General features: G+C 42.1%; 1 pseudogene; it reads left to right on the top strand.

Annotated features, from left to right (window-relative positions):
- The first annotated feature begins 65,837 nt into the window (after positions 1–65,837).
- On the top strand, positions 65,838–65,955 carry LOC126427209 (5S ribosomal RNA; annotated as a pseudogene).
- The last annotated feature ends 78,224 nt before the right edge of the window (positions 65,956–144,179 follow it).

The following is a 144,179-nucleotide window of genomic DNA, read 5'->3' as shown; positions in this document are numbered from 1 at the left end:
CACAGGCCTTCCCAGACACGCTGTCTGCTGTCGTCCCGCTGCGTCGTTGCCGTCTTCTGGGTGGCTGGAGCCTTCCTGAAGTAGCTTATGGAAAGTATAGCAACGTCTTGTGTGCTTTCTAAACTCGAGGTCAGCCAAAAATTTAATCATGGGTTCCCATCAAAGATTAGCAACAAATCCAGTGTAAGGATTTCTTTTTCTTCTTCTTTCGTTGCACCCTATTTTGGCATGCGCTGTATCAGTCAATTTTTAATGTTCTGTGCCTTTCTATTAGCCCAGTATTGTTTCAGTCTTTCCTTTCTTCTTCAGAAACTGGGATTTTTCGTTTGGTTTTTCCTTTTGACTTGCAACATCTCTTTATTGTCTTTGATTATTTGTTTGCAAGTCTATCTATGAGCATATTTTCTGTGATTTGGAGTTCTCTTAAGTCCTTCTCCATTTCCTTAAACCAGTTTGATTGCTTTTTTTCTATAGTATTCTAATTTTTGTTGTTGACCAATTTTGGTTCATTTTCGAGATGTGTTCATAAAAATCAGTTCTTCTTTTCTTCATGGTGTCTGAAGGTGTTTCGGTAGTTGCGTAAAGGGTGCGAATTAGTTTGTTGCTGTGAAACGTGCGGCAAGACCTAAGGATTTTTCTTAATATCTTCCTTTCTTTGATCACAAGCCTTTCAAATGAGCCACGATTAGTGGTGGATAATGTTCCGGCTACATACAGGTCCTCCAGTTTGACCATTGTACTGCAATGTGCCTTGTCTGCATTCTTAGAGAGAGACTTCTTGCTATACGCATTTTTAATGAGCTGGAAGGTCATTTCAACTTTACTTTTTCTAGATTCACTGCCTTTTTCTTGAGGGTATTCTACTTTCTCCATTCTGCAACGTAATGGATAATTTAAATAATCTCTACTTTTTGCTCTGTCACAGCAAAACATTTTCGTGGTTTATTTTATGCTCGTCATTATCTTGGTCTTTTGAAAGAAAATTTTGAGACTTATTTTTTCAGCTTGTTTTTATACCTCTGGGGTCTGTTCTTTGGCTTCTTTCTTGGTCTCGGCTACTAGAGCCGTATCATCTGCAAGGGGTAGACAACTGACTTTGAAACCTTTGTTTTTTTGTTCCCAGTCAGATTTTAACATTTTATTATTACTGTTAAACACTGCATTCAGTCGGGAGAATCAATCGTGTGGACAGTTTGTTCCTTTTACGAAAGATTGCGAATTCCAGATGTGTACGAAGCCTTTTTGGACGAATTAACACAGACTCAGTGATTGCAGGCTCTCTTCGACACAGCTCAAACTTCCCCACTAATTACAGGGCCAACGTGATCATCAAATGATTCAGAAAAAACTCATTCGTTCATTCACTCCAGAACAAAAGAATCACAAACCTTATTTATGAAGGAAATTGTGCATTCAATCCATCTCCATTACATGTCCAGATCTCCGGTGATTCCACGTCTTAATTATTTTCCGTTTACAGTCTCTTTCTCTTCAAACAAACCGCTAGCGGCACAAATGTTAATTGGCTCGCTTTAGCGAGAAGAAAAGCAAAATATGTATCTCTCAGAAACACGTCAATCCCTCAACAGATACTCCAGAAGCTGTCCTAGTTACCACTCCAACAACCATGGAGAATGCAGATATGCATCTCTGTTATTTCAAAGAATAAACGCACTAGAAAATACTTTTGCGTCGTCGAGCCGTCGCCGCATATGTTACGAGAAAATCAGATCAGATACTTTTCCAAAGTGAATGAATGTGGATGGTTTGATTGACAATGATTAATTGGTACGTGGTAGAGGGTATTTTCTGTGGGGACATTACAAGATTCCACTATGGATCTTCGTATTGCACACATTGATCACTTTTTAAATTTGACGCAGTTAAACAGCAGTGGGAAGAGTGCACCTCCTCGCCGTACAACAGCTTTTATCTCCAAAGGATTGGAAGGTTTTTCCATGAATCAGAATTTGGCGTTTGTGCTCTTAAGTGTTTCTTTGATAAAATTTGTGGTTCTGTTGTCTAGGTTTAATCCTTTTAATACAGAGAAAAGCAATTCCCGGTGTGTTGAGTTGTTTGCCTTCTGAAAGTCAATGAAAGTGATAACATATGACTCCGTTCTTGATTTTTGATGGGCCATGGGGTTTTTTGAGGTTTATAATTTGTACTGAGCAGGATCTTCCTTTCCTGAAATCCACTTGGTGTTCTGCAAGTTGATGGCCTAATTGGGGTTGAGTAGGGCTTTGGAGAATATCTTGTATGTTACATCTAGGAGTGATGTTGTTTTGGACTCTTTTTTATGGAGTGTGTGGATGAGAGCCGTCTTCAAATCTGGGATTCTTTCATTTATACAGCTTTCTTCAAATATGTTTTGCATTTAATTATAACAGATTATTGATTAAACTGGTCATAGTCCGTTCCAAGAGTTTGGTCCCTAGGTTCACTTGTGCTTTGTGCCTTTTTCAATGTATTAGCTAATAAGTCAAAATATATCTCCATATAATTATATTTGTTATATAAACACAGTTCACAGACACAGTCCACAGTTCAAATTGAAAATAACTTTACGTATGTCCATGTTTCTCCACTGTTGTCAACCTGCGTTTGGAAGACATTCACAAAATGAAATACTGAAGATGTCATCGACCTGCTTGAACGTCAGTCACTCAGAAATGCCTTCTTCCACCTCAGAAATCTGCATGTAAATATCCCTCTCCCCTCCAGTTTAAGGGATGTGATGTGACAAAACTTCAGCATAAATTTGTACTTCATTGCAAAATAAAGTCCCTACTAACTCCTAAGAATTTTTCGTTTGTATATTAACTTACTAGTAACGTGTTTTATTGTGACAGAAACCATATTCGAGTCAACCATTCTTTCCACAACTAGTTGTACCATCTTAGCACAATAAAAGAAACGTACTTTAAAAAAATTTAAAACGATTGTGAAATAATGCATAAAACTTCTCATCTTAGTCATCTTCGTGCCGACTCAAAAACTGGTCTTAGATTTTGCAAGTCTTTAATATTTCAGAATTTATCGAGAATTTAATATTACGAGTGATATTTCATTAATATTAAGTCATTTGATACGTTCTGGCTACATTTTCATCTGTAAAAAATGATCTTTTGTTTCTAGCATTAGCCGAATGAACGTTACTTTTAAAAACAGTCGTTTCATTGAATATCAATATTGTATCATAACTTCTTTCATTAATACGTGACACAATTTGGGAGTTAGGCAGGCAAATAGGTCCCACATGAAACCAATTATTTTGTTATGATGTTTAGTTACTGTAGGTCCCCTGTCCATGGTATCAAAATAAGGGGAAATAAATGTAAATGGTTTCAATTATTCAAATATGGATTCCTCCCTGGAATTCATAAATGCAATTTGAGAAGGATTGTATGGTACATATGGAATCAGTGTTGTGTTGTTCTTACATACATGTATTATCTATAAAAACATTTTTTTTATCACTTTCGGTTAAGGTCGAAGAGTCGGTTCCTAGGTATCGTGCTCAACTTTACTTCAGCAATCGATAATCGATTATGAAATTATAGTAATGCCTCTAAAGAATAAATAGCAGAGTGGGCACTGTTTAGAAGCTTGCTGGCCGTTTAGAAAAGTGTGCTGCATCGGTAGTCGAACTGGGGAAATTGCCTTTCTCTTAGGAGCAGGATTTCAGGTTCAAGCCTCGATCCGACTCAGTTTTAATCAGACACGAAGTTTCAAAACAGCGCTCACTCCACTCGAAAGACTCTGCTGGTAACACTCTCCTAGGCTGCGGTTCGCCTGTTTCTCCGCAGTATCATGTATTCCAGGAGTGCTGGTCCAGCAGGGTGTGCAGGTGAACCTATGTATAGTTTGTAAGGTGGGAGAAGAGGTACTGGTGGAAGTAAAGCTATGAAGAATGGTCATCGGTCGTTCCCTGCTAGCTCAGTAGGTGAAAGGCATGATTCTCTACAATCAAAGGCGGCAGATTATAACTGAATAACCTATGTACTAGCAAGCTGACAACTAAAAGCAGAATCTTTGCCTTACTGAGACATGCCGGGTGATTATACACTCCTGGAAATTGAAATAAGAACACCGTGAATTCATTGTCCCAGGAAGGGGAAACTTTATTGACACATTCCTGGGGTCAGATACATCACATGATCACACTGACAGAACCACAGGCACATAGACACAGGCAACAGAGCATGCACAATGTCGGCACTAGTACAGTGTATATCCACCTTTCGCAGCAATGCAGGCTGCTATTCTCCCATGGAGACGATCGTAGAGATGCTGGATGTAGTCCTGTGGAACGGCTTGCCATGCCATTTCCACCTGGCGCCTCAGTTGGACCAGCGTTCGTGCTGGACGTGCAGACCGCGTGAGACGACGCTTCATCCAGTCCCAAACATGCTCAATGGGGGACAGATCCGGAGAACTTGCTGGCCAGGGTAGTTGACTTACACCTTCTAGAGCACGTTGGGTGGCACGGGATACATGCGGACGTGCATTGTCCTGTTGGAACAGCAAGTTCCCTTGCCGGTGTAGGAATGGTAGAACGATGGGTTCGATGACGGTTTGGATGTACCGTGCACTATTCAGTGTCCCCTCGACGATCACCAGTGGTGTACGGCCAGTGTAGGAGATCGCTCCCCACACCATGATGCCGGGTGTTGGCCCTGTGTGCCTCGGTCGTATGCAGTCCTGATTGTGGCGCTCACCTGCACGGCGCCAAACACGCATACGACCATCATTGGCACCAAGGCAGAAGCGACTCTCATCGCTGAAGACGACACGTCTCCATTCGTCCCTCCATTCACGCCTGTCGCGACACCACTGGAGGCGGGCTGCACGATGTTGGGGCGTGAGCGGAAGACGGCCTAACGGTGTGCGGGACCGTAGCCCAGCTTCATGGAGACGATTGCGAATGGTCCTCGCCGATACCCCAGGAGCAACAGTGTCCCTAATTTGCTGGGAATTGGCGGTGCGGTCCCCTACGGCACTGCGTAGGATCCTACGGTCTTGGCGTGCATCCGTGCGTCGCTGCGGTCCGGTCCCAGGTCGACGGGCACGTGCACCTTCCGCCGACCACTGGCGACAACATCGATGTGCTGTGGAGACCTCACGCCCCACGTGTTGAGCAATTCGGCGGTGCGTCCACCCGGCCTCCCGTATGCCCACTATACGCCCTCGCTCAAAGTCCGTCAACTGCACATACGGTTCACGTCCACGCTGTCGCGGCATGCTACCAGTGTTAAAGACTGCGATGGAGCTCCGTATGCCACGGCAAACTGGCTGACACTGACGGCGGCGGTGCACAAATGCTGCGCAGCTAGCGCCATTCGACGGCCAACACCGCGGTTCCTGGTGTGTCCGCTGTGCCGTGCGTGTGATCATTGCTTGTACAGCCCTCTCGCAGTGTCCGGAGCAAGTATGGTGGGTCTGACACACCGGTGTCAATGTGTTCTTTTTTCCATTTCCAGGAGTGTAATTAATGTACAGCAGCTCACGGAGATCCAGTCTCGTATGGCAGCGAAACTTGATAGATAGACTAATGCATTAATGAAGAACCGATTTGCGCTGGAAATAAATTAGTTTCTGTTTTTGAAAATCTGACGTTGTACATTGTATGACACATATGACATGAACGCTGTCATTTTAAAGTCACAACGTGAATGAACAGTACACGGATATCGACAATGGAGAATGTGAGCCGTTAGTGAAACTGTTTTATGTGTGGTAGCAGAAGTTGCAGTGCTGGATTGAGAGAGTATTGCCGACTGAAAGGTCTGAAAAATGTTCAAATGTGTGTGAAATCTTATGGGACTTAACTGCTAAGGTCATCAGTCCCTAAGCTTACACACTACTTAATCGAAATTATCCTAAGGACAAACACACACACCCATGCCCGAGGGAGGACTCGAACCTCTGCAGGGACCAGCCGCACAGACCATGACTGCAGCGCCAAGACCGCTCGGCTAATCCCGCGAAGCGAAAGGTCTGAGGAGAAGCCCGATATCATTAAATGGTTTTAAGAAGATGATAATGAAATTCGAAAGCACGGACGAGCATTGTGTAGTACCTGGAAGGAGAAGGCGTCTTATCCCAATGGAAGTTAAACGGTTAAAATGGCTCTGAGCACTGTGAGACTTAACATCTGAGGTCATCAGTCCCCTAGAACTTAGAACTACTTAAACCTAACTAACCTAAGGACATCACACACATCCATGCCCCTGGCAGGATTCGAACCTGCGACCGTTGCGGTCGCGCGGTTCCGGACTGAAGCGCCTAGAACCGCTCGGCCACACCGGCCGGTGATGGAAGTTATTGAGGAAGCTGTAACTGCCCATGCAGCACATACCCCATGTATTGCTAGTGCTCGTGCAAAATCGCGAGAATTGTCTATCCCATTATGAACTGTATGGAAAATTTTGCGGTCCTTTTGCACTGGTACCTGTAGAAGATACAGACGGTGAAGCAACTCAATCATCACGATCCGCAGCAACATTCTGAATTCGCCCTTCGGTTTCTGGCACGGATCCAGTGTGCGATTTGCAGGGGGGAATGGGGGGATTTCCCCCCCTCTGAATCAGACCATCCCCTCCTCTGGTTTTAGTTTATGCATCGCAACCTGGGATGTTTATTTCCCACGCACTGGAATAAAACTTTACATATAATTTAAATTTGTGGAGCCGAACACTGAAAGTTTTTAATAAGTCTTACTATTAATATGTTTCAGTTTTCTATCATCAGAATAAGTACAACTTTTCACAACTGTGCAACTGTGCCTCTACTTTTTGAACTCCTCTCGTAAATCTGTACCCGTATGTAGATGATTTTGTAAATAAGATATAACAAGGGATGGCTTTTCTGATAGTGCATGCGCGTCAATAGTGAGTTTCGGCATTAGCATCTATTTATAAATAGCTGTTTAACCACGCGTAACGCCACGGTGCAAGCTAGTAACATATATAATTCTACTAACCCCCTAAGACATCCCCCCCCCCCCCCCCCACTGGTAAAGGCACAAATCGCACCCTGCACGGATCGAAGTCGATGACACACTTTTCGATGCTAGGTGATATTCTGTGTAGTGACGAGGTACCTTTTGCACTAAAGGGTGCAGTGAATGCACAAAACTGCCGAATTTGGGGTGTTATTAAACCATATTTTGTGCATAAAGAGCCGCAGCACTCGATGTATGTCACTGCATGGTGATCTTATTTTCGCTTCGATCTTGTTTGCAAAGCATGAACCCAGAGGGCCTGTCAGGTGAGCCGCGACGTCTGCTCGTTATCGTGACCTCCTTGCAGAGCAGGTGATACCTGCTTTGGAAGAGCGCTACTGTGTGGAAACCGGTTTTTTCATTCAAGATGGGGCGTCACCTCATGTCGCTCACCCTGTGAAAGACCTGCTTATGCAGTCTTCCATGAACATATCACCTCCAGAGGTTTTTCAGATGCATTTCCTGCAAGATCACCTGATCTGAACCCATGTGACTTTTGGCTATGGCGATATCTAAATGAAAGCATTTACTAGGGACACGTTCGCTCTCTACATTATTTGAAAGCGAGTGTACAGGAACACTTTGCTCCGATTCCACCGAAACTGCTGCGAGCACCTGTTGATCACGTCGTTTTACAGATGCAGCATCTCGGCGTCTTCAATGCTCATATTGAACAAATCGTGGAAGCGGCGATTAATAATAACATCAACAAATTTCTCACTTTTTTGACCCACTCTGCCTATGTTCGCCGTTCCTAATCCACTACATACGGAAACATTTATGCACGTCTTCCTTGCATTCACAGAGCCACCTCTAGATTTTATTGCCAAAATTGGAACTAATTTGCGTCATCTTAAATCGGTGCACATTAACGCATTAGAATATTCACCGAATTTCGCTTCCATACGATAATTACAGCCCACATTGGATATCTGTGAGTAGTTGCACTTTGATTATAGCTACCCGGCATATCTTGCGTGCTCGCGCGTACATGCTCGTTCTTGCACGGACGCAAATTAGTGTTTGTGTGTGTGTGGTCGTTACTGAAATGATGTTCGTTATATTGTCTAAGGAAGAATTCGTGTTGCATAGCTGGGAAACAACGAAAATGGCGCAAACGGAACAGACGAAAGGAAATTCAGACAACAAGGAAACGAGACTGACGGAAAGCGCAAATTGGCTATGTGGGGGTAGAAGAGAAATCGTGCACAACTAGAAGAAAGATAGATGCGCCTGTAGGAAAATTAAAGAGACCTTAGGAGAAAAGAGAAACAACTGAATCGATGCTAAAATTGGCATCGTTTTCTCTGAGAAAACCCGTAATCACTTCTTGTAAGACATATTTTTTATTGTCCGTCTTGACTGAATTAATATTTTAAAATGGCCGGTTTTGGTTCGACATGAACCATCCTCGGACTGTAGATAGAAGTGAAAGACGAAATCATCAAACATCAAATGTACCACAACGCACATGATTCTATCGGTTGCAAGAGTAACCCTTCCAGTTTATCAGAAAAATTTGCATACTACGTCAGTGTATAAAATAGTGCTTTAGTAGAGAGTACGTTATTCATATAGCCTGCAAAGCAACTGCCAACAGGTGGCATGTGGTACATTTGTCAGATAAGAATGAAAAAAAAATGTATAGCCACACTGAATTAATAATAATTTTCGTTTGTTTGTTGAGAATACTGTTCTTGGAAACCTTAATATGGCAAAAGTTTATTCGTTATATTGCCAACCTATTTCAAGACGTGTTTTATATGCCGTCTTCTTACGCTTTGCTTAAGAGCAACACCGTACGTATCTTCATAATCTGGCGCATACTGTGTACTTCCAGAAAATTCAGGACAGGTACAGAATATAGCTATCACACTATAATCACACTATAATCTATATATCAGTTTCATTAGAATAAAACCCGTAGATGGATATCTTTGGATGTCGCGTGTCTTCACTAGCGATCATAGGTAATATTGAGATTCAGCACCGGTGCTTATTTCCGTTCCTTACTTGAAATGCACAGACGCTGGGCTATTACGCAGCCACGCTGACGAACGGTTTCCAGTAACGGATATGTAGCGATCCGCGACACACACCTCCAACTGAATTCTTAGAAAGTAAAGAATCACCATTACTTCGGAAACAACAGAGTTGATGGACACTGTTCGTCAGCTGGTTATCTACTCTACAATTAGAAAAGTGTATCAATTTAACAGTAATTCAGCAACTATGTAACTTGAGGCAGGTGGAATAACAAGGTGATAGCACTGTCTGGCATTATGTCGCTGGAAGAAACCTCATAAAACTTACATCTGTACTACAAACTGCGGAATTGAATCCCCTGTCTTCCCGAATACGACTCTATTATCAACCCTAGGACGCCCAAGCCTTTTTTTCTAACTTGGATGCCTAGGGGGGGTTCGGCGAGCCCACAGGTATTAAATAAGTTTACTGACGAAAAATTTACAACTTTCAAAAAGGTTTATGTATTTTAACCAAGGCATCGGGTTATAAATGTTGTTAATTGTTATAAATATTGAATTGAGTGAACAAAAAATTGATATATATCACGATACAAAATACAGATGTGTTCATATACAATAAACTACTCTGAGTCCTCAACTTCAAGGCAAGAGACACACAATTTTTTCTGAATGTGTGTTACACACATGTTTATGACACTGTCTACAATACTGTTTTGGCTTACTTAGATTGTTGTACTCCTGCTTCTTTGTTTTAGCTTTTCTTACACAAATATGGCACCGACCTTTCCCTGCAGGAGGCTGACGTGCTTCTGTTGTCACTTCTTTGATTTTCTTTTGTAGAATAGTCTCCATTGTTTGACAATTAGGTTAGATAACCCTCTTGCATTGGCACTTCTTTCTTCTACTTGCAATTTTACTAGTTCCATCCCAGCTTGCAGAAGATAAAGTTTTCGCTTGTTGTGTTTCTTTTCATTCCATCTTGGATGTTGCTGGATGAATATGGTGGTTGCATTGATAGCACACAAGTCGATGAGAGAGTAAAATACAGATAGAGGCCATCTCTTTGTTCCCCTCTTGCAGGTGTACAAATGCGCCATTTGATCAATGGTATCAATTCCACCTTTAGTTGAATTATAATATGCATTTATTTCGGTTTTTTTTTTCTTCTCTCCTCCAACAGTGCCTTTATCTTGGTGCACTGTTGACAACATCAGTAAGTTTTTACTTGGTTTCGTTTTTGCTGTGTAGGACACCAAAGTTACTGGAGGCCTACTTGTTGGGAACTGCACTAACTCACCGCAAGTTTACAAGTTAAATAACAGCTGACTGACATCAACAATCACTTCCTCTGAAAGTAAACCGATTGTTGTGAATATCAAGTATATCAACCAACAAGAAACTAACTTGCATTGTTGTAGAGACGAGAAGTACGAAATCCTACTAAGGGAAATTTTCTATAGCATGGAAGCCTAAGGGGGGGGGGGGGGGGGTTTGTTGGCCCCATAATAAGTTTATTTATTTTTTCTTTCAAAGCAGGAATTTTCTATACAATATATTGTGACCAACGTTTCATAAAATAGCCAACAAACAATAACTCAAAGGGAATATGTAGTATGAAAGTTACTTGGGAAAAAGCAGGGGACATAAAAAAATTGTGGGTTCAACGAACCCCCCCCCCTTAGGCGTCCTACGGTTAAACATTGTGTCGCCTGTCTTAAGTGACACGATATGTTAATGACATTTGTGCACCCAGATAAGGCCTGCAATAATTAAAAGCGCAACCATATGTTCTAAGTAGATTTGGAATAAAGTGCAGAAACAATATGCAAGATGCTTTAAAAGAAGTGTCACGTATTTTTACAAGAGGTAGGCCCGTTACGTAGAAGTCACTATAAGCATTGCTGTGTGTCGTCACCACGCAATCGTCTGCCCTTCTTCGCAGTGAATCAGGCAATCATCAAAACATAGTATATACTAATATTCAGAAGATATCGTTCTTGTGAGGCACAACTAGCTCTACATTCGCACGAAGTAATGAGTGCTATCAACAGGGGATCCCAAATTAATTTCACATGTCCAGATTTCCAGAAAGCTTTTGACACCTTTGACACCGATACTCGCAGAATACTTTTAATCAGAATGCGTGCCGATGGAATACTGCTTCGGTTGTGCGACTGGATCCGTGAGTTCCCTTCAGGGAGGTCGCAGTACTAAGTAATCGAAGAAAAATCATCGAGTAAAACAGAAGTAATATCCGGCCCATTGCTGTTCCTAATCTACATAAATGATTTAGGAGTTAATCTGAGCAGCTCCCCTCTTAGATTGTTTGCAGATGATGCTGTCATTTACCATGAACTGAAGTCATCAGAACATAAAAACAAATTGAAAAATGACTTACACACGATAGCCGAATGGTGCGAAAAGCGGAAAACGTCTGTTAATAAGGAAAAGTGTGAAGTCATCCACATGAGTACAAAAATTAATCTGGTAAATTTCGATTACACGATAAATCACACATATATACCGTCCATTCGCCGAAATATCTAGGAATTACAATTAGGAACAACTTAAGACGAAATAAATCTCGGGTGAACAGCCTAGTAAGAGTGTGCATAGGACACAATACTTCGGCAATCGACCACGTTGCCATCATCAGGTGCGCTGATGTACAACGTGGTCGATTGCCGAGATATTGTGTCCTATGCACACTCATACCAGGCTGTTCACCCGAGATTAGTTTCGTCATAAAATTCGCCTGGAGAAATTGAAGAATTACAGGAACAACCTAAATTGGAAGGATCGCTTGAATAACGTTATGGAGAAGGCAAAAAAATGTTCAAATGGCTCTGAGCACTATGGGACTCAACATCTTAGGTCATAAGTCTCCTAGAACTTACAACTACTTAAACCTAACCAACCTAAGGACATCACACACACCCATGCCCGAAGCAGGATTCGAACCTGCGACCGTAGCAGTCCCGCGGTTCCGGACTGCAGCGCCAGAACCGCACGGCCACCGCGGCCGGCTGGAGAAGGCAAATCAAAACTATGTTTTATTGATGCAACAGCCTTGCTAAAGAGACTGCCTACACAACGCTTTTTCGCCGCCTGCTAGAGTACTGTTGCGCTCTATGAGGTCGTTACCAGTTACGATTGACGGAAAACATCGAAAAACTTCAAAGAAGTGCAGCTCGTGATGTAGTATCGCGAAATAGAGGAGAGAATGTCACGGATGTGACAAACGGGATTGGGTGGCAGTTATTAAAGCAAAGACGAGATCTTTTCACGAAATTTCAATCACGGACTTTCTTCACTGAATGTGATAATATTTTACTGTCGCCAGTCTACACAGGGATAAATGATCATCATAATGAGAGAAATCAGAGCTCGTACAGAAAGATTTAAATGTTAATTTGTCCCACTAGCTCTTTGAGACTGGAAGTGGTAGGGATATAGTCTTGAGGTGGTTCGAAAACCCTGTGCCAAGCACTGCAGTGTGAATAGCAGTCACATGCATTGGTCACACTCTCCTATAACGTCTGCACGTGATGTGTTGAGCGGACACCAGTGCCTTTAAACGTCCCCATGCCAAAAATCCAACGGATTCAAGTCTGGTGAACGGGGACGCCACGCTATCGGACATTCTCGCCCAATCCATCCCCCATGGAACGTAGCAATGGTCCGTAGAAAACGGGGTAGTGACTTGTCGTGCATAAATAACAGTCGTTGATTTTCTGCAAGGTAACGTTCTACAGTAGTGCTGGTAATTCATTGCGTAGAAATCAGTGATACGCAGCAGCCGTTATCTGTGTGGTAAAGTGTATGGCCCTCACAAGTGATACGGCCCGTATCTTGCCAGATACTGGTTCTCGGACACATAATTATAGAAACTTTACCATTAATTTCAACCACTACTATCTCCTGCAAGGATATGTGACACTTTTTTTAAACACTGTGTACAGACAGCAAGTGAGAGTAATAAAGTCCACAATCAAAACAGAGAAGCTTATCTCAGGAGAGATAATCTGACTGTCGTCATTGTGTGACGCTACAACGCAGTCCTTGCTATGAATTTTTTCGCTTACTTAACACATGAAACTGTTTATATACGATGTATTCTGTGGTTCAAATCGCTCTGAGCACTATGGGACTCAACTGCTGTGGTCATAAGTCCCCTAGAACTTAGAACTACTTAAACCTAACTAACCTGAGGACATCACACACATCCATGCCCGACGGCTCCGGACTGCGCGCCTAGAACCGCGAGACCACCGCGGCCGGCTACGATGTATTCAAATGGCTCTGAGCACTATGGGACTCAACTTCTGAGGTCATTAGTCCCCTAGAACTCAGAACCAGTTAAACCCAACTACCCTAAGGACATCACACACATCCATGCCCGAGGCAGGATTACGATGTATTGTCTAGTGTGAATATGTATTGTAAATACTATGTTTAAATTACGTAATATTTAATACTGGCAAGTCAGGGCATATTTAGTTAAGGTTGAAGTCAGAGAGACTGTTTTCTCGTGCCGCGGGGCGCGGGAGTGAGCCAGCGGGCAGTAGTAGCAGTGACGCCGTGCTCGGAGTAAGACGTACAGTCGAGTGCTGCTAGTCCTAGCTGTGTTACATCTGACGGCTAGTGTGTGGATCTAAGTACGACGGGAAAGTAATGGTCGGCATATCTGGAAGCATGGCCGGGCAAGTTATTCTGGATTAATGGGCTAGTGCTGAAGAAACGAGGGCTTAAATGTGAAGCGCACGGTGGGCCAAAGTCGCAACAGTAAAAGCCCGCTGCCACATTGTGTCGCCGCCGTGGACTTCCGTCGATCCACCGACAACGAGGGAAGTAAGATCTACGTAATTTTCGTAGGATAAAATTGTAGAAGGTTTGCCAGTGACTGTGCTTTTCTCTGAAGTTGGACAATTGATAACAAGCACTTTACAATCGAAGTGTTGCAGTTACATTCCACCCGACAATAACAACAAGTAGGTTCCTTCCGACCCTTAACTTATTGAACCGAGTGTGTCACGCCATTATCAAGAGAAAATATGTTGATTATCAAATTATTTACATAGACGGTGAAGAGTAAATTTCAGACGGTTTTGAACGACTGGTTATCGTAGTTAACTGTTGCACTTAATAAGCTTACGCCAACCGTAGTAACTTAATAATAGACTGAAGTAATAAATTTGACTATTAAGATTTATTTCAATGTATATTCAGCTGAAGTTAGTTCAAGGATATTTCATGAAACTATAAAGCTTATTCCACCTGAAAATCGCCGAATTAATGAATTATTATCATTCAAAACATAGTTAATTAATTATTGGCAATATATTTCATTATCAGTAGATTAAACTGTGCAAAGTACGTAATTTTAAAGACAGAATGACAGTCAATTATTCAAAATCTCGATAGATAATTATCTGTGTTGTCAGTCTTGCACTTAGCTGACAAATTATGAACAAAAATAATTATCAAAATACTTATTGAAAGTTAACCATTAAGATTGTTATGACATTATTTTATACGACTACTGAGCCTGACACAGCACTTACGTAAAAGTTCCCGTTCCACCTGCTGCGCTACAAACAGGTAAACCTTATTTTTGACACAATTATTCACGTACTTAACAGTACTATCGCTCATCAGTTGAGCTGGCGACCGATTTTTAATTGCTTTTACAACTTAATCATTTCTTTCGGCAAAATTTCCACTGGCAAAATTTGTTTCCAAATTATTTCCAGTATTTCACTTACCGATCGTTGTTGAATGAAATTACTCATTCAGTAACGATCAAGTTATAACGTCTCATTTTTCCCGCGGAATGACCATTATTTACTTCGGATTTGGATGCCTTATCCCGACACGGGTCAAAATTCATAATTCACGGTCATTGTTAAATTGTAATTTCGCAAATACCGGGAAGCAGGGAAGTTTTATAATTTGTGGTCAATTTTGTGCAGCTTATTTGTACAAGAGGCAACGAAGAATCGTCATAAATGTTCACAACAGGAATAAAGGCGGGGGACAGCACTACGCTTTACAGATAACAAAACTCTTCAAGCCGAAAGCGGATTGAGAAGTACTTTGAGAACCGCAGAGTGGGAAAGTTTTTAATGTTGTGATGGAAGTATTCTGCTATTGAACTTGGGGAGCTACTTTGTGTTAAATGCAGCTTTTTTGTTTTTCTTTTAAACTGTGTCCTTAAATGCAGCAGATTACTGCCCATTAAATTAATTCAGTAGAATATGTCATTTGAAATGAACAATATTATCGAATTAGGCCTTAAAAGTGCAGACATGTTATTAAGTTACTTATAATTGTTTATATTTCCACATAAATCATAAAATTTAGTCCCAAGCTAAATTTAACCTTCACAAAATTACTTAATATCCTACTCTGAAACGCTTGAAGCAAAACAACTAACAAATTTGCATCGTAAATTCAGATTAAATTATTATTTTATGATATCACACTTTCCAGGGTGTTAGTAATTGCTATGTGCGGAACCGAGCATCAGCAGATGGATGATTAGTGGGGAGAATTAGTGCACGTCACTACGAGACAGTGGTTAGTATGTTGATGGCGTTGGCATTCAAGTGCTTTCCGTGCATGGGATCGGGGTTTTCTTGCATGAAAGCTGAGGAAGAGCTGATATGGGCCAGGAGTTCAACAGCAATTACTCTGACTGAACGACATCACTCGCAACCAATTATCTTACCAGGCATTTAATAAAATTCACCTTTATTGTGTCCTTACTTTAGAATGGGTAGCTCTGATTGAATCCCAATATTAGCTGTAAAGTTTCTCTTTAATATTAATTTCTTTTCCAAAGATAAAAAATACTAATTTGCCAGAAAATATTCTCATTAAAAGCACTGCAAAGTAGTGCTTACTTTGTCGATTTACCTCCCGACGTTGTGAACTCCATGATCTAAAGCGTTTTCAATGAAATGTCGCGTGACTAGGGCCTCCCGTCGGGTAAACCGGTCGCCTGGCGCAAGTATTTTTAGTTGACGCCACCACGGCGACTTGCTTGTCGATGTGGATGATATGATGTTAAATACAACACAGCACCCCGAGCGGGGAAAATCTCCGACCCAGCCGGAAATCCAACCCTCGCCGTTCGCATGGCATTCCGCACCGCTGACCACGTTTTTATTTTTATTTTTCTTTATCTCGTTTGTGTTCGTTGGATCTGTTCGGGGCGGATGTTCCCTGACACTCGTTGAAGTTCTTTGTTGATCCATTTACTTCAGCTCTTTTCTACAGAGGGCAAGTAACCCTCTGAGCTACCATGCCGGCATCACTGAGCTACGAGGCGCATAGCGTTTTTAACGTCATTTGGTAACTGGGACGAGCACTAGCTCTTCTGTCGTGAACTAGTACTGAGCGGAACAAAACGTATAACGTCCATCCCGCATCTTAAAAGTTGCTTGTGGAGGATCGCCAGAAGTGTCCCTGTCTCACGAGAGGCGTTATTCGTATGTCTTCAGGGCTTCACTTCCTCCACATTTATACTTTCATGAAAATCCTCTAAAAATATTGAACACTGTGAACAGAGTTCGTACCAATAATAAGTAAAGTAACGACTAGATTATGAGTAGCGATAATGTTAATACTGACTTACTAATGATGAGGACATAAGAGAAAAAGTGAATGCTGCCCGAACTAAGCAAGGCATAGTCGATTGGCGAAAGGTGTACGTGTACTGAATATTTACGATGGATTACGGAAGATGTTTCTGAAACTGTGCACCTGCATGGTAATGAAACCTTAAAAATATGCTGCAACAGAATAGTGTGGTACAGGAAAACTACTCGATAAACAAAAAAGTAAACTGTGAGAGTAATAGACAAGAAAAGACATATTAGCAGAATAAATGTTAGTGTAGCAAATGGTAACGCACCCACAAAGGGATAATTGTCTTAGGAGGAGCAGTAGGGGCGAAACTCATTGGCGTGGAAAACCTTTTCAACAATACTTTGCTTAGCATTGCCAGTCTTCATTTTGTGTACCCTCAGACTTCAAGAAGAATATAACAATTCCAATCCCAAAGAAAGCAGGTGTTGACAGATGTGAAAATTACCGAACTATCAGTTAAATAAGTCATAGCTGCAAAATACTAACGCGAATTCTTTACAGACGAATGGAAAAACTGGTAGAAGCCGACATCGGGGAAGATCAATTTGGATTCCGTAGAAATGTGGGAGCACGTGAGGCAATACTGACCCTAAGACTTATCTTAGAAGAAAGATTAAGGAAAGGCAAACCTACGTTTCTAGCATTTGTAGACTTAGAGAAAGCTGTTGAAAATGTTGATTGGAATACTCTCTTTCAAATTCTGAAGGTTGCAGGGGTAAAATACAGGGAGCGTAAGGCTATTTACAATTTGTACGGAAACCAGATGGCAGTTATAACAGTCGAGGGACATGAAAGGGAATCAGTGGTTGGGAAGGGAGTGAGACAGGGTTGTAGCCTCTCCCCGATGCTGTTCAATCTGTATATTGAGCAAGCAGTACAGGAAACGAACGAAAAATTCGGAGTAGGTATTAAAATCCATGGAAAAGAAATAAAAACTTTGAGGTTCGCCGATGACATTGTAATTCTGCCACAGACAGCAAAGGACTTGGAAGAGCAGTTGAATGGAATGGACAGTGTCTTGAAAGGAGGATATATGATGAACATCAACAAAAACAAAACGAGGATAATGGAATGTAGTCGCATTAAGTCGGGTAATGCTGAGGGAATTAGATTAGGAAATGAGACACTTAAAGTAGTAAAGGAGTTTTACTATTTGGGGAGCAAAATAACTGATGAAGGTCGAGGTAGAGAAGATATAAAATGTAGACTGGCAATGGCAAGGAAAACGTTTCTGAAGAAGAGAAATTTGTTAACATCGAGTATAAATTTAAGTGTCAGGAAGTCGTTTCTGAAAGTATTTGTATGGAGTGTAGCCATGTATGGAAGTGAAACATGGACGATAAATAGTTCGGACAGGAGGAGAATAGAAGCTCTCGAAATGTGGTGCTAGAGAAGAATGCTGAAGAATAGATGGGTAGATCACATAACTAATGAGGAGGTATTGAATAGAATTGGGGAGAAGAGGAGTTTTTGGCACAACTTGACGAGAAGAGGAGACCGGTTGGTAGGACATGTTCTGAGGCATCAAGGGATCACAATTTTAGCATTGGAGGGCAGCGTGGAGGGTAAAAATCGTAGAGGGAGACCAAGAGATGAATACACTAAGCAGATTCAGAAAGATGTAGGTTGCAGCAGGTACTGGGAGATGAATAAATTTGCACAGGATAGGGTAGCATGGAGAGCTGCATCAAACCAGTCTCAGGACTGAAGACCACAACAACAACAACATGCTAATAAGGAATATTCTGCTTAAAAGCAAATATTTATTTAAGAACAATTACAATAATAGAAATATTAACAGTAGGCATTATAGTAGGTTGCGTGAAGGTCTTTATTACGCAAAAAGATGGCCAAACAATTGGCAGTCCAGTGCATACGCCTAGAGAAGTTTGCTTTACTGATTTAACAATTACATTTATTTCATGCTGCTGACTGCGATTTTGAATCTGAACTCGAGTAAGTATTATTGTGTTCGTTCCTGACTGATTCTCTTGAATTAATTATTAAGTAAAGACTTTTCTAAATTGGTTAACAACCATACAATATTGTTCGTTCACAACGTGAGATGGCTATCGTTTTCTATAAACATTGCAGTCCAAACGAAAAATATTAAACTTCATTATCGGAAATTTCAGTTGTTTAATTTGTCAAAATTCTTTCGATAGCTTAGATGTAATCACGCAATAACGATTCGGTTATAACTACATGGCTTTAATTTGTTGTTCGGAACCGATGCTTCTCAGACAAAATGGACATTTGGAGCATGTATGATTAATTATTTCAATTATCCGGAAGTGTACGTCCGCTATCCCCTTGTTCTTTTTTGTTGATCTTCGTCTTATAACCACTTTTCTATCGGATAGCATATTAAGATTTATTTAAAATACAGATCGATGGAATGATGTCTTTCCTCAAAACTAGCCACTCGATTCAACAGATCTTCCAAGTCCTTTTAATTTCTTTCAGAATATATGTTGCACTCCGCAGTAGATTCTAAGACTTCCTTACAAATTACAAGTGGGACAATTACACGGAACTTCCATGTTTGTTTTTTGCGAGCTAACTGAGCTCAACTCAAAAGTTTAATTTTCCAGACCTTTCTGCACCCTTCCAGACTCAACTGATGGTCTTCTGTCTGCTCGAATCTTGCCTGTCCCCTCTAGAAAACGAGAGAAAAGTGCAAAGTGGAACGGTCCGGGTTCAAATATCGGTTCGCCTCAGAGCTCTTATCTTTCAGGGAGTTGGCTTTATTGCTTCTTTTTGCTATATTATGGGCGCGCTTTAAAAACATATCATGGTGTTGTAGTGACGATTACTCAGCAATTTCGTGATGATCTCCTGAGGGTCAGAACAACCGGAGACCATTCGCGCTACCCTCCTTGTTTGTGTGTGTCTAACAACACTTCTCCTGTTTTGTATGGGATCCACACATTTTTAAGCAATATGAAACCACATATTTTCGTTTTGTGAAATGTACCATTTTCCATTCTGAACGTTTAAAGCCACCACTTTGAATCAATAAAAGCGTCTTCATACAGCAGTACACCATCGCGGCTATTACCACTCGTATAACTGAACATAAATATTAACTTGCTTGTCATGGTTGAGCAAAGAGCTTAGCACGCTATTACTTTCCTGCTACGTTATTCCTATATACAACAAATACTCAAACTAAAGTAACCTGAATCGTTGCACAAATATGAAATTAATACGTTTCCGCAGTAAGATGTTGCCAACCCGTAAGCGTGTGCAAAAGGCCGTGCCACGTTGGTAACACCAGTTTGGCCCCCCCGTCACCGAAGCTAAGCAACGTTGGACCTGGCTACAACTTTGATGGGTGACCATGTAGGGGAAATCAGGGTGGCGTTGGATTCCAGCGCACGCAAGTCGCCGAAGCGGTGTCCAAGTCGTAGATTGTATCGATACAGAAATTATCACTTGATTAACAAGATGAATTTAATTGCCGACTATAGATTTCGTTTGGCGCACTTCATCTGATAATTCATTGGCAATAAACTTGCAGTAGTTAACAGGAAAGAATTTTTGGTGTATGTTTATATGGAAATTTGTTTCAGTGTGAGGTTTCACCACAAAATCTTTAAAGTAATTCCTGATATAATCTGTATACTTCACTACGGTTGGAAAAACATGCGTTTCACATATTTTCCGCCAGATAAGGCCAATAGAACTTAACGCTGAACTTTTTCGAAATCGTCTGAAAGAATAGTACTGCATGATACGTATATGTAGTATCTCAGACAGACTTCATCCTATACTGATACGCCAAACGATAAAGTGCCGATTAAAAACAGCGCATAACTCAGTTAATGACGCCAGATACGAACACAGCGATCATCGCAGCACTTTGTCGCACGCGGTTACGAAGTCGCTAAATATGGGTGTGATCAATCGAGATGGGTTCCATGAATCACATGGGAGTAGAGATGACGCACAACCATTGACGTCACTTTGTCAGTCCAAACAACAGTTTTGCAGATTAGTTCCAGGAAGGCGATTTATAGCGCTACCACAAACTATCACGCTGGACAAAGTTTTACTGTAAATCACTTAGACAAGTCTCAGAATACAAGTTCTCTACCACAAATACTAACTGAGAAGCCTGTAAGTGGACTCTAATTTTACAGTAGGTACCAAGTGGGAGAAGATGAAATATCGAATAAGTTTGATGACAATTATTAACGCTAATATGCGAGTCCCAGAAAATAGATGTGCAGATCCTGAGGGCTACACCTGAGAGAGACAGCCGTAGAAAAACGCGGCAAGAAGTAAATGAATTACATCGATCTTAAAAAGCTTTGCAAGAATCTGATAGTGCTATGAAGTTAAATGGTGACTCAAATACATACTTCAGAACAACCAGCATAAGCCGAAAAAAAGCTCTATCGTGCATATCCCTTCTGACTTCTTAAAGTAAAACTCGAGGGATAGAAAGACTCTGCAGAATATATGCTGTCTGCAATTCTTCCACTACACCAACGGAAGATGAAAAAAATTCAGAGGCGCTGGACTACCACAATATTCACCCTAAACAATAGGATGTGCTTTCCAACACTCGCAGGAATGTGAACGCTTTTCCGTTGTTTCTGTGGCTACAGTGATGTGAACAGAGGCCAGCCATCTATCAATACTTTCACTAAAATTTCAAAAAAGGCAGTAGACTGTACGCCCAATAATACGTTTCCACCCTCTTAATAGGCATCGAATCTGCCCCGACAAAGTAGCCTGCGCGTCGTTTCTTTCAGTCTTACGTTTCATTTTATAGACTTCCGTAAGACACGGCGTATCTTTCAGCCTTAACTTTAGTCACAAACATCCCTCGTTTTACTAATTCCCTACTACTTCGATTGACTACGAAACAGATTCAGTGCAAATTACCTGCTCAAGTTTTCTCTTTTTACGAAGATAACGCTCGTAATTTCTTTGAGGTATTTTTTTCACACAGGTCTCGTATACTTGTGTAAAACTAATAGGTGAAGTGATATGCTATAATACGAAGTACAAAAAAGTCAAATTTAGTATTCAAGAGCATATATCACTAACGACAAAAAGAGGGTGAGCTACTCAACTTAGGAAAATATTAACGCTTCCTTAACAAGTTCACTTTTCACATCTCGCATGAGCTTAGAGAAGAAATGTTCTGTGCGCATCCTTGCATTACTAATATTTATTTTATCCTCTTGTTTGTACCGAGATGGCGATCAGCGCTGAATAGTAAAGTTCAGAGGGTAACTTTAATACACAGCACCCCGAGTATGTGTGCAGCGTTGTTGATACGAGCAAAGGCACACTACCGTAGCCCCAATTTCTTTCACCGGCAGTTCAGTTTTCTCTAGGAAGGCAGCACTCATAACACAAACGACAACATTTCACAAGATCAATACTAGTCGGATACTGCAGTTAATAATAAGGTCCGTTATGCCGCCTTGTCTCCTCAGTGACGTCACAGCGTATCACCCTGGCTCGACGAGTTTCGTACGGGAAGCCGGAATAGGCCCCTGTCTCACCTCTCCCTCGTCCACCTTTCCTCAAGATGGGAGGTACGAAGTCATAGATGTTCACGCATAGCTGACACTACTGCTGCAGCTTGTTAATCGACTCTCCGATAGCATTTGAAGACATTCTATGTGTTTTCTAGGGGGTAAAAATACGAGACATTCAAGATCCGGTTCATCAAATAGCACTAATCAGCATCTCGATAGAGCCTGTCTGTATTTAGAGTTTTGAGGCAATAAAATGGCTCATCGGTTGGGAGGACCTCAGCCACGAAGTAATACAATTGGATGGCAATAATACTGACGTTATCCACAGCATCAACGGAGCTTTCCGTTAACAACCACAAGACCACTTACCTCCGCTGCGGCAATATCAGTTGGACAGGCTGTTCCTGGAAGGCTATGTATCCTATCGCAACTATAACAGGAACCATGATGCATCTAACCAGACAGCTCTTTGTTGCTGTTCTGTGTCCCAATCATAATAGGCACTGACAGAGATGCCACAGACTGTTTATTCATCTTTACGGAAAGCACACCTCTCCGACGTCTACATTCATTGGTGAGTCTCATTTTTCATTCACTGATGACAGTAGAATGTAAACGACTAATAAATCTCGCATTTGTTGATGCTCAACGAGCCTCCGTCCATCACAATCCGCCCTGTGCCAAAGTCTCTTGGACCGAAGGCTTTCGGACACCTGCAAGTGGTCTGAATCACTAATTTGTAGCTCCGACTGCAATTGTAAGTCTTTCGTGTGGTTGTCCACTACAGACGGTCTCTCAGGACGTGCCCTTATTTAATCATATTAGACAGGATCGTCATAAATAGTCTGAAAAGCTTGTAAGGGTGTTGCAGAGTAGATTGTGCTGGGAAAGAATTGTTAAGAAAAACATTCGATACGTTACGCCGTTTCCGAGTTGATTAGCATCGAAGTTAGCCAATCAAGCAGCTGTGAATGCAAATTGAAGACGCCCGCCAGAGACGGTTTCTCCAAACGTGTATTTCGCTTGGTTTCCTAAAACCGGACAAGAGAGCGATACGAGGCTTGGACGTGATATGGTAGTAAGGATAGAACCCGAGCTAAAGCCTGGGCAATCTCGTACGCTACCAACTACTTCATACTGCATCTAGCGGGCCGCTTGAAACTGCACGCGCAACTGTCTGAGTGACTAACTTCAATGTTAATTAATTCGGGAATGGTGCAACCTATGGATTTTTTTTCTTACCAGTTGTTTCCCTGCACAACCTACCGTGCAGCACACTTACTAGCTTCTCAGACTGTTTCTGACCATCCTGTATACACCCAGCACATTTTTAGAGACATAATGTTCTGAATAAACATGAGAAACTTCAAAAGAATGAGCAAAATGAATGAACATAAAATTTTATCTAGAGTTAAAAAAAAATCTACAGGGCTGGATGCTACATTAGGCACCACTTCTGAAAAATTACATTGGTTCTGGCGCACATTTTCAGTAAGGTATTTATGAAGGTATCGTGTAGCATTGCGCAATATGTCGCCAGTGATGTTGGCCATTGGGCCGATAATTCGTCTAAGTACCATTCTTTCAAATACATCCAGTGTTTCAATATCTTTAGTTGTTAATGTCCAGGCTTCAGAGGCATATGTAAGCACTGGTCGTATAAGTAATTTATACATAGTTAATTTCGTGGTACGAGTCAGGAGCCTTGAGGATAGAAGTTTTGTTAGGGCAAAATAGGCTATGTTGGCCAGTATTAATCTCTGCCTAATTTCAAAGGAGGTATCATTTAGATGTGTAACTGTCGAGCCCAGATACTTGAAATGTTCAACTCTCTCAAATGTATAATTGCCCGTTGTTATTGCATTTGGCACATTTTCTCTATGTGCTTAACGAATTATCGGCCCAATCTGTGAGAGAGAAAGATGGAGGAGGAGATACATCCATGAGTTGTATATCATATACAAAGACCAACCCATCAGAAGGATAGTGAAATCACCCAGACTGAGGTGAGCGGGACATGTGGCTCGCATGAATGATACAGAAGTACCAAAAGGAATATTACAAGGAAAACCAGGAGGGCAGAGAGGACGTGGTCGACCAAGAGCCAGATGGGAAGATGCAGTAATCGAAGATCTTAGGAAGATGGGCTATAGAAACTGGAGAGTATTGGCAAAGGACCGAGAGAGATGGAAGGAAATTGTAGAAGAGGCCGAGGCTCATCATGAGCTGTAGAGCCAAGAAATAAGAAGAAGATGTTGGCCATTTCCTGTCCAGTCTATGCCGCGCTGAGCAGGCGTTCTATGTCTAGCATGGTACGCGACGTTCTTGAGAAGTTCACATAAGACGAAGTCACATGTTGAAAAATCTGGAAACGTGGTCGGACGAGTGATTTTAGCACTGCTTGAAATTAGGGCAGTGTTTCGCTGTTGCTATTCGCAGGTCATGTGTAAGGGGACCCCATACTGTTGAAACAAGATGTGCTGAAATACGTGTTTTGATACAATATCGGAATCGAAAAGGGAACCAGCATGTTGACGCGTTGCTCAGTCATCTCCGTGATGGGAGTGCACCGTCCGTATTGAGAAAAGTGCAGGCGTATCATCCCCCTCAAGCTCAAAATGGTTTTCTTGAGTTCAGTTGCGAAAGCTCTACTCATGCACGTAACCACCGAAGAGTGAACCGCAAGAGCATCCGACCTCCCTGCTCCACTACCATTGCCAAATCCAGATGCAAATGCCGACCACGTATTTGTAGCTCATACGTACAGTAACAGAATACGTAGGTAGAAAGTAACGCATACAGGTGAAAATGTATATGTTTTTCACAGGTCACTGATGATGCCGTAATAAACTAGAGTGAAAGGCGTCTGGTAAAACTTTACCGTTATTCAGTTACACACATACGGTCCTAGCTTTAAAACAGATAATGCGAATTTAATAGCAAGAGAGGATTGATAGATCAACAACATTGAAGAGGTTACAGTAGCTTCACGGTTCTGGTAATGACCCACTAGATTCGAAGACGGTAAAATGTACACTACGCGATAAAAGGTATCCGGACACCTGGCTTAAAATGACTTACAAGTTCGTGGCGCCCTCCATCGGTAATGCTGGAATTCGATATGATGTTGGCCCACCCTTAGCCTTGATGACAGCTTCCACTCTCGCAGGCATACGTTCAGTCAGGTGCTGGAAGGTGTCTTGGGGAATGACAACCCAGTCTTCACAGTGTGCGGCACTGAGGAGAAGTATCGATGCCGGTCGGTGAGGCCTGGCACGAAGTCGGCGTTCCAAAACATTCCAAAGGTGTTCTATAGGATTCAGGTCAGGACTCTGTCCAGGCCAGTCCATTACAGGGATGTTACTGTCGTGTACCCACTCCGCCACAGTCCGTGCATTATGAACAGATGCTCGATCGTGTTGACAAATCCAATCGCCATCCCCGAACTGCTCTTCAACAGTGGGAAGCAAGAAGGTGCTTAAAACATCAATGTAGGCCTGTGCTGTGATAGAGCCACGCAAAACAACAAGGGGTGCAAGCCCCTCCATGAAAAACACGACCACACCATAACACCATCACCTCCGAATTTTACTGTTGGCACTGCACACGCTGGCAGATGACGTTCACCGGTCATTTGCCATACCCACACCTTGCCATCTGATTGTCACATTGTGTACCGTGATTCGTCACTCCACACAACGTTTTTCCACTGTTCAGACGTCCAATGTTTACTCTCCTTACATCAAGTAAGGCGTCGTTTGGTATTTACCGGCGTGATGTGTGGCTTATGAGCAGCCGCTCGACCATGAAATCCAAGTTTTCTCACCTCCCGCCTAACTGTCATAGTACGTGCAGTGGATCATGATGCAGTTTGGAATTCCTGTGTGATGGTGTGGATAGATGTCTGCCTATCGCACGTTACGACGCTCTTCAACTGTCGGCGGTCTGTCAGTCAACAGACGAGGTCAGCTTGTACGCTTTTGTGCTGTACGTGTCCCTTCACGTTTCCACTTCACTATCACACCGGAAACAGTGGACCTAGGGATGCTTAGGAGTGTGGAAATCTCGCGTACAGACGTATGACACAAGTGACGCTGAATCATCTGACCAACTAAGAAGTCCGTGAATTACGCGTAGCGCTCCATTCTGCTCTCTCACGATGTCTAGTCACTACTGAGGTCGCTGCTATGGAGTACCTGGCAGTAGGTGGCAGCACAATGCGCCTGATATGAAAAACGTATGTTTTTGGGGGTGTCCGGATACTTTTGATTACATGTGGTAAGTTCATCAAATACCATAAAGACAACTGTTAATGAAAAACTTTATACTCTCCAGTTTATCAGTGTCAAATTCACTGATGAAACTGAAGCTGACGAAGCACTCTTGCAACGATCGACCTTAACTGACGAGGTGGCAGCTTGCATGACATAAGTTTCGAGTGGTGCCTTAAAAAGTAAGATGGTGCATTCGAGCTATCACTCAGTGCGTTACGCGTTCTATCATCCGAGACTGCGTAACAGTATTTGTTGAAGGTTGACCGAAGGACGTTGATGCGTTTGAGAGTCAGGCACGTCTTTCCATTTCTCGACTCATGACTGTTTTAGAATAGAGCGATAAAAAATAGCGTCACCCGTAAAAGTAAGCAGATAATTGTTGCCTTATTTTTGTCTAATTGCCAAGTATGTCAATGGATCTTTCTGAGAAGAAAAGCACGGCGAATCACAGTTTTTGAAGCAATAACTATTTGATTGATATTAAACTGAAAGTGTAAAATAAGAAGTATTTTATTTTACAAGCAAGAAAATTTAAAAATAAACGATAAATGGGTCGAGGTAGGTATTAAAGGGAAAGCAAGAGTTTCAGGTAAACCTTTACAGAAGTACGACAGAATAAGCTAAACTGTAGGATGCGATGGGATACAATACAAACTGGTTAGGGAGACAGCTGAAAGCAGTAACAGATAAACTGGCAGACAGAACAGTAAGCCGGGCTGGGTGGACGAGCGGTTCTAGGCGCTACAGTCTGGAACCGCGCGACCGCTACGGTCACAGGTTCGAATCCTGCCGCGGGCATGGATGTGTGTGATGTCCTTAGGTTAGTTAGGTTTAAGTAGTTCTAAGTTCTAGGTGACTGATGACCTCATAAGTTAAGTCCCATAGTGCTCAGAGCCATTTGAACCATTTGAACAGAACAGTAAATAAAAGAACGTTGTACGAAGATACGGAGACTTATTTGAATGTTTGTATTGTTGAAACAATGAATCTATAACATATAAAGTTAAATAATTAAAATAACTACATTCTGGAAACAATGCAAGTCATGAAATAGGAAAGACAATAGAACATGTTGATATTTGAACATAAATGGTTGAAATTATAGCATGGTAATACAAAAAGAACAGTTTTCTGAGTTCAAAAAATTTGAAAGAAAGGTATGATGCCCTAACGGACAGTAGGTAGAGGACATAGTCACTATTGTGTCAAACGAGGACAATATCGGAGGAGAGTTTTATTCTGCAGAGGATTTCCAGCGACTGATGAGGATAATGATGAGTGAGCTGAAAGGTGCTTTCTATCCGCGCAGTTGACAGGGAATGCTGAATGTTTCAGGAGACTTCCTCGATATTCACTGGGTACGAGAAGTTGTTACTAAAAGGAAATAATCATTTATGGTTTCATTTCTACCAAATTTCAGTTCCTTCCACATTAAATTCTTTACATTGTGTAAATCACAATTAATAGTGAAAACTTGGACGGCGAAAATATACAATAACAGAACCAAAGACATTCCAGTAAACATGATTCTCGAAGCATGTCGTCTGCTAGTGTATGGTAATGACTGAATCACAACTGGCTTCAGAATGAAATATTGCCCTTGTTACTAAAAATGTAACTGAAACGTAAACTTTTCAATTAAGTCCCTGTTTAATTGGGCTCAAATTTTACCTAAGGATTATCGTAACCAGAAATACAATACTGCTTCAGCACTTTGCATTTTACAATTCACCATTCATTCGCATATGTAAAAAGAGGTACTCCACGTATCATTCGCGTTTCTGGATGCAATGCTGCACTCATCTCCAAGTCTTAACAACATAAAGTTCTCAACTGCAGTGCTTCGACTCCATCAAGGGGATTGTTGTAAACTTCAATTTTGGAATCAACCAAAACACAAAAGTCCGGTATGTGATCAGGCGATCGTGCAACCCAAGCTACAGACCCTGATCGACCTGTTCATCTTGGACCACATCGTCTTATATCAGCAGCGAAACGAGCCGCTTATGCATCTGTTTCGTGGCAACGTCCCCAAACATGGGCCATGGTTGAAACTGCGATTAGACTGAGACTTGATCGAGAAGCTGACATTTGGGTAAGTCTGGGACAGATGGATCACCAGGTGAGACGGATCAGTGGCGTATTTCACAAATGCGCCGCTGGAGAGCAGCTCCCGCTACTCGCGATGAAGCTATTTTGGAAACAAACAAGTTGCAGAAGTGGTGTTGTTTTCTTGCTAGTTCTGAAGAAAAATGACGTTCTTTGTTCTGGTAAGCCGAATAGTTTTATCCTGTAGTTACATAAATTTTGCGTTAACGCTGAGTTAGCACAGTATTGATGAAGTTTTTTACTGCGAGTTTGACAAATGTCTAGGCATGAAACTAACCAAAAATGGTCACCGCGTTTGCTATTTGCAAATAGAAATCGGGGTGGTTCATCTGTCCCAGACAATTGGGAGAGATGAACCAGTGTTATTTGGGAGAGATAAACCTCTTGTTTTAATTTGAGAGAGATGGAGCACAATTAAATTTAGCTTCAAGACACGTGTGGTAATTTCATTGAACATGGCCTCAGTCTCAGATTGTACTTAATTGTCGGAAGATATGTGTGTGCAAACAAATGGAAGAGCAGAAGATAACAACCAAACAGCAAAACAATAAATATATGTTTGAAATTTATTGTAATCCCAATCCTCGAACCACCTACACTCACAAAAGGAAGCAGCACTTCGACACATGCTATATAGACTCAACACAGTGCCACTCAACAAAGCAAACTATCAAAAAGAATTGGGCATAATAATGCAGAAAGCCCAAAACAGTGGGTACAACAATAAATCACAGAGCTAAAAAGCAAAATGAAAAGCTAAATAAAAGCAGAAGGCACTCGATCATTGAAAACATCACAACAGAATCAAACACAAACACTCAGTACAATAACAACTACACAGAATCATCAGGAAAATATAAGAGAAAACACAAGATGGCACACAATAACATACGAACACAAACTCACACATAAGATCACCAACATTTTTAAAAGACAGTGAATAAACCTAGCATACGCAACAGACAATTCTATCCTTAAATACCCCCCAATACTGACAAATAACAGACACATACACCAGAAAGCAGGTATATACAAGTTACAGTGCAACACTTGTGATGGCAGATACATAGGACAAACAGGCAGAACATCTGATGTCAAATAAATACAAACACACGAGAGCCAGGAAGTATCGGACAAACCACTTCAAATTTGCAGAACACGTAAGTGAACACGATTACAAATCAACCACTAGAGGAAAAGACATGAAAAAAATTAGAATCAACAATAAAAAATACCTCCTAACTCAGCAGGAAAATTACCACATACAGAAAACAAATCAAAAAAAGAAAACCTTGTTGAGTGATGAAGTACACATCTGAAACGACTTATTGTTTACACTAACAGATAAAATAATAGAGTAACACCAGAACAGAGGATTATTAATAATACCACCCAACTCCATTTCCACTCACTTGTCCATAAACCTCTCCACAAAACATTTAACCATAACTGAAATCAGCTGACCATCAAAACTTTCAACTATTGTCTGACAGCTATTACATTCATATTCAACGTTCTACAATTCGCTCTGAATAACCACCAAAATACCCACCCCACAAAAAAAGTCCGCGCATATATACTCTCTCTCACTCTCTCTCTCACACACACACACATGCACACATGCATAAAAAGGAAATGAACAAACGTTAATTTTCAACATGTATTTCGTTAGACTGGCAATATATACGTAAACAAAGCAAACCGGATGAAATATACATAATGAACTCAAAGTAGTTACGTCTTGAAATCAGTTTTTGTTTAAATATCTAGAATTAGTGACAGAAGACTGACAGTGCATCACAACAACAAGGGCAAACAAGATGAAAAGTGACAAGAAGTAAGTTGGGTACATAAGAACATGCTTATGTTTCATAAACAGAGCTGTAGTGCGACCTCCAGCATGTGACTAGATGAGAGGAAACGTAGAGCCAACCAAAAAAGTGAAGAACTGTATGTAATCACTTATTTATATTAAAAAATGAGACTTGAACTGTTCTATAATCTACAAATAACGCATATAAAAAACAAAACTGTATAATTCTAGATCCCACTGATGATGCTTTAAAGTGAAAAAAGGCGAAACGCGTTTGGGAGAAATAAAATACAGTGCAGCAAGAGAAGGTGTCTTTTATTTACAAATCAGAAATTTTAATTGACCCTTTTCTTTATGTGTAATCATTTATATGGTCCATCTCTCTCAATACACTGGCCCATCTCACCCATGCATTTTCATTTTATCATATCTCTTGTATGTCGATTGGCGGTAACTCAATAATATATCGTACTTAAGTTTATAAGACACTATATGAACATATTGCCAGAAATTAAATAAATTTAAAAACACAAAAATTTTATGTTGAAGATTTATGCTGACGGTTTACCCTACATACATTTTTACTATTAATTTTATAATGAAATAAGTAGCGGATAGTAACTACACGGTCGTAAGAATTTCGCAAACTGCCGGTTTGCGGATCCAAGGTTACTGGCATTGTTTTTCTTTTTCGCTTCTATTATCGTGTACTGTCACCCGTGTCAGTTTTCGCTACTAATTGTGCACCCTGTGTAAAAGTGATCACGGAAATGGGTATTCTAAGATATGACAGTGAGTCATAGAATCACTCGTCCAATGAGAAGGGCGTCTACGTGTCTACGTCTCTAAGCCCAAGGAATCCGGCAGACAGTGGCTGCTGACCAGAGTAACACGAGGACGGATCAAGGGCGGAAACAACCATACACGGTTACGATGCACATAAACAGAACGAAATCTATAGTATCCACGTCATTATTAGTAGTGATATATTTTGTTAAGGTGTTTGTAGTAATTTTGTGGTGATAGAAAGTAGTTGTAGTACTTTTGTAGAACTAGCATTTTTTCGTAATGTTTCTAAGATCCAGGAATAATTAATACAGAAGTTTTTAACTTTCCACAAAAATGTGAGTTGTGTAACCTATGTTAGGTTCTCAGATAATTGGCTGTAAGTGTGCTGAATAGATTAAAAAAATACACGCTGTATTCCTCCTACTCATGAGTGTCATCATACACGACACCACCGTCGATTGACGCCAAAAGTATTACTTGGATCAAGAAGGTGACAGAGAATTGCTGAAAGTTCTGTTGTCAACAAAATTCAAACCAGCTGCCAGCGTCTTGCTGATTGATTCGTGTCCTTCACAATCGAGGTTCGAACCTGAGACATGTTGGCGGAGCGCAGCCACGCCATTCTGACCAGCAGAGAAATGTCTGCCCACACCTCCAGCTATCGATCTCTTACACCACGCAAAGCCGACGATAGAGCATCAAGGCCGCTGAGACAAACAGTGAAGCTGAGAATAACTGATGTTTCCGCTGTATTCACCTTTCGCAGGGCGTGCTGTCGAACTGTCCGACACGTAAGTCTCGCGCCCTCGACCTGTTAGTGTCAGCAGCTTCTCTTGCCACACGGGCTGCTGCAGTGAGAGAATCGGTGGGGAGTGAGGAAGGCCGTAATCCCCAGTCCAGCCGGTAACGGCAGAACACATGTGGGCGCCGGCCATCAATCACGGCCCACACTCCTCCAGACGGCGTGGCGACTTCGCGGCCACTGCGAATGACAGCAGCGTGACAGATGCCGGGCCTCAAGGCCACACTTCCTCTCTTCCTGGTTTCCTCACAGCCTGACATTCATTCTTGTACGGGCAGCAACGATTGTTTATGCTTTAATGTTGCAAAAAATGTAAGGTATCTTCTAGGAAACTACTTTGGAAACGGATTACATGAGAAAGAAAATCTGGGTATGCCCTGAGTTAGAGGGTAGTATGCCATCCGAAAAAAAAGAACGACGCACCACGAAAGACAGAAAATCCTAGGAAGTTCTGGTCTTACGTTAAATCAGTAAGTGGATCGAAACAGCATATCCAGACACTCTGGGATGATAATGGCATTAAAACAGAGGATGACACGCGTAAAGCTGAAATACTAAACACCTTTTTCCAAAGCTGTTTCACAGAGGAAGACCGCACTGCAGTTCCTTCTCTAAATCCTCGCACGAACGAAAAAATGGTTGACATCTAAATAAGTATCCAAGGAATAGAAAAGCAACTGAAATCACTCAACAGAGGAAAGCCCACTGGACCTGAAGGGATACCAATTCGATTCTACACAGAGTACGCGAAAGTACTTGCCCTTCTTCTAACAGTCTCTAGAGGAACGGAAGGTTCCAAATGATTGGAAACGAGCACAGGTAGTTCCAGTCTTCAAGAAGGGTCGTTGAGCAGATGCGCAAAACTATAGGCCTACATCTCTGACATCGATCTGTTGTAGAATTTTAGAACATGTTTTTTGCTCGCGTATCATGTCATTTCTGGAAACCCAGAAACTACTCTGTAGGAATCAACACGGATTCCGGAAACAGCGATCGTGTGAGACCCAACTCGATTTATTTGTTCATGAGACCCAGAAAATATTAGATACAGGCTCCCAGGTAGATGCCATTTTCCTTGACTTCCGGAAGGCGTTCGACACAGTTCCGCACTGTCGCCTGATAAATAAAGTAAGAGCCTACGGAATATCAGACCAACTGTGTGGCTGGATTGAAGAGTTTTTAGCAAACAGAACACAGCATGTTGTTCTCAATGGAGAGACGTCTACAGACGTTAAAGTAACCTCTAACGTGCCACAGGGGATTGTTATGGGACCATTGCTTTTCATCTCTTTTATCTCGATGCTAGTTCAGGACATGTTATATCGATGTTAAATGCCATGCGTTCCTGTCCTATAGCTTGTGCTGACACCCACAATACCCGCCACGTCACAGCTCCCGCAGATGGGGGAATCCAAGAAAACACTTCCCCAAAACTTGGCATATTATTGTCGATAGCGATCCCGCGGAGGGGGGAGGGGGGGGGGGTGGAATCCAAGAAAACACTTCCCAAGGGGGGGGGGGGGGGAATCCAAGAAAACACTTCCCCAATAAATGACCTGGTACATAGTGTCGGAAGTTCCATGCGGCTTTTCGTGGATGATGCTGTAGTATACAGAGAAGTTGCAGCATTAGAAAATTGCAGCGAAATACAGGAAGATCTGCAGCGGACAGGCACTTGGTGCAGGGAGTGGCAACTGACCCTTAACATAGACAAATGTAATCTATTACGAATATATAGAAAGAAGGATCTGTTATTGTATGATTATATGATAGCGGAACAAACACTGGCAGCAGTTACTTCTGTAAAATATCTGGGAGTATGCGTACGGAACGATTTAAAGTGGAATGATCACACAAAATTAATTGTAGGTAAGGCGGGTGCCAGGTTGAGATTCATTGGGAGAGTCCTTAGAAAATGTAGTCCATCAACAAAGTAGGTGGTTTACAAAACATTCGTTCGACCTATACTTGAGTATTGCTCATCAGTGTGGGATCCGTACCAGGTCTAGTTGACAGAGGAGATAGAGAAGATCCAAAGAAGAGCGGTGCGTTTCGTCACAGGGTTATTTGGTAAGCGTGATAGCGTTACGGAGATGTTTAGCAAACTCAAGTGGCAGACACTGCAAGAGAGGTGCTCTGCATCGCGGTGTAGCTTGCTCTCCAGGTTTCGAGAGGGTGCGTTTCTGGATGAGGTATCGAATATATTGCTTCCCCCCTACTTATACCTCCCGAGGATATCACGAATGTAAAATTAGAGAGATCCGAGCCCGAAGGGAGGCTTTCCGGCAGTCGTTCTTCCCGCGAACCTACGCGACTGGAACAGGAAAGGGAGGTAATGCCAATGGCACGTAAAGTGCCCTCCGCCACACACCGTTGAGTGGCTTGCGGAGTATAAATGAAGATGTAGATGTAGATGAAGAGGAGATTTATGCAAACTGGTCACAAATCGATATTCATATAGGCATCAATGGAAAATGCAAAATTGTAAACTCGGGTGAATGTTTGACGCTGCAGCCCAGTTTCACCGTTCAGCTGGCAAAGATAGTAAACAGGACACTTGTCGATACCAGGGCATCTTTGCAGATAAAGTTTTTTTGCGAATTTCGTTACGTGTGCTCAGTCTGACAGTAACTATAACACTCAGAGAGACCGTGAACGATGTACGCTGATGTAGGCAATTGAGACAGGAGGTGTACTGCTCAAAGAAGCCGGTTAGAGTAATTGGCGATTTTCTCGACATTTGAGTAGGACAATGTTGTCAGAAATGTGTGAATCATGCCAGAAAACAGCGTCAAGGAGGTAGTGCTTGACCTAGGATGACAGGGGACCGAACAGCCGTCAAAGATCCATCCAGAGCCCCGGATTTATCATTATCATCGATGCGACGTGCAGCTGAAGCTTCAGTGACCGCAAGGGCCAATAGGTGGCTTACAGAAAGGGGAATGAGGTCAAGTTGTCCCTTGCGCCGACGACCATTGACCTCCGCGCACGAACAGACCCGTTTGCAGGAGTGTCACTCACATTATGCCAGAAATCTCAACCCCTGAAGTAGAACTATCTTCAGTGATGAGTCCAACTTCGATCTAAGCCCCGATGACGTTTCTGGAGACGCCCCAGAAAGCAGTGGGATACCAACTTGACTGTCACCCGCCATACGCCCCGACAGCCAGGAGTGATGGTCCAGGGTGCCACTTCCTTCCATAGTAGGACCCCTTTGGTTGTCATCCGCGGCACCCCTACAGCAATGGGAACGGTGACCATAGCTACTCCCCGTTTTGTTGCCATCCCTGGGCTTACATTTCAGCAAGATAATGTCCTCCCGCACACGGCGAGAGTTTCTGCTGCTGGTCTTCGTACTTGCCAAACCTTATCTTGGCCAGGGAGGTCATCGGATCACTCTGCAATTGAGAACGTTTGGAGAACTGTGGGCAGAGCCCTCCAACCAGCTCTGGATTTTGACAATCTGATGCTGCAGTTGAACAGAATTTCGCACGATATTCCTTAGGAGGACATCGAAGAACACTATTGATGCCAAACCTAATAACTCCTTACATAAGGGCCAAAGATGGACCAAGACGTTATTTATTTGCTCAGTTAGGGAAGCACTTTTTCTTGAATAAATCACCCAATTTTTCTGAAATTGTAATCATTTGTTTGTCTCTACATGTACATTACATCTACCGATTTCCATCCGATTCGGATAATTAATTCGAGCTGCATGGATTTTTTTTTGTCGTACAGACAGATGGGAAAAGAAAGAAAGAACTGTTTACCATTTTAGTTTTAATCGCCATAACGATAAATACACTCCTGGAAATGGAAAAAAGAACACATTGACACCGGTGTGTCAGACCCACCATACTTGCTCCGGACACTGCGAGAGGGCTGTACAAGCAATGATCACACGCACGGCACAGCGGACACACCAGGAACCGCGGTGTTGGCCGTCGAATGGCGCTAGCTGCGCAGCATTTGTGCACCGCCGCCGTCAGTGTCAGCCAGTTTGCCGTGGCATACGGAGCTCCATCGCAGTCTTTAACACTGGTAGCATGCCGCGACAGCGTGGACGTGAACCGTATGTGCAGTTGACGGACTTTGAGCGAGGGCGTATAGGGGGCATGCGGGAGGCCGGGTGGACGTACCGCCGAATTGCTCAACACGTGGGGAGTGAGGTCTCCACAGTACATCGATGTTGTCGCCAGTGGTCGGCGGAAGGTGCACGTGCCCGTCGACCTGGGACCGGACCGCAGCGACGCACGGATGCACGCCAAGACCGTAGGATCCTACGCAGTGCCGTAGGGGACCGCACCGCCACTTCCCAGCAAATTAGGGACACTGTTGCTCTTGGGGTATCGGCGAGGACCATTCGCAACCGTCTCCATGAAGCTGGGCTACGGTCCCGCACACCGTTAGGCCGTCTTCCGCTCACGCCCCAACATCGTGCAGCCCGCCTCCAGTGGTGTCGCGACAGGCGTGAATGGAGGGACGAATGGAGACGTGTCGTCTTCAGCGATGAGAGTCGCTTCTGCCTTGGTGCCAATGATGGTCGTATGCGTGTTTGGCGCCGTGCAGGTGAGCGCCACAATCAGGACTGCATACGACCGAGGCACACAGGGCCAACACCCGGCATCATGGTGTGGGGAGCGATCTCCTACACTGGCCGTACACCACTGGTGATCGTCAAGGGGACACTGAATAGTGCACGGTACATCCAAACCGTCATCGAACCCATAGTTCTACCATTCCTAGACCGGCAAGGGAACTTGCTGTTCCAACAGGACAATGCACGTCCGCATGTATCCCGTGCCACCCAACGTGCTCTAGAAGGTGTAAGTCAACTACCCTGGCCAGCAAGATCTCCGGATCTGTCCCCCATTGAGCATGTTTGGGACTGGATGAAGCGTCGTCTCACGCGGTCTGCACGTCCAGCACGAACGCTGGTCCAACTGAGGCGCCAGGTGGAAATGGCATGGCAAGCCGTTCCACAGGACTACATCCAGCATCGTCTCCATGGGAGAATAGCAGCCTGCATTGCTGCGAAAGGTGGATATACACTGTACTAGTGCCGACATTGTGCATGCTCTGTTGCCTGTGTCTATGTGCCTGTGGTTCTGTCAGTGTGATCATGTGATGTATCTGACCCCAGGAATGTGTCAATAAAGTTTCCCCTTCCTGGGACAATGAATTCACGGTGTTCTTATTTCAATTTCCAGGAGTGTATATCCCATTATGAAACACGACAGTCAGTGCCTTCATGGAAAAATGCTTGCGGTTGATTGTAGCCAGGCGTGCGCCTCTTCATCCGACGTAAATCGACAGCCGCGGATGTCTTTCTTCAGGGCTCCTAAAATATGGAAATCGCGTGGGGACGTGTCGGGGCTGTATGGAGGATGTGTAAGGGCTTTCTAGCGAAACTTCTGCAGCATACTCGAAACAACCTAGGCTACATGCAGGCGGGCTCATGTTGCCAAGGTTGTTTCGACTTCGATGAAGAGGTGTACACCTGAGTACAATGATGGTTTTGCAAGCAACCGAAAACATTTCTCCATAACTGCATTGATCTTCTTATCTCACACTGAGATAAATACATTTATAGCGATTACTTTTGAAATAATAAACAATTTACTTCCCCTTTTTCCATGTGTCCCGTTTTCATTTCCTGCCCCTATGCCCATGAATCAAACTCGTAGCGTGATCTGACTGTAAACAGTTCGCAGACGATTACCTACGCAGTGAACACATACTACTTTCCGCACAACGATTTACAATGGGAATAGCAATAAGACCATCCCACCATGTTATGTTATGTTAACCGGGGACCTAGAAACGATGGAGAGGCTCCGTCCCCGCCGCAGCCGCAGTGGTCCACAACCCCACGACGACTACCGCAGTCCACTTCACCCCACCGCCGCGCCACACCGAACCCAGGGTTATTGTGCGGTTCGGCCCCCGGTGGATCCCCCATGGAACGTCTAACACCAGACGAGTGTAATCCCCATGTTTACGTGGTAGAGTTTTGGTAGTGTACGCGTACGTGGAGAACTTGTTTGCGCAGCAATCGCCGACATAGTGTAGCTGAGGCGGAATAAGAGGAACCAGCCCGCATTCGCCGAGGCAGATGGAAAACCGCCTAAAAACCATCCACAGACTGGCCGGCTCACCGGACCTCGACATAAATCCGCCGGGCGGATTCGTGCCGGGGACCAGGGGCACCTGCCCGCCCGGGAAGCCGTGCGTTAGACCACACGGCCAACCGGGCGGGCATCCCGCCATACTTATGAGATGTGTAAAAGCAGCGTGGCTTATAGCTGCGTGCATCACTGTGGGCAAGTGAGCCAGTCTATTGTAACAGCCCACAATTACAACGCATCAGATAATTACGCTCATTCTGTAGAATGAAGGACTACCACTCTGCCAACTGCCCAAACACCTAACTTTTCTGATGAAAGATCGTGCATAGGAATGCGAAGTATAATATTCACAGTGATTGAATCTTATTTCGATATTAACAGCAATGAGGAATCGATTAAATATCAATTGCTGAAGACAATACGTATGTTTCGCATCACGTGATAGTATGCTGACAGCTGAGCCCCAACCGGCATGAACACGGTTAAATGGGTAAGTGACTAGCAAGGAAAAATTAATTGGAAGGAACGTTTGAATTAAAACCCACATAATTGTCTCTAAAGATAGTTAAATCGCTATAGCACCTGTGACATTAATGTAATGTGCGGCACACATAGTTCCAGTTCGTGAGGAAATCAAACAAATCAAAATTTCTGTAAGTCCAAAAATACTGATAAAGGGTCACTTATAGGAAGTGAACCAGTAGATTCTGCACCAAGTATCGAAACCTACTCTTCTTATCAAAGCTCGAAGAACGGATCCCCGTAAGGGAAACACAGTTCCAAGCGTGAGAGTTTTAATATAATTCTCTACCTTCTGTTTCGCGAAGCGAACCAAGAAAATATTTATGCATGAACCACACGATTTCCGTGAACGGATAGGAAACTCTTACTACGAATGTTCTCACACTGCACACCGTCAATGTACATCTAACCACATTGCAAATCTGCAAACAGGCAACCGCTCCATCAGACTGCAAAACAAATCTTACTCCAAGCACGCCACAACACAAAGTACTTTTACAAATTCGCGACTCAGAAGGCAGCGAGGCGGGTTGCCATTTGGTTGATCAGCTCAGTTCAATGGCACCAGAAAGGCTGCAGTTGATAATGTAAACAAGACTGAAGAAAGATCAAGACACGTTCGTACCACTTGTTGAGTTGGATAAAGGGTTCAATAATGTAAAATGTTGCAAGACTTTCGAAATTCTCTTAAAGATAAGGGTAAGTTACACGAAAAGACGTTTAATGTGCAATATGTACAAGAACCAGAAGGGAATAATAAGAATGGAAGACGAAGTACAAAGTTTTCGGATTAAAAAGGATATAAGACAGGGATGTAGTATTTCGTCCCTACCGTTCAATCAAACATGGAAGAAGCTATGACGGAAATAAAAGAAAGGTTCAAGAGTGGGATCAAAATTCTAGCTGAAAGGATTATCAATGATAAGATAAGCTGATAACATTGGTACACTCAGTGAAAGCGAAGAAGAATTATATAATCTTCTGAATGGCATGAAATCCAAGAAAGAAGGAAGTAATTAGAAATAGCAAAATGAGAATAGTTAGAAGCTAAACATGAGGATTGGTGATCACAAGCTAGAGGAAGTTAAGGAATTCTACTACCTAGGGAGCAAAATAACCCATGACAGTCGGAGCAAGGAGGACATAAAAAGCAGACTAGCACCGGCAAAAAGGTCATTCCTGGCCAGGAGAAGTCTGTTAGCATCAAACACAGACCTTAATTTGAGGAAGAAATTTCTGCAAATGTACGTGTGGACCACAGCATAATATGGTAGTGAAACAAGGACTGTGGGAAAACCGAAAAAGAAGACCTGAAGTATTTGCGACATGGTCTCACAGAAGAATGTTGAAATCAGGTGGACTGATGGCGTAAGGAATGAGGAGGTTCTCCCCAAAACCGGCGAGGAAAGAAATATATGGAAAACACCGGCAAGGAGAAGGGACAGGATGATAAGACATCTATTAAGTCATCAGGGAATAGCTTCCATGGTACAAGAGGAAGCTGTAGAAGGTAAAAATTGTAGAGGAAGACAGAGATTCGAATACGTCCAGCAACCAAGTGGGGACATAGGTTGCAAGTACTACTTCGAGATGAAGAAACTGGTACAAGAGATGAATTCGTGGCAGGCCGCATCAAACTAACCAGAAGACTGACGACTCACAAGAAAAAAAAAAAAAAAAAAAAAAGAACTATGATGGCGTCCATCAACATTCCTGGGCGTTTGGAGTTTGCACTGCGGTACAGACGTTTCGCTGGGAACCCTTACACATCCTTCCTACAATCCCGACCTCTCCCCATGTGGTTTCCGTATTTTTGGTGAAGAAAGACATTCGCTGCCGTCGATTTGCTTCGGACAAGAGGTGCACGCTTGGATACAATCATGATTCCTTAGGCAACCGCAAACACTTTTCCAAGAGGCACTAACCGTCCCACAGTGGGATAAGTGTATCAACAGTTTTGTGCCTATCAAGTGATGTAAATCACGTATTCTTCCCCTATGAGTGGTATGACGACCAGAAAATAATTTGCTCGAAGAGACTAAGCAGTGACAAACATCAATTTACAATTAATGTCAATACTAATCTCGCATCAAAAAATGCAAAAACTTACACAGTATTAATAAAGGAAATAAATTTCCTAACGGTCTGATCTTCGTGGAAATTTTGCGAATAAAGCAGTTTGGTATCTTAATGTGTTCCTAAGCGTAATGTCATTCAGCTATGACATCATATACACTGAAGATCAATAACGTGTTGGTCCATATCTGGCCCTCATTCAAAAAGTTGTTCGACTTGGTATGGATTGATAGATTTGCTGAATGTCCCCCTGATAGATAACGTGCCAAATTCTGTCCAACAGACGCATTAAATATTAAAAAATACCGAGCTTATTGGAGGCCCCTGCCCAAATGCTACAAACGTTCTCTCTTGAGGAGAGGTCTGGCGACCTTGTTGGTCAGGGCAGGGTTTGGCAAGCACGAAGAACTCTCGCCTGTGCGGGCGGGCGTTATCTTGCCGAAATGTAAGCCCAGGATGTCTGTCATTAAGGACAACTAAACGGGGCATAGAATATCGTCGACGCACCGCTGTCCCGTAAAAGTGCCGCGGAAGGCAACCAAAGGGGTGTTGTTATGAAAAGAAATGGCACTACACACCTGGTTATCGAGTCGTATGGCGGGTGACAGTCACGTAAGTGAACCAAAATTGAACAGGGCATCTCCAAGCAGATCTTTTCTGGTCATCGGGTTCCCATATCTCATTGACTGGAGTAGACTTGTCTTCATTGACGAGTCCTGCTTCAAAATGAGCCCCAGTGACTACCGAAGACGTGTCAGCTGACGCTCAGAAAAAAATGGTTCAAATGGCTCTGAGCACTATGGGACTTAACATCTGAGGTCATCATTCCTTAGAACTACTTAAACCTAACTAACCTAAGGACAGCACACACATTCATACCCGAGGCAGGATTCGAACCTCGCGCGGTTCCATATTGAAGCGCCTGGAACCGCTCGGCCACTGCGGCCGGCCTGACGCTCTGGACAGCGGTGGAATGGCAACCTGACTGTGGCCCGCCATACGGTCCAACAGCCAGGAAGTGATGGTCTGTGATACCTTTTGTTTTTATGACAGGACTCCGTTGGTTGTCATCCACTCGACCCTTACAGGACAGCGGTTCGTCGACAGTACTATGCCAGGTATTGTTTCCCTTCAATGAAAACCATTACGGGGTTACATTCCAGCAAAATACGCCCTCCATAGAAGGCAAAAGATTCTGATGCTTGTCTTCATGCTTGCCAATCCTTACCTTGGCCAGCTGAGAACGTTTGGAGCGTTATGGGCAGGGCCCTGCAACGAGCTCGGGATTTCGACCTGCTAACACCCCAATTGGACAGAATATGGGGCGATGACCCTCAGGTGAGGGGATATCCAACCACTTCGTAAGTGGTACTTGTCTTCATGTTTTGTTGTTCTTCATGATTTCAAGGCCTTACCTTGTCCAATTGAGAACGTTTGGAGCATTATGGGCAGGGCCCTGCAACCAGCTAGGGATTTCGACAATCTAATACCCCAATTGGACAGAATGTGGGACGCTGTCTCTCAGGTTACGGGATATCGAACCACTTTATAAGTCAGTGCCAAGTCAAATAACTGCTTGAATAATACCCAGAGGTGGATCGAAGTGTTACTGACTTCTTCCGTTCGTGAAAAACTTTCTCTTGAATAAATCATACATTTTTTTCTGGAATTGTAGTGATTTGTCCTTTTGTACATGTACATTAGATCTACCGATTTCTGTGCCATTCGGATAATTCTTGAGTGATCTGTCTTTCTTTGTCTTAGAGTGTACTACGAACGAATACCGAGAACTGTTAACTTCTGATGACGAGTCGACAGGCGAGAAGAAACCATTCGCGGAAAAATAAAAATTCTACCATCACAAAGGGCGACTGGCTGCTGCCATTTCTGAAAACCTTGACGTCCCTTTAAACACAGGCGGCCGACTGGCGGAGCGAGTGACGTTGTTGTCTGCAGAGAGGGACGGGTGTCCGCCAACGCGTCCAGCGGCAGCTGGGCCGGCGCCGCCCACGGAGGGTGTTCCCCAGCGTCCGCGTGCGGCCGACCTCGGCACACATGCCCGCCGCTACGCCCCGAGCGGCGCAGCCCCCACGCGCCGGGCCTTCTAAGGCCGCCCAAGGAGCCCACTTTGCGTACTCGCTGCCTCTTACCTTTCTTCTGCGTGATTTATTGGCGCCAGCGAATACTGACAGCTTTCGGCTTGCCTCAGTTGCAGCTATTGACTCAGTGGACCTCGGCACGGAAAACGTCTACCACCAAAAGACGGTCTCTGACCCTCATATTGAATTCCTTGACCTGAAAATTCAAGGATGAAGACCATGTTGTAGTGGTACAGCTATAAAATACGAGTCTAGCTCTGCGGTTTCCAACCATTCTGTGACCGTTACCACCGAATGGGGTCAGATATCAGCCATCTGCGTATACTGGGTGATCAAAAAGTCAGTATAAATTTGAAAACTTAATAAACCACGGAATATTGTAGATAGAGAGGTAAAAATTGACACACATGCTTGGAATGACATGGGGTTTTATTAGAACCCAAAAACAAAAACAAAGTTCACGAACTGTCCGACATATGGCGCTGGACAGCAAAACGTCAGTGGCTGCGCGTGACAATCGTGTATAAAAGGAGCTGCAATGAGAGAGAGAATCAGATGCGCCAGCAGTCGCAGCATGTTGACCTTAACTGAAAAGGCGCTTTTAGTGAAGCTGTATTATCAGAATGGGGAATGCGCTAGTTCAGCGTTACGATCCTATTGCCATAGGAAGGGGATTCGAACGGGTAAAGGTCCGTTCACAAATGCAGCTGTGGCGAGAATGATTTCGAAGTTCGAAGCCACGGTTCGTTTAGACGATAGACCCCGTTGTGGCCGGCCGAGCACAAGGCGTAATGCTGTTGAGACAGTTCAGGAAGAAATGGAGACTGTAGCGGGTTCGTCTATGCACAGGGAAGTCAGCGCTCGTGCAGTCACACGTCGCACCGGCATTCCACACACTACTGTTTGGTTGGCACTTAGGCGTACCCGTACAAAATCCATCGGCATCATGAACTGTTACCTGGTGATTTAGTGAAGCGGAGGGCATTTGCCGTGTGGGCGTTTCTAAAGATGGCGGAAGGTGACGATTGGTTGAGTAACGTGTTGTGGACCGACGAAGTTCATTTCACGCTCCGAGGAACTGTCAACGCCCACAGCTGCAGAATTTGGGCTACCGAAAATCCTAGAACTGTCGTGGAAACTCCATTGCACGACGAGAAAGTCACGGTATGGGTTGGATTTACCACATCTACCGCTATCGGGCCTTTTTCCTTCGAGGAAATGCGTGATTCTGGTTTTGTAACTGCTACCGTGAGGGGTGAGAGGTACGTCGATATGTTACAAAATCGCATCATCCCCAGCCTGGCTGATAAGCACCTGCTGGAACGTACGATGTTTATGCAGCATGGCGCTCCACCCCATATTGCTATACGCGTGAAAGATCTCTTGCACGCGTCGGTTGGTGATGATCGTGTGCTCAGCCGCCACTTTCGTCATGCTTGACCTCTCAGGTTCCCAGACCTCAGTCCGTGCGATTATTGGCTTCGGGGTTACCTGAAGTCGCAAGTGTATCGTGTACGACCGACATCTCTTGGGATGCCGAAAAAAACATCCGACGCCAATGCCTCACCATAACTCCGGACATGCTTTGCAGTGCTGTTCGCAACATTATTCCTCGACTACAGCTGTTGTTGAGGAATGATGGTGGACATATTGAGCATATCCTTTAAAGAACATCATCTTTGCTTTGTCTTACTTTGTTATGCTAATTGTTGCTATTCTGATCAGATGAAGCATCATCTGTCGGACATTTTTTGAACTTTTGCATTTTTTTGGTTCTAATAAAACCCCACGTCATTCCAAGCATATGTGGCAATTTGTCCTATCTATCTACATTATTCCGTGATTTATTTAGTTTTAAAATTTCTACTGACTTTTTGATCACCCAGTACAACTACACTGCGCATGGCAGGGTGGTACACTGACATGACAAAACTCAAGAGATAGCGAAATAAAATTATACAGACGAAGGTAATATCGCTTACACAAGCTGGTGGAGTAGTCATTTGTACTCAGGTGATTCAAGTGCAAAGGTTTCCGACGTGATTATGACTGTACGACGGGAATTAACAGACTTAGGACGCGGAATGGTAGTTAGAACTAGACGCATAGGTGATTCCATTTCATAAATCGTTAGTGAATTCAATATTCCGAGGTCCACAGTGTAAATAGTGTACCTAGAATACCATATTTCATGCATTAACCCTCACCAGAGGCAACGCAGTTGTCGACGGCCTTCACTTAACGACCTAGAGCAACGGCGTTTGCGTAGAGTCGTCAGTGCTAAAAGACAAGTACCACTGCGTGAAACAACCGCAGAAATTCATGTGGGACGTATGACGAACGTATCCGTCATGACAGTGAGGGGAAATTTGCGGTTAATGGGCTATGGCAGCGGACGACCGACACAAATATCTTTACTACCAGTACGACGATATCTGCAGCACCTCTCCTGGGCTTGTGACCATATCGGTTGGGCCCTAGACGACTGCAAAACAGCGGCCTAGCCAGATGATTCCAGATTTCCGTTGCTAAGAGCTAACGGTAGATTTAGAGTCTGGTGCAGGCCCTACAAAGCCATGGACTCAAGTTGTCAATAGGACACTGTGCAAGCTGCTGGCGGCACATAATGAAGAGGGCTGCGTTTTCTTAGAAAGAATTGGGTTCTCTGGTCCAACTGAACTGGTGATTGACTGGAAATGGTTATGTTCGGATAGTTGGAGACCATTTGCAGCCATTCATGGACTTCATATTCCCAAAGAACGATGGAATTTTTGTGGATGACAATGCGTCATGTCACCGTTCCACAATTGTTCGCCATAAGTTTGAAGAACGTTCTGAACAATTCGAGCGAATGGTCTGGCCACCCAGATCGTTTGGTATGGGTACAGTCGAACTATTATGGGACGTAATCGAGACGTCATAAGTGCACAGAACATTGGACCGGCAACTCTTTCGCAATTATGGTCACCTATAGAGGCAGCATGGCTTGATATTTCTACAGGGCCTTCCAACCACTTGTTGAGTCTATACCAACTCGAGTTGCTGCACTACGCCAAGCAAAAGGAGGTCCACGGTATTAGGAGGTATCACATGACTTTGGTCACCTAAGCGTTTTTCAATTGTATCATACATACACCCAGAGATGTCGGCACAGACTTGGCGATGCTTTTAAATATCAAAAGGGGGTGGTACCGTGATATTCTGTAGTTCAAAATGCACTATCTTATGCATCCGGGCACCTGTTAGTTGACATTAATGTCGGATGTGTCCACTCTTCTTTCTTATGACCGTTTGAACTGTGCTTGGGACACTTTCAATGGGCGGGTGAATGCCTGAGGAGAGCGGCACGTTGTTCTTCAAGAGCCAAAAACAGATAATATTGGACGCTAGTGTCTGCAGCGAAATCATCATTCTAATCCATCCCAAAGGTGTCACATTGGATTCAGGTCGGGACACTAGACAGCTCAGTCCATTTTAGGAATGTTACTGTCCGCGAATCATCACCTCACAGACGCTGCTTTATGACAGGTTGAAATGTCGTGCTGATACAATCAATCATTCTCTGCGAAATGTTCCCATACTGCACGTCGTATACAACGCCGTAAAATGTGTTCACATCCCTCCGCGTTCAGCGTTTTCTTAAGCGTACCAAGAAGACCACACTCCAGCCACCAAAACACTCCCACACCGTAACACCACTTCGTCTGTACTTCACTTTTGCCACTACACATGGTGATAGGTAACACTCACCAGGCAATCGCCAAAGCAAGCTTTTGTGTCGGATAGCCACTCAGTGATTCTTCGGTTAAAATCTCATGTTTCCAGTTGCCCTCTGTCCAGTGGCATCACTCTTTACACCGCCTCAAGCGTCACTTATCGCTGACTACAGAAATGTGTGGCTTATGAGGGGCTGCTCGTCCAAAGTACGCCATTCTCCTCACACACAGTCATTGCACTAGATGGACCGATGGTAGCACTTTGAAAATGACGAGAGTTCTGTTTATTTCAGAGATTTTTTAAAATCACAATGCACTGTGCAAGGTCCCGGTACGTCAGTACATGAGGTCTGGCTGGTCCTTGTTTAGCCTTCTTGGTTCTCTCTTCGCGTTTCTACTTCACAACCACATCAGCAAAAGTGGACTCGGACAGCTTTAGAACATTTGAAATGTCCCTGATGCATGTGTTATCCATGTAACATGCACTTCCTGAACCACCTCCGAAGTCACTGAGCTCTCCTGATCGATCTATTACGCTGTTACATCTCAGCCCCCCCCCCGTTTTATACTGGTGGGTCCACCTCTCGTGACATCTAGTGGTAAATTCCGCATTATACGAGGACTGACAATACTGCGAGCGACCTGGTGTTACCGTACTTGGGTAGACCCTTGTGCTCATCCCTTCCAGATGCTCAGTCCGAGTTTCATCTCCGTACACCCACAACGTGATTTTTAAGAGCGGCATCAATCAAGTTGTGTTTTTATTGGGTGCTACGAAAATGGGACAGCGGAATTTCGAGTAACGTTATGCAATCAAGTTTTGTGTTAAACTTGGGGAAACCGTGAGTGTGACGTTTGAAAAGTTTAAATAGGCCTGTGGGCAATATTCCGTATCAAGAGCAGAAGTTTTTCGCAGGCACTTATCGTTTTTGGAAGGCCGAGAACACGTTGAAGATGGACCTCGCTCAGGAAGACCTCCAACTTCAAAAATCGACGAAAATGTCAAACGTGCGTGTGCTCTTGTGAGATCAGACCGACTTTTAACAAAAAGGATGGTGGGTGAACTGTTAAACACTTTCACCGTAAATCATATTCTGACCGAAGAGTTGCACTTGCGAAAGGTTTTGTGACAAAATGGTGCCGTAGAACCTGACAAATGAGCAGGACAACCAAAGAAATGTACTTACTTTAATTTTTAAGGGCCTCTCCACTCTTCAGCAGTTGCCCTGTCTTCCCATTCACCATTGAAATTTTTGTCTTTCAGATCTCTCTCGTCATCACTCCAATTACTTCCACTCTCTACGTTAATCTCGGACGTCCCCGTTTCCTCCTTCCCGGAGGCAACCATTCCTGGATTTCTTTTGGCCGTTGCCCTTGCTCCACTCGCCGCACAGGACTGCACCATTGAGGAGCTCTGTTCTCCGTTGTTGGCATGATTGGTTGTTCGGTATCCATTATCTCCCCAACTCCCTCATTTCTTCTCCGCTCTGTCCTGGATATCTTGGCTGCGCTTCTTATTCCATCTCTGCTGCCTGTATCTCTGCCGCTCCCCCAAACTCCATTCTTTCTGCACCAAGCTTTAGTACACTTACGACTACCATATGCAAAACACTCTTATTTCTTTCTTTCGATATTATCCGGCTCCATAGAACTCCAGTCAACATTTTAATTGCTCCTCCTGCACTCCACATCTGCTTGGTAATCGATGATAAGTGTTTAAACTGCTTTGCAACTTCAGTAGTCCCTTGCGGCAGTACTGTATCCCTTCCATCTCCTCCCAATGCTAGGTATTCTGTTTTCCTCATTATAAGCACGCCTAGTACAAATGATTCCGTTAATTTTTCACGAACGTGAAATCCTCTCTACTTTGTGCTGTCAGCACCTGCCCATCGCCGGCCTCGGTGGCCGTGCGGTTCTGGGTGCTGCAGTCCGGAACCGCAGGACCGCTACGGTCGCAGGTTCGAATCCTGCCTCGGGCATGGGTGTGTGTGATGTCCTTAGGTTAGTTAGGTGTAAGTAGTTCTAAGTTCTAGGGGAGTTATGACCTAAGATGTTGAGTCCCATAGTGCTCAGAGCCATTTGAACCATTTTTGAACCTGCCCATCGACGAATAATAATTCTAAGCCCGCCTCATAGAAATGCTTCAGTTAATTTCTTTACCATGAACTTGAAATCCTCTCTAATTTGTGCTATCAACACATGACCGTCGACGAATAATAATGAGTAGAGAGTGGCATGCTGGAAAGGAAATCTCATACCTCCGCGTGACTGATTCCACCTTTCCATTATATACTGTCTATATACACTGGTGTCCAGAACTAAAGCATCAAACGGAAATTTTGCAAGGTTGCTTTTATTTTGCCACAGTCTGGAACCGCGCGACCGCCACGGCCGCAGTTTCGCATCCTGCCTCGGGCATGGGTGTGTATGGTGTCCTTAGGTTCGTTAGGTTTAAGTAGTTCTACGTTCTAGGGGAATGATGACCTCAGATGTTAAGTTCCATAGTGCTCAGAGCCATTTGAACCATTTTGCCACAAAACAGTATAAACAGGTGATACTAAAATAGAAATAATGCAAATAATTCAGAGCGTAAACACCTCCAACATGCATAACGGTAGACAAAAATGTTCTTCGTTTTTTCCAACTTAACGGGTTTGCACACACTTTCCGACAACTGGTTAACATGCTTAATGTGGAGTGTGACTCCCTCTCGCAGCAATACAGGCTTGAAGACGATGGTGCATGCTATGAATGATGTCATCAGTCACATGTCGAGGCAATAACGCCCATTCTTCCCGCACTCGCAGTTTTGGAGAGTGGTTGGTGGATGCTGACGTGATGCAAGCCATCTCCATAGTGCATCCCAGACATGCTCAATGGGATTCAGACTGAGAGACCGACCAGGCAACGACATGCGTGCAATAACTTCCGTTTCCAAGAAAACATCAACCACCCTTGCTGTATAAGATTGAGCATTATCGTCCATCAGTATGAAACCCTGGCCCACAGCACCTCGCAACAACCGCAGATGATGTCCCAAAATCTCGTGAATATACCTGACAGCAGTTAAACCTTACCGATTCACTTGTACAATTCCATGAACAGGGTTCGAGTGGTAAACATAATCCCTGCCCACACCATTTGAGACCTTCCTATGAATGATGTCATCAGTCACATGTCGAGGCAATAACGCCCATTCTTCCCGCACTCGCAGTTTTGGAGAGTGGTTGGTGGATGCTGACGTGATGCAAGCCATCTCCATAGTGCATCCCAGACATGCTCAATGGGATTCAGACTGAGAGACCGACCAGGCCACGACATGCGTGCAATAACTTCCGTTTCCAAGAAAACATCAACCACCCTTGCTGTATAAGATTGAGCATTATCGTCCATCAGTATGAAACCCTGGCCCACAGCACCTCGCAACAACCGCAGATGATGTCCCAAAATCTCGTGAATATACCTGACAGCAGTTAAACCTTACCGATTCACTTGTACAATTCCATGAACAGGGTTCGAGTGGTAAACATAATCCCTGCCCACACCATTTGAGACCTTCCTATGAATGATGTCATCAGTCACATGTCGAGGCAATAACGCCCATTCTTCCCGCACTCGCAGTTTTGGAGAGTGGTTGGTGGATGCTGACGTGATGCAAGCCATCTCCATAGTGCATCCCAGACATGCTCAATGGGATTCAGACTGAGAGACCGACCAGGCAACGACATGCGTGCAATAACTTCCGTTTCCAAGAAAACATCAACCACCCTTGCTGTATAAGATTGAGCATTATCGTCCATCAGTATGAAACCCTGGCCCACAGCACCTCGCAACAACCGCAGATGATGTCCCAAAATCTCGTGAATATACCTGACAGCAGTTAAACCTTACCGATTCACTTGTACAATTCCATGAACAGGGTTCGAGTGGTAAACATAATCCCTGCCCACACCATTTGAGACCTTCCTATGAATGATGTCATCAGTCACATGTCGAGGCAATAACGCCCATTCTTCCCGCACTCGCAGTTTTGGAGAGTGGTTGGTGGATGCTGACGTGATGCAAGCCATCTCCATAGTGCATCCCAGACATGCTCAATGGGATTCAGACTGAGAGACCGACCAGGCCACGACATGCGTGCAATAACTTCCGTTTCCAAGAAAACATCAACCACCCTTGCTGTATAAGATTGAGCATTATCGTCCATCAGTATGAAACCCTGGCCCACAGCACCTCGCAACAACCGCAGATGATGTCCCAAAATCTCGTGAATATACCTGACAGCAGTTAAACCTTACCGATTCACTCGTACAATTCCATGAACAGGGTTCGAGTGGTAAACATAATCCCTGCCCACACCATTTGAGACCTTCCTCGATATCGGTATCTTTCCACAATGTTTGGGTCTCGAAATCGTGTTTCACTTTCCCTTCAGAAGCGAATCCATAGAGAAACACTTTCTAGACTAAACCGGAACTCGTCTATGAAAACAATATTGGCCCACTGTTCGACCGCCCAGGTGGTGTATTGATAACTGCACTCTAGATGTTTCCTTCTATGAGGACGCGCCAGAGGTAAACACACAGCAGGTCTCCGACAGTAAAGGTCACTCTGCGAAGCCTTCTGCACACCGTTTGCCTCCATACAAGACGTCCAGTAGACACTGCGAGTTCGTATGCCGTGCAGTAGGAAGGCATTATTGTCGTGTCCTTACAGCCAAATGACGGTCCACTCTTCTGAAGTCACACATGACCGGTCCTGCCCTGAGCTTCGGGATACAGTTTCAGTCTCTATAAACGGTCGCCATATCCTAGAAACAACAGAACGATTCACACTAAGCCATCAGTTTGTGACTGTCCGCTTCCGTTCTTCCTATGGCCCTCCACCGCAGAGAGTTTGCAATACTGCACCGTCTGTAACTATGTATACAGCGGTTGTGGACGTAGGACTACCCGGCAAACACTCCTCTGTCTTATACTTCGTCGTTAATCTCTTAATCCTCTTTTTTATATACCCCGTACCTATTCCACCCCTCTTCACTTCCGGAGCTGAAGCACCTTCAACAGTTCCGTGGTCACCCATTCAGTTCTTACTCTTCTCTCCCTTTCCCTTCCTAAAGCCCCATCCGCTGCTTCCTTAATTTCCTGTTTCAGCAAACTGTATAGCTGATCAGCACTCCAGCCTTCCTCCAGTCTTAGATGTAATCTGGGAACAACGACTCATCCGTGTGTGGCTGCAGAAGACAATCATTTTGAATGGGACATTATTGTTGTTCGAAAAAATAAAAATAAATGTTTAAAAACAAGTCTCGTTACTTTTCGCACACATCTTGTGTAGGGGCGTCCGGATACGTTTGATGAGGTAATGTATAGTGAATGAAAAGAAAAGATCAGGACAAGAATTTGAATGAGCAGAACTAGTTTTCACAAAATACCTATTTCAGAACGTACGGTGACGTTCTATACAAATGACTGATGTCTTCCTCATTCCATAAATGTGTTTATGACCAGTATCTGAGCGACCAATAGCGTTCATAAAAAGCAACATTCTCAAAATGGAAGCTCAGTGTGCTGTAGCTGCCGCTGTCTCGTGGTTACTTTCATTTGGTCTTCTGTAAAATTTTACGCTTTAAATTTTTAAACATACCGTACAAGCAATATGTATTAGTTACAATCTTTTAAGTATATGTAATTTTAATATTCATTTTGCTTAGGCTTTTATTTTAAAACGAAGGTGGGTTCTGTTGGTTTTATGCAGAATCTAGTGGTGTTTTTGTTTGCATGTTGGTATTCCGGCTGCTATGGGTTTATTTAGCGCTTGTCATTTTCATTTGTAGTTCAGTGTTGGTATTTGAGGTTACACATTGCCATTGTGTCGTTCGGAGATAGTGAATGGAGCTGTGGACGCTACAAAATGGAGATCCAAGTGGAGAAATTGTAACATTTGTCTACATACTTTCCTGTTTGAGTTCAATAGAAGGGTGACAGCAGCGCAGGAAGCCAGAAACATTTGCGCCGTGTGTGGAGATAATACCATTGGACTGAGCACGGCAAGAAAATAGTTTTCTCATTTTGAGGAGGGTCGTTTTGACATTAGCTACTCTTCACATTCAGGAAGAACTTCTGGGTTTGATGACGACCGTTTAAATGCATTAATCCGCTATGGTCTACGTCACTGCGACATGTGACGAACTGCGACCATTCCACCATCGTGCAACATGTGCACGCAATGGGGAAGGTTGTGATCTCTGCAACATCCATGTACTAATTTATATTTACGTGAGAAACCCTATTTTTAGGGCTATATTTTAATTTTGACAAATGGATCTATGCAGACATTTGTAAAAACGGAGATGATACATCAGTCCATACTAATGTAAAATTGCCACCTTCTGAAGAAGAGAAATTTAAATTTGTTGAAACCTAGGTAAAGAATTCTTTATCCATTGCAACTGGTCGGCTGTTGATAATTTTATTACGCGGAACCGTTGCTGTTGTGCAGCTATGTTTAAAATACTGTATATATCTAATTTATTTCTTTAATTCTGAAACGCTCACGGTAATATGTGACCGTAAATGGTATTGATAAATTGTGTAAAGCACAGTTGTGAAATAAAATAATGGTTGCAGCTGAAGTTCAATGTTAGTTTAGGGGGACCACACTGTGGTTCAGGTCGAAAAAAATCGATTTGCGGTTTTCATCATATTTCGATATATTAAGGTTTTATTTAAGTACTTTGAACAGGATTTTGCTGGAAAAAATTTTTTCCAGGCATTTAAAGAGCATTTTTCTACCACGTGTGTTTATGGGCCACGCTCACTTTTCTGTCACCTACTTTTCTGCATATATTTTAGATCTTTATACCCCCTACATTGCACGTTAGGGATTTTTTTTTTGCTCCAGAGTGTGTTGGCTATCCTTGGAATGCAACGGTTGATACTCTTTTGTTTCTGCTGTTTGTAAACAATACGCTTTCAAACACGCGGTTACTTTAGTTCAAGTGTAATTACGAGTAGTTGTTATACTTCTGTTTGCAGTGCTTGTTTACAAATGTACTCACCTCTTTCACAGCTATTTATATAGAAGCTCCTGCAAGTTATTCTCACCTGCATTCTCTTCCTGCTGCTGTTATTACAGCAATTAAACATATTTTCAGAGACTTGGCTAATCCTGACCTTCTAAGGAAATGTCTGCATGGGCAGACACAGAAACCAAATGAACGTGTTTCAACGGCATAATTTGGAACCGCCTTCCTTAACTGTATACTCCGGATCACGTGATCTACGAGTGCCCTATCTTCGATGACGTAGCCAGTGACCTAAGAAACCAGCTACCAAACAATGACACCTATCACTTAATCAGAAAACCGACCACATGTGACATCATAAACCGCCTTGCCAGCGAGGTATCGGCAAAAGTCCTGCGAGAATACCGTAGGGAAAACACATGAACTACTGATCACGACATGACTCAATGCGACCTATCTCATTCTGCCAGGGCGTGGATTGGCCAATCGCCTTGACGGTAGGAATCCGCCACGTCCTGGAACAAGAGCAAGGCGAGCTAACACCCGAACTTGGAAAGTGCACATCGATAGCGACGTAGTAGATAGATAATTCTCAGTAGGAAGTAGAAAGGACATCTCCAAACAGAACCTGCAGCGATTTTCTAAGGCCCAGCCCGGTGCCAGGGGCATGCCCACTGGGATTAGCTCGGTGGGCACGGCCACATAGCAGGTTTATACAATAACTGGCACTCCTGTTACGCTTCAGGAAGTAGCTTTGAGAATGGTTAGAGTAGAGGTTAGATCTTACCCATTAAATAACTAACTCATCCTTTCCTGTAGCAGGTAAGCAGACTAAAACTAGAATCAGAAAATGCTGCTAACATCATTGAATTGTTTTGTAGATATTAAGACCCACTGATGTATAAGGTGGTGGGTCATTATGTATGATATTATTGGATTGTATAAAGATTTTTTTTTGAAGTGTTGGGTACTGAAAAAGCTGGAAATTAATCCTGGTGAAAATATGATCACTAGGCTGCAACATTGCGATAAAATGAGGATAGCCGATGCAGACATGTCTGCATGTAATATGGCCAAGAAAGCAAGACAAACATCCAGGAAGATGAAAAGAAGCTGGAAGACCTGCTAGAGGCCAAAGAAGGGCCATCATATGCAGCAAGACAGTTTTAATTAACTGTAAGCAAAAAATTTCAAAAGTTTTCTCTTTAAAGTCAATTTCCTGCAAACTAAAATTTTCAGTACATATGCCCCATTATATCAGAAACTATCAAATATAAATCAATGAAATTTTCAGGGACTCTGCATAACATAAAAAGCCACCTCTTGTAGAACATTCATTAATATTCCCCCATTAGGAAGTTAACAAAAAAATTCTGCAGAAATACTTAATATTTTTTGCTAATTAATTCAAAAAAGTATTTCTTACAAACTATAAAATGTATAAAGTAGATTTTAGTACGGTTGACTCTATTAGCATCATGTAACATACAGTAAAAATATTAAGATCCTGCATCAAATACACTCCTGGAAATGGAAAAAAGAACACATTGACACCGGTGTGTCAGACCCACCATACTTGCTCCGGACACTGCGAGAGGGCTGTACAAGCAATGATCACACGCACGGCACAGCGGACACACCAGGAACCGCGGTGTTGGCCGTCGAATGGCGCTAGCTGCGCAGCATTTGTGCACCGCCGCCGTCAGTGTCAGCCAGTTTGCCGTGGCATACGGAGCTCCATCGCAGTCTTTAATACTGGTAGCATGCCGCGACAGCGTGGACGTGAACCGTATGTGCAATTGACGGACTTTGAGCGAGGGCGTATAGTGGGCATGCGGGAGGCCGGGTGGACGTACCGCCGAATTGCTCAACACGTGGGGCGTGAGGTCTCCACAGTACATCGATGTTGTCGCCAGTGGTCGGCGGAAGGTGCACGTGCCCGTCGACCTGGGACCGGACCACAGCGACGAACGGATGCACGCCAAGACCGTAGGATCCTACGCAGTGCCGTAGGGGACCGCACCGCCACTTCCCAGCAAATTAGGGACACTGTTGCTCCTGGGGTATCGGCGAGGACCATTCGCAACCGTCTCCATGAAGCTGGGCTACGGTCCCGCACACCGTTAGGCCGTCTTCCGCTCACGCCCCAACATCGTGCAGCCCGCCTCCAGTGGTGTCGCGACAGGCGTGAATGGAGGGACGAATGGAGACGTGTCGTCTTCAGCGATGAGAGTCGCTTCTGCCTTGGTGCCAATGATGGTCGTATGCGTGTTTGGCGCCGTGCAGGTGAGCGCCACAATCAGGACTGCATACGACCGAGGCACACAGGGCCAACACCCGGCATCATGGTGTGGGGAGCGATCTCCTACACTGGCCGTACACCACTGGTGATCGTCGAGGGGACACTGAATAGTGCACGGTACATCCAAACCGTCATCGAACCCATCGTTCTACCATTCCTAGACCGGCATGGGAACTTGCTGTTCCAACAGGACAATGCACGTCCGCATGTATCCCGTGCCACCCAACGTGCTCTAGAAGGTGTAAGTCAACTACCCTGGCCAGCAAGATCTCCGGATCTGTCCCCCATTGAGCATGTTTGGGACTGGATGAAGCGTCGTCTCACGCGGTCTGCACGTCCAGCACGAACGCTGGTCCAACTGAGACGCCAGGTGGAAATGGCATGGCAAGCCGTTCCACAGGACTACATCCAGCATCTCTACGATCGTCTCCATGGGAGAATAGCAGCCTGCATTGCTGTGAAAGGTGGATATACACTGTACTAGTGCCGACATTGTGCATGCTCTGTTGCCTGTGTCTATGTGCCTGTGGTTCTGTCAGTGTGATCATGTGATGTATCTGACCCCAGGAATGTGTCAATAAAGTTTCCCCTTCCTGGGACAATGAATTCACGGTGTTCTTATTTCAATTTCCAGGAGTGTAGTCTCTTCGGAAATGAGTCTTAGTTGCCTCAATTAACATGGATTAGGCAGGCAGGGTGTGGTCCCCTTAAGAAGATTTCTATGTACACTCATAATACGTCACTTCAGGTAATGTAGGTTTGCAGTGAACTTGGTGCCACTTTCCTAGACGACCTGAGATGAAGCCATCAAAGTACGCAATTTGTAAGAGTTAATGAAATTTAAAAGACGTGTTGAATAAGTAGTTAAGTACTAAGAAACAAGGATACAGTCTCAAGATTTGGTTTTAATTGTGTATTGTGAATGTTGTGTTGCTATGAACCGAGTGTATTGCCTCGTGATAGATGTTCGTGAATCACAGAACTCAACTGAGAACTGCCAACGGCTGGAAACATTCTATTTTCCTCTCTTGGCAGCCGCGCCTGAGTAGAAAGATGAAAACGAGAATCGTACGGCGGGGCAGCTGCGACACCACGTGCTGACACCTGTATCGATCTACGGGTGGCCTAACAGATGGGGTGTGGCGGTGATGAGATCAGTCCACGCTAGGGAGCCGACGCAGTTAGCGGACTGGTGGCCCCACCCAAGAGGCGACATCTGTCGGCGTCCCCACACGGCTGCGGTTTGCTGGGCAACAAAGCCCGCCGCGAGTGACCCTAATGAGGATTAATACAGCCCTACAGGCAGCAGTCGCTAAAGCCACCTCTGATTTCCCTCACGTAAGAACATTACAGCTTAACTCACAAGTTACTCACAAGTTATTTTGTTTCCACGACGATTTTTCACTTCGCAGCAGAGTGTGCGCTTATTTGAAACATCTACACAGATTAAAACTTGTGTGCTGGTCCCGAAGTTGAACCCGATAGCTTTGCCTCTTTGACGGCTATGCTGTCTTGGGTAGCTCGGTTGACAGAACACGCCCCAGTGAAAGGCTACCGGCACAACCTTACCATCTGCCATGAAGCTCCACTTTTTTTTTTTTTTTTGTCATTAGTATTTGGACTGGTCTGATACGGCTCGCCGGGAATTCTCCTCTGTCACTCTTTTCAGCTAAGAGTAGCACTTGCAGCCTACGTCCTCAATTGTTCTGCTGGATGTGTTCCAGCCCCTGTCTTCCTCTGCAGTTTTTACTCTATACAGCTCCCTCTAGAACCACGGAATCTATTTCCGGCCATCTTAGCACATGTCCTATCATCCTGTCCCTTCTCCTTGTCAGTGATTCTGCGAAGAACCACTTCAATCCTTACCTTACCGGTCCACCCCTTTTTTCAACATTCTTCCGTAGCGTCATATCTCAAACGCTTCGAGTCTCTTCTTTTCCTGTTCCCACAGCCCATGCTTCCCTACGATACAATGTTGTGCTCCAGACGTACACTCTCTGACGTTTCTTCCTCACGTGAAGACCTATGTGTCATACTAGTAGATATCTCTTGTCCAGGAATGCCCTTTTTGGCAGTACTATTCTACTTTTTATGTCCATCAAAAGTTATTTTCTTGCCTAAGTAGCAGAATTCCTTAACTTCGTCTACTTTGTAATCGCCAATTTTGATGATAAGTTTCTCGTTGTTCTTTTTTCTGCTATTTCTCAGTACTTTCGTCTTTCTTCGACTTACCCTCAATCGACATTCCGTACTCATTAGAGTGTCAAGCGGATCCTGTAATTCCTCTTCACTTTCACTGAGAGTAGCAATGTCATCAGAGAATTTTTTCATGGATAACCTTTAACCTTGAATTATAAATTCACTCTTGAACCTTTCTTTTATTTCCGTCATTGCGTCTTCGATGTATAGATTGAACAACAGGGGCTAAAGACTACTTACTTACAAGGGAACTTCCCCATCGCACCCCCGTCACATTTAGTTATAAGTTGGCACAGTGGATAGGCCTTAAAAAACTGAACACAGATCAATCGAGAAAACAGGAAGAAGTTGTGTGGAACTATGAAAAAAAAGGCAAAATATACACAGTGAGTAGTCCATGTGGAAGATACGCAACATCAAGGACTCCTTTAGCACAGCAGCGCCGTGGTCCCGTGGTTAACGTGAGCAGCTGCGGAACGAGAGGTCCTTGGTTCAAGTCTTCCCTCAAGCGAAAAGCTTAAGTTTTTATTTTCAGACAATTATCAAAGTTCACACATAATCAACTTCGCTCTCCAAAATTCTAGGACATGTTCAGATTTGCTTGGACATATGCAGGGATTTGACGGTCTACACACGGAAAAATTTGAAAACGTTAAAAACATATGTTTTGACAGAGCACAGGGAAAACTGTGCGACTGTGAAACTATTGCATTCATTTGTTGCAGTTTATGTGACAAACTCTTACGCTTTCATCACTTTTTTGGGAGTGATTATCACATCCACAAGAAAACCTAAATCGGGCAAGGTGTACAAGATAGGTGGGTCTACAACATATTCCCGTCATGTGACGCACATGCCGTTACCAGTGTTGTATAGAATATATCACAACTGTTTTCCTGTGGACGAATCGGTTGACCAACGACCATGCGACCAAATGTTTTCGGTTCCAATTGGAGAGGCAAGTCCTTTCGTCTACTACTCGCACGGTTTTGCGGTGCGGTTGCAAAACACAGACACTAAACTTATTACAGTGAACAGAGACGTCAATGAAGAACGGACAGATCGTAACTTTGCGAAAATAAAGACAATAAATTTATCACTCGCGGGAAGATTTGAACCAAGGACCTCCCGCTCCACAGTAGCTCACGCTAACCACGGAACCACGGCGCTCTTATGCTTGCACTCTCCTTGATGTTGCATATGTTGCGCATGGACTACTCAGTTTGTATATTTTGCTTATTTTTTTCATAGTTCCACACAACTTCTTCCTGTTTTCTCGATTGATCTGTGTTCAGTTTTTCAAGGCCAATCCACTGTGCCAAATTATAACTAAATCTGAGAGGGGTGCGATGGGGAGGTTCCCTTGTTAGTAATTTGATAAATAAATCGAAAGACTTCCTTTCAGCAAATGATGACTAAAATATAATAAATATTACGCTGCGTATGTTGATGGGCAACGGCCTTGCCGCAGTGGATATACCGGTTCCCGTGAGGTCACCCAATTAAGCGCTGTCGGGCGTGGCCGGCACTTGGATGGGTGACCATCCAGCCGCCATGCGCTGTTGCCATTTTTCGGGGTGCACTCAGCCTCGTGATGCCAATTGAGGAGCTACTCGACCGAATAGTAGCGGTTCCGGTCAAAGAAAACCATCATAACGACCGGGAGAGCGATGTGCTGACCACACGGCCCTCCTATCCGCATCATCAACTGAGGTTGACACAGCGGTCGGATGGTCCCGATGGGCCACTTGTGGCCTGAAGCCGTCCGCGACCACCATCTCATATCTACCCAACACCCAACCCAGCATGCTAACAACACCGCCTTTCATGTCACAAATGCTACATTTCATTCTTCCCAGTGATCACTCCGTTTCTACAACATCAGCTACTGATGCATCCATTGCTATCTAACCACGGTCATCAGTCTACTGACTGATTTGATGTGGCCCACCACGAATTCCTTTCCTGTGCTAACCTCTTCATCTCAGAGTAGAACTTGCAACCTACGTCCTCAATTGTTTGCTTGACGTATTCCAATCTCTGTCTTCCTCTACAGTTTTTGCCCTCTACAGCTCCCTCTAGTACCATGGAAGTCATTCCCTCATGTCTTAGCAGATGTCCTATCATCCTGTCCCTTCTCCTTATCAGTGTTTTCCACATAATCCTTTCCTCTCCGATTCTGCGTAGAACCTCCACATTCCTTACCTTATCAGTCCACCTAATTTTCAACATTCGTCTATAGCACCACATCTCAAATGCTTCGATTCTCATATGTTCCGGTTTTCCCACAGTCCATGTTTCAGTACCATACAATGCTGTACTCTAGACGTACATCCTCAGAAATTTCTTCCTCAAATTAAGGCCGGTATTTGATATTAGTAGACTTCTCTTGGCCAGAAACGCATTTTTTGCCATAGCGAGTCTGCTTTTGATGTCCTCCTTGCTCCGTCCGTCATTGGTTATTTTACTGCCTAGGTAGCAGAATTCCTTAACTTCATTGACTTCGTGACCATCAATCCTGACGTTAAGTTTCTCGCTGTTCTCATTTCTACTACTTCTCATTACCTTCGTCTTTCTCCGATTTACTCTCAAACCATACTGTGTACTCATTAGACTGTTCATTCCGTTCAGCAGATCATTTAATTCTTCTTCACTTTCACTCAGGATAGCAATGTCATCAGCGAATCGTATCATTGATATTCTTTCACCTTGTATTTTAATTCCACTCCTGTACCTTTCTTTTATTTCCATCATTGCTTCCTCGATGTACAGATTGAAGAGTAGGGGCGAAAGGCTACAGCCTTGTCTTACACCCTTCTTAATACAAGCACTTCGTTCTTGATCGTCCACTCTTATTATTCCCTCTTGGTTGTTATACATATTGTATATGACCCGTCTCTCCCTATAGCTTACCCCTACTTTTTTCAGAATCTCGAACAGCTTGCATCATTTTATATTGTCGAAAGCTTTTTCCAGGTCAACAAATCCTATGAAAGTGTCTTGATTTTTCTTTAGCCTTGCTTCCATTATTAGCCGTAATGTCAGAATTGCCTCTCTCGTCCCTTTACTTTTCCTAAAGCCAAACTGATCGTCACCTAGCGCATTCTCAATTTTCTTTTCCATTCTTCTGTATATTATTCTTGTAAGCAGCTTCGAAGCATGAGCTGCTAAGCTGATTGTGCGGTAATTCTCGCACTTGTCAGCTCTTGCCGTCTTCGGAATTGTGTGGATGATGCTTTTCCGAAAGTCAGACGGTATGTCGCCAGACTCATATATTCTACACACCAACGTGAATAGTCGTTTTGTTGCCACTTCCCCCAATAATTTTAGAAATTCTGATGGAATGTTATCTATCCCTTCTGCATTATTTGACCGTAAGTCCTCCAAAGCACTTTTAAATTCCGATTCTAATACTGGATCCCCTATCTCTTCTAAATCGACTCCTGTTTCTTCTTCTATCACATCAGACAAATCTTCACCCTCATAGAGGTTTTCAACGAATTCTTTCCTCCTATCTGCTCTCTCCTCTGCATTTAACAGTGGAATTCCCGTTGCACTCTTAATGTTACCACCGTTGCTTTTAATGTCACCAAAGGTTGTTTTGACTTTCCTGTATGCTGAGTCTGTCCTTCCGACAATCATATCTTTTTCAATGTCTTCACATTTTTCCTGCAGCCATTTCGTCTTAGCTTCCCTGCACTTCCTATTTATTTCATTCCTCAGCGACCTGTATTTCTGTATTCCTGATTTTCCCGGAACATGTTTGTACTTCCTCCTTTCATCAATCAACTGAAGTATTTCTTCTGTTACCCATGGTCTCTTCGCAGCTACCTTCTTTGTACCTATGTTTTCCTTCCCAACTTCTGTGATGGCCCTTTTTAGAGATGTCCATTCCTCTTCAACTGTATTGCCTACTGAGCTATTCCTTATTGCTGTATCTATAGCGTTAGAGAACTTCAAACGTATCTCGTCATTCCTTAGTACTTCCGTATCGATTTTCACCTGCCTCGAGATGACTGGGTGTTTGTGTTGTCCTCATCATTTCATCATCATCCAGGAAAGTGGCGAAATTGGACTGAGCAAAGATTGGATACTTGTACGGGCGCTGATAACCACGCAGTTGAGCGCGCCACAACCCAAACATCATCATCATCATCATCACTTCCGTATCCCACTCCTTTGCGTATTGATTCTTCCTGACTAATGTCTTGAACTTCAGCCTACTCTTCATCACTACTACATTGTGATCTGAGTCTATATCTGCTCCTGGGTACACCTTACAATCCAGTATCTGATTTCGGAATCTCTGTCTGACCATGATGTAATCTAATTGAAGTCTTCCCGTATCTCCCGGCCTTTTCCAAGTATACCTCCTCCTCTTGTGATTCTTGAACAAGGTATTCGCTATTACTAGCTGAAACTTGTTACAGAACTCAATTAGTCTTTCTCCTCTTTCATTCCTTGTCCCAAGCCCATATTCTCCTGTAACCTTTTCTTCCACTCCTTCCCCTACAACTGCATTCCAGTCACCCATGACTATCAGATTTTCGTCCCCCATTACATACTGCATCACCCTTTCAATATCCTCATACACTTTCTCTATCTGTTCATCTTCAGCTTGTGACGTCGGCATGTATACCCGAACTATCGTTGTCGGTGTTGGTCTGCTGTCGATTCTGATTAGAACAACCCGGTCACTGAACCGTTCACAGTAACACACCCTCTGCCCTACCTTCCTATTCATAACGAATCCTACACCTGTTATACCATTTTCTGCTGCTGTTGATATTACCCGATACTCATCTGACCAGAAATCCTTGTCTTCCTTCCCCTTCACTTCACTGACCCCTACTATATCTAGATTGAGCCTTTGCATTTCCCTTTTCAGATTTTCTAGTTTGCCTACCACGTTCAAGCTTCTGACATTCCGCGCCCCGACTCGTAGAACGTTATCCTTTCGTTGATTATTCAATCTTTTTCTCATGGTAACCTCCCCCTTGGCAGTCCCCTCCCGGAGATCCGAATGGGGGACTATTCCGGAATCTTTTGCCAATTGAGAGATCATCATGACACTTCTTCAATTACAGGCCACATGTCCTGTGGATACACGTTACGTGTCTTTAATGCAGTGGTTTCCATTGCCTTCTGCATCCTCATGTCGTTGATCATTGCTGTTTCTTCCGCCTTTAGGGGCAATTTCCCACCCGTAGAACAAGAGAGTGCCCTGATCCTCTATCCGCTCCTCCGCCCTCTTTGACAAGGCCGTGGGCAGAATGAGGCTGACTTCTTATGCCGGAAGTCTTCGGCCGCCAATGCTGATTAGTTATAGGGATAAAAAGCAGCAAATCGTTCCGTCCCCAACGCGTTTACCTGATTATTCACAACAATACAATACATCTAACTGATATATTGAAATGTCGTGGAGAAACTCTCTATCAAAAATTAAATGGATGTGACAAATATAACCGGCAAAAAAGCCGCATTAGACCGAAACTAGTAACTGATCGATCGCGGGGACTAAATGTAACCATTATGATCCGTACAGACAAATCCGTCATCCGAGTAATCCACATTTAAGATAATGTTGCGTGAAGTTCTCGGTCTCCTGAGTTTCATCACTCCATCAAAATGCTGCAACAACACCTCTCTTTACGGGTCCGACTGCCTTCTCTCAACTACATTCTGTACGAGTAGCAACACAAAATTTCCACCTCTCTTCAATCCTCTAAAAAATCATCCTCTGTCCTAAATTTCGCATAAACACGAGACACAACATACTATCTCTCATCTGCGTGGCTGCAGCACCTCTACCATCACGTTCAACCTTACTTTCATCTACATGCATTCCACAAACTTTCTCCCCGTAAATTTGGTCACATTTCTATTGTATAAAAATTGAGCACAAGCGTCTTCCAACCAAATTGCATGCGTATGGGATATCGCCAAAATTGTGCCACTGGATTCGTGACTTCATGTCAGAAAGGTTCGTAGTTCGTAGTAATAGACGGAAAGTCATCGAGTAAAACAGAAGTAATACCCGGCGTTCCCCAAGGAAGTGTTATAGGCCCTCTGTTGTTCCTGACCTATATTAACGACATAGGAGACTGTGTAGCTTCTTAGATTGTTTGCAAATGGTGGTGTCATTTACCGTCTCGGAAAGTCATCAGATGGCGAAAATTAATCGAAAAATGATTTAGATATGATATCTGATTGGTGAAAAAATGGCAATTGACCCTCAATAAAGAAAAGTAAGAAGTTATTCACATGAATACTAAAAGAAATCCGCTAAATTTCGATTACGTGGTAAGTCACACAAATCTGTAGGCTATAAATTCAACTAAATACTTAGGGATTACAATTACAAATAACCTAAATTGGAATGATCAGCCAGCCGGAGTGCCCGTGCGGTTCTAGGCGCTATAGTCTGGAAGCGGGCGACCGCTACGGTCGCAGGTTCGAATCTTGCCTCGGACATGGATCTGTGTGATGTCCTTAGGTTAGTTAGGTTTAATTAGTTGTAAGTTCTAGGCGACTGATGACCTCAGACGTTAAGTTGCATATTGCTCAGAGCCATTTGAACCATTTTTTGGAATGATCACATACATAATTTTGTGGGTAGAGTCAAACCAAAGACTGCGATTCATTGGCAGAAACTTAGAAGGTGCAACAGGTCTACTAAGGAGACTGCTTACACCACGCTTGTCCGCCCTATTCTGGAGTATTGCTGTGCAGTGTGGATCGGCATCAGATGGGACTGATGGATGACATATTAAAAGTCCAAAGGATGGCAGCTCGTTTTCTATTATCGCGTAATAGGAGAGAAAGTGCCGCAGACAAGATACGTGAATTCTAGTGGCAATCATTAAAACAAAGGCTTTTTTCGTTGTGATGAGATCTTCCTGTGAAATTTCAAACACCAGTTTTCTCCTCCGACATTCTGTTGGCACCTACCTACACAGGGAGATAAGATCATCACGATAAAATTAGAGAAATCAGGACTCCCACAGAAAAATGTAAACGTTCGTTGAAGGTGGTTCATTGAACCCTCTGCCAGGCGCTTTGTTGTGAACGGCAGAGTAATCACGCAGATCTAGATGCAGATTATTTCCAAGAGCCACTGTTCCTATCAGCTGTAATGCATCGTAGCTTTTCCAACTCAGCGGAATCTTCCAAAGAATTATTAGCCCGATAAACAAAACGTTTTATTAAAATGACATTGATTTTAACTTTACTGGTGAATATCAGGTCTGTTATATAACAGCTTTCATGAGACCAGTTTCAGCTTCACACCACCATGCAGTACGTGGAGCAGTTATTATCAAGTGTCATTCGTTTGACGGATACCAATTGGTAATAGCATAGCGGCTCTGCTCATTGGCTCTTCATGAGGACTGGAAATTCTTCTGAAGATGGTTGTTTCGTAGGCAAAATCAGTAAAATTAAAGTTAAAACCATTAGATACGTTTTTGTATTACCTACCTTCACTGTCTCATTCATGAAAACGTATAGAGTACTTACCGTTGGTCTTCAGTAATGAAATTTGGCAAGAAGTAAGATTTCACTGCACAAGTAAAGGAAAAAATCCGAAAATGGTGAATTTATATTTGTATCATACGAAAAAAAATTCACATTTGTTTTCAGACAGTCTGTTGTCCATCCGTCTGTGAAGCCCCATAGTTATCAGAAACGACAAGCGTGTCACGTTGAAATTTGTGTCACATACTAAAGTCTATAACCACTTGGCGGGCACATAAATGTAAGCTTCAAAGACTATGCGGTCAAAAGATACGGTCATTATCATGTATTTTGATACTCGCAAAGTCACTCATTGCCAACGGCCTTGCCGCAGTGGTAACACCGGTTCCCGTCAGATCACCGAAGTTAGGCGCTGTCGGGCTGGGCTAGCACTTGGATGGGTGACCATCCGATCTGCCGAGCGCTGTTGGCAAGCGGGGTGCACTCAGCCCTTGTGAGGCAAACTGAGCAGCTACTTGATTGAGAAACAGCGGCTCCGGTCTCGGTAACTGACATACGGCTGGGAGAGCGGTGTGCTAACCACATGCCCTCCATATCCGCATCCAGTGACGCCTATGGGCTGAGGATGACACGGCGGCCGGTCGGTACCGTTGGGCCTTCATGGCCTGTTCTGGACGAGTTAAGTTAAAGTCACTCATTAAAATCTGTTGTTTATTTGCCCCTGAAGATTTTTAAAATCTTATGGGACTTAACTGGTAAGTTCATCACTCCCTAAGCTTACACACTACTTAACCTAAATTATCCTAAGGACAAACACACACACCCATGACCGAGGGAGGACTCGAACCTCCGCCGGGACCAGCCGCACAGCCCCTGAAGTGGATGGTTCAAATGGCTCTGAGCACTATGGCACTTAACATCTGAGGTCATCATTCCCCTAGAACATAGAACTACTTAAACCTAACTAAGGACATCACACACATCCATGCCCGAGGCAGGGTTCGAAACTTCGACCTTAGCGGTTGCGTGGTTCAAGACTGAAGCGCCTACAACCGCTCGGCCACAACTGACGCCTTCCTGACGTGGAATCGTGAAATTTGGCAAGCAGAAAGTTTTCAGTCACTTTGTAACTGAATCCCATGAAAAATATATTTCTTTCTTCATTTGTTATCCAACTTAAAACTTGAATTTAAAACATTCTCGAAAGCCTTGGAATCCCTGGGACTAATATCTTGCCAGTATCAGAGTCGACAACGGTAAAAAAAGCTTTGGAGATTCTCGATCCATGGAATGTGTGAACTGTCTGTTTACATTATTTCACTACTGGCCATTAAAATTGCTACACCACGAATATGACGCGAAATTTAACCGACAGCAAGAAGATGCTGTGATATGCAAATGATTAGGTTTTCAGAGCATTCACACAAGGTTGGCGCCGGTGGCGACACCTACAGCGTGCTAACAAGAGGAAAGTTTCCAACCGATTTCTCTTACACAGACAGCAGTTGACGGCGTTGCCTGGTGAAACATTGTTGTGATGCCTCGTGTAAGGAGAAGAAATGCGTACCATCACGTTTCAGACTTTGATAAAGGTCGGATTGTAGACTATCGCGATTGGGGGTTTATCGTATCGCGATATTGCTGCTCGCATTGGTCGAGATCCAATGACAGTTAGGAGAATATGGAATCGAAGGGTTCAGGAGGGTAATACAGAACACCGTGCTGGATCCCAACAGCCTCGTATCACTAACTGTCGAGATGACAGGCATCTTATCTGCATGGCTGATACGGATCGTGCAGCCATGTCTCGATCCCTGAGTCAACAGCTGGGGACGTTTGCAAGACAACCATCCACACGAACAGTTCGATGACGTTTGCAGCAGCATGGACTATCAGTTCGGAGACCATGGCTTCGGTTACTATTGAATGCTGCATCACAGACAGGAGCGCCTGCGATGGTGTACTCAACGACAAACCTGGTTCAAATGGTTCAAACGGCTCTGCGCACTATGGGACTTAACTTCTGAGGTCATCAGTCCCCTAGAACTTAGAACTACTTGAACCTAACTAACCTAAGGACATCACACACATCCATGCCCGAGCGAGGATTCGAACCTGCGACCGTAACGGCCTCGCGGTTCCAGACTGTAGCGCCTAGAACCGCTTGGCCACTCCGTCCGGCGACGAGCCTGGGTGCACGAATGGCAAAACGTCATTTTTTCGGATGAATCCAGGTTCTGTTTACAGCATCATGATGGTCGCATCCGTGTTTGGCGACATCGCGGTGAACGCACATTGGAAGCGTGTATTCGTCATCGCCATACTGGCGTATCACCCGGCGTGATGGTATGATGTGCCATTGGTTACACGTCTCGGTCACCTCTCGTTCGCATTGACGGCACTTTGAACAGTGGACGTTAGTTACATTTCAGATGTGTTACGACCCGTATCTCTACCCTTCATTCGATCCCTGCGAAACCCTACATTTCAGCAGGATAATGCACGACCGCATGTTGCAGGTCCTCTACCGGCATTTCTGAATACAGAAAATGTTCGACCGCTGCCCTGGCCAGCACATTCTCCAGACCTCTCACCAATTGAATACGTCTGGTTAATGGTGGTCAAGCAACTGGCTCCTCACAATACGCCAGTCACTACTCTTGATGAAGTGTGGTATCGAGTTGAAGCTGCATGGGCAGATGTATCTGTACACGCCATACAAGCTCTGTTTGACTCGATGCCCAAGCGTATCAAGGCCGTTATTACGGCCAAAGGTGGTGGGCACTGATTTCTCAGGATCTATGCACCCAAATTGGGTGAAAATGTAATCACATGTGAGTTCTAGTATAATATATTTGTCCAATGAATACCCGTTTATCATCTGCATTTCTTCTTGGTGTAGCAATTGTAATGGCCAGTAGTGTAAGTTTGTACGAGACCCTCAACGTGCGAGGTCTACTCGCACCTGCCCGACCTGTCTTTATGTCTTGTAGTTCTGATGCGGCCTTCTTCTGAAACTCGGAAGGCACTTACGAATAACCCTTTACGCTTGCACACGACACACGTGTTTCCAATACTCCCAGTAAAACGTGCTGATGAAATCTCGGCGAGCAATGCCCGCCGCCGCCGGTTCCGCGCCTGCCGCTGCCGCTGTCGCGGCGTATTATTTGGCCGGAGCGAGTCCCGCAGAGATTGGCGGTGGCGGCGGCTGCGGCGCCGGTAATCGGCAGATCGTGTCACCTGTCGGCCGACCGCCCACGCCTCCCCGCCGCAGTGACAGCCGCGCAGCGACAGCGGGAATCGCAAACGAAGAGGACAGGCGGCTGGCTGCGCGCGGGGGATTAAACCGCCTCCCTGTCCGACAGCCGCGCAAACCCAGCCCTCATCCACAGAGCACAGCGGGCCGAGCGCATTCGGAAATACTGATACACTCTTCATAACACACGCAGTCGATCCGTATCCCGGTAGACGACGGCCGACTGTAAATAGGTAGTGTCAAAACATACGAGGGGTTTTCTATAAGTAAGCCAAAACTCTTCCTTCTGGATTGGATTGGATTGTTAAGGAGACCAGACAGCGAGGTCATCGGTCTCATTGGATTAGGGAAGGAAGAGGAAGGAAGTCGGCCGTGCCCTTTCAAAGGAACCATCCCGGCATTTGCCTGAAGCGATTTAGGGAAATCACGGAAAACCTTAATCAGGATGGCCGGACGCGGGATTGAACCGTCGTCCTCCCGAATGCGAGTCCAGTGTGCTAGCCACTGCGCTTCCTTCTGGAACAGTTCCGGTAAAGAAAGGTGGAATTTTCTGTACACACACATCAAAACAGAAGAAACCATCGGCATCATAGAAAGAAACCAACTTGTAACAGTACTTTGACTACCGGGCCTCCGCCAGTACAAAGATATGATTTGCGATCGCGCATGCAGAAAAGCGCTACGCCAGCGACAGATTTTTATAAATAATTTTGATCTTTTTTTTGCGTAGGTGCCTGTTCTTAAAAACTAGTTTATTACTCTCTTGTCTTCATACGTTCAAGACGTGTATTTTTCGGCGCTGTGTTAAATATGCTTTTAAGTGGAAATTAAAACTGTATTACGAAACGAAGTTATTTCAGTAGTGATTCGCAATGGTTATCGCCAAATTTATAAATTAATCCTCACAGTGACAACTTCAAGAAATTTTCATCAGACGGAGAACAAGAGGACCAGTGAACATTGAAAACAGGTCATCCTACAAGAAAATTAAGAAGTATTCCACACGCAGCCACGAAGACTATATTATAATAAATACTACGTTTCTGACAGAATTATAGAGTAAATTCCAACTCATTTCTGATGCTATTTCCTTACAGTAGTGTTGCCGACCCGATCTGCCATTCACGGTCAAATTACAGCACTATCTCAATCAGTAATACGAAGTCCGCCTTATCCGCAACTCATTCCACCAAAATTCAAAACCCAATCAGATTTTCTGTTTTATATTTTCACGGCAGAACTCCGAGGATACGAAACACTACAAACTTCAAGGAAACACCCACAACAAATATACAAGGAATATCAGCCATACTCAGGCGCGTCACAGAGCAAAACTACTACACATTCAACAACAGATTTTACTCTCAACAAAATGGACTACCCATGGGATCCCCAATCAGTGGCCTCCTAGCTGACATTTTCCTCAACCAGACAGGAAAACAAATCTTTGACAAGATAGTGATACCAAAACAATGCAAAATAATATATTGGAACAGATATGTACATGACAGAATTTGCTTAATAGAGGAACCACAGCTTCGCATAGAATAAAACAAATTGCACAGGTGAATGGATATGATGCAAAGAGAGTAGTCAAAATAAACCACAAAATACAAAACAAATACAAATAACCATGAAACACACACACAAACAAACACAACACAACACAAAACAAATCAGCAGACAGTACGCAACAAATGGCACATAATGACTTACAACAACAAGTCACACACAGGGTGGGTAATATACTAAAGAAACAAAAATGGTTCAGATGGCTCTGAGCACTATGGGACTTAACATCTAAGGTCATCAGTCCACTAGAACTTAGAACTACTTAAACCTAATTAACATAAGGGCATCACACATATCCATGCCCGAGGCAGGATTCGAACCTGCGACCGCAGCGGTCACTCGGTTCCAGCCTGAAGTGCCTAGAATCGCTTGGCCACATCGGCTGGCACTAAAGAAATAAGCACTCAACATAGCATACAGAACCAACAACACAATACAAAGCAGATTTGGAAGAAATACCACCAACACTGAAAATACAGCCAGTCCAGCATATAACAACTTACTTGCAATTGTTGTCAATCTGTATGTGTGGGCCAAACATGTAGGAATTACAGAACCAGGTATACAGAACACCTCAGAGCACTGAAAAGCAATAGCTCACACACAACATTTGCAGACCACCTGATAGCACACAATCACGAGCCAACAAGCACTGAAACTGACTTCCACATCCTTAAGACTAGCAGCAGCGTATACCAAAAAATTAACTATAGAAGAAAACTATCACATGCAAAAATCAATAGTACAAGGAAATAAAGTACTCAATGATTACACATCACTGTGCAATAAAAACCCCTTCGCCACAATAGATCTATACAAATAACACCCAAGCCAAAACTACTCATGGGAAAAAAATCTTTTTCCCCGTGTTTCTCCCTCTCATTCTCTCTGTCTCTCTCTCTTCCCAATCCTGAACACACACACACACACACACACACACACACAAAACCAAACACCACAGACGCCCAATACAGTTCAAACTCGCGCGCCCCACCCAGCCAAACAAGCTACGAAACAAATGAATACTACACTGCCACAACAACACGCAATGGCGGCGAAAACTCTGACTATGTTTCGAAAAATCGGAGAAAGTGCAGTGTCAAGCGACCATAGGTCACCAAATCAGTCTATTCACTTCGCCAACAATATATGAGAAAGCACCACAATATCAAAACCGTAAGTGATATATACTCATTTCCGTTTGTAATGCATAACAAATACAAAAATAAAAATTATGTGTTGCTGTTTGCAGATGAGAAGAATGTGTAACTAGAACTTTGACATAATGTTATAAACAACACACAGTGCATCAAGTGGTTAATACATACCTCAACTGTAAACTATGGACAAATGATGTATTATATTTTACAACAATTATTCATTCACAATTGTAAACATTACTACCAAAACTTTCGATGAATGTTAATATGTAACAACAATTTTACAGTTGTTGTTGCTGTTGTGGTCTTCAATCCTGAGACTGGTTTGATGCAGCTCTCCATGCTACTCTATTCTGTGCAAGCTTCTTCATCTCCCAGTACCTACTGCAGCCTACATCCTTCTGAATCTGCATAGTGTATTCATCTCTTGGTCTCCCTCTACGATTTTTACCCTCCACGCTGCCCTCAAATACTAAATTGGTGATCCTCCATGTCTCAGAACATGTTCCACCAACCGATCCCTTCTTCTAGTCAAGTTGTGCCACAAGCTCCTCTTCTCCCCAATTCTATTCAAGACCTCCTCATTAGTTACGTGATCTACCCATGTAATCTTCAGAATTCTTCTGTAGCATCACATTTCTAAAGCTTCTGCTCTCTTCTTGTCTAAGCTATTTATCGTCCACGTATCACTTGCATACATGGCTACACTCCACACAAATACTTTCAGAAACGACTTCCTGACATTTGAATCTATACTCGATGTTAACAAATTTTTCTTCTTCAGAAACGCTTTCCTTGCCATTACCAGCCTACATTTTATATCCTCTCTACTTCGACCATCATCAGTTATTTTGCTCCACAAATAGCAAAACCCTTTTACTACTTTAAGTGTCTCATTTCTCAATCTAATTCCCTCAGCATCACCCGTCTTCATTCGACTACATTCCATTATCCTTGTTTTGCTTTTGTTGATGTTCATTTTATATCCTCCTTTCAAGACACTGTCCATTCCGTTCAACTGCTCTTTCAAGTCCTTTGCTGTCTCTGACAGAATTACAATGTCATCGGTGAACCTCAAAGTTTTTATTTCTTCTCCATGGATTTTAATATCTACTCCGAACTTTTCTTTAGTTTCCTTTAATGCTTGCTCAATGTACAGATTGAATAACATCGGGGATAGGCTACAACCCTGTCTCACTCCCTTCCCAACCACTGATTCCCTTTCATGCCCCTCGACTCTTATTACTGCCATCTGGTTTCTGTACAAATTGTAAATAGCCTTTCGCTCCCTGTATTCTACCCCTGCCACCTTCAGAATTTGAAAGAGAGTATTCCAGTCAACATTGTCAAAAGCTTTCTCTAAGTCTACAAATGCTAGAAACGTAGGTTTGCCTTTCCTTAATCTTTCTTCTAAGATAAGTTGTAAGGTCAGTATTGCCTCACGTGTTCCAACATTTCTATGGAATCCAAACTGATCTTCCCCGAGGTCGGCTTCTACCAGTTTTTCCATTCATCTGTAAGGAATTCACGTTAGTATTTTGCAGCTGTGGCTTATTAAACTGATATTTCGGTAATTTTCACATCTATCAACACCTGCTTTCTTTGGGACTGGGATTATTATATTCTTCTTGAAGTCTGAGGGTATTTCGCCTGTCTCATACATCCTGCTCACCAGATGGTAGAGTTTTGTCAGGACTGGCTCTCCCAAGGCTGTCAGTAGTTGTAATGGAATGTTGTCTACTCTGGGGGCCTTGTTTCGACTCAGGTCTTTCAGTGCTCTGTCAAACTCTTCACACAATATCATATCTCCCATTTCATCTTCATCTACCTCCTCTTTCATTTCCATAATATTGTCCTCAAGAGCATCGCCCTTGTATAGACCCTCTATATACTCCTTCCACCTTTCTGGAGGAGGAGATTAGTGTTTAACGTCCCATCGACAACGAGGTCATTAGAGACGGAGCACAAGCTCGAGTTAGGGAAAGATGGGGAAGGAAATCGACCGTGCCCTTTCAAAGGAACCATCCCGGCATTTGCCGGAAGTGATATAGGGAAATCACGGAAAACCTAAATCAGGATGGCCGGACGCGGGATTGAACCGTTATCCTTCCGAATGCGAGTCCAGTGTGCTAACCACTGCGCCACCTCGCTCGGTCCCACCTTTCTGCTTTCCCTTCTTTGCTTAGAACTGGGTTTCCATCTGAGCTCTTGATATTCATGCAAGCGGATCTCTCTTCTCCAAAGGTCTCTTCAATTTTCCTGTAGGCAGTGTCCATCCTACCCCTAGTGAGATAAGCCTCTAGCCATCCCTGCTTAGCCATTTTGCATATCCTGTCGATATCATTTTTGAGATGTTTGTATTCCTTTTTGCCTGCTTCATTCACTGCATTTTACAGTTATAAAATAAAAAATAACCCACTGAATATAGCACAAAAAGTGCTGAAACATGTCTAGGTGAAACAAAACAGAAAAAAAGGTGTCTTGCATAAGGCAGAATTCCTTGTCCTTCTTTCGTAGCAAGCACAGACATAACAAGAAGAACTGCAACACCGCAAGATGATTGTTAACAAGTAATATCCTTAGCGATACAAGTAATGCATCACTGGTTTACAGAATCTTTCGAGACAGCTTAAGTATGCAGTTGTTAAATCTCTTCGTAAGAAAGGTGTTAAGAAAGACTTACATAGATGATATCTTCTCCCAAAATATTCGAAAAAGTAATGCACTCAAGAGTAGTCTCATATTTTAGAAGAAACAATGTTCTTAGCATATCGCAGTTTACAATCCGAAAGGGTTGCTCGACCTAGAACGCTATTTATATATTCGCTTATTAAATACTACAAACCTTAAATAATAAAATATCGCTAGGCGATGGATTTGCGAACAGCTAGTTTGAATCACAATTAATAAACAGAATGCAAAAAGTTCAGCTGAAAACTCAGTGCTGAAAGGGCAGAAAATTTTAGTGACTGCGAAGAAAAATATACTAAGAGAGACCCGCAGAGTCCGATTTTGGGTCCACTCATCTTCCTTATCTACTTGGAAGACTTTCCACTTAACATACAATAAACAGAATTGATATTTATGGTGTGTGATACAACTGTTGTAATAAATTCCATTAGGGAGAAATGTACAGAACTGATGCAATTGATGTATTGTTTCTCAAAGAATTGTTAAATGGTTCTCCGAAAATGGATTCTCCATTAATTTTGAGAAAACACACTATATTTATTTCTGTACAACAAAGAAATACATATCATTTGATGTAGCACGCTGATATATGTCACGAAGTTTGGTAGAATGCGCCAAATTTTTTGGTGTATGTATTGATGAAAAGTTTGCTTCTTCCTATAATTGCTAGTCTCAGAAATAAACGTACTAACCTCATAACATATTTTGCATATTTTCATTCAATAATGTCATATGGACTAATTTTATGGTGCTACTAATCAATTAGAAATTGCGCAAAAGCTCGCAATGACTTTTATTATCCTTTATTAAAGCAATCATTGGCGCAGAAGCAGAGAGCAATATGCTGCTACAAAAATTTTTGATCATTTGTCCAATCTCATAAAATGTCTACAGGTAGCAATATCAAGTTTTAAATCCAACCTAAAATCTTTTCTCCTCCACAACAAACTTTATTACATAGACGAATATCTATTTCTGTATAAAAATGTAACAAAAAAATTAAGAAAACTTTTTAAAAATGTGACGGTTTGAGTAAGAATACTGTTAACACCAATCATGTATACATAACCTGCAAATCGTCTCATTCCACATCGATCTGTTCAATAAAAGCATCGTTCAAATGATCTATGGAACACGTAACTAACTAACTAAGCTGTACTCTATCGTACATCCCTGAAGCTTGCAGTTCACCTGCATCTCTATCTTGTTGATATCGTAGTGAATCAAAATTTCTTAACTGCAGCTCTGTAGATGAAACCATAGTTCTAAATAAGCCATTTTTAGACAGTATAGAGTCTTGATCATTAACGTTCTATTTAAATGCGCCTTTAGAGTCATCATTCGTCATTTGAACGGCAGTGATGTTTTCAGGCCTCTTTTGGACTTACCTGCAAATTCTAATACAATCGATCACACAGGGAGTACGAAGGACGAAATATCCTTTTGGCGTCATTGTTTATTGTGGCATATAATTAATATGTAACGATAACCATCAATGTAATACACATATATCATGGGAAAATATTTCTAAGTACATTAGAGGAAAGCAGATGAGATCTTAACATGTACTTGAACGATAAATGTTCTTAAATGTAGATCGAGCAAGTAAGTTGAATATCAGAGTAAAGGTACCAACAAGTTACTATTTTCATTATGTGATAACTTCATAAACATCATCATCTGCAATATGTGCTAAACGAGCTGGTTGGAGGGTCCTATACATAATGCTCGAAACGTTCTCAGATGGGGAGAGATCCGGCGACCTTGCTGGTCAAGATAGGGTTTGGCAAGAAAGAAGACAAGAAGGAGAAACAATCGCCATGTGCGGGTGCTCGGGTATTATCGTGCTGAAATATAATCCCTAGATGGATTACCATGAAGGGCAACGAAATGGAGAATAGAATATTGTTGACGTACCGCTGTGCTGTAAGGGTGCTGTGGATAAGAACCAAAAGGCTCCTGCATTCATGGTTGCCAGGCCTTATGGCAGGCGAGAGTAAGGTTAGTATCCCACCTTTGTCTGGGGAGTTTCCAGACATGTCTTCCACGTGAAACCTCATTGACTGGAGTAGTACCATTGGAAAGAGTAACATGGGGCATTTCACAGATTTAGCAATCCTCCGTCAAAACATGCAATCAATAAAACATAAAATACAACTATTAGAAGTAGAGCTCCAGTCCTTGAACTACACAGTACTTTGTATTACTGAGCACTGGTGTAGAGACACAGAAATCCAGCATGTACGAGGGCAGTTCAATAAGTAATGCAACACATTGTTTTTCTGAAACAGGGGTTGTTTTATTCAGCATTGAAATACACCAGGTTATTCCCCAATCTTTTAGCTACACAACACTATTTTTCAACGTAATCTCCCTTCAATGCTACGGCCTTACGCCACCTTGAAATGAGGGCCTGTATGTCTGCACGGTACCATTCCACTGGTCGATGTCGGAGCCAACGTCGTACTGCATCAATAACTTCTTCACCATCCGCGTAGTGCCTCCCACGGATTGCGTCCTTCATTGGGCCAAACATATGGAAATCCGACGGTGCGAGATCGGGGCTGTTGGGTGCATCAGGAAGAACAGTCCACTGAAGTTTTGTGAGCTCCTCTCGGGTGCGAAGACTTGTGTGAGGTCTTGCGTTGTCATGAAGAAGGAGAAGTTCGTTCAGATTTTTGTGCCTACGAACACGCTGAAGTCGTTTCTTCAATTTCTGAAGAGTAGCACAATACACTTCAGAGTTGATCGTTTGACCATGGGGAAGGACATCGAACAGAATAACCCCTTCAGCGTCCCAGAAGACTGTAACCATGACTTTACCAGCTGAGGGTATGGCTTTAAACTTTTTCTTGGTAGGGGAGTGGGTGTGGCGCCACTCCATTGATTGTCGTTTTGTTTCAGGTTCGAAGTGACGAACCCATGTTTCATCGCCTGTAACAATCTTTGACAAGAAATTGTCACCCTCAGCCACATGACGAGCAAGCAATTCCGCACAGATGGTTCTCCTTTGCTCTTTATGGTGTTCGGTTAGACAACGAGGGACCCAGCGGGAACAAACCTTTGAATATCCCAACTGGTGAACAATTGTGACAGCACTACCAACAGAGATGTCAAGTTGAGCACTGAGTTGTTTGATGGTGATCCGTCGATCATCTCGAACGAGTGTGTTCGCACGCTCCGCCATTGCAGGAGTCACAGCTGTGCACGGCCGGCCCGAACGCGGGAGATCAGACAGTCTTGCTTGACCTTGCGGCGACGATGACACACGCTTTGCCCAACGACTCACCGAGCTTTTGTCCACTGCCAGATCACCGTAGACATTCTGCAAGCGCCTATGAATATCTGAGATGCCCTGGTTTTCCGCCAAAAGAAACTCGATCACTGCCCGTTGTTTGCAACGCACATCCGTTACAGACGCCATTTTAACAGCTCCGTACAGCGCTTCCACCTGTCGGAAGTCAATGAAACTATACGAGACGAAGCGGGAATGTTTGAAAATATTCCACAAGAAATTTCCGGTCTTTTCAACCAAAATTGACCGAGAAAAAAATGTGTTGCATTACTTATTGAACTGCCCTCGTAGTATTATCATAGTATGAAAGGGAAAGCCCTTACTTCGGAACTGCTTCAATGGGTGGAGTATCATGCATTTATATCTGAAAAGGAACACAGTTCAAATCAAGATATGGCCTCAGTACAGTAAGTGAAGACAAACACTAAGAAATATCAGCTATTTAATTAACAGGGCTTGATATCACCAAGAAATTAATCTTTAGTGTGTGTACAGATCTACCAGTGGTAGTGTGGATACTTTTTCAATAAATTAATAGAAGTTCTAGATAAAGTCTCATGTACAAAGGTTAACATAATTCGGTGTGGGGACTTTTAAAACAACTCTAATATCGTAAATGAATCCAGTAGCACCTTCATAGAGATACTTCAAAGTTTTGGCATGTCCCTATTGGTCAATAGTGCAACAAGGGTTACTATAACGACTGCATCAGTAATTGACCATGTGGCCACAAATATGGACAGGGAAAAATGTGATGTAGCTGTAAAAGATATCTGACTATCAGTCCATTTCTGTCACATAACAACAGTAAAATCAGGCATAGACTCATTCGCTAAACTACAAGCCTACAAACGACATCTATCAGAAATAAAAATAAAAGTTTTTTCAGAAACAAAGCTGGGATGAGGTGTATAAGGAAACAAATGTAAATATGAAATTCTCTAAATTCTCCACATTGTTTAAATTGAACTTTGAAAAGGCATTCATAATAGTAGGCATGCCTGTATCAACATATCACAAGAGCAGATGGATAACAGGTATTAAGAAGTCCTCCCAAACACTTGAACACTTCAGTTCCATGATAAAGATTCGCAATGATCCAGAATTCTTAAATTTCTATCATAGATACAAAAAGACGTATAGGAAAATGCTGATTGCTGCAAAAAGGTCATTTAATGACAAAATAATATACAATGCAGAGAATAAAAGCAAAGCAGTCTGGGATGTTATAAAAAAGGAAACAGGGAGAGGCAAACAAACGCTGAATAACACATTGCTAATGGAGGGGGATAAGGTAATAAATGATACACAACACTTAGCGATATATGTAAACGAGCATTTTCCAAGTATTGCAGAAAAGTTACAGCAAAAATTCCCCAAAACAAAGATAACACATGTAAATAATGTTACGTTAAGTACAATGATATTACTTCCAACCACAGAGAATGAAGTCAATAAAACTGTTCAAAAACTAAAAAATAAAAAGTCAGTAGGCATAGATGAAGTACCAGTGTGTGTACTGAAATAATGCATAGGGATTATACAAGGCCACTTAACAAATATAATAAATGAATCCTTACCATCAGGGGCATTTCCAGAGCAGTTAAAACAGGCAAGAATTGTACCTTTATTTAAGAAAGGTAATGCAAAAGACATAGAAAACTACTGGCCCATTTCCCTGCTGCCAGCATTCTCAAAAATAATAGAAGCAATTATGAAAGACAGATTAATGAATTACCTGGATAAATACAATCTTTTAAGCGAATCACAGTTTAGTTTCTGAAGTGGCAAAAATACAGAGTCAGCCATAGTGAATTCACAAAAGTTGTACTTGATGCTCTTTACAAAGATGAGTGTATCATAGGCTTATTTTTGGATCTTTTTAAGGCGTTTGATACAGTCAACCACAAGATTTTATTCATTAGGAATAAGAGGGGTGGTTAATAACTGGTTTCGATCACACCTAGCAGATAGGGTACAAAGAGTAGAGGTAACACATACTTCAAATAGATCGAAACATTTAGTAAAACACTTATCAGAACGAAAATACATTAATGCAGGGGTTCAGCAAGGTAGCATACTAGGACCAATACTATTCCTGATGTACATCAATTACTTTCCCAGTTGTGTTATTCATGGTGAAAAAATTCTCTTCGCTGATGACAAAAATATTATAAATGATGGGCTCCATGTGGTTCCCAAGTAGTGCAGCGACCGTAAACCATAAAATTACCAAAGATGCAGCAACATGATTTAGCGACTGGTTGCTGCCTATTTGGTAATTTTCAGAAATATTATAGTCACCGAGGAAACAAGAGAAATCCTTGCAGAGAAACCAAATCAAACTCTCCAGGATGTTTATGATTGGTCAACAAGCGATAAAGTGACATTCAACATAAAGAAAACTAATGGCAATGATTTCTGTCTGAGGAGGAAAAATGACAATGTTAAAGTAAATGTAGATGGCACCTCTATACTCTATGTAACAAATGCAAAATTTCTAGAAATGGATATTGATTCTCTGTTGAAGTGGTGTGAACACACCAAGGAATTTGCAAACAGAAAGTCATCAGCATGTTATGCCTTAGAATCCTATCATCAGTGTGTAACATGCAGTGTCTTTCAGTTATGTATTATTCATATGTACACTCAATCCTTAGCTATGGCATTCTTTTTGGGTAACAAATGCACAAAATATGATCACAGTTTTCAAACTTCAGAAAAGAGCCATAAGAATAATAACCAAAAATAGTAGTTAAGCTCATTGTCAAGATCTGTTCAAAACACAGGGGTTTTTAAATGCTCTGTGTGAATACGTTTACCAGTCAGTTGTACACATCAAAAATAACATTAGTAATTACTGTACAAAGAGCTCACCATGACCATGCAACAAGAGATAGACTCAACTAACATTTACCTAGAAAAAATAAACATAAAACCAAAAAATGCATTTTCTACCAAGGAATATAACTGTACAATAAATTACCAAAAGAGATTAAAGAAATTGCAAAAATACACTTATTTAAAAGGGCAGCTGTTATGCAATACATTTTATACATTGGATTACTTAGATAAAGCAGAGTAGGGGTTTGATAAAAATTTTATACAAATAAATAATAATAATGATGATTATGAAACATCCAATATTGCACGTAACACCTCCACTTTATGTTTTTTCCTTCCTTTTTCCTTTCTAGAAATACTTATCCTCAAGCTACACACAGCACAACACAAACACACCTTCCTATTTCTAAGCTCAATATCTCACTCATTATGGAGGGATGCTGACTCAGCTTTTCAGGATAGCGAATGGGAAGTTGCGGTACAGAAAATGGCCCAGAGATCACCAGTGTATGTGTGTGTGTGTGTGTGTGTGTGTGTGTAGTGAGTGAAGTGTTATAAAACAATGTCTGTATAGTGTGTGCATTATTTAGTATGTTATTTGTAAAAAAAAAAGTATTTTTTGCCAGTAGTAAATCTAATGATTGTCTCTAACTACATGTCTGTAAATATATGTGTATGCGAATTAGCTAATTTTAGGTCTAAACTTGTAAATTATTTGACATGTCCTATATCCTAGTAGAAAGAGATCTACGGATAAATAAAGCTACTACTACTACTACTAGAATTATCGTCAGTGATGGATCCTACTTCGAACTGACCCCGCTGATCACCGATGACGTGTTTGGAAACGTCCCAGACAGCTTTAGGGTACCAACTTGAGTGTCGACTGTTGTGCAGCCTGACAACCAGTAGAGATGTTCTGGGGTGCCATTTATTTTCCTAGCATTCTTTTTGGTACTCAATCGCGGCACCATTAGAGCAGAATGGCATGTCAGTGTTATTCCTCTTCCTATTTTGATTCCCTTCATGGCAAGCTGCAACGGGTTAGATTCCACCAAGATAATGCCCGCACACACGCACACGGCAAGAGTTTCTACTGCTTGTCTTCGTGATTGCCAAACCATACTTCGACCAGCAAGGTCGCCCGATCTCTCCTCAGTTGAGAACGTTTGGAACATTATGGGCAGGGCCCTCCAACCAGGTCGGGATTTTGACGATCTAACACACAATTTGGACAGAATTTGGTACAATATCCCCCAGGATGACATGCGACAACTTCATCAATTAATGCCAAGCCGAATAACTGCTTTCTTATGGGCCAGAGATAGACTAACGCATTACTGACCTCAATTTGTGTAGCTCTTTATCTTGAAAAAAATATGAAGTTTCTCTGAAATTGAAATCATTCCTTTGCCTGTACACATGCATTTTCCCTCGCATTCGGAAAATTATTTGTCAAGGCTTCGTTTGTATGCATTATACGGTGTAATTGGTAGAGTTTTCTAGTGACAGAATGTTGCTTTACTTGATGTGTTCTAAAGATGGCCATTTTTCTGAGCGCGCAACTGAGTGTGCTTTGAATATAGCTAATTAGACACGGCATGTCGGATTCACTGCCAAAACATTGAGCGTTTTTAGCTCTGTAAGTAAAATTGGTAGAATTAGGCATCCGAGTTAGTGCAGAACCTCCCTTCATCGCTGAGCACAGTTCGATGCCATTCATCGGCACTCCATTGTTTCCGGTCACGGCTCCACTCAGACACAACCTTTTTTGTTGTGGTATTGGTGGCCTAAGAATGGGAAGTTAATTCCTCAGTTCGGCTGCTGCTGGTCTTCTGACACGGAATATTGCAGGGACTTCATTACTTCTCCTCGGATAGTAGGCGCAGATGTAAAAGCGTTACAACGTGCTTTGACGCAGTACGGAATTCCTTCCTTGTGGTAGACGTGGTCGATCGGAATCTTGACGATGAGTTTTACTGCGCTTAAATTCCCGTACAGTCCAGCGTATAGCCACTGACACATCGGAACGCCCCACAATTCTGGATGTTGCACTGTTCGCCCATCCAGTCAAATGGAGGCCCACAATGAAGCCCTTTTCAGGTACTAACAATGGTGTTCCATTCGAGTTCGTGGCTCTTCCGTCTCCTTTAGAGGGATCACTCAACATCTATGCGGTTCACACCCCTTATATTCCGTAGCAGGCTTGGTAACAACACTAAACACAGACAACATTCTTTTGGTCGTTCTACCACTCACAGATAATTGCAGCTCTGATCATTTACGAGTACATACTGCCCACTGGTTTCTGCGCGTATAAAGCTACAATGTCGTCCGATCATATCTAAAGGGTGATGCATTTTTTTTTTTCAGGCAGAGCAGTTATAATAATAGACGTTGGTCGCAAGTGGTTGAACGAAGGTCATTCCAAATCTCGCATCTACCACAGATATCGCGTTCCAAACTCGCTGAAAGACAATATCTAAAATATTTCTTTCTATTGAACCATGTTACATTTGAATAACTACTTTTAGTGTAATGTGTAGCTGTTATCTCCGACATCAACAAAAGAGGTGGATCATTCCGGTTGGAAGACAATATATAGCTTGAGTTGGCATCTACTTATTTTTAACTAAAACACAAGGTATAGTGTAGTAATAACTGTCGTACACGGGCTGTGACAAAATACAAATATGTTAGCTTCAATCTAGTTTTAACAACAGCAATGAGAAAAGAGAGGTGAAACTGCTGCTTTAGTTGCTGTAGATCTCTCGCCCTCTCTCTCTCTCTCTCTCTCTCTCTCTCTCTCTCTATTTCTGTGTACAGTGTGCTGTAGCTTCTACAAAATAGATTTTTAAATAATCTTTATTTTCATCGGTACTCTCATACACACTGCATAGTGTAGCCTACATCCATTGCTCCCTGAAATTTTAACATAATAGAAGCAAACAAAGCGATATCACTTGCAAACCTAAGATTTTTCAAGTAAGATTTGTCTGCGTGTATTCTTTCCTCTTCCTAATTCTGATTTAAAAATCATTTCGAGACCTGCAGAAAAAAAACTTATCCATGTTACAAGGTTGCTCAGTTCCAATAGTCCCTTTCTCTCCTTGTTATTTTATTAAAGCTAAAATCTTCCTATAGATGCTACATAAAAGAAGAGAGTGTTGTGCCTTGGTGCACTTTTCAGAATTTCACCTTTGGCCAACCCTGTAATATTAGTGTAGTAGATTCTCTTATTCCATTTTTAAATAATGGCAGTCACTTATTATCTATTGTAGTTTTTTCCGATATTAAAAAAAATTCTCCAAAGAATTAAGGTTTTTCCAGTTGTGAAATTGCTCCAACTTACGAAATGATCACGTTGTGTAGGAACAAATATTCTACTGAAATATAAAAGCGTCGCAATCAAGAAAAACTTGTCTATCTGTTACATTATTACTTTATTACACACCAAAAATCAGCAAGTGAAACCGAAATAAGCAGAAGTGTTATCAAAAACCCGTTTCAAATTAAATAAATTTTGAAATAAATACTAGTGAAAACTAATCCGAATTTCCATACACAAGGCAGGTTAAGTTTCTGAGGCATTAAAGAAACTCAGTTCATTTGTGTCTATCACATGTTCCAAAGTAAGAAACCTTCTTATGTTTCAAGGCACAGTCTTGTGCACTACCGACGAAGTAAGGCTTAACAGTCCATATGTATGTTACATAAATAGTTCTAAAAATTTATAAATTTTACTGACCATTAAATTCTCTATCTGAAGAATTAGTAGTGTATTACAAAGTGCTTTTATGTGTTACACAGCACTTAAATGCGCAGAACACGAAACATTTACAAATGCTGCATAAAATACAACGTCATATAAAACGACAAAATCTGTAGAAAATCTCTAGTACGCATTTCTAAAATCAGTCGCTAGACTTAAGAACCGACCAAAAAACGTCATTTTTTCTAAGATACATCACATGCACATGATTTCTCTGCACTTCACAATTAAGTGCCTGGCAGAGGGATCATCGAACCACCTTCAGGCTATTTCTCAGCATTTCCACTCTCGAAGAGTGCACGGGAAAAACAAACACTTAAGTCTTTCCGTGCGAGCTCTCATTTCTCTAATTTTATTATAATAATCATTCCTCCCTATGTAGACGGATGCCAACAAAACATTTTCGCACTCTAGGGAGATGGTTGTCATTGAAATTCCGCGAGAAGATCCAGCAGGAGAAAAAACGCCTTTGTTTTAATGACCCCCACTCCAGCAATTCATGTATCATATTTGCGGCACTCTATTTGGCGATAATGCAAAACGAGCTGCCCTTCTTTAAAAGTTTTCGGTTCTAGGCCCTTCAGTCCGGAACCGCGCGGCTACTACTGTAGCAGGTTCGAATCCTGCCTCGGGCATGGATGTGTGTGATGTCCTTAGGTTAGTTAGGTTTAAGTAGTTCTAAGTTCTAGGGGACTGATGACCTCAGTTGTTAAGTCCCATAGTGCTCAGAGCCATTTGAACCATTAAAAGATTTCGATGCCATCCTTCAGTCCTGTCTGATGAGGATCCCATACCACGCGCAATGCTCCAGACGACGACGGACAAGCATAGTGTAGGCAGTCTCTTTAGTAGACCTGTTGCATTTTGTAAGTATTCTGCCAACAGGTCGCAGCCTTTGGTTCGCTTTCCCGCAACGTTATCTATGTGATAGTTCCAGTTTAAGTTATTTGTAATTGTAATCCATTAGTATTTAGTGGAATTCACATCCTTTAGATTTGTGTTTACGAAATTTAGGAGAGTAGAGGTGAGCAGACGGCCTATAACACTTCCTTGGGAAACGCCAAATGTTACTTCTGTTTTATTCGATGACTTTCCGTCAGTTACTACGAACTGTGATCTTTCTTCCAATAGCACAACTCTCTCCCCTAAATATATTTACTCCAGCGTGTATTTTCCAGCTGCTGCGTCCATTAGTTTTCCCAAAATGTAGACATCATCGAATACGAAACAGATAAATTCTTGACATGTGTCTTTTACTACACTATACACTGATGAAGTTGCAAGGAAGTGCGGTGTGTGGCACGCAAGATCATATGCAACCTTCCAGCAAACAGGTAATTATGTTCGCAGCCGACACTCTAGACCATGGGCAGCCAAGATTTAATCTCGCGACCCCATGACTTGGCTTGTGTCTCATAGTGTTTAGCCGACCGGGGAACATCTCCCGCCATCATGCCACATTATCTGAGCAGGTGAAGGGGGGAAGAGAGAAACTGCAAAGGGGCCGTATGTAGATGGCAATGCAGTCGCACTGCGTGAGTCGATTTGATATTTCATACTTCTCAACAACGTAGGTCACAAATGAATCAAATTTTCGGTATTAGTTAATTATTGGCGTGCTCAAGACATAATTGTTACCTGGTACGAACTTTCAGCATACGGGTAGACGCAGACGATTTCGAAGATTTTCTCACTCAGTTTGCCACATAAATGTGACTTACGGTATATAGTTTCATAATAGAAAAAAGGTCTTTTATGCATGCGTGTTCATCGAAGTATTCTAACACTTACGAAACTTCACTATGGAGATATCAAAACTGTACCTGAGGAAAATAATGTAGACGTCATTGACAATTTTAAAGTAAAATGATTTGTCTTTAAAGTAGGAGTTACACTACGGGTCAGTCGTTTATATCTGCACAAGCAGAGGAGCGCTTTCAATTGAAACAGCAAACGGTCTCCAAGACAGCCCGACAACGGGTGTAACGTTGTCAGTGTCCTCAGAACGATTAGAAAACTATCCTTGCAATTCTTTCAAGGTTACAGTGAGTTCTTCTAACCTCGCATTTTCTTTAAGGCCCGTGATCTTAGGGAACTGAGCCGTGTTTGTCAAAATTTGTTCACTGTACAATGCCATTTCACTTTTAAATGAATCTCCATGAAATTAGCTGTTTCTCGTCTTTCAGTGTCCTTCTATGGATAGTGTGCAGTTAAGTACACTTAAAGTGGAAAGTCTGTACTCCATTCAGGATGTTCTAATTGTACTAACTGCAGTCCTTTTCCCTTCACAAGTTCAACAATAACGGATTTTAAATCGAAAAAAAGGTATGCCCCTTGACTTAACCAACGCTCTTTGCAGTGATATATAAAATATCCCTAATCATCGTTCATTTCCATTGAAAACTGTTACAACTGAAAATGGAATAATGGGTGCGACTTCAGAAATTTCACTGTTTGTACCACCAATTTCTTCACGTACTCCATGCCTGAAAATTTAGCACAAAGTGATTCCTGATGTACAGCACAATGAATCCCGTCTGCCGATCGTTTTTACTTTTTTCTTTCATTATCGACTAAATCTTTACATTATTTCTGTATGATATTGAGTGGTAGCTTTCGTTACTGCAGCAGCTTATCGAAGTACATCGTTACGTTTGTGAACTGACACAGCTGCACATAAGAAGAGACTTATTTTTAATTTCCTCTGAGCTCTTTACTTTAAGCTCCTAAATTGTATGCGTTTCCTGTATTTGTCAGAACTCGAGGTATTTATTTTTGTTTGAAGGGTTAGTTACAGTTGTTAGATGCTTCAATTGAGTGAAAGGTTTCGGTACTGCAGCACCGCATCGAAGCACGCCGTTTCCTTTCTGAGTTGACACAGCTGATCATAAGAAGTGACTTATTTAGAATTTCTCTGTAGTCGTTAGTTTCTACTTTTTTGTGCGCATATTAGGCACAGTTCTTCATTTGAATAACTGTCTAGAGTATATTTCCACTATCTTTAGTATGATGGGAAATGTGATTGCTGTGTTCAGAAGCGAGCTGATTTGGTGACTCTTCGCTCACAGCTTCTGGTGATCTTGGCTTCGGTCATGCAGCTGAAGGCTGTTGCGAATGGGTATCACTGTGGAGTGAAAGAGGGGTGGGGGGGGGGGGGGGTGTTTTGGGGATCCAAGGGACACCCAGTACTTCCCATATGTTCCCCAATCAGTGCGCTACTGTGGTCGTCCTGGCTATTATCTGCTCATTGATGTTGACCCCTCACCCACGGTCGAGTGGCAGGTCATACTAAGATGTGGTAGGCACTGAGACTCCCCGCGAGGTGGATCAGAGGATTTGTCCAGTTTGTCTGATAAAGAGGTTTCACACGTTGTCTGTTTCTGACAAACATCCTGAGCCCATTTTCAGGGGAGACCTCTTGGCCTGCAGGATCTGGACTACCACAGAGGGTGTAACTACTGATAGCTGGGAATTCCAACGTGTGGCGCATAATAGGGACGCTTATGGATGTGGCTGCCAAGAAGGAGAAGTAACCCAGTGTGCATACTGGGAGGAGCCATTTGAGGAGGCAGATGGGTGCTTCCAGATGCCGTGGAGAGCCAAGGGCGCAGCTAACTGCAGTAAGTGGCTCAGGCCAGTACTAAAGATGTGTGTCGCTTTGGATCTGAAGAAATTCTCTCTGGTTTCGGATGGCTGCTGAATTGGTAGAGACTGTTAGTCTTGCTTGTAAGGTGGAGGCAAAGCTCACCATCTGTAGCATCATCGACAGGGCTGACTCCTGACCTTTGGTACAGAGCCGGGCGAAGGGTCTGAATCGGATGCTCAGATGGTTCTACGACCGTACAAGCTGCACATTCCTCGACTTGCACCGTAGGGTGGCGGTTTTACAGGTTCCGTTTAACAGGTCAGGATTCATTTCACAGGAAGCAGCTACTCGCATGTGGATGGCGCGGGCTGCGTGTAACGGACCGGGTGAGAGCGTGCAGTGCGAACACAGAACGAGGGTAGTCCTCGCAACAATCGGTATTGCAGTTGTGAACAGTAGTAGTTGCGTTGTCAAAGAACTCCAAGTGCTAATAGAAAGCACTGAAGATCAAATTGTTATAGGTATGAAGAGTTGACTAAATGACCTAACCGTGTTCAGAAACGATACATTATATATAATTGGTCCTTGAGTGTTTACACTATAGTGAAATTCAAGTAGATAATTTCTTTGAGTTAGTATGGGTAGAGACTGTACTTGAAAACCGGAATAAATTAATAATTTGTTTTCGTTCCTTTTGCCGCTCTCCCCCTCCCCCCCCCCCCCCATCCCCTATTTAGGTGATACAGTTGCTGAACAGTAGAAAGAAGAATTGAGTCTCATTTCAGATAGGTTCTCCATTCATACATTTATAGTTGTTGGTGACTTTACCCTCGATATGTTGGAAAAAACACACGATTGAAGCCGTTGGTACGCCTAAGACACCATACGAAATCGTACTAAATGGTTTCTCAGATAATTGTTTTGAATAATTAGTTGAAGAGCCAGCTCGAATTGTAAATTGTTGCAAAAACATATTTGAATCCGAAGCAACAGATAAACCTGAGCAAATAGGGAGCATTATTATGGATACAGGGATTAGTGACCACAAGGTCGTCGTAGTGTGACTGAATACCTTGGCATCCAAACCGACCAAAAATAAAGGCAAAATACATCTATTTGAAAAAGCAGATGTAAATTCGTTGGACACCTTCCCAAGATACAGTCTCCACTCCACCTAGTCTTACTATGTAAGAGTAGACCAGATGTGGTTTGAATTCAGAGAAATAATATCGTCGACGGTGATTGAGAGATATATGCCAAATAAATTGATACGAGATGGTAGTGGCACCACATGGTACACGAAACAGGTCAAAACACTGTTGCAGAAACAACAAAAAGAGCATTCCAAATCTAAAGGAGCGCAAAAAGCGCAGTTTATCTCGAAACTTATCAAGATCTTCAATGTGAAGTACTTCAAACAGTTTCCACAACGGAACTCTGAACCCAAAACTGGCAGAAAACCTAAAGCGATTCTGGTAGCATGTTAAGTACACCTGCGGCAAAACGCAATCAATACCTTCACTACGCAATAACAGCGGTAATCTTGCTGTTGACAGTGTCACTAAAGCAGAGTAACTAAAGGTTGTTTTCCGAAACTCCTTCACCAAAGAAGGTGAAGAATTCGAATCAAGAACAACTTCCAACATGAGGAACGTAGATATAAATACCCTAGGTGTGGTGAAGCAGCTTTAATCACGTAATAAAGACAAGGCCTCCAATCCAGACTCCAAACCATTTAGTTTCGTTTCAGACTATGCTGATACAATAGCTCCATCCTAGCAATCATGTACGGCTGATTGCTCGTCGAAAGATCCGTTACTAGAACTGGAATGTTACACAAGTCACACTAGTATTCACGAAAGGGAATATGAGTAATTCTCTGAATTAGAGATCCATTATCACTAACGTCGATGTGCAGTAGGATTTTGAAATATAGACTGTGTGTGAACTTTATGAATATCCTCAAAGAAAACTGTTTATTGACAAATAGCCAGCACGTATTCAGAAAATCTCTTTCATGTGAAATACAATTAGCTCTTTATTCTCACGAAGTAATGAGTGCTGTAGACAGGAGATATCAAATTGATTCCATATTTTTAGATTTCCAGATGGATTTCACGCCGTTGCTCATAAGCATCTTGTAATCAAATTGCGTTCCGATGAAGTGTGTCTCGGTTGTGCGACTGGATTCGTGAGTTCCTATCAGAAAGTAGTAATTGACAGAAATTCATCAAATAAAACAGAAGTAATATCTGGCGTTCCTCAAGAAAGTGTTGCAGATCTTCCGCTGCTCCTGGTCTGTGTAAACGAGTTAGGAGGCAATCTGAGCAGCCCTCTCAGTTTGTCTGCAGATTACTGTGTCATTTACCGTCTTGTAAAGTCATCACATGATCAAAACTAATTGCAAAAGATTTAGACAAGATCTTGTATGGTGTGAAACGTGGAAATCGACACTAAATAATGAAAATTAGGATGTCATCCACATCTTAGGAAGGTGTAACTGAAATTTATAACCTGTCAGTTTACTAAAAACTTAGGCATTATAGTTACAAATAACAATGATAATGTTGTGAGGAAAGCGAGCCAAAGCTGCAATTCATTGTCAGAACATGTAGAAAATGCAACAGAAATATTGATGCACAGTGTGGGATCCGCATCAGAGAGGATAGACAGACGAGAACGAAAAAGTTGGAACAAGCGGAGTTCATATTGTGTTATAACGAAATAGTGGACAGAGTGCTACGAATATAGTACGTGAATTGGGTTGGCATTAAAACTAAGGCGTTTTCCGTTGCAGCAAGATTTCAGTCACCAATTTTCTCCTCCGAATGCGAAAATACTTTTTTGGCACCCATTTACATAGGCAGAGATGATCATCATAATAAAAAAGGGAAATCAGAGCTCGCACGTAAATATTTAAGTGTTCGTTTTTCTCACGCGCATTTCGGGAGTGAAACGGTAGAAAAATAGCTTGCAGGTGGCTCGACGAACTTTCTGCCGGCCGCTTAATTGTGAATAGCAGAGTAATCAAGTAGACGTAGATGTAGATGCAGATTGTAATATCGTTTCATAGTGAATTTGCAGTACCAGTTGATTATGCGACTGCTTATTATATGTTGAGAATTCTAAGCTCTCTCTTCTCTTATTGCGATTCAATTTCAAATTCTTGTGAAGAAAGATTGTTAGTCTCTTTGTAGAGAGAGGCACTGGATCTGTGAATACCCTTCACGCCACGAACAAATAGTGAAGAGTAAACATTGCTACACCGCAATACTAAATGCAGAATATCGTGGACTACCGGGTACTTTCGAGAAGGGCTGAACAAAGTTGAGAAAGGCAGAGCCTTCGCCAACAAGTGGTACGCACATTCGGATGACGTGCAATTTGACACATGTGGCCGATCTTGTTCTAGACACTGTATTTTTCTATTGTCTCCTTGTGATCATTAATAGCTGCTCATCCAACTGGCTGGTCCATGCTCGAAGCTTTGCGCCACTACCTTTAAGGTGCACAGTTGTTAATACGGATCGTAGCATTACCAGTACGAAGATATTTGTCACGTTTTGAGATGCTCTCACTGACAATGATACGTAGTTGCCTAAGAGAATGGGCAATATAGTCTTCTGTAAGCTAAAGTACACTCGCTGAGTAAGAGCTGATCACACGAATTGTTTTCGTGGACAGTTGAGTTAGAATCACCCGACCTCAATCCCATTCACTGTTTTTGTATTGTTTTATGGGAGCAACCAATCAAAAAAACAGCTGAAAAAACCCTACATCGTTCTTTTAAAATGAGCCAAAACCCGCGCTGGAACTGATTCTTTATTGTCGATGGAGATGTGTGAATATACGCAACTGAAAAATACATTTCATATTAAAAGAATTTGGGTGAAATCGATGTTGTTGAAGGAAAAAAACAAAACAGTACATTTCATCTACATTACGTAAGTAGATAAATCTACCTCTAACGCAACAGAAAGCTGTCCCAGACGCAAAAGAGGAAATCTGAACTGAGTCTCAAATTACAGGAAAAATGACATATGAAATGAAACAAGTAGTGGTGACAATCATCACCCAGCAGTTCACCGCAATGACAAATTCTGAAGATATTGTTTGATGTATGAAAGCCCCTCATATCACAGATGTCCCATGGACAAGAAAACCGTTATGCCTTGGTAATGCAAGGGCAGTGGGTCAGAAGTTTGCTAGTAAAGCATATTTCTCAATGCCCTCTCCGATGAGTTCGAGGTTAATCTACAATAAAATCTACAAACAGAAACATTTGTTAATATTGAGTAATTGGGTAATGGATGCAAAATATCCTCAAAATTCAACAAGTTCGATGCTACTTCATTGTCTTCATGTTTTTCGTGACGACATTTTTCACAAGATCACACCACCTTTACCTTTTACAAAATCCAGTGCAGTGAGCCCAACTGCACAATATACATGCTGGTATCACATCTATTTTAAGAGAGGCCGTAACGCATTATACTTTCAAGGCGAGCAAGACAGTTGACAACATGCAAGAGGCCCTTACAGACATGAGCAACGCTATATCCCTGAGTGTAGGACTTGTTAAGGCAAAATCATAACAAAGCAACGAACACGAGTCACGATGCAGCGGCAAATGAGAGTATTTACATGTTGTTCGATGCGAACATACCGCTTTTCCTTTTCTAATTTACATCAAGACCCAGATAATACGTTGTCACGCTATTACAGTTCAGGTGCTTCCAAATATGTACTCAGCAACCTATTAATGTTAGATGGATAAGGATGCTAATGACAGTTTGCAAGACATTCGGCTAATTACAGATACGTTAATCCCTGCGTAATGGACATAAGAGGTCACCTCAATAAAACCGAATAGAGGTGCCCAAGTACAGCAGTATAACCTCGCGAAATAAAAGCAGCTATATTTCTAGCAACATCGGCAGCCTTACATGGATTATGTAAAGGAAATGTTATGTAGCTTAATAACTGTCAGTAAAGTCTGATGCAGTAAAAACTAGTTCTTCTACAAAATGTTTCATCGTGCATCTTTTTTGTTATTCCTAGTACCACACATCCAACACGAATCGCTTTAAACAGATTTTCCGCGAAATAAGTGTGGTGCAAAAATATTAAAGTGAAGCTATCTAACAGGCTCTTTGCTAGAAAATGGATTTTTTTTACTATGTATATACATAAGGACCTATACGCTTTATAAAGCACTGCACACTGAAATCTTATGTGCTAATTGTGATGTGTACAAAAAATTAACAATTAATCTACGAAATTATTTCATACAGTTAATACATTTCTTTGGCTTTCAAAATTTGTTTACTACTAAATCTTCTTGTAGTTAGTAGTTGCAACTGATTAACATTCTTCGATAATTATGAGCAGATTTCGCACTAAAATTCCCAAGTACAGGTTAGTCACTAGGGGCTCGTTAAAGCGAAATACTGATTATCGGCTTCTTCAAAAATAAACAACTGTATTCGTGTTTTTAGCGCTAAACGAAAATTAAAAAGGTATGGTCAGTAACTTCTTAACACGACGCTACCCATTGTGTAATAGTTTATTAGCGTGTGTAAATGTAATTCTAGACAGTAAACAGCGAATATCAACCACAATTATAAATTTTAATTAAATTAAACGCGTCTCTAAACGGCGCAGTGTCGTAAACAACTTCATTCTGAAGTTAATAAAAGAAAACAAACTAGAATATTTGAAAAGGGGAAGCATAAAATTACAGAATGAAAAGCACCACTGAAAACTAAAAGTAACAATAATGTTATTCATATATTTATATAGCCTGTTCATGACAGGTATGATCATACTAAATATGTCCCAAGGACGTTCTTCCTACGCTACGAGATCCCAATTATAAAAACTTGACTGAGAAATTAATGAGAAACACAATTACCTAAGACATTTTAGATGTCTGAACGTCGACGGGCGCTGTGGGATTTCTTACAAGTTGATAAGACTACATGTTCACCTTTATATTACAACTCCTATTCTTATCCGAGAAATTTTAAACCCAGTGCAGGGATAAATATATATTTGGATGTTAGCAGTTGTTTCGGTTTATAGAAAGTCTTCTTAACTTATACAGCTCATAATTCTATAGGAAGCTGTGCAACTTAATCTTTTTAATAGATGTACTATATTTTTAGCTACCACACTGGATGAATGTCTCTTATAAAAACTTTTGTTGTTCAGCTTTCACCTACGATTTTTTCATAGATTTGTCAATTATGTTTCTTCCTTAGTTTCAGATATCACAAGTTCACTGACTTATCGAAACACGTAAGAAGACATATTTTGAACTGCAAGCTCCATTAACGAATAAATACAGGGTGCTCAAAATAATACTGGGTCGAAAAATGTTTTTGAAGTTAGGGACAATGTAATCTAAACAGCAAACAGATCGATAGAGCAGGAAAATTTATAGTCAGATACAATTATTCTGCAAAGAGAAGTTCTTCTATTCATTAACGATGATATCTAAATAAGTGTCAGATCTGTGAACATTTTGTAGGACAGCTTTGTTTTTGCCACCTTGCATTACAATTGCAGGTCACACGCGTGGAATGGGTGTGACGATTATCAAAGCCGAGAGATCGATCTATCAGTGAAAAATTTACAGGTACGATTCAGTCTACTAAGAAAATACTTTACTAAAAATGTGTAATGACTAATGTTGTATGGAATTATGTCTTGGAGCTGTCGTGCACTTTGACAGAAAGTGTTAATTACTCAGAAACGTGCTGTAAGAGTGATATCTAGTGCCCAATCTCGAACTTATGTAGGTAAATATTTTTTAAAAAGTAAGCACGCTAACAACCACTATACACAAAAATGATTTTTTTTTACTTAGTTTGTTGTAAGGAACCAGTCATAATGTTAGAATAATAGTAGCAGCCACAAACATAAAATTCGTTACGAAAATGAGTACCTCTATCAGTAATTTATCCCTACTCTTGCACAGAAAGAAGCAAAATATGGTACCATCTGTCTAAACATTGGAAGAACCACAATATAAGTTTCGAATCTACTGCAAGTCTCAGTTCACGTTATAATTTTACAGTCAACTACATCTCACAATTCTGCAATAGCTAGTTTGACTCAAAATTTATATCTTTAGATACATACATAAATACGTGCTAAGTTGGTTGGTTGCTTTTGGGGAAGGAGACCAGACAGCGTCGTCATCGGTCTCATCGGATTAGGGAAGGATGGGGAAGGAAGTCGGCCGTGCCCTTTCAGAGGAACCATCCCAGCATTTACCTGGAGTGATTTAGGGAAATCACGGAAAACCTAAATCAGGATGGCCGGACGCGGGATTGAACCGTCGTCCTTCCGAATGCGAGTCCAGTGTCGAACCACTGCGCCACCTCGCTCGGTACGTGCTAAGTCACAACAGAGCAGTCGCAAGTAATGTAGATACTAACGTGACCTAAATTTGTTTCCAGGAAGCAAAACATTTACAACTAAACAAATAATTATCTATTTTATTTCATTGTAGAACGAAGAAAATATATTACATGACACATATTTAATAAAAAGGATAACTAATAAAAATGCAGTTAGCAAAGATATGTTCATTCTTATCTCCTCCGAAAAATCATTCAGGCTGAAAATGAGAAATAAGCGTAGCAAGAATTAACTACGAGGTTCTGTGTAAAGGTTCCCAAAATGTGAATTCTGTGCGAAGGTGGAAGCGAATACATTGAATACCGCTATGTGGCTCTCCATATCTTCTGCTGGGATCAGTGTGGCAAGTGTCTGAGAGTTGCGTGGTTTGGTTGATTGTTGGAGAGCATAGTTTCAAGGTCATATTTTCTTGAGTTTGGGGTTTTTCCATGGCTCGCCAGAAAGCAGTTTGTCTGTATAAAATGTGGTTTTAATTTAGGGTAAACTGCTACAGAAACACGTCAAACGTTGGAGTAAGCTTTTGGAGTCAGCGCTTTACGTCAAACACAGACTCTCGACTAGGGTATAGGTTCAAACGTTTGACGATCGTTGCGGATGCCTGTCAACGGGCAGCACACCAGAAAATTCCCTTAATTTAAGAGATCAGATTTTGCAGAATCGTGGAAAGATCGTCCAAGACCTCCACAACATCTTGGGAATACGTTACGATACACGAAAGTACACCGGCAGAATAACTAACTATGAAGAATAGAACGACTACTACGAGACCATCAAAAGCAACATCGCATGGAAGTCTGCAGGGAAGTATTGCAAGATGACTGACACTCCCTTTCAAAGGTTGCCACTGACGGCGAAAGTGGGGTCTATGGCTCTGAGCCTGAAACTAAGCGGAAATCGTCGCTATGGAAAAAGAGTTATTCTTCAGCTCCCCCAAAATAAGCTCGACAAGTCAAGAGTAACATTTAAGTCCTTCTTGACATCTTTATTGTATAATGCCTGACAAAAAAAGGGAAGCGGCCAGGAGGTATGGTCGGATGTCGGTGCAATTTCGTACACATGTACCTCATCGGTGGGTACGTAAATGATAAAGAGAAGTGACAAGTAGATCAGCCATTAGAGTGCATTAGTGTTTGTTGTGTTTGGTGTTGTTCAAAATGGTTAAAATGGCTCTGAGCACTATGGGACTTAACATCTGAGGTCATCAGTCCCCTAGAACTTAGAACTACTTAAACCTAACACACATCACACACATCCATGCCCGAGGCAGGATTCGAACCTGCGACCTTAGCGGCAGCGCGGTTCCAAACTGAAGAGCCTAGAACCGCTCGGCCACATCGGCCGGCGTTTGGTGTTGTTATCAGGTATGTTAGACTATATAATGGGCGTGAACAATGTCATTTGTTGAGTGATCACTGCGAAGGTCACGAAGATGCCACGTACTCGTGCGTGACAGCATTACTAAAGGTATCCATTTGACCACTTAATCGAATCGTTCAGTATCAAAATTTGCTGATCATTCGGATGTGACAATGCCTCTGTTTTGGGATTGCATGAGAACATGAAGGTTTGTATACTACTCGTCGATTTTATGGTCGTCCACGTCTGACACGACAAAGAAGGACCGCCATATTGAGCACCAAGCACTCTGTGCTCTCTTTACATCTACTCCTCCCATCCGAGAATATGTAATGGACTCTCGGCATCATTCTGCGTCGCGCAACATTGTTCAGAGGTGAGACTGGTAGTAGGCGAACTACAGAACTACCATCTCATGCTTAGGCTGCCTTCAACACGACAACACAAACTGCAGCGTCTGGAGTCGTGCCGTGACCTGGAAGCAATGACTGCTAACGACTGGCGTCGCACTGTGTCCAGCGGAGTACAGCAGTCTTGCACCATCCCCGACGATCATGGTCGGCGAGAATGGCGGCGGCCTTGATATGAGGAGAGGTCTAATTCTTTCATTGTATCGAGAAACACAGCGGTGTTACTCCTGGCGTCACGGTGTGAGGACCCAACTGGTATGACTTCAGGTCACGATAGGGAGTGACTGAGGGACCTCTGGCGGTACGTCAGAGACCTCCTAGGTCCATATGAATTACCTGTCATGCGACAGCGCTGTTGTGCCATTTTACAACATGGCAACGTTCGGCCACAGATTGTATGTGTTTCTCCGAACTCTCTGCGTGCTTTTAGGTACACCCACGGCCTGCAAGATCTTCAGATAGGTCCTCGGTAGAAGATATCTGGGACAGGTTCGAACGTCAATTCCATCCCGGTCCCAGTATGCAGGATGTCAAGGACCAGTTACAGTATTGTAAGGTCCAGCTTGCCTCAGGAGCGGATAGAATGCCTTTGTGACTCCCTTGTCATCCGAATTAGTGCATGCATTCAGGCCAGAAAGAGTACAATGTCGTACTGACGAATTGGCTCAACAGCCAAGTTATTTGTAAATTCGACTCGATTTTGCAATCACTGCCAGAATATCACACATCCTCTCAACCAACGAAGTTTACTTTTGATTCCTGCTCCAGTTCTGGGTGCTTTTATTAGTCAGTGTGAAGTTTCCGTTCGAAGGCTGTACAGTCCATATCGGCATGGTAACCGGGTAGAATCGCCGTGAGCACTGAGGCAATCATCCGACCGACGCACCAGGCTGAAGATACCCGTTTCATAAAACACCGTGTCCTGCTGTGTGAAGAAGTCTGAAACTGCTTGCAGCACAGCTTCGTCCGACTGCAATCGTTGACCGTTCCTTTTTTAAGGAACCGAAGACGTGATAATCACATGGGGAGAGATCAGGAATCCACGACAGGTGCTCGGATGTCTTCCACTTGGGATGGCGTTACTTCTGTGTCTTGTGTCTCATCAAGACCAGCGCGGATCTTTGCGCACCATTCCACAACTGTGCTTTTCAACAGACATGCTGCCCCATACAAATTCCTCATTCTCCGACGGATGTCTACCTGTATTTGTCTTTCGGCAGCCAAGAAAAGGATAAAAGCACGTTGGTCCTGTTTGCATTCCGTCATAACGTCACCATAGTTCACATTGTTGTATTTACCACAGCTACTTCAGGAAGACACAAATGCTACACTAATCCCTTGCCTACAAGCCGGTCTTAATATACCCGCATATGAGTAGCGCTAAGTTACATACTGTACACGCTGCAGCAACGCTATTAAATGGAAACTTTTTTATCGCCCCTTGTATACTGACGGGATTGTTCATTAAGACATAAAGATTTCATCTCTCCTGGTTAGCCGGCCAATAAAGAGTCCTATGACGATGATATAAGTCGTTTGAGGGCTGATATAAGAAGAAAACGGCAGAAGTGGTACGCGAATTATTGAGTGTTACTCTATAACAATTCTCGACCACAAACAGACTACATTAATCTGGAAGTTTTCACTAAAAATGGGATGAAAGTTGTTCCCCACACATCATACTCATCAGCTCAGTGTGTAATCTTTTCGAATATGAACGTCGAGTTATAGGGGCGATGCATTGCAGAAGATTATAGCGGAATCGGAGACAGTACTAACACTCTGACAAAGATAGGTTTTCAGAACGCATTTAGTAGATTTTAAACACGTTGGACTCGGTAAATTAGCTCCATAAGATGACAATGTAATATTTGAATACCACCTCGTATGTTCATTAATTTTTAGCGTCGACAAAGACTCAAGTAAAATAGTAATTTTGAAAATGGTCTACATGTTGACATATGCAGAGAAAGTGTGCAATAATTCTAAAGCTTCTGACACATTCTACAAGACTGTGAATTATGAGGGGTGTTGAATAAGTGCATCAACACTTTTCTTTCTTCTACTAGTTTCGGTTAAAAACGCGAAGTTGGTTCTGGGACATCGCGGAATATTCCAGCTTCAGCCACTGTAGTTTCATGACGTTTCAGTAGATTTCGGGCTCCTTACTTAGACTTCAAAATGGGGTCTGTAAAGGAGGTATATTCCGATCAGAGAGCTGTCATTAAGCATCTTTTGGCGGAAATCCAGAGCATTGCTTATATTCATACTCACTCGCAGGGTGTTTACGGACACTGTGCTGTTGTTGTTCTTGTTGTGGTCTTCAGTCCAGAGACTGGTTTGATGCAGCTCTCCACGCTACTCTATCCTGTGCAAGCTTCTTCATCTCCCAGTACCTACTGCAACCTACATCCTTCTGAATCTGCTTAGTGTATTCATCTAAATTGGTGATCCCTTGATGTCTCAGAACATGTTCTACCAACCGATACCTTCTTCTTGTCAAGTTGTGCCACAAGCTCCTCTTCTCCTCAATTCTATTCAATACCTCCTCATTAGTTATGTGATCTACCCATCTAATCTTCAGCATTCTTCTGTAGCACCACATTTCGAAAGCTTCTATTCTCTTCTTGTCTAAAATATTTATCGTCCACGCTTCACTTCCATACATGGCTACACTCCATACAAATACTTCCAGAAACGACTTCCTGACATTTAAATCTATACTCGATGTTAACAAATTCTTCTTCTTCAGAAACGCTTTCCTTGCCATTGCCAGTCTACATTTTGTACCCTCTCTACTTCGACCATCATCAGTTGTTATGCTCCCCAAATAGCGAAACTCCTTTACTACTTTAAGTGTCTCATTTCCTAATCTAATTCCCTCAGCGTCACCCGACTTCATTCGACTACATTCCATATCCTCGTTTTGCTTTTGTTGATGTTCATCTTATACCCTCCTTTCAAGACACTGTCCATTCCGTTCAACTGCTCTTCCAAGTCCTTTGCTGTCTCTGCAGGAATTACAATGTCATCGGAGAACCTCAAAGTTTTTATTTCTTCTCCTCATGGAGTTTAATACCTACTGCGAACTTTTCTTTTGTTTCCTTTATTGCTTGCTCAATATACGGATTGAATAACATCGGGGAGAGGCTACAACCCTGTCTCACTCGCTTCCCAACCACTGCTTCCCTTTCATACCCCTCGACTCTTGTAACTGCCATCTGCCTTCTGAACAAATTGTAAATAGCCTTTCGCTCCCGATATTTTACCCTGCCACCTTCAGAATTTGACAGAGAGTATTCCAGTCAACATCGTCAAAAGCTGTCTCTAAGTCTACAAATGCTAGAAACGTAGTTTTGCCTTTCATTAATCTATCTTCTAAGATAAGTCATAGGGTCAGTGTTGCCTCACGTGTTCCAACGTTCCTATGGAATCCAAACTGATCTTCCCCGAGGTCGGCTTCTATCAGTTTTTCCATTCATCTGTAAAGAATTCGTGTTAGTATTTTGCAGCTTTTACTTATTGAACTGATATTTCGGTAATTTTCTCATCTGTCAACACCTGCTTTCTTTGGGATTGGAATTATTATATTCTTCTTGGAGTCTGAGAGTATTTCGCCTGTCTCATACATCTTGCTCACCAGGTGGTAGAGTTTTGTAGTTAATGGCTCTCCTAAGGCTGTCAGTAGTGCTAATGGAATGTTGTCTACTCCGGGGGCCTTGTTTCGACTCAGGTCTTTCAGTGCTCTGTCAAACTTTTCACGCAGTATCATATCTCCCATTTCATCTTCATCTACATCCTCTTCCATTTCCATAACATTGTCCTCAAGTACACCGCCCTTGTATAGACCATCTATATACTCCTTCCACCTTTCTGCTTTTCCTTCTTTGCTTAGAACTGGGTTTCCATCAAAGCTCTTGATATTCATGCATGTGGTTCTCCTTTCTCCAAAGGTCTCTTTAATTTTCCTGTAGGCGGTATCTATCTTAACCGTAGTGAGTTAGGCCTCTACATCCTTAAATTTGTCCTCTATCCATCCCTGCTTAGCCATTTTGCACTTCATGTCGATATCATTGTTTGTCGTTTGTATTCGTTTTTGCCTGCTTCATTTACTGCATTTTTATATTTTCTCCTTTCATCAATTAAATTCAATATTTCTTCTGTTACCCAAGGGTTTCTACTAGCCCTCGTCTTTTTACCTATTTGATCCTCTGCTGCCTTCACTATTTCACCCTCAAAGCTATCCATTCTTCTTATACTGTATTTCTTTTCCCCTTTCCTGTCAGTTGTTCCCTTATGCTTTCCCTGAAATTCTGTACAACCTCTGGTTCTTTCAGTTTATCCAGGTCCCACCTCCTTAAATGGTTCAAATGGCTCTGAACACTATGGGACTTAACATCTGTGGTCATCAGTCCCCTAGAACTTAGAACTACTTAAACCTAACTAACCTAAGGACATCACACACATCCATGCCCGAGGCAGGATTCGAACCTGCGACCGTAGTAGTCGCGCGGTTCCGGACTGAGCGCCTGAACCGCTAGACCACAGAGGCCGGCCCCATCGCCTTAAATTCCCACTGCTGTGTCTAGACAAGACAGCCTAGACACAATGAGAGGAAGCCGAAAGGCACGCGCTTAAACTCACGCAGGCTGGCGTGAGGTCTGAAACAGGATACGTAATGAATGCTATAATGAAAAGTACGTAGCTGCTGGAATACTTAACTTTAATCCACAATTGGTGAACATTGGTCTTGTTGATACAGTATTATCATCTCAATATAACTTGGTGATGGCGCCTTGCTAGGTCGTAGCAATTGACTTAGGTGAAGGCTATGCTAACTATCGTCTCGGCAAATGAGAGCGTATTTGTCAGTGTGGCGTCGCTAACAAAGTCGGCTGTACAACTGGGGCGAGTGCCAGGACGTCTCTCTAGACCTGCCGTGTGGTGGCGCTCGGTCTGCTATCACTGACAGTGGCGACACGCGGGTCCGACGTATACTACCGGACCGCGGCCGATTTAAAAGCTACCACCTAGCAAGTGTGGTGTCTGGCGGTGACACCACACCCACCTTTTTGCAGTTTCTTCAGTTTTAATCTACAGTTCATAACCAATGGATTGTGGTCAGAGTCCACACAATATCTTTGACCTTGGTCTATAAGCAGCTTCTAGTCCAAGCGGCACATCAATGCAACTGCTCAGTCGTGAGTTGGCACCAGATATCGCTCCGTGCGGCATTTTTCTGTTTCCAAGAGACAAAACGGCGGTCAAGGGATAGCATTTTCAAACAACACAAGATGTCCAAAAAGCTGTGACGAGGGTCTTAGAGGATATTACAGAAGGTGAGTTCCGGAAATGTTACCATCAATGGCAGAAGCGCTGGAAAAAGTGTGTGCAATCAGAAGGGAACTACTTTGAAGGAGACAACACTAAACTTGACTAAAACGCTAAGCAACGATTCTTTTGCAAATCAGTGAAATGCATGATTGTGTGCTTTTTTCATTCCTAGGGAAATGTTCATAAAGAGTGGGTGCCTCCTGGACAAACAGTTTACCAACATTACTATAAACAAATTTTAGAAAGATTTCGTAAAAGAGTTCTTCATATCCGTGCCGCTCCTTGTACATCACTGATCCTGCTGATCACGGATCCGACAGTTTGTTGGTAGGTTTGGGGAGACATACAGCACGATTCTGACTCCGAGACACGGACAATAACACTGCTGAAAGATAGCATTGCCGTCGGGTAAGACATCAAGCATGAAGGCATGCAGGTGGTTCCGCAGCTGTCGGCATGTCTTCGATTAGCACCACAGTTCCCTTGCAAACATAGGAGAATGTCTCCCGTAGCATAATACTGTTCCCACCAGCCTGTGTCCGTGGCGCGCTGCACGTTTCGAGCCGCCGTTCACCTCGATGACGGCGTTTGTGGATATGGTCATCGACATAGTGTACTAAACATGTGATTCACCCGAAGAGCCGACACGGTTCCACCGATCGACGGTCCACTTCGATCGTATTTGACGATGTCTTTGGATCAACACTTAGGGGTGGTCTGCTGCGGAGCTCCATGTTCAACAATGTACAATGAATGGGGTGCTCCGAAACACTTGTGCGTGCACCAAGACTGTGTTCTTTCGGCAGAGATGCCACAGATCATCATCTATCATACACTCCTGGCCATTAAAATTGCTACTCCACGAAGATGACGTGCTACAGACGCGAATTGTAACCGACAGGAAGAAGATGCTGTGATACAAAACTGATTAGCTTTCAAGAGCATTCACACAAGGTTGGCGCCGGTGGCGACACCTACAACGTTATGAGATGAGGAAAGTTTCCAACCGATTTCTCATACACAAACAGCAGTTGACCGGCGTTGCCTGGTGAAACGTTGTTGTAATGCCTCGTATAAGGAGGAGAAATACGTACCATCACGTTTCCGACTTTGATAAAGGTCGGACTGTAGCATATCACAATTGCGGTTTATCGTATCGCGACATTGCTGCTCGCATTGGTCGAGATCCGATGACTGTTAGCAGAATATGGAATCGGTGGGTTCAGGAGGGTAATACGGAATGCCGTGCTGGATCCCAACGGCCTCGTATCACTAGCAGTCGAGATGACAGGCATCTTATCCGCATGGCTGTAGCCGATGATGCAGCCACGTCTCGATCCCTGAGTCAACAGATGGGGACGTTTGCAAGACAACAACCATCTGCACGAATAGTTCGACGACGTTTGCAGCAGCATGTACTATCAGCTCGGAGACTATGGCTGCGGTTACCCTTGACGCTGCATCACAGACAGGAACGACTGCGATGGTGTACTCAACGACGAACCTGGGTGCACGAATGGCAAAACTTCATTTTTTCGGATGAATCCAGGTTCTGTTTACAGCATCATGATGGTCGCATCCGTGTTTGGCGATATCGCGGTGAACGCACATTAGAAGCGTGTAATCGTCATCACCATACTGGCGTATCACCTAGCGTGATGGTATGGGGTGCCATTGATTACACGTCTCGGTCACCTCTTTTTCGCACTGGCGGCACTTTGAACAGTGGACGTTACTACCCTTCACTCGATCCTTGCGAAACCCTACATTTCAGCAGGATAATGCACGACCGCATGTTGCGGATCCTGTGCGGGCCTTTATGGATACAGAAAATGTTCGACTGCTGCCCTGGCCAGCATATTTTCCAGATCTCTCGCCAACTGAAAACGTCTGGTCAATGGTGGCTGAGCAACTGACTCGTCACAATACTCTTGATGAACTGTGGACGCGTTGAAGCTGCATGTGCAGCTGTACCTGTACACGCCATCCAAGCTCTGTTTGACTCAATACCCAGGCGTATCAAGGCCGTTATTACGGCCAGAGGTGGTTGTTCTGGGTACTGATTTCTCAGGATCTGTGCACCCAAATTGCATGAAAATGTGATCACATGTCAGTTCTAGTTTACTGTATCTGTCCAATGAACACCCGTTTATCATGCGCATTTCTTCTTGGTGTAGCAATTTTCATGGCCAGTAGTGTACTTTACAGAGAAGGCTGGCCTCCGAACTTCAAGTTCTGAACAGTCGTAGACGTCCAACCATTTAGCACGTAGTGGTAGCTTCGCTGTTCTCTTTCCTTAGATGCTCAAGACAGTAGCACATTCGACCAGCTTCGTCGTTTTCGAGATACTCGTTCCCCAACTGCAGCCCATATGTTCGGTAGGGAGATCCCACATCCGCCTCTGCTGCGCTTAGATACTTTTCGTACAGCATCGCCGGGCGGCATCCAAACTCGCGGTGGGCAGTGCTCATAACGTTTTGGTTCAACTTAGAATCAAACGAATGTGCTACCAGGAAAAAAAGTGTTGGATTATTGACTGTACGCTCCTCGAAAGTACCTGTTTGTGAAAAACCTACATGTTGGCGTATTCTAGGAAAATGTGTAATAATTCTAAAACTACTAATACGTTCCACATCATTGTGAATTATCGCAAATATGGTTCAACTGCAGAAGTGGCATCCTAGTGTCACATGTCAACGCTAATGTACCAATATTTTGAACATAGCTGCACAACAGCAACGGTTGCACGTAATAAAATTATAACCAGCCGACCAGTTGCAATGGGTAAAGAAATTCTTTACCTAGGTTTCGACAAATATAAATTTGTCTTCTTCAGAATGTAGCCTAAGGACAATGAACATCATAGCTTACATTAGAAAAGTATGAAACTTAAGCCAAGCCAGAAATATGATAACGACGACTGGTACTTACAATTTTACATTAGTAAGGACTAATGTACCATCGCCGTTTTTACAATTGTCGGCATAGATCCATTTGTCAAAAATAAAAAAATAGCCCTAGAATTAGGGTTTGTCACGTAAATACAAAATAGTTCATGGATCTTGCAGAGCTTGCAACCGAGTGAGTGTAATCGGCGAGCGTGGTTACTCTGAAATCGGGACAGGTGGCGCTCGTGCCGAAAAACATGTGCCAATTGGCGTATAAAGACAACGTGTAAATTATCAGTATTAATAACGTCCTTAGGTAAAGTGACAATAAAAAAGAAGGAAATTAACACTCCCGTTATAACAGTATGGGAGCATTGGTAGAAATAATGTAGTTATACTCGTACATCAAAAAAGCAGGTGGCGCTTACGCCGAGAAACTTACGCCTAGTGGCATATACAGCCAAAGTAAACAAAATTACATTACTATATTAGTGAAGCCCAAAAACGGTATATATGTCAGAACTTTAAAATTGACAGTAATGGCTCTTGTCAAGAAAGAATTACGGACACTGGTACACGATCCTGTTAATACACATTCACAGGGAAAACCAAAATTTTTTAGAGCCAGGCAAAATCACATAAGGGCCGATGTAGTAGCAACATACATCGTAAGAAAACCACAATTACATAAGGGATAGCGAGCTTGAAGCATAGAAGGTGCATTATAGCTTCCTGAGGAAATAAACCACTAAGGTTACCAGCATTAATGTTATACCATAAACAGTACAGGTTTAAAGCCTTCGAAAAATTGTCTACAAGCAAGGTTCAACTGGTCGTTCAGTATATTACCGTCCTTGAGCTCAAGATGTTTGAAAATTTGTAACTCTTCCCACAGATCTAATCTACGCCCTTAGACTTCTCTGTGTATGATAACAGTGCCTTCTAAATGTTTAGGCGTATGACTGGCTATCAAGAGGTGTTCAGCAAAGAAGACAAATTTATATTTGTCGAAACCTAGGTAAAGAATTTCTTTATCCATTGCAACTGGTCGGCTGGTTATAATTTTGTTAATGTACTAATTATAAGCCAGGTTACACAGCACCCAGCTCGTAAAAAGCGAACGACTGTGTATGGTCCGTGGGAATGGCGTGGAGGGAAATGCGTCTGCAACAGGTAGATGACGGATGCCAAGGGGTGGACGCGACGGCCGGATCGGGCGATGACGCAACGGCGGAACTCCGCTCGACCGGACTGCCCACCGGTGGCTGGTCGCCGTTGGCCGCTCGGGGTTTCCTTCCCCGGCAAGAAGGCGCAGACAGTTGCCCCCGGAGTGGGCGCTCGCACATCTATCGACACGGGGACGCCGCCCGCATCTCAAGTAGCTGCGTCATCCCGTTAGTGCCCGGCCAGACCGCCTCATTGCGTATTGCGAGCGCGTCCACTCTATGAGATCACTCTCGCTGTTGGCGGACGACTCGTGCGAACAGCTCTCGTAGTAACCGGAGCTGGACTCCAACACTTTGCCATCTTCATCAAAGTTGGGAATCGATTGATGACACGGTGCGTTGGTGCCACATATCGCTTGATAATACGAGGTGTGACTATAAAATATCTGGACTGATGCTGCCACAGAGAAAGTTCGCATGCGCAAAGATGAGCGACCAATAGCTATGAGTCGAAATGCAGCATCTGTAGTGTCTGTAGACAAATCACTGTGGCCGTGGCCTTCGTTTATGTAACAGCTTTTATTGTGTTTTGCCGCATGAACCGTTAATTTACCTTCAAAACTTTTTCTTAAGAATTTACTTTATTTACTAGCGATTCATCAAGAGTATTAACACATTTAATCACACTATCTGAGCGTGGAAGTAGTTGCCAGTGGGTAACTGATGAAAACAAATCAAATTTATTTCAGCAAATGGAAATTTTATTCCTAAAACCTTTTTTTTAAACAGATTTAAAATTATAATCAAAAAGCACACTCTAAATATCGAGTTACAGTTTATTCAGAGGCAGAAAGAACAAATTTTTGACAGTATGAGCCTTCGGGCTGAGAACCATGCCGCTCCCTTTTGACACGGCCGTAGTCACGACCGCTCACATCAACCTCTGAAAGACTACACTGGTGCAAATCTGCAACACACCAGATTACCTTAAACTAAAAATTTCAACAACTCACACAAGCACATAAACTATGCACCCCGTAGGAGGGATGGAAATGGTACACACACTAACATTAAAAGATTAACTTGCCACCGAAGGTGCAACTTGATTTAAAAAAAAAAAAAAACTCTTACGGTGGAATGGTGGCAACTTTATATACTAAAATAACCATTTAAATAAAAACCCATGAAATGCAGTCTTACATAAAATATACAAGGTTAGCCAAACATGCTCTACATTACACCTATACCGTCTCTCAAGATGACAGGCAAGATAAAAACATATTTCAGGAATTCGGCCATTACACTCCAAGCAATAAATTCGTTAACACACCTAGTCCGACAAACACGATAGAGGCAGCTAATAACGTAGGGCAGACCGACAGACAGACAGACAGACACTAATTGCCTAACAAATGCGGACGAGACACAGACGAGCAAGCTGGGGACGAAAGACTGACCAAGAAAACAAGTAGAATTTAACAAGTAAAAGAACAACATATCAGCAATCACTTAACTTCTAATAAACAGCGATTTCTGGCGAAGACATGGCGCAGCACCCCCAGCCGCTTCAACGGACGCAGGAAGGCGCGCCGATCTCTCGTCTCACGGCGTCGCAGCTAGCGCCGGCCAGACCGATGTCGTGGGTTGACTCCTATTGCTCTCGTGTCGGCCGCGAAGCCACTACCCCTCGCAATACGGCGCGGCCCACTGGACTGACCTGGCGACCTCACATGCGCCGACGCTGAAGAAGGACAACTCATCTGGTGTCTCAGTGCGCGACCAACCAACCCTTCGATCCAACCGCCAATGACCATTGCCTGAACAAACTGGAGCAGATTGGCGGCCTAACACATACTAGCACTCCGGACGATAGACACTGACTGCCCCACACTGACCCGGCTGACCAACTGACCAGACTCGCCGCCTAGCGAGCCCATAGCGCCCCTTAAATGCACATGAACAGGCTACCTTTCCCCTTTCCCACCAGAGAGATACACCAAAGCTGCGATTGCCCCAGCGGCTCCACCGCCAGAAACGGAGGGCGACTGCTTAGTATTACGGGCTGAGGCGCGCTCTTCAAAACAGCAAACTTTACCACAGCTCACAGGAGAAATGATAAGTGTAATACAGGGAAGCGCCAAAGAAACTGGTATAGGCATGCGTATTCAAATACAGAGATATGTAAACAGGCAGAATACGACGCTGCGGTCGGCAACGCCTATGTGAGACAATAAGTGTCTGGAGCAGTTGTTAGATCGTTTACTGCTGTCGTTTCTGAAAGAATTTGTATGGAGTGTAGCCATGTATGGAGGTGAAATATGGACGATAAGTAGTTTGGACAAGAAGAGAATAGAAGCATTCGGAATGTGGTGCTACAGAAAAATGCTGAAGATTAGATGGGTAGATCACATAACTAATGAGGAGGTATTGAATTGAATTGGAGAGAAGAATAGTTTGTGGCACACAACTTGACCAGAAGAAGAGATCGGTTAGTAGGACATGTTCTGAGGCATCAAGGGATCACCAATTTAGTACTGGAGGGCAGCGTGGAGGGTAAAAGTCGTAGAGGGAGGCCAAGAGATGAATACACTAAGCAGATTCAGAAGGATGTAGGCTGCAGTACGTACTGGGAGAGGAAGCAGCTTGGTCAGGATAGGGTAGCATGGAGAGCTGCATCATACCAGTCTCAGGACTGAAGACCACAACAACAACAACAACAACAACAACAATGGCAGGTTATCAAGATTTAAGTGAGTTTGAACGTGATGTCATAGTCGGCTTACGAGCGATGGGACACAGCATCTCCTAGGTAGCGATGAAGTGGGGATTTTCCCGAACGACCGTTTCATGAGTGTACCGTGAATATCAGGAATCCGGTAAAACATTAAATCTGCAACATCGCTACGACCGGAAAAAGATCCTGCAAAAATGGGACCAACGACGACTGAAGAGAATCGTTCAGCGTGACAGAAGAGCAACACTTCCGCAAACTGCTGCAGATTTCAATGCTGGCTATCAACGAGAGTCAGCGTGTGAACCACTCAACGAAACATAATCGATATGGGCTTTCGAAGCAGCTTCACTCGTGTTCCCTTGATGACGGCACGATACAAAGCTTTACGCCTCACCTGGGTCCGTCAGCAACGACATTGGACTGTCGATGACTGGCAACATGTTGCCTGGTCGGACGAACCTCGTTTTAAATTGTATCGAGCGGATGGACCTGTACGGATATGGAGACAACCTCATGAATCCATGGACCCTGCATGTCAGCAGTTGATTGTTCAAGCTGGTGCAGGCTGTGTAATGGTATGGAGCGTGTGCAGTTGGAGTGATTTGGCACCCCTGATACGTCTAGATACGACTCTAACTGTTGATACGTACGTAAGCATCCTGTCTGATCATCTGCATCCATTCAGGACCATTGTGCATTCTGCCGACGGACTTGGGCAATTCCAGCAGGACAATGCAACACAACACATGTCCAGAATTGCTACAGAGTGGCTCTAGAAACACTCTTCTAAGTTTAAACACTTCCGCTGTTCACCAAACTCCCCGGACATTATTGATCATGCTTTGCAGCGTGCTATTCAGAAGACATCTCCACCCCCTCGTTCTCTTACGGATTTATGGACAGCCGTGCTGGATTCATGTTGTCAGTTCCCTCCAGCACTACTTCAGACATTAGTTGAGTCCATGCCACGGCGTTCTGCGGCACTTCTGCGTGCTCGCTTCGCCCTACACGATATTAGGCAGGTGTACCAGTTTCTTTGGCTCTTCATTGTAATAGAGCAACGTATTGTCACATGAAACTTGGAAAGACGGGTTCTGGGATCTTCCTTTTACTAAAAGAAGTCTATGTCGAAGACTGTTTATCATTTATCCAAGTTTCTGAGTGGTTAAAGAGTTTCCAAGATAACGATCAAGACGTTGAAGATGACACCCTCGGGACGCCCTTCGACGTCAAAAACAGATGAAAATATCGGAAGATTAGATAATCTAATCGAATCTGAAAGTTGATTGAGTATTAAATCGACTGCTAAAACTGTAGGAATTGTCAAGGAATGCGGAAGCAAATTTTACATAACCAGTCTAACACGAGAAAAGTGTGTGCTATACTGGAGCCGAAATTCTCACGATCGAACAAAAACAAGCTCTTCAAGATGTTTATATTGACAAACTGAATACCACTCAAAAAGTTCCTAATTTCTTGAAAAAGAGTGATAACATGTGACGAATATCAGTTTTTCACTTATGATCCAGAAAGTAAGAGCCAAACCATGCACTGGGAAGACCCACCGTAGCCGAGAGCGAAAAGAGCTCGAATGAGAAAATCAAGATTCAAAGTGATGATGGTATCTTTTTTTTCAGTATTCGTGGAGTTGTGCATGTTCACTGGGTTGCTGAAGGTCAAACTATTAATGAACGTTACTACCTTGAGGTTCTTGCTGAACCGTGATTTATTTTCAAAGAATATTCTTAATAATTTATTTTATTTACTAGCGATTCATCAAGAACATTAACACATTTAATCACACTATGTAAGCATGGAAGTAGTTGCCAGGGAGTAATTGATGAAATCATAACCAAATTCCTTTTAACAAATGGGGATTTTATTCACTTTAATAGTGCCTAAAAGCATTTTTTAAAAGAATCAGATTTAAAATTATAATCAGAAAGCACCCTCTAGATATCAAAGTTACAATTTATTCAGAGGCAGAAAGAAACAAGTTTTGACTGTATGAGCTTTCGGGCAGAGAACCTTGGCGCTCCCTTTTGACACGTCCGTAGTTACGATCGCTCACAAGAGCCTCTGAAAGACTACACTGGTGCAAATCTACAACACCAGATAACTTTAAGCTAGGAGTTTTAACAATTTACCCAAGCACACAAACTATGCACACCCTGTAGGAGGAATGGAAATGGTACAAAACAGTAACAATTAAAATATTAACCTTGCCACGGAAGGTGCAACTTGATTATAACTTTTAAGAAAAGTCTTACGGTGAAAGGGTGGCAACTTTATATACTAAAATGATCATTTAAATAAAAGCCCATGAAATGCAATCTTATATAAAATTTACAAGGTTGGCCATACAATAGTCAAGATGCTCTACAGTACACAGATACCGCCTCTCAAGATCATAGGTAATAATATCAAAGTTTCCAAAGATCAAAACATATTTCAGGTACTAGGCCGTTACACTCCAAGCAATAAATTCGTTAACACACCAAATCCGACAAACATGTCAGAGGCAGATACTAACGTACGGTAGATTGATAGGGAGATTACCGAACAACCCGAACCGCACGTTGCTCTAACCTGCCCCTACTCCACAAGGGAAAAACGGACCACCCAATTTATAAACAACCACCTTCCCGCGGGTGGCAAAGAGAGAAGAATGGTGAGACGACCCCAAAGCAAAACGGCTGGTGACCTCACCAAGAAAACAAGTAGAATTTAACAAGAGTAAATCAAACAACATATCACCAATCACTTCTAATAAACTGCGATTTCTCGAGAAGACCTGGCGCAGCACCCCCAAATCGCTCTCCCGAACCGTCCACTGCCAGCCGCTTCAACGGACGCAGGAAGGCGCGCCGATCTCCCGTCTCACGTCGTCGCAGCTCGCACCGGCCAGACTGATGTCGTGAGTTGACTCCTGTTGCTCTCGTGTCGCCCGCGAAGTCACTACCCCTCGCTATACGCCGCGGCCTACTGGACTCATATGGTGACCTCACATGCGCCGACACTCAAGACGGACCAGTCATCTTGTGTCTCAGTGCACGACAGACCAACCGATCGATCCAACCGCCAATGACCATTGCCTGAGCAAACTCGAGCAGAGTGGCGGCCTAACGCGCAGACTCAGATGCAGGAACTAAGCCCCGACCGGCGGCCACTCGCTGAGTTCTCTTACTGGCGGAGTGGAAAGACTCTCATTTTGCCGGCTTTAAAGGTTGATCCGAACGACAGACATACTAGCACTCCGAACGACAGACAGACACTAACTCCCTAACAAATGCGGGCGAGAGACAGACTAGTAAGCTGGTCACGCGAGACTGACCCAGACTCACTCCAGACTCACCCCTGGCGAGCTCATCGCGGCCCTTAAATGCACGTGAACAGGCTACCTTTCCCCTTTCCCACCAGAGGGAGACACCAAAGCTGCGATTGCGACTGCAATTTTTACCACGGCTCACTTGCTAAACACCGTGAGAAAATAAGAAAATAAAAAACACCCGAACTGCGCAAGAACAATCATGGGTTCTGCATCAAGACAATGCACCGGCTCATATCGAATTGTCTCTTAAGAGGTTCCTAGCGAAGTACGGCATCCCAGAGCTAGGTCACCCACATTACTCTCCTGACCCAGCACTATGTCACTTTTATGTATTCCCTAAGGTCAAGTCCGCATTAAAAGCAACAAGATTTCAGTCCGCTGAAGCATTGGAAGGAAAAGCGGCACGCCTCATCAAAGAGATCACAGAGGAAGACTGCCAGCAATATTGCCATCAATGGAAAATTCACATTGAGTGTTGTAGGGAGCAAGGAGAGAAGTATATTAAGGGCGACAATAACTAAATATACATGTTTCTGGGAGAAAATATTTTACAGAAATAGTCCCGTTATTTTATAGCCATAGCTTGTATCGTTACATCGTCGAAGTATCACCATTATGGAGGCCGAATATCCGCTCTGTAACGGTCAACACGGATGTAGCAAACAGCGATCTTGGAAAACTCATCTCACCCTGCTCTTAGGCTGCGATCGCAGTGGCACAGACTTCGGTTAATTCCGCCGAAGACCAGCACTGGGCGTAGACGTCCCATCTATTCAAATCAGTACGGTGCTACGAGCACGATCGCAATGTAGCCTATCCCATAGAACGAAAATCAGTGAAGTTCAAATCACTCAATTTGCTTCTGTCGTATCAGCCGACTTTCTCGCGCACTGAGTATGGACTTCGAGAAACAGATAACTTTAGTCCAAGAAAAGAGTGTGTGGTACCTTGATGTAGAGGTATATCATACTCGGGATACAGCTCAGAATTTGGAGACTGAAACCGCAGCTTTACTGGAAAGCAAAAGCAGGAAAAATCTTTATCGGAAAGTTTAGGCGTAAATTATAACCTCGAAAAATAATTTGTTAAAGTGGGGAGGGTAGTGGGGAGGGTAGTGTATCTTACGTTTGAAATTACTGTAGTTGATCTTTTTCCGGTTGTGATAGGTATGTTTTAGCTGTATACATATTACGTAGTATTACTGCTTATCCGTGTTTTTTATCCCAGCAAGGTCTTGTTTTTAATTCATCTCAAGTTATGCATGGTGTTTGAAATCTTGCTTCTTTATGCCAGTGCAAATCCTCTTGCATATGTAACAGAACGTTTCTCTCTTCATCTAATTTATTCGAAAAACTGAAGTAAGAGTGTACAGTAATCGTCACTTTCATTTCAGTTCAGATGTAGCTCAATCAGAGCCATTCAGCTTCTTTGTAACAGCGTTAGTCGTTCTGCAGCAACCGTCTCTAAGCACGCAAGCCTTGTGGCATCCATCCCGCCTCATCCCCAATCTTCTTCCCGCCGCCAAAAACTATGAAGATCAGGTGCACGGCGATCAAGCTGTTGTATGTTATCCGGCGTCCTCTAGTGACGGCGTCTGGAGATCGTTGACGGTGCCACTGAGAACGCACTTTGACGCTGGAAGATAATAGCCAAATTCAGGAATATCTTCAGAGGATCAACAATTGATAGAGGGACTGCCATCTGACCCTGCAATTTATTTAACCCCTTGGCCCATCCTGTGGGACCATAAGTGGACTGACCACATCAAACTAATTGTAGGGAAAACCCATGCCAATCTGAGATTTAGTACGACGATGTTCATAAGGGGATGCAGTATTAGGGTCAGAATTTCAAAGAACTGTGGAAGACTTGAGACCAAATAAGGCAAAGAGATATGTAACATTTCATCGGAATTTCTAAAATCGATGACGGAGGCAGCAAGCAAATAACTTTTCAAGTTTGTGGAACTGACGACTTACCATCGGACTTCGGCATAAAAAATATCATGCGCTCAATTCCGAAGATAGCAATGGCAGATAGGTGCAAAAACAATCGCACAATCAGCCTTGCGTCTCATGCATCCAAGCTGCTGACAAGAATAATATATAAAAGAGTGGAAAAAATTGGGTTTCTGGTATATGAGGATCGTTTTAGCTATAAGAAGGGTAAAGGCATCAGAGACCCCTTCCCACGTTGCCCTCGATAATGGAAACAAGGCTCAAGAAGTACCAAGACACATTCGTAGGATTTGTAGATCTGGAAAATGTATTCGACAATGCAAAAAGGTGGAAGAAATTCGCAGTTCTGAGGAAAGTAAGAATGGTAGGTAAAATCGAGTAATGTACAATATGTAGAGTAATCAAGAGGAAACTGTTGGAGTGGACGATCAAGAACGAAGTGCTCGGATTGAAAAACAGTATAAAACAGAGATGCAGTCTTTTATCCCTACTGTTCCATCTATACCTCTACGAAGCAAGGTTCAAGTGCACGTTTAAAATCAGGGTGATAAAATGCACTGATGACATTGCTGTCCTCGCGGGATGCGAAGAAGTAATACGGGATCTGCTGAATGAAATGAACAGTCTAATGAGCATAGAATAAGGACGGAGAGTAAATGGGAAAAGGACAGAAGTAATGGGAAGTAGCAGAAATGAGAATAGCGATAATCTTAACATCAAAGCTGGTAACCACGAAATTAAAAAATTGTGCTGCCTTGGAAGCAAAATAAACCACGATAGATGGAGCAATCAGGACATAAAAAGCTACTAACACTGGCAAAATGGCATTCCTCGCCAACAAAAGTCTGCTGATGTCAAAAATCGGCCATAAAGTGAGGAAGAAATTCCTGAGAACGTACGTTTAGAGCGCAGCATTGTATGGTAGTGAAACATGGACAGTGGAAAAACCTGAAGAGAAACGAGGCGTTCGAGATGTGTTGCTACAGAAGTCTGTTGAAAATTAAGTGGACTGATAAAACAAGAAAAGAGGAGATAATCCGCAGAATAGACGAAAAAAGAAACATAACGGAAATGCTGACGAGTAGAAGGGAGAAGATGGTAGGACATGTGTTAAGACGTGGGGGAATAATCTACATAGTAGTAGTAGTGGAAACTGTAGGTAAAAAATTGCAGCGGATGGCAGAGACTGGAATACATCTAGCAAATAATTGAGGACGTAGGGCGCAAGTGCTGCTCTGAGCTGAAGAGTTAGCGGCAGGAGAGTAACCATGCTTTTAAGTATTGCTTTTAAGCATTGCTAGGGCCATTACGAGATTTGATTAATATAAAAGACAGGGAATATCTGACAAAGAGCGACGCATTTTATCATTGGATCGTTTAGTAAACGCGAGGGAATTGCGGAAATGCTCAACAAATCCCAGTGTCAGGCATTACAAGAGAGGACTTGCGAATAACGAAAAGATTTACTCTTAAAATTCCGAGAACATGCGCATCAAGAAGCCTCATCTCTGTATAATAGCTGCAGGCTACATGCATTGAACCTGCTTAGCGTAATCCAGTCTTAGCCTTCGTCTACAAAACGCTACACTTCCCTCCACTATGCCTGGAAGACTCAATGTGTGTGTCTCATTTTCTTTTACTCAAGTTGTGCCACGAATTTATTTTCTTCTCATTTCAATATTTGGCATTCTTGTACGGAATCACATTTCTAGACCTTCGGTTCTCTTTTTGTCTGGAGTATTATCATCCACGTTTCGCTTCCGTAAAATTCTTAATTTCAGACAGATACGATAAATGAAGATTTCTTAATACATAAATTGGTATTTGATCTTAACAAAATTCTGTTTTACAGAACTTGTTTTCTTGTTGGTATCAGTCTGCATTTTCCACCCCTTCTTCTTCGACCATAGCCAGTACTATCGCTGCGCAAAATTGCGAAACTTTTCTGCTTTTATTGTCTCATTTCCTAGTCTAATTCTCTCAGAACAGTCTGATTTAATTCGACTGTGTTCCATTTCCCTTTTTTATTATGGTTAATATTCATCTCACAGTCTCTGACAGAATAAAAATTATATCAGTAAACCTGCAGGGTTTTACTTCTTCGTCCTGATCTTTAATTTCCTTTCCTAAAATCCCTTTGGTTTCTTTTGCTGCTTTTTCGATGTTCAGATTAAATAACATGTGGGAAAGGGCTGAACTTTCTCAGTCCCATCTCATATTCTTCTCATACCAACTGTATGCTTTCTGCAAAAGTTGTTGATAGCCTTTCGAATTCTGTTTTTTTACCCTGGTATTATCAGAATTTCAAAATGTGAGTTCCCCTCAACACTGAAGCAAAAATTAAATACCCATTAACTCACAGTTTATGAGTGGAAATAACTGTTTTTAGGGTTCTGTACCTCATTCGATCAAAACAGAAAGCTTATGGGATCACATCGTTAAGACAGTTTTTCTCAAGAACGGATAGAGATATCAAGACCAAATTAATGTGAAATACTAAGGTATACGGTCCCGCGGCGGTGGAAACCATTTAAGCTTCTTAGTCGATGCAATCAAAACATGCTAACATTCATCTCACATATTTTCATACTGTAATGGATCTGGGAGATGTTATTTTTTTACCGTATTTGTCGATACCGAATTGTAAATGTTTTCTTATATTTTTGTCAGAATGTATTACAATTTGTCTTATTATATGTTAATTTACTTCTGTTTTTGAGAGTAAAAGCATATTGATTACTATTAGAAAATGTATCGAAGAATAGCAAAGAGACTGATTACAAGTGGAAACTTGTGAATTGTGTAAAATATCTTTGACGTAGGAGTCGTCTTTGACTATAGTCAGTCGGCAGCTAACTCTTGGTGTGTGTTGACAGAAGAACAATGTGAAGGTCGCAGTCATAAATAATTGTGAATTATGTTACTATTATTTTTGTATTAACTAAAAAGAAGAAACTACATTTGAAGAAACTGTATTTGAAACACCAAAATGAGAGAAACACGTTGAACCACGTCATTTCTGCAGCTGACATTGATGCATTGTGGAATCATACTTAGACAACTGAAGCCAAGACTAATATCGCCTTGCAAACGTCTAATGGAAAAGGTACTGTTACGAAATATGGCAAATTTAAGTAAATAAAAAATAGTGAGCATATTTTCAACTTTTGTCTTAGCCGGGAAGCCATATTTCAACTGGGGACTGTAGCCAGGATATTGTGTTCACGAGATCTTCAACAGTGCTACGAAGAAGAAAATTTTTGTGTGTTAATACCAGTTTCTTCAGAATGTGTGTTACAGTGTTTGTGTTCATCGGGAAGTAAAAGTTTTGGAGAAGAAATGTTTCGGCAAAAAATATAATTTTCGACAGAAGAAAATACTTCAAGAATTTTGGTCAACAATCACATGGATGGAAAACGTGGTTTTGCAACAGTAGAAGAGTGTTCCAGATAAGTCACGAAATCCTCGTATTTTGTTAAAACAATATTTTTATCTTGTTTTGTATTGTTGTGTATAAATTTTTGTTCTTCACAATGACTTATGAGATTTTCGAGAGTATTGTGCCTAAAGTAGAAAGTAGTAATTTAATAGACTTCAAACATCAGGACAGGTCAAATGAAACAGAAAGAACCGATCAATTTGATTTAAAAAGTTCTCTTGTAAATTTCACGAAAGAAATTAAACAATCAGTTGACGACAATAAGACTTACTGGGATGAAAAAATTGATAACATTTTGTTGCAAGACCAAGCAGTCAATACCCAAATGGGTGAGCTTTCGAACAGAGTTGGCAGTGTAGAGGAAAAAATTGAATCTGTGGAAGCAAAAGTAAATGAAATTGATGTTAAATTGAGCGGTGAAATTAATACTGTAAAAAATGAGTTACTGGTAGATAGGGAAAGAAATTTAATTGATTTTAATGAGATAAAAGGGGAAATTAAAAATTTGGATGAGAATACAAAAGTTTTAGTAAAAAATGTAGAACAAAAAACTGACAATCGTTTGGTTACTCTAGAAGAAAAAGTAGAATGCAATGATTTAGAAAACAAAAAATCTGTCAAAGAACTTCGTGAAAAAATTGAAAGTTTTGACATTGAATTTCAAAGCAAAAATTACAATGTCAACACATGTAATCCTGTATCTAATATTCCAGTGAAGCACTTTTCGGTAGATGGACCCTTACATCCCGTTGATTTTATGCAGCATTGTAAGGATTGTTTTTTACCTCACTCACCAGATGAAATAAAAATTAAATTTGTGAAAAAATTCTTGGAAGGGGAAGCTTTGACTTGGGCAAACCAGATTGTAACTTTGGGGATGACCTTTTCAGAATTTGAATCAAAATTTCTGGAAAAATTTTGGGATGATCTTAAACAAACTAGAATCAAAAGTGAAGTTTTGAATGGGCGAAACTATAGAGAATCAGATGGGAACATGAAACAATTTTGCAAAAGTGAACTTCAAAAACTTATTCATTTAACAAAACCTTTGGATGACTTGATCAAAATTGATACCTTAAAGAGAAGATTGCCATCAGCAATGCAGTTGAGTTTAGTTCATTGTCCTGATAGTAATGTAGAGCAGTTTCTCAATTATATTGAAAAGTTGGATAGGGTAACAATAAGAACACATAGTGGGTTTACTCAGAAAGGTAATGGTCAAAATTGGGGAAATGATAACTTTCAAAAAAGGGAACAAAACAATTATCATGGCGTCAGTCAAAATTCAGGGGGATATAACAATTTTGAAAAGAAGGACCATAATTTTTATCCAAAACAAGAACAACATTTTCGCGTTTATAATCAACAAAATAGAGACCACTTTATTGATCAAAATCACAGAAATTTTGATAGAGGTCAGTACAATAGAAACTACCAACAATCAGGTAATGTTTGGCATAGGAATGGGTTCAGAAATGTTGATCAGAGACATTGGCAGAACCACAATCAGCAGTTCAAGCAGGAACCGGAAATAAAAAACGAGTAGACGCCCCCTTGAAGGTCCGCAAGGTTGAGGCAGAAGGTGAGCATGATGAAAGGACCAATGGATGTTACTATCATAAACCCAAACAGAACAGTTCCAAACCTAAGCTAACACATGAGGTCATTAGTTGTTATTTATTGAAGAAATTTCAAGAGGAAAATAATGACGATAAAGATAACATTTTCAGTACACAAGAACATGCAGTAGATAAAAGTAATTGTGATTCATTTAATTTAACAGAGTTTTACACTTGGGTAGAAAAGAACAACACTTTGTCAGATGATGTAATTTGTAGTAGTTCAGAGATGTGTGTGAATGAAAGAGAGAATGCATGCTGTGAGAATGAAAATGTTGGTGAAAGGGATCTGGTAACTTTAGAAAAGGGAAATAATATTTTGGGGGATAATTTGAAAGTGTATGACCTGAATATGTGTAATGATAATGATGTTGTTGATAAAGTTGATAATGATGGTAATGGTATTGATGATGATGTTGAGGAAAGGTATTTCATTAGTTTAAATAGGGAGTTGGGTATACACATGGTTGAAAATGGATTAAATAGTGAGAATATTATAGAAATTCCCAGGGATGTTACCAGGATGAATAAAGCTCACAAGCTGGATGTATGTGAAAGTATGAATTTTGATGTTGTTGGTAAAGAATCTGACTACACAAATAACAATGACACATGTATAACTTCTAACCTAAGTGAAACTTTTACAGATACTAATGATACACACACATTTCTTATGAATATATGGCTGAACAGTGAAACTATTTCTTTTGACAAGAACTTTAGAAAGATGCTTATTAATGTATGTGAAACTGTATGTCCTGAGTGGTGGAAAAAGATGAGATATTTTATTTTTGAAAAGCTGAAGGATAAGTACTTCAGTAGTATACAAAGTGATTTGGATGAAAATTCTTGGCTATTTGAGATAATAGAGAGTACTCATGACAATTTTGTGTCTTGTGCAAATTTTAAACTGTGACAAATAATACATGTAATGATATACCATATGATTCCGTAAATATAAGTTTGGGGAAATTGAAAGTGATTTATTACATTAGGATACAGGTTCTGAGAAAAGTGATCAATTTCGCAGTCCTTATATAAAAGTTCAAATTGGGTCATGGATTGGTAAATGTTTAATTGATACAGGAAGTGAGATCTCGGGAATATCTGAAAGGTTAAGCAAGAAATTGAAAGTGGGGAAAGATTATGTTGAAATGCCAGTTGTTGGGAAAAGATAAAAGGTGCTACTGGAAAGAGCAGTAAATTGGTAAAAAGCCAGGCTTTAGTGACATTTTTAATTGAAGGCAAGTTGTTCACACATGTATGTTTTGTAATTCAGGAATTTAATGAGGATTTTCTTTTGGGTATGAATTGGATAGTAAAAGTAAATATAGCATTTGATTGGGTTGGAAGAAAACTTTTGATAGAAACTAGTGAAAGGGAATACATTCAGAAAAATTTTGTGAACACACTTGGTGACCAGAGTAATGGAAATTTTGACAGTATCAATTTACTAAAAGAAAATAGATTGGAGAATATTGAAGCTCATAGATTTGATACTGATGAAGTTGAATTTGGGAATTTAGTAAATTTGAAAATTTCAGAAACTCTAAATTTATCTGGGGAGCAAAAACAACAGTTATAAAATCTGCTGTGGGAATATAGTGATGTTTTCAGTGACATACCTGGAAGGGTAAAGGGTTATCAGTGTGAGCTTCAGGTAAAACCTCATGAACCATTTTTTATAAAACCATACAGTATTGCAATATCAAAAAGACCTGCTGTTGAGAAAGAGCTGAAAAAGATGGAAGGATGTAATATAATACAAAGGAGTATCAATGCAAATAATACTCCTCTAGTAGTAGTTTCGAAAAAAGATGGTGGAGTAAGATTGGTTTTGGACTCCAGACACTTAAACAAAATTTTGTTCAGACAGACAGACCATCCTGAAAATATTGATGAGTTACTCTATAAATTTACAGATATAAAATATATGTCAAATTTGTATCTAACTTCGGGTTTTCATCAAGTACCACTTTCGGTTAATTCTAGAAAATATACTGCTTTCTTGTACAATGGTAAGAGTTACCAATATTGTGTTGTGCCATTTGGGTTAAATTCTTCTGTTTCCGAATTTATAAGAGCTTTGGATCATGTACTGGGGCAAGAACTTGCGTCTAAACTGATAATTCATGTAGATGACATTTTGGTTACAGGGCAAAATTGGGAGGAACATTTTTTTGATTTTGAAGTCAGTTTGTGAAAAACTTAGAAAAGGGGGGATGACATTGAAATTAGAGAAATGTAAATTTGCAGTTTCTGAATTAAAATTTTTGGGTCATGTTGTCACAGACAAGGGAATTTTCGCAGATCCAGAAAAAATTAAAGCAATTTCAGAAATTCCTATTCCTAAGACTAAAAAACAATTAAAGTCGTTCTTTGGGTTATGCGGTTATTACCGAAAACATATAAGTGATCAGAGTCTGAATGCACCATGTTTAAGTCAATTACTTAAGAAAAACACTGTTTGGGTTTGGGATAAAAGTTGTCAGGAAGAGTTGGATAAAATTAAGCAAGAGTTGAGGAAGCAACACTTATTACACAGACCTGATTTTAATTTACCATTTTGTTTGAACACTGATAGCAGTAATTATGGGCTTGGAGCAGAGTTATTTCAAGAAAGAGTAGAAAATGGAGTTAAGATACATTGTATCATAGCATTTGCAAGCAGAATGTTGCTCAAGCATGAGAAAAATTATACAGTCACAGAGAAGGAACTTTTGGCAATTCATTGGGTTTTTTCAAAATTTAGAATTTACCTTATTGGACATAAAACCATAGTATATTCGGATGACAAAGCTTTGAGTTACTTACAAGAGTGCAAATTATACCACAGTAGATTGAGCAGATGGGCAATTTTTCTGCAACAGTTTGACTTTGAAATCAAACACATAAAAGGTTCTGAGAATGTAGTAGCTGATTCACTTTCAAGGTTACCAATTGGGGGAGAAAAGGAGATTTTTGAACAAGAGGAGGAAAAGCAATTTAAAATTAGATACTTGAAAGGGGTGGAAAATGAAAAAAACAATTAGAGCTATGTGTAACAAAATTAGAAAAAATCAAAATTTAGATCAGAGTTGGAAATTAATCAAAGAATGTTTAGGCAAGAAGGGGTATGAGAAACTTTATAAATTTTACAAATTGCAGAAGGGGATTTTATTTTGGAGAACAGATGTAGATTCTGATAATTGGAAACTGTGTTGGCCAGAGGCAGATGCTGATAAGCTGATCATTTACATACATGAAAGTTTTGGTCATTGTGGGATACAGAAGTGGATTCAAAAGATACAAGAAAATGTTTATTTTTACAATATTGGAAAGAAGGTAAGAAAAGAATTGGCAACCTGTGACAAATGTCAGAGAGTTAAAGTGAGCAATCAAAGATGTGGTGGAGAGATGCAAAACATTATTCCAGAAAAACCTTTAGATCTTATCACAGTGGACTTATATGGAATGTTACCAAAGAGTAAAGGTGGTCACTGTTACATATTTGTTATGGTAGATGTATTTTCAAAATTAATCAAACTATATCCAGTGAAAAAAGCTACTAGCCATGAAATTATAATAAAAATTTAAAGAGATTATTTCGCACAGGTGGGTAAACCAAAAGCTATATTATCAGATAATGGTTCACAGTTCACCTCTAAAATTTGGAAAAAGTTTATTGAAAGATCAAAATTGAAGCATATACTTATATCTGTTTATTCTCCATCCACCAATCCTGCAGAAAGATATATGAGGGAAATTGGGAGACTTTGTAGAACCTATTGAAGCCATAAACATCCAACCTGGTTTGAGCACATTCGAAGTTTTGAAGATATTATGAATAGCCTACAACATAGTTCCACAGGATTTTCACCGTATGAGATTATGTTTAATATTAGACCTCCAAATCTTATATCAGAACTTATTGAATTTCCTAAATGTACACCTTTAACTATGCAAGAGAGAGAAGATATTGTCAGGGAAACTATGAGGAAACAAGGGGAAAAGAGGAATAAAAGACATAACAATAGGGTAAGATTAACCACTTTTAAAATTGGGGATCTTGTTCTGGTCAAATCTCATGAAAGATCAAAAATGTTAACTTCAGAAATTAAAAAAATTCTTTGATATCTATATTGGGCCTTTTGAAGTCATAGAAAATCCACACTCTAATGTTTATCGTTTGGTGTATCCTACGTCAAAGAAATTATTTGGTCTCAGGAATGTTGTCTCTTTAAAACTGTATAAACAGAAATCATAATTTCAAAATTTAAATAACCTATTATCATCTAAAACAAAAGTCCTCCACTGGAATACACTTGTTAGAACAAAACTGCCTGTACAACCAAGTGTGTATATTTGCATGTATAAATTAATAATTTGAAGTCACATGTTAATTGAAACTGATGAAAAAAACACTGTTGCAACAAAGAATGAGAGAAAGATTTATTTTTACTTTTTTTTAAAAAAAATGTCTCCGTAGTGAGCATTTCTGAATTTTTCTAATTTTTGGAAGCTAAGTCTTCCTTGTGGGTGAAGGCATGCATGTGAGGACATGCATGCAAAGGTATAAGTTTCAAAACCAATATTAGATAAAGCCTCATGATATATGAGCAGTTTATTGTTGTTTATACTGATGTTGTGGGGAGCAAAAGTACTCTTCACAAGAATGTGACTTGTAGTAATATTGTAGTAGAGAGGAAAGTGTACATAAATAATTGCAAAAAATTTAGATAATACTGATGTATCTTTAGCTGTATATCTTTAGCTGTACTAAAAGAAGAAAATCATTAAAAAAATACAAAAGAAAAAAAAACATGAGTAAAAAAAATTTAAAAAGAAAATCATAAGCAAAAAAATATAAAAAAAACACTACACTGTACATGTCCAGTATCATTTTTGCTGTTACAATATGTAAGCATAATGAAATCAACATTAATATAAAAAAATTAATCAAATCTTATTCTAGGAAATGAGTTTTACCTTCCTATTATTTTCAATCTGTATGCTAGAATATTTCTCATATATGTTTTATACCATGTATATTTGTCATGTCAAATAATTTCTGTACTTGAATTTTTTTTGTGTATGGGATTGATGGGGAAGTATCATTGCAACAACAGCCAGTAACAAGTCCACAGATTGAAAGAGTCCAAATTAAGAAGAGGTTATCAGACTGCATCATTAGTGTATTAATTGTGTAATACAGATCCATCACTGAGTGTGGTCGGGATTTTGTTGTATATGTCCATAACAACAAAAGCCCTGGGGAGCAGTTGTAATGGATCTGGGAGATGTTATTTTTTTACCGTATTTGTCGATATCAAATTGTAAATGTTTTCTTATATTTTTGTCAGAATTTATTATAATTTGTCTTATTATATGTTAATTTACTTCTGTTTTTGAGAGTAAAAGCATATTGATTACTATTAGAAAATGTATCGAAGAATAGCAAAGAGACTGATTACAAGTGGAAACTTGTGAATTGTGTAAAATATCTTTGACGTTGGAGTCTTCTTTGACTATAGTCAGTCGGCAGCTAACTCTTGGTGTGTGTTGACGGAAGAACAATGTGAAAGTCGCAGTCATAAATAATTTTGAATTATGTTGCTATTATTTTTGTATTAACTAAAAAGAAGAAACTACATTTGAAGAAACTGTATTTGAAACACCAAAATGAGAGAAACACGTTGAACCACGTCATTTCTGCAGCTGACATTGATGCATTGTGGAATCATACTTAGACAACTGAAGCCAAGACTAATATCGCCTTGCAAACGTCTAACGGAAAAGGTACTGTCACGAAATATGGCAAATTTAAGTAAATTTTTTGTGTTTCTTGATAAACGTGTGGTGTCCACAATGCACGTGGTACTTTATTTTTGTTGTTCGACACTGTGAAATTTACTAAATTACTTTCGACTTCAAAGTTCTGACAATAAATATGAGTTTTTTCTAAACAAAAAATCGTGGAATCCTGCTTCATGCTTTCAGTAGTCTGGTAATAGTCAAGCCCGCGCATTTTTCATCCAGGGCAGAAAAGGCATTAATCATCGCCTAGACAACGAAGCCACATGTGCAACCAATATTCAGCAGCATCAAGATAAGTGACATCATGATCATCTCCACAAGTTAATTCAGATCCATTAGCCATACCTTAACGGTGTCTGTATGGAAATAACTTTGCATCATAGTAGAGAGAGTCCAAGGTATGTTGAACAACAGTTATACAATATTTTTTAATGGAACACACCACCATTTGAGTGTTTATCTATTGAAGTACAACCCCGGGTTCGGTCTTTCATGCCATTTTCAAGTATCTCCTAAAAGCAAAAATTGCATAGAGTGAGACCACGTAAAATTTCAAAGGATGTAAATTGTCTTATACAGTGATTGTAAATTGGTGTATAATTACGAAATATGTATGTCTTTAACATACACAGTTGGACACTTAACATGTTGTCAAGCTTGAAGTTGACGATAAATTAAGAAAAATATTGGCTCCCCACGAAATGCCTGATGTACAATCACCATCTGCTAAGAGATCAGCAAATACGCGTGGGAGCACTTCATATTTGGTAAAAACAGGCTTGCGTTGGTAAATAAAAATGTTATTAAAAAGTAATGATTGTGAAATCAAAAACTATAACTAATAGAAAAACTGAATACTAAAATGACAAAGTGTTATAGATATACGACTATTAAAGTTAAATATCTTCAGATTATATATAATTATCTTTGGCGTGGCACCGTGCATCATCATCTTTGCAACAAGCATTTATACATCAGATCATCAACAACTGTAAGTGAACCGACATTAAGTTGGATGAGGATCTAATGCTTGAAAGGAACAAAACAAATAAAATTCAGAGACAGTGAACGACATACAAGAATATAGTAAGTGCCATTGATAATACAAAATACGGGAGTTAACATTCGGAATTAAAAACGCGGTAGAGGCGAGGGAAGAGGGTAAATGGATGCTGGCTGAAGAGGGATGGGAGAGATACAGGAATATACATTGTTAAGCCAAGACTTCTAAAATTAAGAACATTAAGAGGGTTAACAGTGTAATTAAGAGGGAGAGGTGGGTTTGGAATCAAATACAGGGGGTGGGAGGTGATAATAATTAAGTTTGTACAGAATCCTCAGAGCGTGAATCCTAGCCGCTCATGTATTTTTTTTTATTTTTTTTGAGATATGACAATATAAGGGCCATGTAAGTTGTTAAGGAACAGAACGGGGATATAAGCACGTAATTCCGGCGAAACATTCAATTCGAACCGCCATACTTTCACCATGTCGTCACTTACAGGTACAAGCAAACAATCAGACCATTTGTTATTCGCTTTTTATGGTTCTTCTGCTAAATTTGACTGCAGGCTCTAATCGGTATTTAACGTTTTGGGTTTCAATGTAAGCGGAGTCGCAATGAAATTTAGCACCAACTGCTGGCAGTGATATTAGAAATATTTATAGCCGACACAGGCGGCGCACATAACGGGGCGCGTGGGCGTTTTGATGGCGAAGCGTTCCTGGAAGTAGCGGAATGTCAGCGGCGGCAGCAACAACGGCGGCTACTAACTGCACGTCGCCCATCCCAGGGGCGCGACGTGTCGCCTGCAACCCCAGCGCTTATCACTACACTGCCGTGCTGGGAGGGGGCTAATGCTTCCGTTCAGCTATTTTTCTCGTCTGTAAGCGGCTGTTTGATCGCGCTTATCGTCTACTGTGTCCACTGAACGCTGTGCTCATTCAAGACTTACGCGACGAACTTACAGGAGCGGTTATCTGTACCTTCAAAATTCTAAAATTGCATGTTTCCTCGAACGTGGCACCCTCCGCCTTGCTTCAGCATCCTTTTAACCTTCCAAGCTTATCAAATTCATGAAATGAATGTTAACATATTTGTAGGTTTCCCCAATCTTACTCGCTCGGTGCTATTACCAGGAATTAATGTAAACAGTAAGTTCGGTAAGTAAAGGCTTGCACATTCCATTTGTTCTCTATATTAGGTTAGTCTTGAAGTTAGTCGCACGAGAACCACCTGGTTCATGGCTTCCCAGTTCGCAATCGTGCAACTGACTTGAGTGTTACTGAAGTACAGTGTCTGAAACGCTCTAACTTGAAATAACTGAGGATACGGAAACTAAATTGAAATTAAAATTACTGGTGTGACTAGAAACGTCCACCCCTCCTCACACATAACTTGTATGAGTGTTTCACTTACCATACATTTAAAAACTCCATCGTCGTCTCCACCCCCATCCTTCCAACCTCCCCCCCCCCCTCCACACCCACCTTTACAAGCCAGCCTCGCCTCTCATTCGTAGAAATAACAAGAAAGCCCTCGTAGGCAGCTGTGCTATCCCGCTGCCCATGTACCAGAATGTCGACCGATTTTCCACGGCAGAACATCAAATCATTCCCAATATCTACTCAGCCTACGAAGTTTATAAGACCTTTCCATCGTTTCCTCAGGTTAGGGCCATCTCATTTCATTTCTATTGCTTTAAGCCTGGTCGTGATTTAGTACTGGGTGACGGCCGGCAGGAGTAGCCGAGCGGTTCTTAGCGCTACATTCTGGAAGCGCGCGACCGCTACGGTCGCAGTTTCGATCCTGCCTCGGGCATGGCATTGTGTGTGATGTCCTTAGGTTAATTAGTTTTGAGTAGTTCTAAGTTCTAGGGGACTGATGACCTCAGAAGTCAAGTCCCATAGTGCTCAGAGCCATTTTTAACCAGTACTGGGTGACAGTTACATCAAGTAATTGAGCGACAGCCTCTAACAAGAGAGACGTACAATAAGTCGTCATTTATCATTTACCATTTTATTTTGTTTGCGTGTTATGAAGTAAACAAAATATACAGCTGTTTACAGGCCTTTCCTGGTTACTTAATATCCATATCTTACTCGTCAAAAGTAATTCAATGGTTCTGATTATTTTTGTATCTCATTCCCTTTCTAAGTCTAGTCGCGCTTCCAAGAATGAATTTTCGTCTTAACTATCATCAGTCAATGTAACAACCCCTAAAATTATTGACCCGACACTAACATCAGTCGTTTTTTATTATTGCTGCATCTCAAATTCTTGCCACCTCTACCTGATTCCTAGCGATGCCATGAGTATCTTACCATACTACATTTCTCGCATAGTAAGCCGCAAGTGTACTGAATTTTGTTGAATGTTTTCAGCCGTTCCACAGTAATGCTTAGATATCACAGTTATCTCTCCTACTCCCACCCCAACCAGCAAGAGAGCTGGGGCTGTACTGGTCCAAAAGTTTCTAGATGACGAGTCATAAGCATCAATTTTTGTTGAAATCTCTCAGGGTTTTCCATAACTATATTAAAATACACACAATGCTCAATACTCAGGGATATAGCAGGAACGTCTAGCGGCTAGTGTTACTGACTCTGGATCACAGGGTCCCAGGATCGATATCCGGCCTAGTTGGGGATTTTCTCTGCCCGGGGATTGAGTGCTTGTGTTGTCCGTATCATTTCATCATCATCCTCATCTTTCATAACAGTGACTAGATTGAACTGTGAAAAAATTGGGACTTTGTACGGGCGCTGATGACCGCGCAGTTCTACATCTACGTGATTACTCTGCTATTCATAATAAACTGCCTGGCAGAGGGGTCCATGAACCACCTGCAAGCTATCTCTCTACCGTTCCACTCTCGAACGGCACGCGGGAAAAAAAAGCGCTTGAATTTTTCTGTGCGAGCCCTGATTTCTCTTATTTTATCGTGGTGATCATTTCTCCCTATGTAGGTGGGTGCCAACAGAACGTTTTCGCAATCAGAGGAGAAAACTGGTGATTGAAATTTCATGAGAAGATCGTGTCGCAACGAAAAACGCCTTTGTTTTAATGATTGCCACTCCAATTCACGTATCATGTCTGTGAAACTATATCCCTATTTCGCGATAATACAAAACGAGCTGCCCTACTTTGTACTTTTTCGATGTCATCCGTCAGTCCTACCTGATGCGGATCCCATACCGCACAGCAATACCTCAGAATATGGAGGATAAGTGTGGTGTAAGCAGTCTCTTTAGTAGACCTGTTCCACCTTCTAAGTGTTCTGTCAATGAATCGCAGTCTTTGGTTTGCTCTACCCACAATATTATCTATCTTTAGGTTATTTGTAATTGTAATCCCTAAGTATTTAGTTGAACTTACAGACTTCAGATTTGCGTGACTTATCGCGTAATCGAAATTTAGCCGATTTCTTTTAGTACTCACGTGAATAACTTCACACTTTTCCTTATTCAGGGTCAATTGCCACTTTTAGCACCATACAGATATCTAAATCATTTTGCAAGTCGTTTTGATTATCTGATGACTTTTCAAGACGGTAAATGACTGCATCATCTGCAGACAATCTAAGGCGGCTACTCAGATTGTCTATGTCGTTTATATAGATCAGGAACAATAGAGGACCTATAACAATTCGTTGGGGAACGCCGGATATTACTTCTGTTTTACTGGATGACTTTCCGTCTATTACTACGAACTGTGACCTTCCTGACAGGAAGTCACGAATTCCAGTCGCACAACTGAGGCGATACTCCGTAGGCATGCTGTTTGGTTAGAAGATGCTTGTGAGGAACGGTGTCGAAATCCTTCTGGAAATCTAAAAATATGGAATCAATTTGACATCCCCTGTCGATAGCACTTATTACTTCATGAGTATAAAGAGCTAGTTGTGTTTCACAAGAACGATATTTTCTGAAACCGTGCTGTGTGTCAATAAATCGTTTTCTTCGAGGTACTTCATAATTTTCGAATGCAGTATATGTATCAAAACCATACTGAAAATCAACATTAGTGTTATAGACCTGTAATTCAGCGGATTACTCCTACTTCCCTTTTTGGGTATTGGTGTGACTTGAGCAATTTTCCAGTCTTTAGGTACGGATCTTTCTGTGAGCGAGTAGTTGTATATAGTTGCTAAATATGGAGCTGTTTTATCAGCATACTCTGAGAGGAACCTGACTGGTATACAATCTGGACCGGAGGCCTTGCCTTTATTAAGTGATTTAAGCTGCTTCGTTACTCGGAGGATATCTACTTCTATGTTTCTTATCTTGGCAGTTGTTCTTGATTGGAATTCAGGAATATTTACTTCGTCTTCTTTGGTGAAGGAGTTTCGGAAAATCGTGTTCAATAAGTCTGCTTTAGTGGCACTGTCATCAGTGACTTCACCGTTGTTATCGCTCAGTGAAGGTATTGATTGCGTCTTGCCACTGGTGTGCTTTATGTATGACCAGAATCTCTTTGGGTTTTCTGCCAGATTTCGAGACAGAATTTCGTTGTAGAAATTATTAAAAGCATCTCGCATTGAAGTTGAGCGTCCCACGAATAACATCATCATCATATAGCAGGAACGGTCGTTCGAAGCAAAGAAGTCCAATAAACAAGGGCTCTGAAATTCGTATCTAAAGAGCTATGAGCACTTCATCTTCGATATTTTGAAACACATTTCTTCTACTGAGCGAGTGTTCATCACTTAATGGTACATTATAGACCCCACAATTGCTAGACAATATTTTCTTGTTTTGGTCGAAAGAGCCTCATTCTAAAATATGGAAAGCAAACAGTTTGCAGTAGAAGAGATCTGTCTCATAGTATCAAAGATGAAGAAGTGCTCATAGCTCTTATGGTATTTTAGATCCCATGCATACTGCAGCTTTCGCTTCGAATGATCGTTCTTGCCATATACCTGAATACTGACCATTTTTATACAGTAGTACTGCAGTGTCAACTCTTGATCAGTGAAGAGTTTTCGTTCGCTTCTGGGATTAGGCGTTGCTTATTTTAAGGCACACATTCTTTGAGATGCTGTGAAAGGAGGTGAGTGGTCAACAGCCTTCTGAGTGGTTTGATGCGACATACCGCGACATACCTTATGAGAACGTCTTCACCTCAGAGTAGCAATTCCACCAAATGCCTCGTTTTTTTGTTGGATGTATCCCGGTCTCATTCTACCTCCAATGTTATGTCTCCACGGCTCCACCTTGTACCATGGAAGTTACTACCTGTGACTTAACAGATGACATACAATTCTACGGAGAACCTTGATATTATCAATGCTTTTAAATTTCGTAACTACTTTTTGTCTACTTTAAGAAAAGTTTTCACTAATATTTGTTGGTTTGTACTGCTCTCGTAGTAGATAGAATGAAATAGCAGTAATGGAAAGCAACGTACGAGAAGAACATACTGTGTGAGAAGTTAAAATACGGTCCGCGCCAAGTGTCAAACCAAAGTCGCTGTATTTCGCGAGAGATTAAAACTATTTAGTACTTCGTTGAAACTGGTTTCTGGTCATGACAACTCAAGCGTGGGATAACGTACAACATGGCTCATGAAGGCGTTAAATTGGAACCCACAATTCACATGAAACCATTCATCTTGCTATTGACAACATGAATGCTTCCAGTATGCTTTATCTTTTTCGTAGATAAGTAATACACTGTCTTTTTGAGCTGAATTTATTTGTATGTACCAAATATATTTCGCCTGTTCTTGCTAGACATCTTTACTGGTGGTGTCGGTGGTTCTTGCCTAGCACAAATAGAAGAAAGATGTACGGCACACACACACAATGTTCAAATTTTAGGAATACAGAAATACAGTTGACTTAGGAATGAAGTAAACTTAAATGGAGGAGCATTAAGGCGAAACGGCTACATGAAAAATGAAATGTTTGTCTGAAGGACAGCCTCAGCGTACAAGAAAGTCAAAACATCTTTCTGTGAAATTAAAAGCAAGGGCGGCAACATTAAGAGTGCAACGGGGGATCCATTTTGTCTATAAGGGGGAGTAATTGTCTAATGACGTGACAGAAGAAGAAACAGGAGTCGACAGAGAAAAGATAGGGGGCTCAGATTAGAACCGATAAGAGCTTTCCACGACTTAAGATCAAAAAATGCAGGGAAATGGCAAAAACTACTACTCACGTTGATGTGTATAATGTATGAGACTGGGGATATACCATCAGACTTTCGGAAAAACGTTATCCACTCAACTCCGAAGATTGGAAGATCCGACAAGTGCCAGAATTATCACAGAATTATCTTAACAGCTCAAGCATCCAAGTTGCTAACAAGAATAGTATACAGCAGAATGAAAAAGAAAATTGCAGGTCTGTCTCAAGCATCCAAGTTGCTAACAAGAATAATATACAGTAGAGTGAAAGAGAAAACCGCGGGTCTGTTAGATGACGATCGGCTTAGGGAAGGTAAAAGCATCGGGGAGGCAGATCTGACGTTGCAGTTGTTAATGAAAGCAATACTGAAGAAAAATCAAGACACTTACAGGATTTGTTGATCTGGAAAAAGCGTTCTGCAGTTTACACTGGGGCAATTCTGAGAAAAGTGGGGGTAATTTATAATGGAAGAGGGGTAATATACAATATGTGCAAAGACCAAGAGGGAATGTGTTCAATCTGCACATTTTAAGAAAGGTTCAAAAGTGGAATTAAAATTGAAGGAGAAAGGATACCAGGTTTAAGATACGCTGATGAGATAGTTATCTAAAATAAAAGTAAAGAAGAATTACAAGATGTGTTGAATGTAATTAACATCTAATGAGTACAGAATATGGGTTGAGAGGAAATTGAGGAAAGACGAAAGTAATGAGAAGTAGCAGAAATGGGAACGACTCGAAACTTAAAATCAGGTTTGGGGATTAAGTTAAGGGACTCTGCTACCTAGGCAGCAAAATAATCATTAACAGACGAAGCAAGGAGGACATCAAAAGCACACTAGCACTGGCAAATAGGGCATCCCTGGCCAGAGAGGTCCACTGGTATCAAACATTGGCCTTAATTTGAGGAAGGAATCTGAGCACAGCATTGCATAGTAGCGGAATGTGGGCTATGCGAAAACCGGATCGGAAGAGAATCAAAGTATTTGAGATGTGATGCTACAGAAAAATGTTGAAAATTAGGTGGACTGAGAAGATAAGAAATGAAGAGGTTATTTGCAGAATCGTCGAGGAAAAGAATGGATGGAAATCATTGAGAACGAGAGAGGTCAGGAAGATAGGACGTATGTTAAGACACCAGGGAATAACTGCCACGGTATTACAGAGAGCTTTAGAGGATAAAAACTGTAGAGGAAGGCAGAGATTGGAATACATCCAGCAAATAATTGGAGACGTGGGTTGCAAGTGCTACTCCGAGATGAAAAGGTTTGTCAGAGGAGAGCAATTTGTGCGGGGTCACATAAAAACAGTCAGAATCCTTTCAGTGGTGTAGAAGCAACTGTGCAGCGCGTATATATACAGAAGCGCCAAAGAAGTTGGTATAGAAATGCGCATTCAAATACAGAGGTGTGTACCGCGCGGGATTAGCCGAGCGGTCTACGGCGCTACAGTCATGGACTGTGAGGCTGGTCCCGGCGGAGGTTCGAGTCCTCCCTCCGGCTTGGGTGTGTGAGTTTGTCCTTAGGATAATTTAGGTTAAGTAGTGGGTAAGCTTAGGGACTGATGACCTTAGTTAAGTCCCATAAGACTTCACACATTTGAACATTTTACAGAGATATGTAAACAGGAAGAAAACAGCGCTGCGAACGGAAACTAGTATGGGCACGCGTCTTCAAATACAGAGATATGTAAACAGGCGGAACACGGCGCTGTAGTTAAAAAAAATGTTCAAATGTGTGTGAAATCTTATTGGACTGCTAAGGTCATCAGTCACTAAGCTTACACACTACTTAACCTAAATTATCCTAAGGACAAACACACACATCCATGCCCGAGGGAGGACTCGAATCTCCGCCGGGACCAGCCGCACAGTCCATGACTGCAGCGCCTGAGACCGTTCGGCTAATCCCGCGCGGCGGCACACACAAATTCATTTGCAAAAGACGGTATTTTTCTCATATATTAACAGTATTACAAATGTTCCCGTAGATCCGAGGACGCGTTATGTAGCACCACGCACGTCTCGGAGAACCTGAGAGGTGACGGAGTACGACAGATACTATACGACTCCAGAAAGGCAAATGGTAGCATTAATCGGTGCGCATAAACTGAGGAGCGGCTTCCTGGACGGTCCATCACGTCAGAGGAGAACCTGATGGTGACTATTAGTAATATTGTCAAGCTATTGTGACAGGGATCCTCTAGAAAATGGCGATATGCCCGAGAAAAACTTCTGTATTCATCTGATGATGAACTGCGCTATTTTTTATCCTACACGTACATTCCAGAGTACAACAGGTGGCTTCCTTGCCAGTAACTGACAATGCCGCCTCTAACTAGAGAACGTGTTAAGAATTACTGAGAATTGAGCTTAGGGAGCACAACGCTCTGAATACCGTAGCAAACATGCGAAGCAGCTACTGTGGAGTAACCTTTTATCTGTTTTTCTTGAAAAAAGTCGCTGGACAGTGGAAAATTTTTCACTAATTAATGTATAAGAAGTTTCTGATAATAATGTTTACTATCTAATGAAGCTCTATCTGATTGAATGTTTAAAATTATGTGGCTGCTATAATAGTAAGTCGAGAAATTATTCGTGTTTCATTTCTCCATCAAATACAACTAGCAATAAAGTGCAGTGCGTGCTTGCTGCTTAAACAAAGTAAGTGCAATTATAATACTATCCAGTTTTTAATGGTAGCAAAACTTTCAAGTACGTGTTAGAAAGCTGTGCTATAGTCTCACTCACAAAAGGCAAATAATTGTTAAAGTGAGCATACAGATTATATTACGACTGCTTTGTTTAATGTCCCTTAAATCCAGTGTCGGGATGGTTCTTTTCAAACGGCACTATCGATTTCCTTTCCTATCTTTCCTTAATCAGAGCTTGTGATCCGTCTCTAATGACCGCATTGTCGACGGGATGTTAAACAGTAGTCTTCCTTTTTTGTTGATAATTGTGGCTGTTGGAGATTTGAAAAACCTTTCTCTGAATTTAGTGGCTTGTGCGTCCACTGTTCGTTAGCTGAAATACAGAAATACTGACACAATCATCCTGTGTCACATACAGGGTGTTTCCATCATAATGACACAAGCAATCGAAGACGAAAGTGAAGAGGAACATAAATTGAGAGAGAAAGGTAGTTCGGAAGCAAGAGAGTTGAATGATATAAATGAGATGGTTCAGAATTTATCGTTGGTCTGCACAACTCTCATAAACAGCTACATTCAAAACAATTGATTAGAATGGTATCCCCCAGTCGTGTGGTGCAGCACCTTTTCGTGAACTTCCGGCACATTTCGCGAAAATACAATAGGTAGTGGGAATTCTTCCCAAAGTATTCCCTTCAGTCTACAAAGGTGTACAGTGGACTTCTGACATGAAGACATAAAAAGTTCGACAAATAGGGTGTACGAGATGACTACAAAGAAAGACCATTTTTTCTTTTCCTCTTTTCTGCAGGCGCTGATCTCATGCACAATATGTCAAGTAGATAAAACTCAGCATATTATAAACGTTTGTCATCGATAGAATATTCAAAAACCCACAACATGTTGTCCAAAATGTATATGGAAATAGACTTTTGGACAACATGCTGTTTTAAAGCATTTTAGAGATGACAAACGTTTATAATGCGCTTAGTGTTATCCACTTGACATCGTACGCATGAGGTCAGTATGAAATGAACATTATTACTACAAAACATGTTCAAGACCTGAAGATCACAGCCAAGATTGTTGAGACCGGTTGTCTTCAATAAAAAAATATTTGTAATATCTTGCCTTTTGAATGGCTTTTAATAATTTTATATGTTCATTTCTTTCGCTGTCCATAGAGTTGTCGTCCTGAACTGCGCTAAATATGGAAACTCACGAACTGATGGTATATCTTCATAATTAATTTGAATACACTGTTGCTGTTGTAGTTTTTGCTCCAGAAACTGGCTTGATGCAGCTCTCCATGTTACTCTATCCTGTACAAGCCTCTCCATCTACGAATAACTACTGAAACCTATGTCCTTGTGCGTCTGCTTAGTGTAATCATCTCTTGGCCTCCCTCTACGATTTTTACCCTCCACGTTTTTTTCCAGTAGTAAATTGGTGATCCCTTGATGCCTCAGAACATGCCCTACCAACCGATCCCTTCTTCTAGTCAAGTTGTGCCACCAATTCCTCTTCTCCCAAATTCTATTCAGTACCTCCTCATTAGTTACGTGATCTACCCATCTAATCTTCAACATACTTCTGCAGCACCACATTTCGAAAGCTTCTATTCTCTTCTTGTCTACAATGTTTATCGCCAGTGTTTCACTTCCATACATGTTTACACTCCATACAAATACTTTCATAAAAGACTTCCTGACATTTGAATCTATACTCGATGTTAACAAACTTCTCTTCTTCAGAAACGCTTTCCTTACCATAGCCAGTCTACATAGTATATCCTCTCTACCTCGACCATCATCAGTTATTTTGCTCCCCAAATAGCAAAACTCTTTTACTACTTTCAGTGTCTCATTTCCTAATCTAATTTCCTCAGCATCACCTGATTTAATTCGACTACATTCCATTATTCTCGTTTTGCTTTTGTTGATGTTCATCTTGTACCCTCGTTCCAAGACATTGTCCTTTCCGTTCAACTGCTCTTCCAGGTCCTTTGCTATTTCTGACAGAATTACAATGTCGTCGGCAAACCTCAAAGTTTTTACTTCTTCTCCATGGATTTTAATTCCTACTCCAAATGTTTCTTTTGTTTCCTTCACTGCGTGCTCAATATACAGACTGTGTAACATTGGAGATAGGCTACAAGCCTGTCTCACTCCCTTCTCAACGACTGCTTCCCTTTCATGCCCCTCACCTGCTATCTGGCTTCTGTGCAAATTGTAAATATCTTTTCACTCACTGTATTTTACACCTGCCACCTTCAGAATTTAAAGGTGAGTATTCCAGTCACCATTGTCAAAAGGATTTTCTAAGTCTACAAATGCTAGAAACTTAGGTTTTCCTTTCCTTAACCTATCTTCTAAGTTAAGTCATAGGACCAGTAGTGCCTCGCGTGTTCCAACATTTCTACGGAATCCCTGAAGTCGGCTTCTACGAGTTATGCCATTCGTTTGTAAGGAATTCGTGCTAGAATTCTGCAACCATGGCTCATTATCTGATAGTTGGTAATTTTCACACCTGTCAGTAGAGGTGTGATTGGAATTATTATATTCCTCTTTAAATCTGAAGGTATTTCGCCTATTTCATACATCTAGCTCACCAGATGGAAGAGTTTTGTCATGGCTGGCTCTCGCAAGGCTGTCAGTAGTTCTAATGGAATGTTGTCTACTCCCGGGGCCTTGTTTCAAGTTAGATCTTGTAGTGCGCGTCATATTCTCCACGCAGTATCATATCTCCCATTTCGTCTTCATCTACGACCTCTTCCATTTCCATTCTATTGCCCTCAACTACATCGCCCTTGTATAGACCCTCTATATACTCGTTTCGAGAGCACGGGGTCCCGGGTTCGATTCCCGGCGGGATCAGGGATTTTCACCTGCCTCGAGATGACTGGGTGTTTGTGTTGTCCTCATCATTTCATCATCATTCATGAAAGTGGCGAGATTGGGCTGAGAAAAGGCTGGGAATTTGTACAGGCGCTGATAACCACGCAGTCGAGCGACCCACAAACCAAACATCATCATCATCACCATCTATATACTCCTTCCACCTTCCTGCTGTCCGTTCTTTGCTTAGGACATTATGCACTATCTGATAAAAAAAGTTAAATACTCAGAAGTGGAAGACGAAACGAAATAAAAATTGTTTGGTCAGAGGGCTTGTGATGTTATTTTCGTGGCTGTAAACTCGAGTCAAATTTAGAAAAAACTTGGTAATGTGAGCCAATTTATTAGTATGAGACTGCACACCCTCTGGCGTGGATGCATGCTCTGACTCTATTGGCAAGGGTGTCATGAAGCCGTTGTACCCGTCCTGAAGGAAGCTGACCCACAATTGTTGTAAGTTTTCCTCGACATCCTGGACGGAGGCTGATTTGATGTCCGTGCTGGTTCCACACATGTTCTGTCGGGGACAGACCTGCGGGACTCTCTGTACACGAGCGTAGCAAAAAATCATGCACACAGTTCATAAAGAGTTGTCCAAAGCTTTGGAAGAATGGAACCCCTTCTCAGGTCGCCACCATACTCGTCGATGATGGTTATCCAGGGTAGTGCAGAACCACGATTCTCGCTTGACACAATGCGATAGCATTCATCAGCAGCCCACGCATCCTGGCTACGACACCACTCCAAACGCACCCGTTGGTGTTATGGTGTTAACGGCAGACTACACAGTGGGGGGTAATTCCCTAGATTGGGTGCGTCTAGTCTTCGACCAATGGCGTGAAGATGATATAGAATGTTGAGTGAATCCATTACTTTTCATCGGATGGCAGGTGCAGATATGATGATGATGTTCTTGGTGCACAGTCCGGCGGTCATAACTTGTGGTGCCCAAATGTGGTCACCGGAACCTTGAGGACGAGTACGCCTGTCCTATTGCGGGACACCACCACCACCCCAAGAAAATTTCATCAGCTGTGGAAACAAAAGTGAAACCAAATGTAACATGTATCTTAACGTGAACTAGCCGTCTGAAGATAAACCTGTCGGTTCGGAACCGGTAACAGCGCTATATAAATAAACAGTCTTGTAAAAAGTGGCTGGTAGCTGTCACCTTCCCTGTAACAGTCCTCGGCATCTCGGTGTCTCACGAGCACCTAACGCTGTTCACCCCCTTACATCAGGCCTGGCAACAACGTTAAACACAAACAACACTAATGCACTCTGGTGACCGTTTTACGTGTCATAAGATATTGCAGTTCTGGTTTCTAGGTTCGCTTTTAAATTTGTCCGATGGGAATTCTTCCATTCGCTATTCAAGGTTATTTTCACTACAGGCAAAGTGTATTCAGTTTTGTGCTTTAAGCATGCTTCCTTGCTCAGTTCAGTTATTGCAAGATTTGCAGCAGTAATACTAAGAATAGTTTTGGTGATGTGGAAGCTTCTTTCACATGTCTCTTTCCACTGCGATGGTAGCTGTGGCATCAATGTGTGTATAATTGAGAGTATTAACAAAAGTTGAGTTAACATTATGTTTCTAAAAGGCAGTTAGTACATATTTTCTTGTAACTGAGTCTATAGATACTAAAAAAATACCTAGATTCCGAACAAAGTAGCAAGTCTTACAACCCTATACTCTGAATGCATCTACACGCTCTCACTGGAAACACAGACAATATAGGCCTTCTCATTAAAGATTTTCTTGTGTTTGGAAGGCAAATATACTTCATGGATTACATTGCAGCACGGGTGTCTGTGTTTGTCCTTAGGATAATTTAGGTTTAGTAGTGTGTAAGCTTAGGGACTGATGACCTTAGCAGTTAAGTCCCATAAGATTTCACACACATTTGAACATTTTTTGATTACATTGCATTTTTTTCTTCAGGTGGCAGAAGAGAATAGTCTCGTGTATAAACAGTAAATACACTCCTGGAAATGGAAAAAAGAACACATTGACACCGGTGTGTCAGACCCACCATACTTGCTCCGGACACTGCGAGAGGGCTGTACAAGCAATGATCACACGCACGGCACAGCGAACACACCAGGAACCGCGGTGTTGGCCGTCGAATGGCGCTAGCTGCGCAGCATTTGTGCACCGCCGCCGTCAGTGTCAGCCAGTTTGCCGTGGCATACGGAGCTCCATCGCAGTCTTTAACACTGGTAGCATGCCGCGACAGCGTGGACGTGAACCGTACGTGCAGTTGACGGACTTTGAGCGAGGGCGTATAGTGGGCATGCGGGAGGCTGGGTGGACGTACCGCCGAATTGCTCAACACGTGGGGCGTGAGGTCTCCACAGTACATCGATGTTGTCGCCAGTGGTCGGCGGAAGGTGCACGTGCCCGTCGACCTGGGACCGGACCGCAGCGACGCACGGATGCACGCCAAGACCGTAGGATCCTACGCAGTGCCATAGGGGACCGCACCGCCACTTCCCAGCAAATTAGGGACACTGTTGCTCCTGGGGTATCGGCGAGGACCATTCGCAACCGTCTCCATGAAGCTGGGCTACGGTCCCGCACACCGTTAGGCCGTCTTCCGCTCACGCCCCAACATCGTGCAGCCCGCCTCCAGTGGTGTCGCGACAGGCGTGAATGGAGGGACGAATGGAGACGTGTCGTCTTCAGCGATGAGAGTCGCTTCTGCCTTGGTGCCAATGATGGTCGTATGCGTGTTTGGCGCCGTGCAGGTGAGCGCCACAATCAGGACTGCATACGACCGAGGCACACAGGGCCAACACCCGGCATCATGGTGTGGGGAGCGATCTCCTACACTGGCCGTACACCAATGGTGATCGTCGAGGGGACACCGAATAGTGCACGGTACATCCAAACCGTCATCGAACCCATCGTTCTACCATTCCTAGACCGGCAAGGGAACTTGCTGTTCCAACAGGACAATGCACGTCCGCATGTATCCCGTGCCACCCAACGTGCTCTAGAAGGTGTAAGTCAACTACCCTGGCCAGCAAGATCTCCGGATCTGTCCCCCATTGAGCATGTTTGGGACTGGATGAAGAGTCGTCTCAAGCGGTCTGCACGTCCAGCACGAACGCTGGTCCAACTGAGGCGCCAGGTGGAAATGGCATGGCAAGCCGTTCCACCGGACTACATCCAGCATCTCTACGATCGTCTCCATGGGAGAATAGCGGCCTGCATTGCTGCGAAAGGTGGATATACACTGTACTAGTGCCGAAATCGTGCATGCTCTGTTGCCTGTGTCTATGTGCCTGTGGTTCTGTCAGTGTGATCATGTGATGTATCTGACCCCAGGAATGTGTCAATAAAGTTTCCCCTTCCTGGGACAATGAATTCACGGTGTTCTTATTTCAATTTCCAGGAGTGTATATCTTCGCAGATAAATTAATAAACAGCTAAGGTGGAAACGATGACTAACTCTTAGCTCCCTTCTTTAACTTCGATCACGTCCTGAAACTGGTGCCTTGTGCTGTCTCCATCACACAAATCAGATTATTCATTTACTTGATTAAATAAAATCCATTTGCTTTTTTCTAAATGTAACTTATGGAGGAATGTTTTCACCCAATGCTTAGATCTAATAGAAAATATACCTCGGTGTATCATTGATTTTAAAGATAGCTTAAGGAATTATATATGAGCCGAGGACGACTTCAAGGAAATCAAAAGAATTTGGGGGCTCAATCTGAAGATGGTTGAACGTTATACAGCCAAAATATTAGAAGAAGAAGGAGAATTCTTGCGGCTGCACACCCGAAACTTAATGGAAGAGAATATAAATTCAAAGATAATAAACTTCTTTTACATTACAAAATAACTTTTTTGCCCTCAAAGACATAAACTGACTTATTTTTCCAACAGTATAATGCTATTTAACCTCTGCACCTGCTTATCATTAACAGACGTACAATTCTGAACATATAAAACAAATATTCATGTCAGCTTAGTTTTCTAATATAGCTTTTTATAGAGACTGGGTCGAAAGTTTTCTTGAACCATAAATCACAGACAAAGCGCTAATTCGTAGTTATATCACAGTCGGGCATTTCATGTACAACAAACAAGTGGTATCTTCTGCAGTCACGATGTTCCTTTGCTTGACTAAAATTCATTTTCTTTTCTTTCATTTGGACTTGCACATGAGTAGTCGTGACTGACAGAAAATTTACTTTCGACCATCGAATCGACCACGGCTTCATACAAGAGTGGAAAACTTTAACTCAAAGATAATAGAGGACTGCATAAACGTTTCTCGGTTTTCTAGACGCGTTAGACGTGTTTATTCACTGAAGCTTTCAGCAACTTACTCTATGATCATTAGAAGTTAAGTGTCGTACAATTAAGCCGAGTGGCAGCTTCGTATGTAACTGACTGAACTGTGCCAACTAGACGTCACGAACTCATGGAAATGCCAACATGGATCAGGTCGACGTCCGTATCCCAGGAATATTAGTAGTGATGCTGATTCCGTTAGATGGTAGAAAAATGGTTCAAATGGCTCTGAGTACTATGGGATTTAACATCTATGGTCACCAGTCCCCTAGAACTTAGAACTACTTAAACCTGACTAACCTCAGGACAGCACACAACACCCAGCCATCACGAGGCAGAGAAAATCCCTGACCCCGCCGGGAATCGAACCCGGGAACCCGGGCGATGGTAGAAAACTCAGCTTATTTCTCTGTAACTTTCCAGCACAGAGTGCACATTTTCTTTAACCACTAATGGTACAGCCGCTATCTTACCTAAAATTATTACTGCACATTCTGATTTCAAGTGCTTTGATGATATAAGGGTCAGTCAAATGAAAACAATGGAAAAAATTAAGTAACCTGTTTATTATTTGAAAATTAATCGCCATAGCTGTTGATACATTTATCCCACTGTGAGACAAGGACAGTACTTTCATGGAAAAATGTTTGCAGTTTCCCACGGAACTACGATTGCATCCACGCGTGCAGCTCTTCTTTCGGAGCAAATAGATGGCCACGAATGTTTTTCGTCGGCGCTCCAAAAGTATGGGAATGGCATGGTGAGAAATCTGGACTGTATGGAGGATGTGTAAGGGCTTACCAGCGAGACTTCTGCAGCGTAGAAGAAACAATCTTGGCAACATGTGGGCGGGCATTATCCTGCAACAGCATGGTACTGTCCGTCAACAATCGTGAATCACAGATATTGTAGCGATAGAAAACCTGTAACAGCTCCTTTAATTGAGGACAATATTATCAAGCTTATTCTCATATGGGGCAGAGGTGATCGATAATATCGGAAATAATTAATAGCACTGAAAAAGTTTGAATTAATATTATCGATATATAATCGCTCATCAGAATAACCCCCGCAGCAAAGTAGTGCCTCAGGGTAATCAAAGAGGGTTCAACGAGGTTACTTTTGTTTCTAAATTCTCCTACATAAACCAAGCGCGAGTATTGTTACTTCTCTTGTATGTTTTTCTGCTCCCTGAATAAGTCTACGTAGCTGCAGTTTGCGATGTAGCTGGCATTTCCGTGTGAAATGCTACAGAAGGGATCAGGGCACTTCTGTTAAACTGCAAGAAAAGTGACTATAATTAATTTATACGGGACAGACTTACGTTGAAACTCGCAGTGAGGTCTAAGTAGATTTTTGCCGTTAGGTCACGGACTAAGAATATCTGAGGAATTGCGTGCGCGAGAGAAAGTAGCGCTCAGTATTAAACTCTATTACATGCCGAATAACCAATAATAGGATCTGTGGACAATACGATGGGACGTTAAACTGAATATAAGAACGGAATTGGATGCTTAGCTTTGCGAAAGTAAAAGCGTACGAAGTTTGAATGACGGTATCGAAGTACATAAATCGACCATAATCCTTGCTATAATACCCTTAAGTTACGAACTATAAAAATCACAGACATTTTAGTTGCCGTAATTGCTGAGAGGAAGTGTAGGATCAACCCTCCCTTTCTCTATAGACAAAATGCAATCATTCATGATCATTTAATTGTTACTAAATGTTGTTAATAAAAGAACTACGGTGATCTCCACAATATCATGTGTATTAGTCAACGATAATCACGGGCCAGCTGCAAACTGTATCTCTGGGTGATGGAGAAATATTATGACGCGTAAATTGTGACTTAAAAACTATTTAAAATTTCATTTCCAATCGGACAGAAATAATAAAAAAATCAGAAACCGTGCGGATAAGTAGTAACGTCAGAAATAGAAAGTTGAATTAATAACTGACATCCAAAGACCTTATTAACTATCTTGTCTCCGATAACACAGCAACAAATGAGGGGTGATCGACTGTGCAAAAAGTCCACAATAATTACAAGTATTCTTCCGAAAACCCGAAA

Source organism: Schistocerca serialis, chromosome 1 (assembly GCF_023864345.2).
Source record: "Schistocerca serialis cubense isolate TAMUIC-IGC-003099 chromosome 1, iqSchSeri2.2, whole genome shotgun sequence".
In the NCBI taxonomy this organism is placed as follows: domain Eukaryota; kingdom Metazoa; phylum Arthropoda; class Insecta; order Orthoptera; family Acrididae; genus Schistocerca; species Schistocerca serialis.
This window is presented reverse-complemented; position numbering and strand designations above follow the sequence as displayed.